This window comes from Solea senegalensis, linkage group LG4, assembly GCF_019176455.1.
Source record: "Solea senegalensis isolate Sse05_10M linkage group LG4, IFAPA_SoseM_1, whole genome shotgun sequence".
NCBI classification, from domain to species: Eukaryota; Metazoa; Chordata; class Actinopteri; order Pleuronectiformes; family Soleidae; genus Solea; species Solea senegalensis.
The window spans coordinates 23,521,502-23,634,473 of NC_058024.1; the positions used below are offsets into that span (position 1 = coordinate 23,521,502).

The window sequence follows — 112,972 nt, forward strand, 5'->3', positions numbered from 1 at the left end:
GCTAAGTTGTGGAAATTACACCTTTAAAACACCTTTATGTCATTTAAAACGTCTACTTCTCAGTTCCGCTGGTTCTGCAGCCGGCAGCAGCGGGTCTATTGTATGAACATCATGGGTGATCCATTCACAAGTGGATTGGTGCAGGTGTGGCGCAGGCGTGACACATTAGACGTGATTATTCAGACCACTTTTTTATGGTAATCCCACGTCCAACAGCTTGGCTTGCTGAGCTGCCTACAGTTTAAATGCGGGTTAAAAAGACATTATGCTACATTATGGCTTTTATAAATGAGAGCGTGGAGGTGAGATGTGATCGCTCAACGCACAACTTCTTAGGCACATATGAAGGTGACGTGGGATTGTCCAGCTTTTAAATGGTTTAATTCAAGCTGAATCTCAGTGTTTGGTTGATTGTAGCAAAGATGCGGCTACGATTTTTCCAATCGATGTGAATAAGAGCTGATTTTGTGCGGTGTGGGCACAGAAATCCCATAGACAATTCCTATTTTCATACCAGATTTGCATCAATGCTGCAAATCAATCAACAAAAACTGAAGAGAGTGCTGTTCTGCAGTTTGCACAAGCGTACTTTTTTTTTTTTTATTTATCCCCTTAGGGAAATTATTCTCTGCATTTTGACCCATCCTAGAATTAGGGGCAGTGGGCTGCCACACTGAGTGACACCCGGGGAGCAATGGGGGTTGGGTACCCTTTCGACCTGGTGTGGACTTGAACTGGCGACCTTCCGGTTACAAGCCAACTTCCCCTTTCCACTTGGCCACAGGCTGCCCCGTATGTAGTTGTGCTATCGGAAAGATTCCAACGGTTTCTGAAAGCTGAGACGTTGCACGTCAAAGCCAACATGGTCGATCATCACGGTAATTTCATTCGCACTGTTTCAGGGAGCAGAGAGGAAAGAGTTGGAAAACATAGTTTCCATTGAGACAAAGACTCAAACAAATTCATTTTAAATTGTTTAAACAGTATTTTAACATGCGGTAAATTGTAAATAAATAAGTTATTCTGGCTAAAGCACATTTTCCTGGCCCTTTCATGGTTTAAATAAGCTTAAAAAATATCTCCTGCTGCAATACCGAGTGGTCTCACAAAAACGTGTCGCTTTCAAACGCACGACACTGGTAGTGACGATTGCGAACCATCAAATTCGATCTGCCGTGAATCAGATCTGTGTGGAATCAAATGTGTTTTTTTTCCGACATTCAAATGACTCGTGCAAATCCGGCAGCAGCTCACCGTGGCTGGTTTTTCTCGGGAAGCTGCTATAAATTGCAGCTGCAACACAAAAACTAGGCAAATCAAAATGACTGTGGGATCAGTGTGACACATCTGCAGGTGTGTGTGTGTGTGTGTGTGTGTGTGTGTGTGTGTGTGTGTGTGTGTGTGATACCCTTCTCCCAGCTCCCTGTCTTCCTCTGGGAGCTGGCGATGGAGTTGGTCACCGCACCGGTATGTTGTTTATGGAGGTTACATAGGCACCAGGGTCCTCTATAAGGCCTAACATGTGACTGGAGAGTGATTAGTGACGCAAGTGAGTTGATTGCACTCATTAACCGCTGGGTAAACAGTGCTTACACATACAGCAGCAGTCACACAACACATGACTGTGAGCTCGTTTCACTCCTTGTCCTTCAACACTCTCAGTATAGAAACAGACTCATAATTACATTTCTGTTTGAAGCACTTGCAGATTTTATGCAAATAAGTTAATCTATTTCATTACAGCAGTGTACGACACACATACCCACACGGCACATTTATTTCCTCATTGTTGTAAAATACAAGTGTTATTTATTTGTATTTTGTCATAAATTAAAGCAAACATAGGCTTATATCATCTTCTTCACCCTTATCAGGTCACGATCATTATTCAGACAAACAGATGTTGGCACAGTTTCCCTCATTTCCTTGAAATTAATTACAAGAATTGCACCGCGCAACAAATTGGGTTGGATTCTTCTTACTGTACATGCTTCATAGTTTGGAAAGAGTTATGGGATGGGAGGGTTTAACATGTTTTAGTAAAAACAAAAAAAAAAACACAATAAAATAAGGTTTCATGGATGACGGATGTGCAGGTGTCAGAGCAGGGCGGGGAAGAGACTGGTTTTCACGATGATACATGAGGAGTCACGTTTAAAGCCTGGCCCACGTTAGAGGGTTTTCAAATCGGACTTGATTTTAAAAAAAAAACCGTAGGAGACCAAAGACACAAGGAACTTTGTAACCCATTTCCAGTGTTTTAATACAGAGAAAGCACAGACTACACAGGACCACACACTTGCTGTTTAATCAAATGAATTCAAGGGATTTCACAGGAACTCGCGTGATTTAACGTGACTCCAGAATATAAACAGACATGACGGCGTAAATCTAATTTTTAAAACCTCAATTTTTAAACCACAAGGTGGACCAAAGTGTAGTACACGTGATACAAAATCAACAATAAGAAGACTAAAAAACATAAGTTACACATAAAAGACACAGTCAGCATAAAACTAGGCTAAAACAGAGAACGGAAATAAATAAATGTGTTTTTAAATGACATTTAAAGACAAGAGTTGTGGGGCGGAGCTCATATCACCCTCATATCAACTGAAACAGGATCTGAAATAGAGAAAACTGTCTTGTCTAAGCGCCCGTGATGTTTTTGGGACAACTCAGAGGAGCTGACGAGCAGATCTTACTGCAGTGACGTGAGGGAAAACAAGGATCACAAAGATTGGGGAGGGCAAGACAAAATAGGCGACAGTTGTCATGCTCCGCCTTCTTCTCCGCCTACATCTCCTCCCTTTCCTGCATTCGCCACAGCATGCAATCAATTCACCTGCGGCGGGAGGGAGCACACCTGCTCCCAATCTAATCATCAAGACTCTTCTTATTTCCTGGTTCTCCGGGCCTCTCGTCGTTTGGTGAACTCCTGTGCTTCAGAACCTCCTCCCGGAGAAAACCCACTCACACACATGGAGAACATGCAAAGGCCCGTGTTCCTACTTGGGCTTGAACCCCGGTCTTCTTGCTGCAAAGGCAACAGTGCAACCCATTTGTCAATAAACTGTTAAACTGCCTGCTCTTGGATCCGGCACCACCTTGTCCTATCATCAGTATCCTTTATCTGTAAATGTTGAATATTTAGGATTTGAAGCAGAAAAGACTTTGGTGTGTCAGGATAATCGGTTCAAAATCAGCCTAAAGTCAGAAGACACCCACGGTTGTAAGAAGGGCCAGATCAAGACCGAAATCTGGTCAATTATCCTCTCTAGTGTGTGGCAGTCTTATATTACAAAATGAGGCTTGTCTTGTCCCTTTACTCATCAGTTACTAGGCGATACATCATTATATTATGTGACCAACCAAGACTTTTTAAATACAGGTGATACAACTTGAATCCTATTATTTCTTTCACTCAAACAGTAGTAAAAAAAAAAAAGCAAACTTTCCTCAGAGTCCTGGCTATGTGTGAAAGAAATGTGCATTTCATGTCATCTCATAACCTCAATCTTGCCTCATTTAACACAGAGTCACTCGCGGTGACGGCACCGACGTCCTCGTTACAAGGCATTGAGGACACTCGTCGGCGATGTTGTCTTTTGTTACCTGATTGAGGACATGATGTTTAGCTGCACACAATGCTGTCAAGGTCTCGTCAGTGGCTTTCATCCAGCAATCCGACCTAAACGCCACTGACGTTCAAAAAGACCACAGGAATTTATATTATAAATGTGCTTTCCTACGCAGATAGAGATTGCATACGTTTGTTTTTTTGAATTTAACTTAAAGCTTTCACACGGCATTGAATAATTCAAGATAAAAATCTCACCTTTGCCATGAGTAGGAGGGCTTTTGGAAAAACCCATAAACTCAATTGCAATATCTTGTTGTGAAGCTTGTAAAGCTGATATTTTCCTTCAGCAGATTCAAGTTATCTCTTTAAATTCTTGTTTCTCGCCTGACTGTGCACAGAGTCACAATGAAAACTATTTAGCGGCATCAACGACGCCTCCTTTATTTAGAACTCAGCCTAAAGCGATGGCTTTATTTGTTTCTGTATCTGTTATTTCTTTTTCTTTTTGTTACTTTGCTTTGGTAAATCTTAGTAAGTCTACATCAGTTCCAGATCATTTGTCATCTCATCGCATCATTTATGATCATTGTCTGGAATAGAGACTCGTGGTGGTGTGACGTTGTCGCAGCGCCGCATACATGCAACTGGAAGGTTGTTTTCGATACTTAGGTTTACATTTGACTAACGAACAAAGAAACAAGCACTATAGAGCAAAAACTACTTGTGTTTCAAAGTTTTAACTTTAATACCTTGAGGCCCTGAAATACTTCAGAAGTGTGCGTCACATATCGCGGACCCTGGTATACTCACGTGTAAGGGTCCTGTAGACTTCACCATTGGGTGGCAGTACAGGTCTGGACGCAGGGAATAGGACGCATTCCTACCAAAGAAGAAGGGGAACAATGTTACAGCTCCCTCGTACACATCTGGTTCGAGCAGATTTTTCTGCTTGTTGGGCGGGGCTTAATACAGATATGCAATTTCCAACTCTTTGCATGTGGTTCCAAAATCTGGGCCTGCATGTTGTGCGTTGATGACGTGCACATTGTGTATACCAGGGCCTTTACACGAAAACAGCTTCCTTAGTTTACCTTAACTCACAAAACTTACCTAACTACTACTATCATTTGGAAAGAGGTGAGGAGGGAGCCCAGAGTGCAGGTTTAATCCAGGCCCCCGTCCCTTCATCCACCCACGGTGAGCCAATCTTCTTCAAATGAGACACTCACAGTGTGCCACCTGATTGGTGACATCCACCTGAGAGACTGATTCACAGTCACAGAGACACCACGCTCAAAGGAGGAGAGAACTGCAAATAATAATGCCAAAAACATATGACCCAGGCTCATAACTGTCAGTTAGCACACCAGAGGATAAGTCCAATCATCATCATCAGGTAAGCATTCAGCAGAGTATTGATATATTCTATTCGAGTACCACTATTTTGATCACAAATTTACTTAAGTACTAGTAAAAGTATGTACGTTTTTTACTAAGTTAAAGTAAAAAAAAAAAAAAAAGTAGCTTGTTTAAAATATATTTAAAGTACAAAGTTAGGGTTCTTTCTTGTGTCGTGCATAATTAACAAGGGGACACAAATTTCACTTGAACAGCATCATCATTCACCTGTCCTCATCATTCACCTGTCCTCATCATTCACCTGTCTGTCCTCATTGTTCACCTGTCTGTCCTCATCATTCACCTGTCCTCATCATTCACCTGTCCTCATCATTCATCTGTCTGTCCTTATCATTCATTCACCTGTCCTCATCATTCACCTGTCCTCATCATTCACCTGTCTGTCCTTATCATTCATTCACCTGTCCTCATCATTCACCTGTCTGTCCTCATTGTTCACCTGTCTGTCCTCATCATTCACCTGTCCTCATCATTCACCTGTCTGTCCTTATCATTCATTCACCTGTCCTCATTGTTCACCTGTCTGTCCTCATCATTCAACTGTGCTCATCATTATTCACCTGTCCTCACCACCATTCACCGTCCTCATCATTATTCACCTGTCCTCATCACCATTCACCTGTCCTCATCACCATTCACCTGTCCTCATCATCATTCACCTGTTCTCATCACCATTCATCTGTCCTCATCATTATTCACCTGTCCTCATAACCATTCACCTGTCCTCATCATTCACCTGTCCTCATCAAGTACACAAAAAAAAACTTAGTGGTAAATGTAATTCATCACTTTCCACCTCTGGAAGGAATCCAGACATTATAAAACAGTTTGGAATTCACACAAGATAGTCTGGCAGAAGTAAATGTGTAAATGTGACTTCATATAATATATGATATATATATATATTTGTGTGTGTGTGTGTGCACACAGTGGAGCTAATGAGCTGCAGTTGAGCAGAAGTGTGAAACGCCAGGTGGAACACAAGGTGAGGGGGAACGAGCCGACTGCACAGAGGGCCGGACACGAGAGTCGGTGAGATCAAAATAATGTCAGAGAGCCAGAAAAAAGTAAGAATTATTGTGACCTGTTACAGCTACATTTTTTTTTTGTACTTACTCACACGCAGTCTAACAAAAGAAGTATTGTATTATTCTCATGTCTTACGTCTCTTCCACAAAGCTTAGCATAAAGATTGAATATGAGTACATTGCTGACTTTGCTCTGTGTGTGGGGCAGTGTAAAAATATCCAGCCTGTAAAACTACACAGGAGATATTCACTCCGCCTTTTATCGTGTCAATAAAACAAACGTGAGATAAGGTATGAAATAATATTACGTATTGATGGCAAGCAACTCTCACGGGCATTGTGTGTAGTGTTTTTCTTTCTGGTGTAATGATTCATTCTAGTTACAGACAGAACACTTAATAGCTGTTTGTCTGGTTCTACAAAGAACGACGATGAGCCAATTGCTCTCGTGTTTTTGAACAAAGGAGAAAGATAATGGCGATAAAACAGTCGATGAAAACATATTCAAAAGAATTTTGTAAGCTGTTTATGACTCTCATCGACCATGGACATATATATATATATATATACACAAATAACATCAACACGAGGACAAATATCTGATTCAAACCCCTCATGCTATTTTTAGCCGGCACTTATTTCACCTAACTACACTATGTGTACGGTGTAAACTGAAGAATGGCCCATGGGATCACTTAAAGTGGTGCGCGGTGTGAGCACAAGGGTGTTTTGTGCGCCTACAGCAGGCGAAAGCGATGACCTTCCCTTTCCCCGTACCTTGAAGAAAACATCCTTGGAGTAAAAGAGCAGTCATGCTCTGGAGCTCGGGATAAATCTCCATCCCCCAGAAGAGACTTTGGCACAGGCAGACTCGCTGCTTTATAGGATGAGGAGCGGCGTTGGAGGGGCCCACGGGCTGATGAGTCACTTTGAGGCAGATCTGAGGATGCCGTTATGGCTGCAGGGGCGGGAGCATTGTCAACCATGTGGCCTTAAACCCTTCAGCAGCTGCAGGAGGGCGACTCCCCCTCATTTGCATCGCTAATATAAAACGATGACAAATTAATCTCTTTTTTTATTACAGTTCACACAGCTTGAGGTATTGTCATCAAGTTTCACGTGCAGTGTCGTCCAGAGAGAACTTTTCCCCTACACGAAAAAGATAATATGCCGGAAAGTAATTTCTCCGACTCCCAGATTGTGAAGTAGAGATTCTGTTGGGCCTTATCGCTCTGTGTTTTAAATGATTCTTTTTTTTCTATCTTCAAACTGTAGAGACAGGTGAACTACAGTATATATGCAGTGCATAAGGTCCCAAAGCCAAAGTCAAAGATCACCGTACTCTATTATGCAGCTATGTGAAAGCCAGGAAGAAGGTTAATGATGAAAGGAGCGTTTACTGTCCGAGGTCAAATAGCAGATTACACACAGAATGTTTCACTGAAATTACTTTTCCGTCAGACACATGACAACTACAATCTAGGTTGTTAAGTCTTATGGCGTGTTTCCACCGCCTCGCCTCGCCTCGCCTCGCCTCGGCATGGCACGGCACGGAACAAGCCTCGTACTGGTACCAGCTACTTTTTTAGTACGTGCCCTGGCGAGGTTCTAAGTGAGCTTACTATGTGTGACGTCTATATAGACATCAATGTACAGATTATCTAGAATTAAATGACACAAATAACCTTGTAATTTCATTACAATGAAACGTGTTAAATTTGAATAACTTGCACATTAACAAATGGATGTTTTGTAATTTGCTTGTTTGTCTTAACAACAGAAAAGTGAGTGGCTTTTTTTTTGTTTTATTGTTATATAGTTGTTTTATTTTGTGCATATCATTATAATTTTGCTTTATATACTATGTAAATTGATTACTTAAAGAGAGTGAATAAGGTTGTTCTTCTTTCTGCTCCTGCTTTTCATTCAAGACTTGGACAGTTTTGTGTTTATATGAGAGTGTTTTTTAATTATTATTATTATTTGTGAATGAAACGAAATAACTAAACTAAACTAAACTATAAACACAACTTCCCGTCACTTCTGAGTCAATATTCAGTTCCAGGTGCAAAATGAAAACAGATCTTTGTGTTGAACACTCATTAGAAGTCAGACCTTCTGAACATTTTACTCTTAAATATTAAAATACATGAACTCAGTGAATGCCAAGAAGGTTACTCTGTTTGGAACGTGGCCATGGTCATCCCAATTTTTTAAAGTGGAGAAAAACCTCTCTAACTATGGGCCAGTCAGCGATGTTCCTGTAATATTACAGACTGCTGTGAAGTAAAGGAAGCAAAGCCAGTGACTGTATAATTAACATGGTATGAAATTTTAATTATGTCTTAATGGATTTATGCTATGTCATCAACTTAAACATTTGAGCAAACCTTTTCTAATGAATGACTTTCTACTGATTTATTTCCTTTTTTCAGGCTGGATTACAAAATGTCGCAGAGAAAACACTGAAAATTGTCCTAATTTTTATATTTAGTATTATATAAAAGTGATCAGAATCACGTACTTTTTCTTTGTAGCATAAATAACAACAAGATGATCATTTGACATATTTGGTCATGTTTAATATCTTATTTTAGTCACGACTTGTGCGTCATGCGTTATTACTTACTTACACAACTTTATACCACTTAGGAATAACTATATTACATGAGATAATCTTAGCTCCTGGCAATGCAAGCATATTACGGTGGATAAATTTCCCCAGTGGACTGGACATTATTATATGCAGGCATGTGCGAGATATAGCTTGCTTCAGCAAATGCCTCATGCTCAGTAGCAAATTAAATTAAAATGACCAACAGGGATTACAGGGCCACAAGGCTGGTGTAGTGGTTAGCACCCGGGTTTGCGAATTTGGTCTGAACAAGGACCTTTGTGTTTGTATGTTCTCACCGTGTGTTCTCCGGTTTCCTCCCACAGTCCAAAAACATGCAGATTTGGGGATTAGGCAAATTGGACAATTGGCCACATCCAGACTGAAACGACACAAAGCGTACTGAGAGAAGAAACAGAGAAGAAGGTGTCGTAAACAATAAATTATGATTTTTATAATTCTAGTTTTCATCTAAAGTCAATGACACAGATCATGGAAACATAACTTTGGCAATGCTTCAGTGAAGGGGTTAAAACGACCAGACACATTTTCTTCCTTTTCTAAATCAAAACACTTTAAAAACTATAATGTGAAGGACAGCATTTAAGATGAAAGGAGTAAAAGAGATCTTTGTGAGACCTTATTTTAAATCTATTCATTTATTTGTTTTAATAGGACAATGTGCGGTTAGAACATAAATAATAAAGTAAATTATCCATATGAAAACTTGCATTTGGAGTTAATGTATTAATTTCAGACACTGTAGATTCATTTCAGAGGCACATGTTTTGTTTGTAGCATAAATTTAATTCCACACACAGTAGATCTGTAGATTTGCATTCATACAGGATTATTTCCTCAAACTATTCGGCAATGTGGAGTCTCTCAGGAATCAGGGATTGGGGAAACAGTGCTTTCCCAAAATGTTTGATTTGGATTGCAGTACCAATTTTAAACTCGAGTTGAAATGATTACAGCATGTGAAGTAATCAGCAAAAGAAGGTATAAAAGTAAATAATTGCAGATGTTTATAAAAAAGCTATCTTGCAAGAAGCTACGGAGAACAGTGCCAAGTCCACCTCCACAGCTATAAACCCAAACATACAGACACTGACCTCTGCCATTAAAAACCCTTTAACACCGAGCGTATCGCAGGCGTTTGCATTACCATAATTATGCGACGGTTTGTGCTATTGGAAAAATTGCAATGGTTTCTGAAAACTGAGAAGATGCAGGTCAAAGCCAACGTGTGCTTATTCCGGTAATCTCACTCACGCTGTTGCAGGAAGCCGGTAAATCAGCGTCTTTGTCGCCAGAGTGGAGAGCGTTGGAAAAAAGCCAGTACTAACTTCCCAGTTATTGGCCTTTTTTTGCTCATTGACACAAAGACTCACTTTATTCTGTTCAAATTTAAGACGTAAAATCTGGTGTTCATGTACATCTACAGTGTTTTTTTCTCAATAAAAAACATTAAAATTGTTAATATACTATTTTAACATGCAGATATTGAAAGTTATTCTGGAAAAATGGGCAAAAGCACTTACTCACAGGACATTTTCTGGCCCTTTTATGGTTAAAATAAAGGGACCAGATGGACATTTTGAGGCTTCGATGTTAAAGGGTGAAATGGGGGGAAAAAAAACAATTCTGCTTACATAAAGCCAGAGAATTAGAGATTATTTTTGGTCAAAGCACCGGTTTATAATGATGCCGACTGTCAGTGTGGAGTCACTTCTACGATTTTGAGGCAAAATCCCTTTTTTAAAAATGTTATACATAACAATTTAAGCCCAGGGTAACAGTCAGAACTGTTTTTTAAGTATTTTGACCAGATACAAACATATATATATATATATATATATATACAGTATATAATGTTTATTAAATTGTTTAGCTTGAAACCATTTTTCTTGCTGTTGTGATTTAAGGATCAGCAGAGGAAAAGAGTAAATATAATTCATGCTCAGCTGCCGCCTCGGAGAACTTTCACCTTTTCCAGATGAATAAGTTTCAAATAAATAAAAGAAGAAGTCTAGAGTTTGTCAGAAGGTCAAGTCAGAATCATAAGTACTATGCAACTGTTCTGTTGGTTTGAATAGCAAGAAGAGGAAGAAGAAGTTTAAAAAAACTAAGGACATCTTTTGCATGGGGGAGTTTTGATTTGACCTCGGTCCTTGTAACAAGTGGGGATCTTGTTATGCATGCATGTGACTTATTTGGTATGTTATGTAGGATGCGGGTCGAGTGGTTGAACGTTGATCATCCACCGTTCATAATTTCCTTTTCTATTACAGCCCACTGCAGAGCTCTTGACTCATCCTCACAAAGACGGCAATGAATGAATTGTCATCATGTGTCTCATGGTTCTAGTCAATTCAACGATCATCAGTCTGCATTTCACAGGCGCCGTCATCAGTCCCTGCAACTCCACAGCCAATAGACTCATGTTTAAACACACATGTCTCCGTCCATTGATCCGCGTCCCTGCAGCCTGAGCCAACCCCACCTGACAGACTGAATTATCCAAATTCACTACCTTAAGTCCCTAAACACTGAAGGCAGCTTGTCTGCCCACAACCATTGTGTGTGAATTATCACCTGTCATAGAAGTGACCCACGCTTGCAGAACAGCAACGAAATGTAATTTGGAAACAGCACACTTTGATGAATTAATCAACACTCTCCCTCATGTCAGGGACTTTGCCGACTTCGGTTTCTCTGCCGCGGGCGAGTACTGAAGGACAGTCCCTGCTCATTATCTGTTTCCATCTTACTTTCTTTGCGTAAAGGATCGCTCTTCAAGCGTGATTCTCGATTGCATGGTAGTCGACGGTTCTTCAAAAATGGTTATAATATGAAAGATAAAATAATAAAACAGTGGAATGAATTTTTCAGAAACTGATTCACGAGTTGAAGCCTCTGTAATGACGTGTCATTTACGGCTTCTGTTACAAAATGAATTAAGACATGGCATTTTTAATCAAACCACACAAGAGTTTCATTAACACAGGTTTCAGTGCCTTTCACTTTCAGCAAATAGACAGATCACTTGTGCTGTTAGAAATTGTAATGTCTGAAACCAATGTTTACACTTACCTGACTCTATTAAACCCTTGTGTTATGAATTATAAGTCAAGAGACAATATTTGGAATCAAAAAAGGAATGGATTTTCTTTTTTGTTTGTTTTGTTGTTGTTGTCTGAAAAGTGGTATTAGAAAAATACTTAATCTTTTGAGAATAAAGTCATGAAAAAGTTGTAATATTATGAAAATACATTTGTAATATTATAAGAATAAAGTCGCAATATTACGAGAATAAAGGCGTAATTTTATAGGAAAAAGTTGTAATATTAGGAGAATAAAGTTGTAACATTTTCAGAATAAAGTCATAACATTATGAGAATAAAGTTGTAAAATTATAAGAATAAAGTTGTAAAATTATTAGAATAAAGTTGAGAATGAAATTATTACAGAACAGTTATTATCTATCTCACTTAATTTGAAAGGTACAGTACATTTTTACTGATGAAAAAAATTATAAAGCTGATGCAGTCAAAACTCCGTTGATACTTGACTATAATGGAGCCTTTTCTCTGGCAGACATGTTCGCATGCCATGGCCCAGACTTTCATAAGAACATTAACAACGTTAATGTTAATCTTCTCATGACAGGGAGCAGCATGCGCCATGACAGGATCCAGAAACTCAAGCAGCTAAATGGTTTTCAGTCAGGATTCTGTGAATACGGCATATAGTCATTCACACACCAAATCTTAATTAAAAACCTTCACAAAAGCTTTGCAAAACCCAAGCAATTTAATTTCCACTTTAATCCACATGGACATCAGCCCACAGGATCACACAGGAAGCAGTCACTTTGAGATTACACAAGACACCTTTTTCCCTCTAGTTACCGAATAGCTTTCTCAACCACTCAGTGACACAACTTAACACCTTTAAAACCTGTTGTGTGTGTATGTCAATATGTGTATTTCACTGTCGTTTTCCATACACAGCTGTGACAGTTCCACAAAGTATTGGAAAATGCTGCTCGGTATTTGGTTCACAGTCATCAGATACAATGACTGTAATCAATCGTGAATCATTAATAGACAACCCAAATAAAACTGATGAAGAATATAACAATGTTCAGAGTGACCTAAATATGTCTTCATATATAAACACAACTGGCCTTTATGGTGTTGCAGTTTATTAGGCCAGAGGCTGAGCCCCTTCACTAGATGTATAGTTCTCCAAATATAGACTCTGACACAGTTTGTGTCCCATGTTTGATGCTACAAGAAAACACAGTGCTTCTTATTTTTTTTTGCTTATCTATCTATCTATCTATCTATCTATCTATCTATCTATCTATCTATCTATCTATCTATGTTAGTTAGCATGCGAGCTACAAAACAAGAATCGATCGATCTAGCTGGTTAGCATGCTAGTTAGCGTGCGAGCTACCAAGGTAGAATCTATCTATCTATCTATCTATCTATCTATCTATCTATCTATCTATCTATCTATCTATCTATCTATCTATCAATCAATCTATCTATCTATCTATCTATCTCATGCGAGCTACAAAACAAGAATCGATCTATCTATCTGGTTAGCATGCTAGTTAGCGTGCGAGCTACCAAGGTAGAATCTATCTATCTATCTATCTATCTATCTAGTTAGCATGCTAGTTAGTATGCTAGTTAGCATGCAAGCTACAAAACAAGAATCAATCTATCTATCTGGTTAGCATGGTAGTTAGCGTGCGAGCTACCAAGCTAGAATCTATCTATCTATGCTAGTTAGTATGCTAGTTAGTATGCAAGCTGCAAAGCAAGAAATTATCTATCTATCTAGTTAGCATGCTAGTTAGCTTGTGAGCTACCAAGCTAGAATCTATCTATCTATCTATCTATCTATCTATCTATCTATCTATCTGTCTATCTGTCTGTCTGTATGTCTGTCTGTCTGTCTGTCCGTCTGTCTGTCTGTTTGTAGATAAACCCACAATATCCTGTATGCTTATGTTGCATGGGGGAAAGTTATTTCCAAGTAACAAATTCATAAAAGCACAAGAACACAAAGTGAGAGGGTGAGGCTGGTACATGAGCCTGATCATGAACTCACTCAGATTAGTTTGTCTTATGGCAAGTCTCTATAAATAGGTGTTGACTTTTCAAGGTCGCACGTTCATTATGAGATACTGTTAAGGTGATTGCATGTGTTCCTGCTTCTTAGACATTTTAATTAAGTGGGTCATTCACATGAGAGTGAAACCAGCATTTAACTAACATGTGTTTCTTTTATGGTTCATGGCATACAAGGTATAGACAGGGTTATGGAAAAGCTTATAAATATGTTCAAATTGTTTGCTGTTTGTTGCACATTCTTTGAGCTCTGACATTAACTTATATCTTAAATATGTTCAAATCTATTTACATTACATTATTTACATTTTAGTTTATTAACATTTCTTTTGATTAAATGTTTTTTCTGATATGTATTTATTGGTCTTGTCTTTGGGATTTATTTAATTTTTGATTCTTTTTTTTTTACTTTGAAAGAGGCTCATGGTTTATGTTTATATCAACACAAGAATTAATCAATACAAACGCGTTTACAGGAGACATCATACGTGGATTGATGATATTCTGTGAACTGTCTAATTTAGCCTGAATTGGCATTAAATAAAACACATAAAAAATATTATTACAAAGTATACAATTATGTTAATCACTTTGACTGGTGTAAATGCATGGAGACTTTATAAAATAATGACTGAGTCGTTTGTCTTCATAGTGGTTTATTAACTGATATAGCTATACCATATATATATATATACATATACTGTATATGGCCTTCATTAGTGCTCACTGCATGCTAGGATTTATTTTAATGATGCTGTCCATCCTAATCAGTGTCAAAGCTTTACTGTAGAGAAAAAAGTAAGTTATAAACCTTTCACTGTGCCGTGGTCAATTGATGCTATTTCTATGTCCTGTCATAATAAAGCATGATTGCAGGAGTCACTCCTTATGGCGACTATAAATCCAGGTTTGGTGCAGTGTGCAGAGCTTAAGTTATGGGATCTTCATAAGAATTAATCACATGCAGCGGGATTAGCTTGGTTCTTTTTTATTATTATTATTTTTTAAAAAAAACAAATAAACAAACAAACAGGCCTGGATTCTTAAGGACGGAGAGACCGGATTTACATTGATAAGTCTGGACTTTAGTCTCAAAGCAACTAAAAGGAGATGTACATGTAGCTCTGTCACAGTCACTTTCACCATCAATGTATGGCAGGGCTCATAAAGTATGATCTGACTACAATAAATCAGCTCCTTGATGGGCATGTATTCAAATCAAATCTCAGAGGTGAGTTTACTCTGCCCTCAAGTGACCTAATAGAAATTAGACATTATGTGAGAATCGGAAAAGATCAGAAAACAACCTCTGAATACCATTCACCAACAGATAACAACACTGCATGTGTTGTTAATGATAGTAAGAAAAATGATAACATTAACTGGGTGACGTCTAACCCTCCTACATTGCCCAGTTACAGCTAAACGTGTCTATCTTTTGTCAGATGATGGACTCCAGTAATGATCTTGCACCTTAACCATCTAAGAATTGTCTGAAACGTGATATTGTTTACAATCTGCTTTTCTTTGATCTATGATTTTTTTTTGTACGTGCGCTCTGTCTCTATAGTGAGGACAAGAATAGCTTTACTTTTTCTTGTAAGAGGTTAATTGCCTGTTACTTTGCAAATAATGGCAATTATTACATTATCTACACTTGTAAAAATGTTCACTGCAGCAACCTGACACACACAAACACTTTGGTCTGTCATGTAAATGCCTGTAATCACGGTGTTATGAGAGTTAAGTCTAGCCCTTTATGTTTATATGAATAGATGGTGTTTCTGTGGAGAGTCTGCAGTGCCATGTTTCTGCAGTGACTCAGAACAGACAAATCAAACTAAGGTTATAGAGAAGGTCTTTTCTGTTGTGGTCACTGCAGATACTACTGAAGAGGGTGATTGATTGGAATTTGTAACTTTGCTGGTAGATACCAGTTTTTTAAACTCCTGTGTGTCAAATCCAGGAGGGTGTATTGGCATACATTGAATCTACTACCCATTTATATATCTGTTTGTGTATAAATCACTTCAAAATTAACAATTGTTTGATTTATAAAGACTTTATATGTACTTTATCATATAAAGTCTTCATTTTATATACCACCCAGAGCATGCATTTAACATTTTGAGGCTGTAGGTTATTACACAAATGGGAAAAAAAAAAAAAAAAAGTTTCTTTGTGGTTTGCAAATGCCACCATAGTCTCTGAAAAAAACAACTCATTGGATGAACACAAATTAATTTTGGGCAGGATTTCCATCCATTAAATGTATGTAGCCCCAACTCAAACCAAGTACCTCCTTATAATATGATTTGATTGAGTTGGTCAATCTCATCTTTATCAGATAAAAAATAAAAATAATTGCATTAAATAGCCTGAACTGATTTACATTTGATCAACTCGAACACAAAAATTAGTCTAAAATGAAATTATATAATAATTAAATTATTTCATTCCGTCATTTGACCATACTTTTGACTCATGACACAAAATCTGGTTGATGTGATTTTCATCAAAACAAAATATAAATATAACATATATACATACATATATATGTTTACATATATATACTTATATATTGAACATTAACATGAAACAGTGATCTATAAACGACTAATGCTAAAGTCAGAAAAAGTGTCTTTAAAAGCCTCGATATCTGTGTTGTGACCAGTTTGGACCAACCATGAAAATTTTGACCATTAACTACAATATGTAATAACACATTCAGCACACATATAGCAACAGTACAAAACATTGAAATTCACTTTGAACTTGACTGAGAGCTTAGATTTTTCTCTGTGATGAAGCCAGTGTATGGCCTATCACACTTTAGAAAAGAAACAAAAGTACTCTGCTGACTTTAAAACAGCTTCAACCAACAGCTTCAACCACAACACAAGTACCACATTTGCAAAAGCTAAGGCAAGGTATATCCAGTTCAGACTAAACATGAAAAGTTTGGATTTACCATAAACTGCAAAGTGCAAAGTGACTGAGTCCAGTCACAGCCTAGTAACACACTTCAAGATGCACTACACAAGTAGTTAAGACATTCTTAGTACTGAATAAAACATTCATGACTGTGTGGATGCATACTGTTTGCCCCCGATGAAAACAGCTTGATTTTTTAGCTGCTGTATCTTTGCATTCAGCTTGTGTCCATCTAAGTTCATAATGATCTTCTGCAGAAACACAAAGGTTTTCGGGAAAGGCTAGATCAAGGGCATAAATGAGGCCAAACCCCATGATGACAGCGCCGACATTGCTGAGGACTTTAATGCCCTCAATCACAACTCCCACGTCCTCTGGCTCCTCATGTCCATCTCGTCTGATTGTGTAAATCCCCATGACTGTGGCGCCGATGTCCCTCTCCGCATCCTCAGCACCAGAGCGCTGAAGAACAACAACAACAACACGAACACACAGAAACAGAGGAAAAAGTCCTTTTGAACAACATATTCAAAATGAAAAGGTGGACATCAGTTCAAGGCAGACATTTGAGGACATCACCTTGGGCTTTGGGAAATGTTTTTCACCATTTTCAGACAAATTAAGTGATATGTTGCAGCACAGGACAAATCCGCTGTAAAATCCCACTATAACCGCTGTTTGTACAGTTGAAAGACAGAGCCTGCATTTAATGTTTATAAATGATTATAATTTCATCTGAAATTAATCTAATGAAATGGATCTCCTCCGATGCAAATGTATATTGCTTCTGTCCATCAATCAATCAGCAGCATTCTGAATTAACTGCAGCTGTCTGATCAACTTTTTGGGGAGACCTGTAAGGATACTGTCGTGTTTGTTTTGAGTTCATGAATGTCAAGGTAAAACTATGTTGTTGCCTGAATTAAATGTATACATAGGCCTATGAGTTTTTTATAGATTTGTTTCAGCACATAAACAACAATTGAATGTGTCACATAAAAGAAGGGCTTGGACCAGTTTGTTTTTTGCGTGCAACATCATTACTGGCGTATAATTCCATGTGAAAATGAGAGGCATATACACTTTTTCATCATGCACGACGAAATGCTGATGTGCCATAATTAAAGCAGGTAGTATATTTTTTTTTCGGTTAAAAAAATGCATTTACATCACTGCATAGAATAACGGCTCAAGAAGAGGCAAACACAGCAGCTTAAAAATGCACAATATCAACCACAAGACGGCATGAGAAAATCCATTCGCACAAAGCTTGGAGCTGAATTTCATATACATATCCAACCTCACTTTTATTGTTGTTACTACAACATTTATCATCCATCCTCACTTGTTTCTTTATAGATTCATAAGCACAATGGCACGCAGCATGTAAAGATGTTTCAAAGACATAAAAGAGAGGGTCACTGGACATGGAGAACAGCTGAACAGTTGCCCACTTATTCCAGCCTTAATATAAGCCATTCAATTCTGTACTATTTACTGTATGTGCGTGTCATGGTGCTACGACATCAGAAAAGCTTTTCTTGGTATCACTATAGTGAGCTATATAGTATTGTATTACTATAGTAATACAAATATGTATTATAAAAAAGGGGATTATGATAATAAACTTAAACTGTACTGACATTTGCTCAAAAACAATACAATTCAGTCACTGGCTTGTTTTGTTGTGGTCTCTTTTGTTCTATATCCATAAATAACTGATTGCACCATGTGTCAGACACATGCAAACTTTTTAATAAGCAGTACGCCGTACAGTTGTACTTCCAGATGCAGTCTCCCTCCGTAGCTAATTAAAAGGCAGCTTTTTGATCTCATAATAGTCCTGGTAAACAAACCAAGCGACAATGACACAATAATGGATTTTTGCATTTCAAGGGAATATAAAAAAAAAAACTTTAATTTCACATCTATTTTTGTTTCTTCTGTTGAGCAACAGAGTCACATGTGATGTTTATTCAAAGCATCCTATATCCTAAACTTGTTATTTGTGTTTTGGTGTGTGTGTGTTCATGCCAGTAGGTTTCATCACCAGTAAAATGTAAAGATATACTGTACAAACAGTCCCACATTGGGAAAATGTGCAGGCTGCACTCAAACTAGACTGTTTAGGAGATTTGTGGTGACATCAAATGAAGTAAAAAAATAAAGCTTTGGGGAAGATTTGGATCCTGAAATACAACAGTATTTTCCAAACAATATATATTCTGGAAACTGTCTATAATATACATTCTATTTTATTTTTTTATAGTCTTTCTCTATTGTTCTTTAGAAATATTCTATTATATTATTATTATCTTTATCTTTACCGTCTTTGCTGTTGTGACAATGTAAATGTCCCCACTGCGGGACTAATAAAGGACTATCTTCTCTTTAAACTTATAGTAAACTAAAGTTGTCAGTGTTCAGGTGGGCGTGGCTCACCCATTTCTCCTGTTCCTGCCTACAAACACACACCTGTCCTTCATTATGTCTCCCCACCAGTCGTCACCAGTTTGTAGTAGATGCTCCGGAGGTGAATGCCTTGGCCCACTTTTTATAAGCTTAAAACCTTTATTGAGGATCTTTTTTCGCTCACTTTCTGAAACCAGTTTCTCTTCTTTGCCTCTCGTTGTGCTGTTCACCTTCCCCGCTATGCCACGCTCAGCTTTGTCTTCACCTTTTAGATTCCACTGCACTCACACAATGACAGCGCAGAGATTTGAAATATTACCAAATAAAAACTTGTATTTATAATAAATCACTGACCTTTACTCTGCCTCCTGCATTTGCACTGTGGGTCCAGTTGCTCAGTTAAACTCACCTAAAAATGTTTTTCTCCTTCTTCTGCTTTAGTGTTGTATAGTGTTGTATCTGTTTGCTTTGCTGATGCTTAAACCAGCATGCTACAAACATAATAATGAACGTGACATAGATACACACGTTTTGATTTACTGCTCTCTAAAATGAAACCACAGTGCAGTTAAATTGAAGTCGAAAATTGTAATGAGAGAATTGAGAATTTCATGAATGTGAGGTAAATAATGATCACTGGAGAAAGCACTCTCTGCCAAGGTCAGTCAATTCCTCACTGAGTCAATACATTCCCCTGTCTTGCAAGGTTAAATTGTTTTATTTTGATTTTTTTTTTTTTTTTTAAATCTTAATCTGGATCTGTACCTTTATCAACAGCAAACTTTTATGATGTGGAAGAGACAGAGTAAGAAAGACAAAAAGAAATAAGCCTCTTAACAGTTATTTCCCAGAGACTGAGTAAAGATCCACACATGGATCACCAAATGAATTTCCCCCTAGCCTTTTACTTAAGATTCACGAGTTTATATTTTATATGGCACATTTTTTTAATGCGATAGATATCATTCCGGTGTATTGTAACAGGTTGTAAGACACCATTGGCAATTTTCAAATAAATGTGGCTCCATAAAAGTCCATAAGCATCACCTTTTATTCATCACTCACATCAGGAATAGAACTTTCTCCTCTGTCCCTCCACACTCACCCTGCTGCTGACTCACTCTCAGTCTCAAGCACCTACAGTATATAAGCAGCAGTGAATTTTATTGACAGCTGAAATAAACTTGCTTTAAAAAGTCAAGAAATTAGCATGACATAACATCAATAAATTGTTGTTGTACTGTTTCTATGTAGGAAATACCCAATAAACTGTTGCTGATAATAAAAAAATACCAGCTGATGGCACACATACATATATATATATATATATATAGTAGATAACTAAATGTTGAAAGAGTTTAGTTATCACTGCTGTATATACAAACTGTTTAATAAACCATTTTCTCTTTCACACTGTGGTGTCATGGAGATGACCTCTGACCTATCTGCAGCATTGTTTATTTTGTGTAATTCTACACGTTTGCCTTCCATGTTTGGAAAATCAAAAGGCTCCTAAGGCCTGAACAGTGGATTTTCTTATACCATTTATTTTTTTCTTATATGGTTTGTTCTTGATTTTATTATATAGAGTCAACTACTAACTAACTGTAATAATGATTATTATTATTACGCCACAATACCATTTGAATGCTTAGTGCTTTTATTGCTTCAAATCGGTTTGGTTACCACAGTAGCGTCGCGTAACCATGGAGACGTTTGTCCGCGTTTATTAGCTTCCGCCTTTCATCGCTCACACGGTAAATAAATGTGTTGCTTCTCTGCGTAAGTTGTCAAAACAAACGCGTCTGTTTTATTTTAAATGCTTTGTCGTCCACGTAGAGTCACGCAAGATGTTCAGCCGTAATTACCAGGTCAGTTTACCCAGTTAACGCAGGCTCCTGGTGACTTTAGTGTGTTTTCTTAAAGTGTGTACGTGAGCTTTAGCCTGGTTAACCGTTGCTAGTTAAAGACACCTGTGTGTGTGCGTGTGTGTGCGCGCGCGTGCGTGCGTGGTTTCTCCTTCAGGGTGGAGCTGTGGTGGAGATCTTTAGCGCACAGGGTAAAGACCCTGTAGCTAAATGGAAACTAAGTGGAGGACAGTCAGCCATACACAAGGTGAGTTACAGATAGTCTTGGGCCAAAAATATGATGATTAATCATCAATTAATTAATTAATCATCGGTTTTAACCGCCAAACGTGTCCTGTAAATTAAGCTAGCAGCACGTAAACCCTGCAGTCCGTCCTGTAAGCTAACCATGAACTGAGCTCAAGGAAAGCAGTTAATTAACTGTTAATTAAACATAATATAACATTGAACATAACACAACAGCAAGTCTGTGGATTTAAAAGGCCACTTCACCCATAACATATAGTTTTTTGTTTGTTTTACTCATTTCCATAGAGGGAATGCATGTCTCATGAAGTTGGGATTGAAATAAAATTGACAAAAAGTCGATGTCAAAGTCACTTTCTTCAAAGAAAATAAAAGCCCTACACTGCTGCTACACGCTTCTGAAAAAGATAGCAGTGTTTATGAGTAATAATTAATAAAAATCCTCATGAAATTTAATCCAACTCTGTATTAGAATGTGAATTAAACAAACACAGCAGCATTATAATGATTTTAACGTGAGGTAAAATATAAGATTATTTCGTTTATTATGGAATTTCGCTTTATAAATCAGACCAAGAGGATATGTGGTATCAGGTATATCGTCTGTAAAAAGCTCTGAACATGTTAATTACGATTCCCACTTGAATCATTACCATGTTGATGTCAGATCATCATGAAACATTCCCTGTAAATTAAGCTGTGTTTGAATTGCACTGTTGCAGAGGTTAGAAATAAACGTTTTATTGTCGTCGTCCTTGAATGTGACGTAGTTTAAAACATCTTGCTGATTTCTTTGTTGTGTGTCAAGTCAAATAACATGGACTTAGACCTAACATGGCCTTCTACGCTATTTCCACCCTCAGGAGTATAATAAAGAAGTTAAGGGGTTTGTTTACCGTCTCGAGGGAAGCAGCCAGACTGTCAAGATGCAAATGCCAGAGAATATGAAGATGTCTCGTGAGTCACTTCCAGTCTCGCACTCGTTTTTATAAAGTCTGTTTTGCTTATTTTGACCTTACAGTAAATGACTGCTTTGTTTGTTTTTCTTTACAGTTGGGCTTCTCCAAAGATTCTTAGTTTTACAAGTAAATATTCCCCAGGGCAAAGACTTTTCCCTTGAACTGGTGTAAGTACAGCAGTCTGCTACCTACCTACCTAAAGTGTAAAGTGTTATTTGTACTTGGTTCTTCTTCATATTTACCAGTGATGATTGTGTAAACCACTTCGCTGGTCTTTTGTTGATACGCCTGCATTGAGCCTCTTTGTGAGAAAGGAACGTTTTCCTGATAAATAAAACTGGCTGCCGAAGTTTTGAAAAGTTAATGTGGAAAAACTCATCTTTATAGCCACATACAAAGATGCTTAAGCTCAATGTCATCATGTTATAAATGTTTAAAGTTATTTATCTATGATTTTAAGAGTCTTGTTCCATTAGAGCATATCTTGACACACGTTTAGGAGCCCTAATTGAATGAGAACAGACATTTAAATGATTACTTCAGCTTTTGTCTTTTTTTTTGCAACCAAATTTTTAAGTGAAACAACTGATGGTGATAATTAATGTTCTCATCTGTTGTTGTTTGATTTTCACAGAATAACTGACTCAGAGCACCTGAAAAGAAGACTTCATTTATCAACAGTGCATAAAGAGTTGACTGCCACGCTTTTACATGCCAGGGTACCTTTTGTGGGGTTGAAAAGGGATATTGTGAGTATCTCACTTATCCTTCACATCATAATTTTTTTAAAGAACTTTCAGATGTACTTTTAGTTTTCTCTATTAGATATTTAAAAAGTGATCTTGTACATTTTGTGAACTGCAAAATCACTTTGTTTCTTTTGCCTCAGTGGTCCACTTTGTGCATCGACCTTGTGTCCTTCACTGCTGAACTGTTCAAGGGCTTTTTGTCACTGGATGGCATCGCTGTGTTTGCGACGTGTAAAGTCCGCAGAATCTTCACCATGAAGACTGTGCCCCCATGGATGGCAGATGATGGTAATTCACTTAAACACATAGAGAAATAAAATTCAGCTGATCTTTTTTTAAAGCGATGTACTACCTCATCAGCTGCTGTTCTGCCAGTCCTTTGGCAGCTTGACAGCTTTGACAGTTTTTCATGTGTCAGTTAATCAAAGTGATCCTTTTTGTATGATGTACTCTGTGATTATGACTAATCTGAGATTGTTTTCATTCCATAGTTGCGTGTCTTAGTGGACCTGTTCTCATGGACGAGATTCCACGCAGCTGCCAGTTCCCGTCGGGTGTAAACCATGTAACTCAGATGCTGAACATGATGAATTTGCGTAAGACGGTGCTCAGGAGCTCTGACTGTGGTAGGCAAAATCAAAAAATGTCACTCATGTCATGTTACGTCCAACATCATACTTGGGGAACAAAACAAAATGGTCAAAAGTGGACGACTGTCCACATATTTTTTCGTTCATTTGGTAAGGGTTCAGTTATTTTTTTGTGAGCTTTGATGATGTGCTGCCTGAAAGGAGAAAGTCTCTGTTTTAACAAAGCAAAGCCCTCATACATAAAGCAAAGTCTGTAATAAATGTGTGGGAAAAAATGTGGGAAAACGTGCCCCACATAGCCCGCAGAGCCCGGACCTCAATCAATGCATTTAGAATGAATAGAGATTCACCCAGACTGTACAAGACAATCTCTATGGACGACACGCATGGGAAATCTCCTTTTTTAAAAGAGTGTAGTGTAGTATGTGTAGTATGAGTATACCTTTGATGGGGTTTTTTTCAAGGTGCACATTTTTATTTTATACATCCACCCCTGATGGAGAGACATCATGGTGGCAGAGATGGGATGTTATCTCCATAGAGACTATGATGATAATCGATTTGTTTTTCTCCTTGTGGCTCTCATTTTTGTGTTCATTTGCACCTCACCTGTTCTCAGAGAGCTGCAATTATCCCCTCATATAAAAAGGCATGCACTACTAATCTAGTTCCGCCTGCCTCCATGGCCTTTTGTATCAGTGCTTATTTATTTGTTCTGACAGCTGTCTAAGTCATGTTGAGATAATGGGCAATGTCCATGGAGAGCAATAACCACAAGCAAAAATGGCTTTTCTTAATTAGAACGTGCATTATTAGCATAACATTCCTAATCATAATTAAAATGATTGCTATTTAAATAGACATCCAATTTAGCTGTGACAAAAGTTGCTTTGTGAATAGTTTCTTCAGAACCCAGACTGTCAGAAGCTGTTAGAAGTCAGCTATAGCAATTTTTGTCATCCAGAAAAATCACCCCAATACATCAGAGGCCTTCTGTGATTCTCAAGGTCGGCACATTTGTACAACTCAAGTTTCTTGCACTTATATTTTTGGAAATCTCATTTTATTATCATTAGTCTTTTATGGGCTTTGAAGGCTTACTCAGATTTACTCACTCCTAAACCTGGGTGACTTTCAGAGTTCAGTTTTCATTGTTGAATGTGCAACATTTCTTTGTCTTCACTCTTTGCCCCGAGATTCAGCTTTGTCTGTGTTGTCTTGTTATTTGCTGTGTGTTGCGGACCAGACGTCTGTGCTTTCTGCTGTGTTGGGGCTCACACACACACACACACACACAGACGGTGTGTTTTGCTGATAGCATGAGCGGAGTTGTCCTAATGAGTCCTTGCACAGATGCACCAGGGTCAGTTCATGGCTATGTCCCGGCTCCCGTTTCAGCCCATTATTTTCACTTGATGATGTGGAACACATGGTTAGATTAAAGGGAAAAAAAGACATATACTCCATATTCAACTATTTGTGTTTTATTGTTTTTTTTAAAAGCGTGTTTTGACAAAATCGGCTCTAATGCAATACCGTCTGCTGCAGCCTATAGATTTTTGTTGAATGACTTTATACTGAGGGCCACATGGTTTGTGTAGTGGTTAGCACTCTTGCCTTTGCAGCAAGAAGACCCGGGTTTAAGACCCATGGAGTTTGTTTTGTGTGGGTTTTCTCTGGGTTCTCTAGCTTCCCCCCACAGTCCCAAAATATGCAATACGGGGATTATGTAAATTGGACACCCTAAATTAATTGTAGGTTTTTGTATTTATGTGACCCTGTGAAGGACTGGTGAACTGTCCAGGTCCCCGTCTATAGCCCTATGTTAGCTGAGATCATGTGGTGGATAAAGTGGTAGAAAATGGATGGATGGACTTTACACTGAATTGACTCATGCAGGTGACTGTAGTGGTCACCTCAGCTATTTGGCAACTGGACTTGAGATCAGCAGAAGTTTACAGAAGTCTAGTTTGTGAATGGAAGGACAAATTTATTATTTATTTAAAAGCACAGGAGAGATGTTACTTCCAGGGCCGGAGCTATAGGTGCTTCAGCTAACTCCCTTTTTCTAACAGACAGATAGTGAGCACACAGACTCTTGGCTCTCTGTTGAGGGGTTGTTTCCACCCACAGGCGAGTCACATGACTCTGCTCGCGTTACCTCTGACTTAACGCTCAACAACCAACGTACCCCCTTGTGTATGCGCGTGCACACACACACACACACACTTGGTATTTTGTATTATTTCGGGTTATTTTCACTAGGTAGAGCTTGCCTTTGTTCAGGGCTGAGGTCAGGGATCTTGGCCTGAAAAAGCTTGGTGACTACTGGTTCTGAAATTCTTTCTTCAATACACTTCGTATAAAAATCCCTGTCTTTAAAGATTCTTTTCACATAAATGAAAAATGGCTGAAAAGGCTTTGGTTTGTGCGGCGGCGGCGGCGGCTTCTCATGTAAACTTAACATAACTTTTGCACGTTGCTCTGGTTACTTGATCATTAGTATGACTGACTATATAGATTATGGTGCGTTTGACTTTCATGGATTACTGATACTGTACCCAAAATCAAAGTCACAATCAAACAGCCTAATCATATACAAATGACACATTTTGACAATAGTCTGTGAATAACAGGAATTCCTTTTCAGTTCCTGATCCGTCGGGCACCGTCAGATCAACCAGTAATCAACAGACCAGGCTCCAGGGTGTTTTACACACAGCCTCAGGCTCCAAAGCTTCAGCAGCACCACCACAAACTGGAAGAAAAAGCAGTGTAGCCTCGGGCAGAATGAATAGAAGTGAAACCCAAATCTCAAATACGGTAATTGCATGAATCTCATAGTAATATATATCTCACTTAATGATTTGGGCCATCATTTCCTGCATTTCTGTGAACACAAGGTAGAATTATGTTGCCTTTAAACTTTGTCTTCTTTTTGCTGTTAGGAATCCCTGATCAGTGGAACGAACCAAAAGGATTTCACTGACGCTGAGAGCATTGGCAATGCGAGTGAGAATGCTTCACATGGACAACAAAAGGGTACATTTGATTAAGTGTTGTTTTATTTCATTTTTCTATGTCCAAGCATGATTTTGTAATAAATAATACATTTTAATACAATTTAAGAATATGCCACATATTAATTGGTGTCAGTGGTGGCAAGTGGGTTTGCCACGTTAGCCGTCTAGTAATCTGGTTAAAGTTGGTAGCCGTTATTCATGAACAACAGCTAATGTGGAGGCAGCTAATGAAAGACATATAGATTTATTGTTAGATTTACACTGACCCAGAAACAGGACGCAGAGACGGAGCATCTTTAGGAAAATACAGTTTACTCTGTTTTCTTTCTTCCAAAACAGAATACGTAATTTGTGAGCAATCAGAAAAAGCAAACAAATCCAAACAGAAGGTGAGAGGGAGGCATGTGATACAATGAGGCACAAGAGACAATTAAACAAAGAGAGTGAGTTTGTGGGAGTATTATATTTATTAGTAATGCAAATGTGTATATAGAGGTTCTACACTGAAAAATATGTGTGGCTTTGGCTCAGGAGGTAGAGCAGGTTCCCTTCAAACCACAGGGTCGTGTCCCTGGCTCCTCTAGTCTGCATGCTAAAGTATTTATGAGCAAGACCCTGAACCCCGTTTTGTGCTGTTTGAGTGTGGATGTAAACTGGTAAATGACAAACTGTGAAAAAAGACCAAGAAAGCTCTGTTGCCGTACAATAATAAGTGTTGGTGGTACAAATCCCAGACCGGCTAGGGGCCTTTCTCTCTTCAGTTTGCTCTGGCTTCCTCCTGCAGGTCAGTGATATTCAGATGGTTGTTTGTGTTAGTCATGTCTTTGTATGTTGTCCAACATACAGGAAAGTCAAAATGGGCTTAGCTCTTACTCCACCTGCAGTACTCGAGCGTTGGAGAATGAATATGTTTAAATGCTTACACCATGCATCTACTCTGTGGCAAAATATGAGCTCCAAACTGGTCCAAGCTCTGGAGTCTAGTTCTTACAGAGGGTTTTCTTTCACCCCATTAATAACAATTTTTACAGCTTGTAATTCATTTGAACCTGAATGAATGTAAAAAGAAAAAGGAATAAAATAAACAACATGCCTTGTTAGCATGAATGGCTTGATAAATAGGGTTTTTAAAATAGTTGAAGGAAATGCCTTGAGCAAGCTTTAACTGCACTTTTGTGTGACTATTTTTTTTTTTTACATTTGTAAAGCTTTGCTGATGTTATTTTTTCATTATTTTATATTTAGGAACACCTGGCAAACTACAGCCCCATCCACCAATAGGCAAACAGGGATCAAAGAAGATGCGGGTCCTCAATGCCTCAACATTGTCAGGTAAGCTTAGTGTGTGTTCAGTATTAGTGTCAGGTGTGTTGACTATATCGTGGTTTAGTTCTGTGTATTACAGTGGATAACTGTCATTCACAGCTCATTCAGATGCTGTGCCTGGTCGCTACGGAAACGGGGGTAAAAACAGGGAGAAGTGCCTTCTTTCATCCAGTGGGCAAGAGAGCAGACAGCAACCTCTGACCCTAACAAATATGGCAGGTGAGGCCCAGATCTGCTGTGAATGGAGAGGGTTCAGGACTGCAGGAGGCAGCAGCAGGACATGTGCACTATCACCCTGAGTGATGGTTAGGAAAGTGTGAAAAGACAGCAAGCAATGGGAGTATGAGACAAAAGAGAATAATGTGCGTGCTGAGTGATAGTGATGTCAACTTTGCATGTCCTGATTTCACCAACTAGCTTCTCCATAATTGGGAGGGGGAAAAAAAAAATGTATTTCTGCTTTTAATTTATGAATTAGATCACTTGAAAATATTGCATGAATTTTAATGAGCTTCCTTCTGTGCTGCACCATTGCCTTTGTTCGCCTTTTTTAATTTTACATGACCCATGTTGAGATCATTTGCAGACTTTTTTTTTTTGTCAAAGTGGCCCCCAACCCACAGAGAGTCTCCCCTCCACTGCCACACAACAGACACACACGCATACACATGCACAGTTGTGTTTTAAAAATGAGCTCATTTATGGATGCTTGTCCATAGCAATAAGCCGCCACCCTGCCTGCAGACGGCAAGTAGTTAGTTCGTTAATGGTAATGTGGCACATTAAATAAAAGTCAGAGGGACATCTCCCAGGCCCAGGGTTTGCTTCACAGTGGGCAATTAGAGAAAGTGATTATACTGTCAAGTGGTTCAAATGTGCTCACTCATTCAGACAGAGGTGGCTCTTTCCTGGACTTATGGAATTCTGTGCTCCGTACTTGCACTTTTGAATCACTGATAACTTTCACGTAAGGTTGAAAAAGCTTTTAACCTCCCCTGAATATACACAGTATTTCAGCAACACTCCCATAAGATTGTGTGGTTTTCTTTCCTTGAACAAAAATCTAAAAAACAAAGCTACATGAGACGGTGTTTGTTGTCTGTTTGGACAGAGCTGTGGTTTCATAAGCTGCTGTTCTTAGTCATGGTTGTGTTTATATTGTTGTATTCTCATTAAAGCATTTGCATAGCAGGGCTGTTAACGACACCCACGCAAATGTCAGAGTGAGAGAAATGAATGCTCAGTTTTGCCTACCAATATATTCAAAGCTTAAACATTGTTTTATGACACTGGTGTGCATGTGCATCCTTTTCAAAGAGAACATTTACTCCTTTACTTCCCACCTCTCTTTTTAGATGAGTGCAGCATCAGTCCTACAGAGGATTCTGCTCCCACCCCAGCGGAGTCTCTTCCCTGCCCAACCCCACCTGTTTTGTCCTCAGACCTGCACGTCTGGAAGAGCTGGGAGAGTAATGATGGGTCCGAGCCCCAGCTCACTCTGCACGAAGAGGTGTTTGTCTTCTCATCCCAGCCTCACTCACCCAAACGGGGGCAAGGCCACGGTGACCAGGAGAAGATGGAGATGAGAGACGGCCAGGCACAAATCGGGAGTGGACAGCGGTATGAGGCCCAGCCTGAAGATGACTTTATGGGCAGTGAAAGTGATGAGGTACTTTTATTCCCAAACATAAGTACACTGTACTTAAAATGCACGCACATTTGAAGTGCATGTTATGTTGATCTGACACTAAAGACTACTGGACTTAAATGGGCAATTAAGCTGCATTTCATGACATACACTGGTTGACATTTGAAGAGATTTGTTCGTTCTAGAACAGCGAGGTCTGTTTTAATCCCACTTGATGAGCAAATATTCAGCGCACCATTTAGCACACAGTTGGGTTTCTTTTACTTAAACATGATGAAATCTAAATGGAAGCTTGTCTTCTGGAGTGCCGCGTTTCATGTCGTACATTTCACAGTATACGTTAACTTCAAAGGTCAGTGAGATTATTCATAATGGAATCATTTATTAATGCCGCTCATAAAATATTATGTTTCTTTATGCTGAATAGGGAAATTAAACTGTTGAATTGCAAAGATGACTATCTTCAAAGAAATGCTAATTGCTAATTGATAAGTCCGATTTAAGAGCCCCATTTCCATGCACTGCTGATTAGCCTCAATGCAATTATTTTGGCAATCAAGTAGAAGTGTATTACTCTATGAGACTTAAGTATAAAAACTAGGTCCATTATCGTGCATCCCTAATAAAAGCATAGGTGTTGGCAATGGCAATCGCACAGATAAGATCATCATTGATGCCTGTACCAAACATGAACCATGATATAACCATATATCCAGATCACACTTAATTTCTTGTGTTCAAGAATGTGGATGGTTTCTCTAAATCTTTAAACAGGAAACAGTCAGGTTTAAAGATGCAGCATTTCAGTAGTTTATTCAGTAGTATATTGTTTTTCTGATGAGCCGCTTAAACTGCAGGAATTGTTATTTTTATCCTGCAACTCTCCACCCAGGGAACATTTATCTATATTTTGCATTCTTTGTAGGTTGTTGTTACATTCCCCTTTTTTTTTTGCTGTCATTTTGCATTGTAGGACTAATACAGTTTCTCTCTTTCTCTCTCTCTCTCTCTCTCTCTCTCTCTCACACACACACACACACACAGATTTGCATGACCATTCTTCTTAGGACACTGCATTGACTTCCATTCATTTGGTCAGATAAAGCTGGTCAGATAAAGCATTATCCCTAACCTTAACCATAACCAGTTAAGGTCTAACCTTAATTTTAACCTAACCACAATTCAAATCTAAGCCTTCCTCAGGAATGACATTTGGCCTCATTAGGACCCTGTTTTGGTCTCCAGGAGGAGTACTGGTCCTGACAAACACAATTATATACAGTACACACACACACACACACAAACAATTGCACACAAGTTGTCTAATGGGTCACCCCTCCTTTTCAAATGCTGATTTGCAAGACCTTCAAAAGTAAATACACCAACGTTCAGTCACAAGTATCCTGATATTAACATATACTAGTATACTATTGTGGATCAAGCCGTGTTTGTTTTGAGACCGTGATTGAAAATCTAGGTGTTTGTCAAACATGGTCCTGAGATATGTGTTGTGATATGTGACCTTATCTCTGCAGTTCTGTAAGCCTTACTAAGCCGACGAAGATTGGCCTGATTTTGATTTTTATTCATTCACGGTTGCTCAGTTCTCAACTTGGGGAAATGTAAGCTTTCAAGGTGTTGCATCAGGTTTATACAATTCTTTTGAGCTACGTTTGGCCTTAAAGATAGAGAAATATTAAACAAAAAACAAAAGCAAGGACATACACACACATATATATATATATATATATATATATATATAAAAATACATATATTGTTATGTTGTTATTGCACTGATCGCTGAGAAGTTGTGCAGAGAACTGCATCCATTGCAGCCACACTCATATAAGGTCTTTCAATAATACTTTTTGTGAAGTTCATTATTTATTCGCCTACTTTTATGAAAATGAAACACGGAACAGAAGTGAAAATAAACACTTTGACCAGATGGTATAACAAAAAAAGAACATCAAGGTTTTATGATAAAATTTTTATTCCAAATTAAAGCTCAGCACAGCACTTTAAAAAAGACCACAAAAGGAGGAGAGTATTATGGAAAATTACAAGTTTGATTGAAAGTCTTACAATAACAACACAACCGTCATTATATACTACACTGTATATGCAGTAGATGATGGGCGTCTAATTGTGACTACTCCACATTTGTCCTTCATGGGGAAACAGTCCTGAAACTTCGAAGATGGAGCTTTTTAATTACAATACGTTGTGTTTTTCAGTCTATCGCTTTTATATGAACAGTGTGTAACTTTTAGGAGGGTTTATTGGCAGAAATATGATATATAACACGTGTTTATAAGTGTATAATCACTTTTTTGTAGCCCTAGAATAAGCATTCTATGGGGGCATTGCATAGCTCAGTTGAAGGAGCTGGCGTCCTGTGGGCCAAGACCACTGCAGCGACAAGGTTTGATTTCTCTGATCTCTCCGCTGTACAGAGGCCACCATCTTACACAGCTATGGTTCAGAATCAGAATATTTTTTTTAATCCCCGTGGGGAAAATTGGGTGTGTTACATGTGCTCCTTCAGAACTAAAATAACTCTCAGAAAGAAAATAAGGAATGAGATTCTCCAACATCCCAAACAGACCAACCAGGCAGAACTTTCATTTCATGTTTTGTTGAGAGAGAGAAGGCGTAAATTTGAACATTTCCACCTGACAACTCTGTAGCACGCTTCTTCATGGACAATTACTGATTGGATTCACAAATTGTCCCAATAGATTCCAGCTGTGTCTCATTTCTGTCATCACTCCTCGGCTACATCACTTCTGCTCTGTCCACATTACTGTGCGACATGTTCTAATATACACTGGTTAACCAGTTTCTCAAAGCTGATTCTCGCCATATTGGTATTGGTATATTGGTTTGGGATTAAAGTTAAATGGCTTGAGTGTCAGGTTTGTAAACTGAATGTGAAACGGATTAACTGATTGAAGATTACTGTGATTAAAAGTGAGGTTAATTTAGAAATAAGCCACCAAATCTCAGTGAATCACGAGGACTATTTGCCCTCTCGTCATCAAATTTCATTAAGTGTACATAAATTAATGCACAACATAACGTTGAAGGTTAACATTACATCCATAAGAAACATTTTCGATGGTCATGAGTACTCATTCCTTTAACAGTGTATCAGTCACTTAGTCCTTTTGTGTCTTTCAGGAGAAGAACTGTGTAACACTGCAGCAACAAAGTAGCGAGGCCAACCCTACTCCTCCTCCTAGTCCTCCTGATCGTGCTCTGAACGGGAAAGTAGACGTCCAGCCTGAATCTCACAATATTGACACGGCATCTCCAGAAGACCTGTTCTCAGCCATCACCACTGGTCACATCGAGTCTCCACTCAGTGGGAGGTCTGAATCAGCTATGGTCCCCACACGCTGCCTCTCGCCCAGTGTAACAAGCAGCAGGCAGGAACACAAGTGTATACCATGTGGATCAGAGGGAGTGAACCAGATAGAGGATGCAAAAAGCAGAGTGACACTGTCCAGGAGTCTTCTGCATGAAGTCAAATTGGATGTGTCCCCACAGCACCAGGTACTGCTCACTATTTCATCCAACATCAGCCCTTATCCACTGTGCATTAGCTCAATACTATTTTGTGACACAGAGACAAAAGAAATCAGACAATTATTTTGATTTTCCACCTCATAGTTAACTTTAATTGAAACTGTAGTGCGTAACGTTTTGATTCAAACAATTGTCTGTAACATTCAAGACATTGTCAAATGTGTTCAATAGTTCTGATTACGCCTTTAAGCTCCTCACGACACAACATACCGCTGCATACAGGAAGTGATTTGTAGCGCAACAGTAAAATTGCACTAGTTCAGCGAGACGGCTGCAAAAAGGTTAAAATGGGACTGAAAAGAAAAAGAACCACCCAAGAAAAGTTCCAGAAGTGAAGTAGACTGCTCACAAAACCCAAACGTTCAGCAGTTTAAAGGTTGATGCCCCCACCTGTCCCTGCGCTGCCACTGTATACACACAAACACTCCCTTAGGCAGGTCTGATGGTTAATAATAACTTTGCCCTGAGGCATAATAACAGTGAAGTCGTGTTTCCATAATGGTACACTTTGGTTTGGTAAAGAACGGTACACTTTGGTAGTAAAGCCCTCGGTCAGGCTTGTGTTTTGACTGAGAACAGTAGCTTTACTTGCTAGGCGGGGGCTGTCCTGTGCCCGATGGTCAGGCGTCAGTGAGATACGTAGCCTGGCGTTGTACAGGTGCACTGACAACGAACAACGACATCGAATGCGACGAAAACAACAAAGCGGACAACAATGGAGGTCATCCAGTAGCTTGTTTTATTTTTGCTTATTTTGACTGCAGGCATTGAAGAAACGCCGGTTGCAAGGGAGTGAAAGGATCATTGGATCTGTTGGGGCCAATGAACCGCTTCACTTGGTGGAAACACGCCATAACAAACCAAAAAAAAAGTTAACCACTGCATCTTTATTGTAATTAAAGAGCAGTTCATTAGCCTCATTATAAAAGTTAACAAGTTTGACCTCACTACACATCTTGTTTATTTGCAATAGCAAGCAGTGTTTTCTCATTTTTATCCATAATGTATTTTTTTTATATGTGTATGAGCAGGGTGTTAATGTCACAAGGACTTGTTATTATCTGTGTTATTATCTGTAAGCTTCATATCATTTATGATAAAAAAAAAAGCAAAACTGTAAAATGAAAGGTGTTGCTTTCCAAAAATCTTGTAGAAATAACTTTCCTCAGAGGTTGTAGCCTTTTTTTTGGACTGTTTTGCTTTCATGGCTGACTCACAACCAAAGTTATTGAAGCTTTGATACATTTCCTGCACACTATTTGACCCACACCCAACAGCAGATACACAAACACCACAACAAAGGAGACTGAATGTTCCCTTCTATTTAAACACTGATCCACGCAACTTTGTCAAATAAGAGTATACTTCAGTTGAAACATGGTCATTGTCACAGTAACCCAATGTAGTAAATAGATGTAGACAAATTCTATTCATTTTTAATTGGAATTATGCACAGTGGGTTCTTAACTTGAAGCTTATTGAAAGCCCTGATCGTTTTCTGTCTAGTTGTCTTTCTGTGTTTGGAATATGTGTGATCACCGCTGATTTGTACAGCTAAAAAGGTTTGTACTGCCTCGCTGAAAAAAAGATGAGACTGTGGTCTGTTGCAAATTGATGTAGGCCCCTGCTCCAGTTAAAAAGATTCAGGATCAGAGGATATTTCAACTGCAGTGATCAGAAGGCCTGAAGGGAGATCTGTCACTTGGCTGTTGCTTTCTGCATTTACACAACTCACTGCTGAGAAATATCACAGCATCCATCATCAGTGCAGCTCCTGACTGCTGATTCATGCCAACTCTAGCAAGCAGCATGCAGTGAAAGCTTTGACTGAGGGGTTGTCAGTGAAAAATGACATGGAGTTTGTTTCATTCCCTTTTACCTACTGCCATTGATTGAACACCATAGCAACACCAGTGCTTGCACTTTGTCAGGCAAATCAAGTGAGCGTAGCCCTTCAACTGAGTTTCACTGTTTAAAGACAAATCCATAGACATTCAGAGAAATGGCTCACGTCCAGCGCTGCCTTGAGGTCTGTCTGGGATGACAGTCTGTTGTTTAAAGATTTAAGCTACTTTGTTGGCTACACAAAACATTCTGTCAATTTTGTGGATTTAGTCTGTGTATATGTGCCTGTGATCAAGTGCAAAGTATTGTCTTTTGGATGGCTTCCAGATAAGTAATCTTTGTTTTACGTGTGATTTTTTTAAATGTATTTATTTTTCTAAAGGAGGAAGACGAGGCGCTGAAGACAGTTGATTCCAGTCATTACGACTTACACCTGCTTGGCAGTCTGAGGATGCATGGGGATGATGATGAGGAGCTCCGAATGCTGGCAAGCCTGAAAAGGGAGCAGGAGGAAGATGAGTGTAGAGCCTCGGGCCTCAGTGCATCTCAGATTCACCAGTGTAATGTCAGCGTCAGCATGAGCAGTGACGACACCTCCACTTGGACCCACGTAGCCAAGGTTTGTGACATCATACTCTGCCACCTTTGTGCTGTTATCGTCAGTGCTTCATTAACAGTCAACATGCAGGCAGCTTATTTACGAGGATGTTATCATTAGTTGGATGAGCTCCTTTCTCTCTCCTGCCTGGAATAATTTCTTTCACCTTGATCCTGACCTGCTGATTTCCATTTTAAGCCTCAAACGTATGCCACCATGATGTGCTAATGCACCACCGTGTTGTGTGTTTTCTGCGTGATAAAAGATTATGTAGATAGAAACACATTAATTGGCCTCTTAACGGCTGGCACAATATCCACAGTTGCCCCATGAGACTGAAAATGATTTGGTCATTTGAAATGATCCCCATAAGTCTTTTAGAATTCAAAGATGGTATGCTTTGCTCTTAGCTTTTGAAGGTCATTTAGATCTTTGGTCCATTAGCATAAGCACATTGCACTTGTAAAGAGAGAACACTGCCCTGCCTGGCCCTACTGGGTCCACTGTAGGATCCCCAGTGAATGCAGACATTACAGATGCTTGAATTATTATAGTTCTGTTCCTGAACACATGCACATATCTGTTAATGTACTGGAATTCAAGAATACAATGGTGGTGTACCACAGGGATTAACATTTTGTGGCTCCTTTTTGAGGGCACAGTGTTGTGGTCTCCAGTAAAAACTTAGCATTTTCCACAGGGACAGCATGGCACTTGTATTTGACTTCATTAAACCCAGAGGTGATGTTTCTTTCTTTTATTTAAGAAGCTGTAATTTCTTTTTACAGTTTTATATATGGCAACAGCACCACCAACAGCATAGTAAGAAAATTATGAAAGGATTAAGCAATTATATACAAATATAGTGCCATTGAAACAAATCAAACGTAAGTAAATGGCAGAATATGTGTTTTGTTCAGATAAAAACATTGTGATTATAAAAAGAAGACATTAGTTGCTGTCTGTTCCTGGGTCTCCTTCACTGGAAGTGAGAATTTTTGAATCTGGATGTTGAAATTTTAATGCCCCATGTTGTCAACCATGCTGCTTCTGCTGCCGTGCTAGCCTAGTTGTAAGTTAACCCTCAGGCAGTTGCATGCGAAAATTGAAGGTCTGGGTCAAACACAGGAGAATCATCTTTTTTGTTGGTGCTGTGTGCTTGTATGAAAATAGATTCCAGACACTTTTGATTTCCTGAACCCTCCAGAGCTGCAGCTAACGATCATTTTACTAATTATACTAATATGTTGATTATTTTCTCGATTAATTGAGTAATCTTTTGGTCCATTAAATGTCAGAAAACGTTAAAAAATGTTGATCAGTGTTTGTCAAACCTAGAAAATGATGATGTTCCTGAATGTCTTGTTTTGTCCACAAACCAAAATGATTCAGTTTCAGTGATTTCTTTGTTATATGGAGCAAAGATACTAGAAAATATTCACATTTAAGAAAGCTGAAGCAATAAGAACTTTTTTTATATGTGTATATATATATATGTATATATGTGTATATATATATATATATGTGTGTGTATATATATATATGTATGTATATGTATATATGTATATATATATGTATATATGTATATATATATATATATATATATATATATATATATATATATATATATATATACATATATATATCCATAAAGAAAGAAAGAATCTTGTTTTAATCATAAAAAAAGCTTCAAACTGATTCATGGATTGTCAAAAAAGTTGACGATTCATTTAGTAATCGATTAATCGAGTAATCGTTTCAGCTCTAGAACCCTCATATCATGTTTTTTCATACAGACCACAATCTCTTTTGTGAACAATGATTTTATTTCATTTATGTTCATTATAGTGTTGACAACTGGATTGGACCCTGCGGCGGGCCGGTTCTGGCCCCCGGGCCGTATGTTTGACACCCCTGCTCTATGCTAAAATACCACCACTGTGACCTGACCTTGGATAAGTGGTAGAAAGCTGATGAATAGATATATGTACAGTATAAAGATGATGTCATAGTTGAGGCTTTTGCACATCAACAGCGATGTGGATAAACGGCACATAATTGGTAATTTGTAGGTTCACCCACAGTTTTCACATTAAGAGAGTCATGGGTGATGATGAGCCGGTGCTGACTTTGTTGAATACAAACATAATTATCTGGATACAGGTAACACTGAAGAAGAGAGGAGAGTTTCAACCCCAACTTTACCACGTTTGAGGACATGAGCATTTCTGTCAGACTGTTTAAAGATTTGAGGATGGTACTGTAGAGGAAAACCAAGGATTTGATATTTTTGTTCTCATGTTTTTGTATAGAGCATGAGAAATGCTGAATGTGAAACTGGGCTCATAACTTATCCTTGAAGACCAAACAAAAGCTATTTTTTTCCCCCAAGTAAAGTTAGCAATGATGAATTTCCACTGGCATTTACTATTAGACCAACATAGTCAATGTCCTTAGGTGCAATAATTTGCTGTGAAACAGCCTTATAGATAAATCCACACGTCCTTTACTTTTCTTGTCACTTCTAAATTACTTATGTCACAAAAGTTATATCTTAATTTGAACACTGACCCTAAGTCTATATTTTTATTAGAATAAAAGGGTATGCTACCTAAGTACATTTTACAAGCAAACTTTTCATATTTATGGGGGACATGCTTTGAATTCCAGGGTGGATTAATAATGCTAGATGCCTAGATGAGGAGTAATACATTTGGGAGGTAGAGTACTTTAAGGTGGAAGATTTAATAATGTAATACTGCTCAGCCTGTAATTCTACCATAGCAGATGTGATGTACAATCGTTAAACGACAGGAATTACATACACTGAAGACCAAAAAAAAGAATAACAGGTACTAGAACAGAGGTAAATCAGGGGATGAGGGCAGTAATATGTTTTAAAGACAGATCCAGCAGCGTTTGGTTTCACATCACCAAATAGGTGAGTGCAGTCCAGTGTAACATTATAGCCCGATGCTTTGAACCAAAGGTTTTCCATAAAGAGAGCAGGTAAAGGGCCAGGCTCTGAAACAGTGTCCCATCACAAACAACAGATATGTTCTGATTGCTAAACCAATGAGCAGACCTGATGCATAACCAACTCTCAGCCATCACACATTAGTGAAACTATAGAGCGGTTACTGTGTCAGGCAAGCCATCACACACACACACTCTCTCTCTGTAGCTACAGACACCCAACGTTGCTACCTTACCTTCACACTCCTGACTGTTTTGCTCCAGGATCGTGAGGTGGAGTCTGTTCAAAATAATTGATGCAATAAGTGGTGTACTGCAAGCGAAGCTCGTGACTCAAATTCTTATCGAAAAAGTCTTAAGAAAAAAAAAAACCCAAAACCTTTGAAAGTCTGGTTCATGCAGGTTTAAATAGCCATGTGAGGTGCTGGGGAGCAGTATTACAGATGGTACAGAATTGGTTCACATCCAATCTTCCAAGAAGAATTTTCTCCATCACCCTACTGGTAAGTCATCATCATCAGTGCAGATTACCTGCAGAATTCCACAGGGTACAATTTTAAGTCTGACTTATTTTTAGAAGACGATTACATGAGGTAGGCACTGCGGCGCATGGATAGCTAAAATGTACTTAAGCAATGCTTCAACAGCAGTGCTTCAACGACGCTGCTTCTTCATCAACGTCATGCAGTGTAGTAGTGTTTAAACGGGACCTGTGCTTAAATGGTCTCCTGAGGCTGCAATGTGGTTTTTAGCTTCGACAAGATGGAGGTGGTAATGCACTTGTTTTCTAATAGTCGATTGTGATTATGTATTGAAAGTGAAACCATTCTTATCTTCTACCTGCAATTATTCCACAGCTAAATGTCTCGTATCCTTGTGGCTCAAAAATAATGTAACTAAAGTTTTACATGAACCTAAACACAAGACATTCTCAGCTTAAGTGGTGGGTTGTGCTCAGGTTTTCTTGTCTCGTATTAGCTTGGTTGTTCATCACTGTTTGTTTCAGTATGCTGGAAATGGGTTTTTCCACAAAGAAACCGCATATTCTTCTCACCCCGTATTTATAAGTGATAATTGGTAGAAAGGCATAATTGACATATGTAGCTGCTCGGCAGGAGATTTATTCCCACAGTGAAATACAAAGGAGCAATTGAACCTCACATGAATTAAAAATAAACCTTTTGTGCAACAGTGATACAATTCCTTGTGACACTAATGTCATCAAACATAAATAGCAGTGTGACAGAGGGCTGTGTTGAATGAAGCAGGTCATTTTCAACCTGAAAAACACTACTAAATAAATAATGCAATTGAATAATGCATTTTTGTTTGTATCCACTCAGCATTTGGTGACATTTTAACGTGTCCTTTTATTTGTTCCAGCCGTCTAATCAAGGCCACCACTATCAGAATGAAATGAACCCCCTCCTTCACTCAAACCCCAGGTGAGCAAGCATGTGTCACAGGTCTGAGGCCACCATTATTACACTTGTTGTTTTAGAAATGCTATTATGACCATACAGTATAATTATGTCTCAATCACTTTATTGGAACACGTCCAAAACATGTGGGGGGGTAAATGCATGCAATAGCACGAGCCTGGCTCTCTTAAGAGTTGAGTAGAACAGTAATTAATGTTACTGATGAAAACCTGTTTTTGTCCCTCTATTGCACATCAAGAAATTGAAGAAAGATCAATTACACCAGGTTTATTCATGCTTGAAACATTACAAACTAATATATAAGAGCAGCTTTCAGTCTCGTCATTCTAATCTAAATGTCCGTGATCACAGAATATGACAGACATAAAAACAACAAAGCTGGTACCCTTAGACCAGGGGTGTCAAACTAATTTTTGTTCAGGGGCCACATACAGCACAGTTTGATCTCAAGTGGGCCGGATCCGTAGAAATAATAAAATAATAGCATAATAACCTATGAACAACAAGAACTCCTTGCTTTTTTCTCCTTTGTTTTACATTTAATGAAGGCTATTTTTACAAAACATGAAGTTTCTTGAGAAATATAAGTGCAATTTCAACAATATCGTGCCTAAATGTGCTATTTACACATCACACTGGCTCTATAAAGGCACAAACATTTAGTCACAGGTATCTGGAAGAGATTTAGATTGTAATCGTAGTGTGAAATTTTAACAAATTCATCCTGTGGGCCGGATTGGACCCTCTGGCGGGCCGCTTCTGGCCCCCGGGCCGTATGTTTGACACCACTGCCTTAGACTTTTGCGTTTTACCAGAGGCGGAGGACTCGAGTCAAGTCGCGTGAATCGAGTCCGACTTAAGTCACAAATTTGAGTTGAGACTCGAGATTTGCTTGACTAATGTTGGTGAAAGACTTGACTCGATTTAGACTCGAGTAAAATGACTTGAAATGACTTTACATTTTCTCAAATATTGAGGAGTTAATGTTGCAATTAGTTTTTGAAACATGGAAAACATTGGGTGTCCTTGCGTACAAACCTAGCAACCGAGCGACACCACTATGCGAAATTCCAATTAAATCTCACAAAGGACGGTAAGACAGGAAATCACCTAGTTGCTATTTTAATCCAACACTAGTTAACGTCTCAGTGGGTCAAAAGCTGGTCAGGATTAGTGCGTGAAACTAGACGTTTTTTCAGCATTTCCACAGTTTAATATAGGCCTAATGTCAGTTTTCTTTACATTTTTGTCTCTGTAGTTTTATTTGTTTTCATTTTATCGGTGTTACTTTTACATTTTTTTCAGTTGTAACATGAAGCAGTTCTTACACTTCACGAATAATACAGTGTTTCTGTTACAGATAAAACTCTAGCATATTAAATGTTGGCATTATCGTCTTTATCTGCTATATTCATACGACTTGACTTGTGACGTGCTCGATTCTTGTAAGAATGAATCTGGAATTGCTTTGTTACTTGAAGGTTAAGACTTGTGACTTGTGTGATTTACTCTCATCTCTGCATAATCCCATCCTTTATAAATGCCCAGTTTTGTTCAGTCGAAGAATAACGTGCACTAACCATGTGTTGAGAGTAGAAACTCTTTTCACCTTTTACATATTCATATGCACTGTATTTAAAATGTGCAGAAAATATGAAATATTTCACGTACTTGTAACCTGCATTTGTATTTGGTTCCTTAACATCCTGTGAGATTCATAATCGGATGGTAACCACAGTCTACTGTATAAAAAGGCTAAATGTCAACTGTCAGATAGATCTGCAGACGCGCTTATCTCTCACAGATGAGTATGAATAAATTGTGTTCCAGGCTCAGTACTCTGCTTCTCCCTTAACTGCTGTTGTCAGTTTCAAAAGTGCTAATTATATTTTATTTATTATTTTATACTTTTTTATGACACCTTTTTCGTTTCAGTGCTAGGTAGTACTGTTGTAATTCATTTTAATTTTTAATTGTTCGGCTCTGTGAAAGACACAAAAATCAAGGTTTAGACTTTGGACTTAGCTCTGATTTCCAACTGCATTTCAGGGATAAATCCATCATTGATGAGGCAGAGGGCAATTTCTGCCCAGTAGGAGCCTCTGCAATTCTGTGTTGCTTTACCAAACAGCCACAAGTCAAGTTCCACCTTGTTTAACCTCCCTACTGGTTATAACAAGAGAAAAGTTTCTGTCCTCTAAAAGAAAACACATGGATAAATGAGTTACATTACTGGAGGAGGAATTTGCAATTGCTCAGTGGTGGAGTGTTTTCAAAACACACTGCAGGCTTATTAAATGCTAAGAAGAACACAGACGGTTTACTGCAGCGGAAAACCTACATGAAACCAATCAATGGCGCAGTGGCTTTGGCCTGGTCCTGAACCCAAGTAATCAAGATGGCTCAAAAAATTGAGAAATTGTTTCAAATTCAGACTGGAATCTGAATCTGTGTTATCCAACTTAAGCTCCTCTTTGCACTGTAACCTACATCCTCGGAAAGTTGAATCAAAATCAGTCTCTTATCCTTTCATTTGTGGGGAAAAACGCAGCTGATAACACAACCTCCTCTTTGTTAAGGTAATGAAATGGTGCAGTCTTCACCAGTGTTGGCCAAAGAGGCGAATGTCTGAGTTAAGTTTTGTGTCAAATTTCATTTTCTAATAATTGAGAGTAGTGCTGCACAATTAATTGCAAAATAATGGAAATTCCTATTTCCAGTGGTGCAATATCTAAAAAAGACTTGATGAAATGTGTGACAAAGATGTGTGAAATATGCAATATTATGTGTGCAATTCACCGGCCTAAAAAAATCTTCCTCATCAGAGGATAAAAATGCTTTGTTTGTTCATACTCCAAAAATGTCAAAAGTTTATGATCTTGACACATTTTTGTTTCCATGAAAATATGCAAAAATTACATTGGACCATATCTTGGTGCTCTATCGGAAAAGCTCTGTTGAAATACCACCAGTGCCATCATTAATACAACAGTATCCCATATTAACATCAGGAGCATAGTTGTTTATCGGATCTAGTGTTTGACGCTGGATCAGCCCAGTTCTCCTCTAACGTTTGAGAACGCCCTGCTCAGTCCGTCTGCCCACTAATGCAGAACCCTCCGCACCTCTCTGCTTAGCTCCATCTCTTTGCGGTTACACACGACCACGCGGCAGGTTACAGAAGAAGACAAAGGCGTTGCATCATGGTGCCGCTCCTCAAATGATATGATTTATTGATGAAAAGCAACGTGGCGCGGCGCGAGCATGTGCAGACTCACACCTTTTTGATTATTATAAGTTAACGTATAAGTGTAGAATGTGTCTCGGGACTTTTTAAAATATTCACTTAGCTTACGTCTCAGCGATTTAGCATCTGCTGAAATGAATATTGCTCTTATTGACACCTCAAACACAGTCTCCGGCTTTTCTCTCTCTGCAGCTGTACCTCTGAAATTAGACTTCGAAGCAAACCCCCATTTACATATTGAAGAGCAGCTGCACAGGATTTGTCCTTGTTTTTCCATTTTTCTTTTCTTTTCTTTTCTTTTCTTTTCTTTTCTTTTCGGCATTGCATTCTGAGAAAACCCTTACAGTGAATTGTATCATGGTGTTTTGGCAGCATCCTGGCACCACTGCTCAGCCTCCTCACTGTCGAGCAGCTACAATAGCTCCTAATGCTGTAATTAATGTTGCCAGGGCTTTTTTTTTTCCTCAACCATTTCACACGTTCCATTTAGTTCTGGTGCTTTGCCTTTGGCTGGCATACCAAATGAATTGGGCATGAATAAGGTTATCAAGGAGACCTTGAGTTACATTTCAAGTTGTTACAATGACGACTGATGTGAGCGACAGGACCGCCTGGCTGCTGTTCACTGGGGGACGTATAGTAACCTTAGATTGCGTGTGTTTCATGGCTGAGCAGAAACACTTAGTGCACTTAGTCACATTAAAACAAACTCATTTCATCCGTCTATTATGGCCTCTTCCACATCTGCATTATAATTCCTTCAGAATCTAACAATTTAATCATTCACATCAAGTGCCTCTTTACACAGGGATTTTGCAAAAGACCCTTATCCTTGAAAATTGCATCTGTTAACTTTTGTACGATGTTCTTGCCTATTACAGTCAAAGAGGTGTGAGAGAGTATAGTGAATGCTTTTGTCAGAAATGAAAAAAAAAAGAAAGAAAGTCAGAGCCTCAAGAGAGATAAGTCTCCAAATTACTGTGCAGGCTTTACAAGTACAAAATGAGGAATTTATTTTTGAAGTAAAGCCAAAAATTTGATGAAAAGAAAATTAAGGTTGATAGCTTTTTTTTAAAATACAATATTGTTTATTTAATATACTCTTGTTGGTATTTTTGTGTCACTGGAGCAGCGAGCTCGATCACTAAAAGTAGATTACATGATTAAAGAATGATAACACATTATATCTGCAAAGTTTATAGTGATCAATGTAAATATTTTCGCTTGCTGTATGAACAGTACTATTTCTATTCTACCCTTAATGCTCACAGATCTGTGCCACAGGTGCACCCATGGTAAATTGCCGTGGGAATAATACACGACTCCTTATATGGACGTCCTGTGGGTGTGTTTTTATAGGTCACATATTCAGGTTTTTTTTTATCTCGTGTGTTGTTGAGTCAAAGTGATGATTCATTTTATATCGCATTTTTAGCAGTGATATAAAGTAGCCATAATTGTGCAGGAGTCACAAAATAAAGCGTTTTTCTTTTCCTTTTGTTCATAAAACGAGACAAGTGAACTTTGAACTGTGACGTGTTTCCAAATTTCACAAATTCAATCTGATTTGAAACATTTTGAGTACTGTTTGCTAACGTGTGTTTATACAGTTGGTGAGATTGCCTAGGTTGTGCTGGAAAAAAAGGATATAAGACACTCTATGTGACTCTGTGAATGTACTATGCAGCTTTGTGAACATACTTTGTTTTAAGAAAGAGTGACAGTATCAGATACAAATGTCTGAATCGCCTGCTCTCGGCTGAACACTGTGCATTTTAGGTCCTCATTAAATATGCGACAGTGTGCGCTGAGATGTCGAGTCCGGAGGCAAAAGGCGTAAATGGATAATCGTGTGTCTTATGTATAGTCTGACGTGACTACATGTTCTGTTTAACCAAAGATTCTCACAGAGATCTCCAGCAATAATTCATCTTGTGGCATTTTCTTCCCCAGCTTCAATCTCTAAAATAGCAGTGCCTTCATTTCCTTGGAAAAATGACCGATGTGCACCCTGTGTGCACCTCAGACGGGAAGATAAACTCATTTAGAGAGAGATGTCCGGCGCCCTCTGACACAGACAAGCTGAAGACACCTGGCCAGAATGTGGACATTTGAATGTCACAGCTTGAATTGGCTCCTAATAAATGATCCTTTAGGTAAAAGTGAGAGGCTAAGTGTGCAGGAGGACAAGTGGCTCAAGGACAATGGAAGCTTAGATGGGCTTCGAAGAGCATGCAGCGATAGGACTCCATTGTTAGAATGTCATATAGGAGCAATTTGATGTGCAGGGTACAATGGTCGGATGGCAAGTGTAATGGTATGTGTTGTCATAACGGTGTGCCTTGATGGTCTCTTCCTTAGGGAGTGGATGGATGTGCTTAGCCCTCCTATTATGCCTCCCAACCAGCCAAGAAGGTCAGGGAGCACACCGAACAACTGGGGGAATCTCGTTGAAGGTACAGTCACCTTAATTTGAGTTCCTTCGCCGACTTCACACATCCCCCGCTTTGTGTCCTTTGAAGTCGAGGAGGAACGGCAAACAATCCTTTGCTTTAACATTGTCCACTGTAATTGCACAAACGCATACAAGTAACGGCAACAGGTCGTCGGTGTCAGGGAAATGTTACGTTTCCTCCCCAAGACTGTACAAAGCAAGAGGGTAAAGTGTGTGAAATGGTATCTAATTAAGAGTAAAAACCCAGGAGAGTGGAGAGCTCTGTCCTCCACATAACTCCATAGGTCAAAAGAGACGGGCTCATTACAGGTCCGTACCCCCTAGACACATCGACAAGGTTAATTGATGAAACCTTTCCAGTTTACAGCATCATTTTAAAACCTCTTACACAATGTGTCTTCTAATTAGTTTTCATTATCATTGCCCAAGTTCTGATGAGATAAAAATGTTCCTCTCGGAGCGTTCCATAACCTTTTTAGCATTTAACTGCCTGTCAGCTTAACAGCTAGATTCGCATGCCTTAAAGAAGTGGGGGATTATAGAGAATCTCTTTACAGCTTCATAATGTGGTAGCGGGCATGTCTTAGGTGTTGATTGATGAGGGGAAAAAATGGCAGTGACAGAAAACTTTTAAATCCACCTGTCTCTGAAGGTCACCCGAGTGGCTGCACTTCACATTTTATTCTAGTTAAGTTGATGAGAGTCAACGGCATGTGCGACGGGTACATAAAAAAAGTACAGTACACTGATTACGTTTATAGATCTCTATCTGTGTAAACTTCACTCCTTTGAAATACTGTCGCACTGTGTTCGATGCCAAGTGGTTTTCTTGGTGTTATTTCAGGAGGTGAAGAGTCTGTGAATGGAGACGAGCTGGAGGACGAGTATCTGAATCTGCTCTATGATCCTTGCCTGAACTGTTATTTTGATCCAAAGACGGGGAAGTACTATGAACTAGCTTAACCAAGAGCTCAAGAGACTCGGGGATTAATAATTCACTTGTCATTGACTGTGGATGAATGGATATCCGCTGCACTGAGAAACCTTTTTCAAGGCGCCGCTTTTGTTTTTGGGCAAACTAACAAGAGCTTTTCTGTCGCTGTAAGTGAAGTCGTGTCGCGCTGGTGAGCGAACGAGCGAGACTCAATAAATCGGAGACAAACTTTTTTTTTTTTTTCCCCAGAAGTGGAGTTCTCGCACCCGCACATCTGATGATGAAAAGAGTCTTTTCAAAAGTCTTGGCCTATTGAACGAATACAGTACGCAGGAACATCCTTGAGCTTCTTTTTAGCTAGATGATGTCTTATATAACTTTTGCCCTAGCTAACTAAATATCGCAGTTTAATACCAGTTTTCTCTTCATCATGTTCAAAATGGAAACGATATTAATTTGTGTATACATTATTTAAATTAAATTTAAATTGATGTGGCTCAGTGTGGTTTTATTGTTTACTCCAGTTTAATCTACAGCTATCACTTTCCGTGTATTTATTAACACGGAAACTTTAAAAAATACAATTTTAAATGTTTATGCATTTCCAGTGTTGTAGTAATTTCTTTTTCATGATTTGTACTAACAACAGAAGGAGAGTTTGTGGGACTGGCAGGTCTTGATCTCACGTCATGAGCAGCTGATACACGACAGTCTCATCATTTCAAGGAAGGAGTTGTTGCTTCAGATCAAAGCAAACAAATGAAACAACAAAGGGAAAAATAACAGCATCCATGTGTCACAGTGCGATTCCCTGTAGGTTTAATGACACAAACCAGCTGACCATTGGTCCAATATGTGTACTGGCTGATTTCGTCAATATTCTAAAGAAGTGACCGCATGTGAAAGGTTTAATTTTTTGCCAAATGTTTAATATTTGAGCAAAACAGGCTGATGATGCTGGAAGATTTTGATGTTTTTTTAATGTAGGTGTTCCCTTAATCCCTTCATTTTCTTTGCAATGTATATATATATATATATATATATAAAACAAGCAATGGTCATTTTTCTGAAATGGTTAATACACCAGTATGTTGAAGCTCTTTGCTAAAATTTCTTGATTAATATGTCAAATTATAGTTATTTTCTTGCATGCCTGGACAGAAAAATAAAATGTTTGTTAGTGGTTGAATGTTATGCTTGATTAATTTCTGACTTTGCCCAGTGAGCCGGCTCAAATGTGGCTCTCAAAAAAGTAAAAATGTTGTTTTGTTATTCGCTTAATAAATAGCTATAACATTTTTAGATTTAAACAAGTTTTTGAAAGATTTCCAAAACATTTGTTTTCTCTTTTGTATGACAGGTTGTCTGATTAATCTGTAAGCACTGTGTGTGTGTGTGTGTGTGTTTACATAGACACATAAAGGATAACGCTGTAGAAAATGAAGTGTGGGAAAACACTTTGCAGTCACAGCAGGTGAGAGCAAACGGGAAGAAAACACTTTTGGCTCTGTGCCTTTTTGATAGAAATGTTTGCTTTATTAGTTCGTTTTAAATGTCCTCCACCATTTTGAGGCTTAATTAATCTACTGTGTTCTTTTTGTGCGCATCCAGATATAAACATAGTCAGACCGCAGATGGCACCGAGGTGGAGGAAGATGTCAGCGCAACAGGTAAACACCGCACGTCTTTATGTCTGCGAGACAAAATGGCATATTTGGCCTTGAATATTCCTGCTGCTGTAATTATCAGGCGTTTGCAAAAATAACGAATGGCGAAAGTCTGAAATGCAGATAACTCATAGTCAATAGACGGGCGAACGTGTAGCAATCAGAACCTGTTGACATAATGTGTGCTACCTCCACAAAGACGTTTTTCAGTGAAACGCAGCAGGAAAGCACGACACGCTTGCTTTTAGAAATTTGAAGCCACACAACATGCACATCACAAGGATCCGTCAACCCTCTCATTGCATTGTCTCGCCCTTCAAATTACCAGGCCCTTTACTTTCAGGGCCATAGTACACACAACTATGTGGGATGAAATATCAGCACATATTTCATCCCAAGTCCACTCTAGGTCCAGGCACTCAAAGTTATACAGTTATTAAGTTTTGATGCGCTGCTTGTGAACCTACTGTCATGATTGTAATGTTTAAAATAAAGGTGACGACAAGGATGACGAGATGCATCACATTGTGCAGGAGCCAGTATTGAGTTAATTTAGTACAATGATTAATGCAGGATTACTTGTTACAGTGTAAAATAGTTGACGGTTGGCCTGAAGCCTTTGAGTAAATATTCTTTTAAGGAAAGGAATGTGATGTCATTAGATAAAGGGCACCATGGACCCTTTGAAAGATAGAGGGAAAGGTAGATGTGTACTAGGAAACATCTACCAATTTGGCTCGAGTAGGGACGTGTCCGTTAGGAGCTGTGCTTGGTTTGGTGTAAAAAGGTGATTTAGGTGATTTAGGAATTGAAGTCCAGCCCATAGGAACCTGCCTACAGCTAAAGACATTGGGTGGCTTTGGAATTAAGTTTACGTTTGCCACTACAACAATTTAGACTGATTCATCCCCCTCGTGAAGCTTGATTTGCGGTTGAAATCAGATATTCACCTGCGACAAGCTCCTTTTATATTGGATGATTCCAGCTGTCAGTGTTTCTAATTGGGAACATAACTTTAACATAAGAAATTTGACTTCATGTGCATTTGAAGAAAGCCTGAATGATGAACGCGATGGATTGAGAACATGAACTCTTCAGGAAAATCAAGTAAATAAAGTGGACCTGTTTTTGCAACAGGTGACCTGCTCCTCCTCAGCCTCTGTTTTACACCCTTGAGGGAAATCTGACTAATCACAGGGCAGTTTAGCGAGAGTGCATACCTGCATTCATGTCCCTTCAGTGGGAAAGATTGCTGCTCCAGCCGGAGCGAAAACAGACATCTAACACAATGAACTGCACATCAGTATCAGAATAACGTGGAGAGATTGCCATCTATTGCATATGAAACAAATGTGGCTGTCTCTGCTCATGTGATGAGAGGAGCACCGGACAGAGTTGGGATCCCAAAATGTATTATTTTAAAGCTGCAGTGCATAAGATGTGACATGTGAATTTGTTGCCGATGTTCTTATTATTCTGCGCCCCGGTCCCCAGCTCGCCTCGCCTCGGGAACGGCACAGTTTAGGTTTGTTTTCCACTACAATATAGTACCTACCCAATGAAGGCGGAGTGTTCGTTTTACACGTGACACACAAACGAGCGACTAGTGACTTGTAAAGCAAGTTGTTTTCAGAATCATTAACTGAATCATTAGAATCAGTTCATTCAAAATATTTGTTCAGTACTTCCTCCAGACACAGACACTGGACCTGAATAGAGCGGCAGGGTTTGTGCTGTCGCTAAATACACCAGACTCCTCTGTTAAATATTGAGATTTTAGACATTTCCCTGGTAATTGTTGGAGATTAACCCGCATTTTAAGGATTATTAAGTCTTTTTAACGGATCTACAGTTCGGCATTGTTCGTCCTGATTCTTGTGTTGCACGTCGCGCTCATGACTCTTCCTGTGACGGCCCTCAGTGGCCAGCAGTCTGGCGGCATCATGCATAGTATCGCCTCAGCTCGCTTGGAACCAGGACGAAATAACCGGAAACACTCCAACCGATGAATTAGTTATCAAAATAGTTGAAGATTCATTTATTGCTTGATTACTAATCAAATCACCGTTGCAGCCCTGTTAACCTGTTGGTTACATAAGAGTTGTTGATCCTGTTGATCCTGCCTGCTGCCGCTTTAACTTTCTTAAATGTGTTTCACAGGACACACAGGTTGAAAACCCGGGGACAGAGTCACGGCTCTTCGCGGTGATAAAAACCCGTGTCTCTGCAGTCGTAGCTCATCCGCCGTTTCGTCGCGTTTCGCATCACCTCCTCCTCAGTGTGATGGATGTCGCGATGATTACTTTTTGACCACACGGATCCTAATTATCACATCAAAGACGTATGATTTCACACTCACGCTCGTGGCATTACGGCACAAGTGTGGTGTTTAACTTAGACCTAACGTTAGAGATAATAGGTTCGACGTGGGGCGTCACAATTTACAGTGAGTGATAGTGAGTGTCAGAAAATGCTCCTGCTTGGCCGGAGATTCATGCCTCTGTTGTTGGGGCTTTTTTTTTGGTTGCACACAGCTCTGATCCATAACACGCTGCTGTTCGGCTGTCAAATCTTCTGCTCGTATTTTCTTTTTATCGAAGCCACACATCATGAACTGAGCTGTTGGGTTTATGGGCTCTTTAACTACCGCACTGTTGGCTCATATTGGATTCATTTGTCTTTTTAGGCCAGGTTAAGGCTTCACCCCAGTGGGATTATTGCATCGGTAATCTTCGTCTCAGTGGCAGTGATGGCCGCCGCCGTATTGATTATCCCAAAAGTGCTGCTTCTCAAATCGAGACGGCAAACTTAATTAATGAGCCTTTTATTTGAGCTCCTCAGTGCAGCGGGAAGTTCATCTCCCGGGTCTGTAGCGAGATACTCGCCGCTGAGGCAGGTGGAGGGGTCACAGGTTAGCGTCATCTGTACCATGGCTGCGTCACATCACATGTAACGTTTGCCAGCATCTTCTGGAGTAAATCTCACATTAACAAGAGGGAGAAAAGTGGATGAATTTTCTTGTTTAGGGCCTGAAAGAATCTTTTGATTTGTGGTTTTCATCCACACAGCATCGCCAAATGGTCTTGATTTGTTTTTGAAAAGCGAAAGCAAATTCTCACATTTTGAGGAGGTGGAACAAGCAAGTGTTTGATTGTCTTTATTTACCGTCTGATTTGAATTCTTATCAGTGTTGTCGCTTTATGCGCATCGTGGTAAATGTTGAGCCGAGTGTGTTTTGTCACTACTTTAAAGGAACACTCACTAATTACACATCAAGGTCTTACACAGCCCATGAAAAGAGTTGTTTAATTTCTTCTGCTCTTCCTTTTAAGGAGCTTTTTTTTTAACTCTGTGAATACCAGAAAGCATCTTTAAAATCAGTCCATTTGGTATTGTACTTGTGTTTAATGGCACTTTCAATGTTGCGTTCACATAAAAACCACAAAATTAAAGAGTGTAGATAAAAACAGTATTAATGTTGCAGCAACAAGTTATAAATTAGTTTAAATCTGTTTAATTTGAGACCTATTTCCGTTTTCATGCTCACTTCTTCACTAATTTCTCCACCTTAAATAAATGTGCTCCACTGACTCTTGGATATTTAACAGCTACATTTATGGCAGTGAAATGAAATAAAACGCTCACAGGACGAACTCAAACTGGAATGATTTGATGAAGGATTTACAATAAGGGCACATTAATAATTAGCATTAATAAATGCTGCAATGAGCATTTGCTAACTAATTAACATTTTTAGCCAAACATTTAATCATGCTATTCAGGTTAAATGCAGTGTGAATTCATACATTATTTAAGGATTTATAATTATTGCTATTGTTAAGAGGGAAAATACGTACAGACATAAAAGATTCTGTGCTTTATTCTGTGGTGTACAATTATGGAATAGTTTGATATATAGTTTTTCAGTATAAATTGGTTAATTTCTGCATTTTTGTTTGGTCCATTTGTCCTTTTCTATGTGATGATGTGTACAGGCTATTTCAAGTTGTTTATTCAAATGGTTCTAATTATCATTAGTATTAGCACTTATTATTAAGGAAGCTGGATAAACGTGTCATATAAATAAGGGAGAAGTGGTGTGATAGTTTTTTTTGTTATTTCTTGTTGACTACATGCTTGGGGGGGTTCAGTTACTTTTTTTTTTAAAGCCTCAATATGTGACTTTAGAGCTGCAACTAACAATTATTTTCATAACCAATTAATCTGTCGATTATTTTCCCGATTAATCATTTGGTCCATAAAATATCAGAAAACCTTAAAAAATGTTGATCGGTGATTGTGAAACCTTGTTTTTTCCACAAACCAAAATGATTAACTTTTAACGATTTCTTTGTTATCCAGAGCAAATAATTGAAGAAAATATACACATTTAAGAAACTTAAACATTCGTAAATCTTGTTTTAATCATGAAAAAAGCTTCAAACGGATTAATCGATTATCAAAATAGTAATCGATTCATCGATTAATTGTTTCGGACAATGTTAATTTCCACTCAGTGTTGCTCTCAAGCTACTGATGACGGTGTGAACTTACTGTGTGTGTGTGTGTGTGTGTGTGTGTTACAGCACATTCTAGTTTTATGGTTATTGAATATACTTGGAATGGATTGACTCAAGTGTTTTTATTGGCCTTGAACATCTACTCCTATCTAAAGAAAGAGTGTGTTAGAAAAGTCAATGGTTTTTGTTTGGCAGGATACAATTCAAAAGCCTTTCACAGCTATTCATTGTAGTATTATTTACAAAAAAGGAATGAAAGATTGAAATACTACTTTATGTGTGTGTGTGTGTGTGTGTGTGTGTGTTATTCAGTCCTTTGATCCACTGAACACATGGTCAATTGATTAGCACATGGTACGTTAAGACCCTCTGCTGGTTCTCTTTAGTATTACACCATGTCATTATTTTTTTAAAGCCACACAAACTGTCATAAGTTGAATCTACTTGTATGTTGTGGCATTTGTGGAGAATCCTCTGCTGTGTCAAAAACTGTAAAGACTGAAAACATGTGAAGCATGTGATACATTTTTACTGAAATAATTAGATAAAACACACATTTTCAACCTTTTATTGTGTTTGACATATTAAGTGCATAAGACCTTCCTTTTAAACATGCGTTTAGTCCTGTGTCTAAGGGTTCCTGTAGGTTTTATTCAAAGCTGTGTTGTCAGATAAAGCAGGCTGGGTGCATTAGAGCAAATGTTTGATTAAATGATTACACGGTTGCAGTCATTTGATCATTTAATGCAGTGGTTTTCAAACTGTTTCTACCAAGTACCACCTGAGGAAATATTGAGCTCTCGCAAGTAACACCATCATTACCACAGGAGGCAGATTTATTCTCTTATCATCCTCCTCTTCCTCACATTATACTTCACACACTTGCATAGAGATATTAGATTAAGATGGAGTGAGAGATAAGGTGACTCCAATTATTATTATTATTATTATTATCATTAGGGCCAGTGCATGAATGGCAGGGGCAAGAATTTGTATGCGAGAAACCTATTGTTATTCTTCAGATTCAGGGGATTAACGTGCATAAAAACTGTAAAATGTGATATTGGTACAGTTCCCAGACCCGTGTGTTGCTCAAGGGCTCTATAGCGCCCCCTAAAGTAAAAACTGAGGCAAAATTGAGTTACACTGAATTTCCGTAAACTTGGTGGGAACATGTTATAGACCAAGACGAACAAAAAAGTCGACTGTAACCGTGGCCTCAACTCAACAGGAAGTTGTCCATTTTGAATTTTGCTGTCCATTTTGGCGATTTGCACCCTACATAAATGAGCGAATTCATCCAAGTATGTTAGAAACTAGAAACCTCAAAGCTGTCGAAAGGTTTTGCGGATTCAAAAGGGCGTGGCCACAACAACCCTTGGCGTTTTGGCGAATTTCAACCATTCGCCACAAAACAGGAAGTGCCCTATAACTTTACATAACATAAATTGACCGATCACCTCCAAACTTTATACGTGACACAAGAGACTGACCCCGAACACGTTTAGGGACACAAATTTGAGCAAACAGGAAGTCGGCTGTTTTAAATTTAGCTGTCATTTCGCCACAAAACAGGAAGTACCCTATAACTTCACCGTACTTGACCGATTGCCTCAAAACATCATACGTGACACAACAGACTGACCCTGAACATCATCTATTTATTACCATTACGTGGCTTTGTAGTCATTTTGAAATTTTTGGAAAATTGGATTATCGAATACAAGTGAAGACAGTTGAGTGAGGGAGACGGCGAGGTCAGGGAACTGCTGTACTCCCCGACTTGTGTGGGGGACACTTGCTTGGGCACGCGAGGGCCCTATCATGACTATGTGCAGCCCTAGTTCATTATTATTATTATCTTTAGTTATTTGTTTCATTTTGTACGCACCCTGGTCAAAATTCCTCAGCTCCACTTCACTCCACACTCCCATCACATAGGCTGGTTTTTACACTAGAACAGTATTTCTGGTTTTCCTCCCAAGTACTACCAGAGGAGCTTGTGTACCACTGGTAGTACACATACCACAGTTTTAGAATAAAGGATTTAATATAAACTGAAATGCAAAAAGTGATTCATCTTTCTTTTTAACATGATTTGTTTAGTTTATTGTATTAAAGTGTATAGGGTTAGGATTAGTCCACTAATCTCTGTTTTGGTAAAATAACTTTAACTTGATAGGAATTTCAAAATGAATATGGACCGACGAAGCAAATCCACATTATGATTATGCGAATCATACAGCACCTGGAAAACTTTCTGAACTTGTCAAGTCAGTTCAAAAAGTCAAATAGTGCTCTCTCACCACACCCTTATTTAAAAAAGCACCTCACTATAAATGTTTCTTTCCACCACATCCTTCTTTACATCCTTCTTTGTGTAGGACAATAATGAAAATCAGACCTTGAAGACGCTGTTGTGTCCCTGCCCAGCTAATTACTTTGTTTGTCTGACCATGGGAGCAGAAAATGAAGGATGGATTTGTGGCAACAAATTTTCCGGGGATGCAGGAGGAAACTATTAGATTCTGGAGGTGACATACAGTACTGTAGATCCACATAGTGGATTTGGGCTTTTTTCCCCTCCAACAATACACTATCCTTAAACAACAACAGAGCTGCCATGGTGGAGGTTTGGCTGAGTCTGTTATGTCTTTGTTGTTTGCTCTCTGAAAACACTTGCGTTTGTGCCGTTTGATTGATGTTTTCAAGGTAGTGTTTGATTAAGATATTTAGTTTATTGGCTTTTTTGATCTGTATGTTCCTGGATACAAATGGAAGCCTCAAAGGCATTGGGCTGATGAGTTTTTCTTATGACCTAATTACACTATTATTTAGGTACAGTGTATCTAATATTACAGTTAAAAATAAATCTTTTTCTAAGACTTTATTGGTATAGATACCCATATAAAGTATTTACCTTAGTCTAAATGCCTTGAAATAATGTAGTGACTGTTGTGTTTTCTTCAGCAGAAATGGACTGCTCTCATAACTTAATGCTATACGGCTCAGTTACGGTACAGTGCTCAGCAGGGCGGGTGTTTGCTAAGACAGGAATAAATGTTGTCTTTAGGATATACTGTTCGTCTTTTCTCAATTTTAACACGTGTACTGACTAATTGCTGCTGACGGTGTTTCCCTGTTCTATAAGAAGATTTGTATGTAAGCTATAACTCAAAGGGCCAAATGAAAATGTGAGTGTCGAACTCAAACTTTTGTTTCGTGTGTTTGATTTAAGCGGGGGGTTTTTTCTGTAAAATTTGAAATGGTTTCATTTCTGCTAGTTTGATTCATTTAAATCATCATAGAGTGAGATATTCACAGTATTATTGGACAGCTACAAATACCTTTTGGATCTTTCACAAATCTACGAGGACGCCAAGTACCTCCACAGTGTCAGATAAGTTCTGAAGAGTCAGCAGTTATATGGGAAAAACAAAGCCCAAACAAGGTCCGAGCCATTGACATAATGTACCTGTGTGGAATAATAAGCATGGCCAAACGAGGAGATATAAGCCACTGACAGTGCATTCAGAGGATTTCACCTAAAATGCAGCATCCTGTGGCTGTACACTAAGACGCAGATGTGGAAAGTAATGAATTTACAGTTACAGTCATTTTATTTATGTATGTTTTTTGGAAGTCAGTGAACGTTGAGGACTTTAACTTGAGTACATTTTTAGACGAGTACTTTAACTTGTATTTCAGTCAAGTTGTACCAAAATAGAATTACTTGAGTGGAATAGTTCAGTACTCATTCCACCTCTGATAACATCAGATGATATATGAAGATAAAGTTAATGTACATATACACATATATAGAACTAAAACCAGAGTAAGTTGTTTTATATTGTTCACCACAGACAGTATCTGTTACAACTAGAATGCATCCTCTTTTTCTTTTTTTGACATTGTATAAGAGTAATATTTTATCACAGTGTTACATGTGTGTCCAAGGAACACTGTCGTACATCCAGAGGAAACAGGACTAGCTTTTGTGTCAACAAAGTTCATATTTATTTGGGAGTGTCCTCCGCTTATGCCAGACCTCAGCTTTGCCATCAGTATTCCTTTATGACAGTTGGGAGCAGAAAGAGGGTGTGAGGTTTGTCGCTGACATGAAATATCAAGGTGAGATTTTGTCATTTTATTGTTGTATTGTTTAAAACGTGTATTTTGTGTTGTTATACTATATAACTCCCAAATCACCCATCTGCACTTGGTGTTATACAGTTCATTGGTACTTAGTGGCTTTAATTGCTACCCTCATAATACTATGGCAAATCTCCACCTTTACTGGACCTTGGAATTTCACACAAATTCGAGGTCAGCCATTATCATTATTATCATTATTAATGTTATTAGTATTATTATTAGACCTTATATCTGAAGCTGCCTCTTTTCATTCACATTTTCATTTGTCTTACGTTCATTTCAGTTGATTATGGCTTGAATCGAGAAACCCCCGGACACAGACTTTACATGGGTAAGTCGCATGCCATGCTGCCGCTCCAGCACTCATAGTTATACTTAGAGTAAAAGTTAGAAGCATATATTCACAGATTCAACATTTCGCGATCAATGACATTTAAACGAAACATTGCTGAAACACGTGCGAGACATATTTTGAATCCTAGCAACGTGGACAACAAGCTACAACTTCGGCTACAGAGCTGGAGAAGCTATACTGATGTCAGCCCAGGGACCGTCTAAAAAGTGCATCACCCGAAAATGATATTTACCATAAAATAGTCAGTGTAGTGTCGTCGAACTTTCTGGAAGATGAAATTGACTCAAAATATGTGTTCGTTTGAATCTGTGAATATGTTTCTAACTTTACTTAACTTAAACATATGTATACAACAAATAGATGAGTATAATGTTTTACTGATATTTGCTTCACATTTTTCCACATTTTTTGAGTTTGTGGCAAAAACGGCAGATAATAATGATTAATTCATAAATATGACTCATTTACAGGGTTTGATGAAGCTCTTCGTGTCTGGGTTGAGACAGGGTGACTTTGACTGTTTTTGAGTAGCACGGTGGATGAAATAGGGAATGGAACAATAGTATTTTGTTATACGAGTGCGACACAGCATGGAATATCCGGATGTTGTGTATGACGTAATCGTCCCTGAGGTGGGAACCTGTTTTTGGACTTTCAATTTTGGATTTTCAACGCTTCATTTGATTGCGGTGACTCATTTTCTCATATATGACGTATTTCCACTGGCTCTACTCGCCTCACCTCGGCACGACACTGAACGGTTAGGATGCAGCTCCAGTACAAAACAAGTACCTACTTAGCGTGGGCGGAGTCATCACTGCACGGTTAAGTGAAACTGCGGTGATTTTCGCTTTATACGCGACACACACACACGAGTAACTAGTGATTTTACACCAGACTCCTGTAGTTGTTGGAGATTAACCCACGTTTTTAGGATTGTCAAGTAGTTTTAACTGATCTACAGTTCGGCGCTGTTCGGCTTGATTTCTGTCCACACGTCTCCGGAGCACAGCCTCCTACTCCACACGCTACAGCTGCAGCATGCTTACCGGCCCCACAAATGCTCCTTTACCTGGAGAATACCTATAAACAAACACTTCCTGAACTATTGCTCCACCTAGTGGTCAAACACAAAAACTCCATATACACGTACCCATAGTTACCTATAAATAAAGCACATAAACAAAAATGATATTATGGAATCCAGCACTAAATGAATAGGAGTTTAAGCAGCTAAAAGTGCTTTAATGATCAATTCTGTGTAGGACAATGATACGTATGCAGATACTGAACTGGATTTTTAAAATACACAGGGCTGCCCAGAAGGAAAAATGAGTCTGACTTGTCATCCGTAACAGGTAATGTATGTTGAGAGCCAAAGTCAGCTGGAATTTGCTTAAGTTCATTAACCCCCATGGACTTTACAACAAACTCAATAAACTTTAGTGGCAATAATACGCTTCCATATTAAACACTTGCACATTCACTGCACGTTTGGCCGCCGCCATCCTCCAGGATTAAAAATGTTTTTCAATCTTTATTGTCTGTGCTTTCAGCTCCACCTCCTGTGCAAAAGTGCAACCTCTCCGAAGCGTGTCCTGACGACAGTTTTGCTTTCAGGATCAGGAGTGGAGCTGCAAATATTGTGGGCCCAACGGTCTGTTTTGATGGTAAAATGTATGTGTCGTAAACGCCTCCAAGTTAAACATGATTCCTCTGACAGGAAACTTAACCTATGGTGTCTCAACAGCGCCATGAGCCATGTGCTGAATAACGTGGGACCAGGACTCAACATTGTGTTGGTCAATGGTGAGTAAAATGCTGTAAAGAACTCAGTGTGGGAGACCTGTTTAGGACCTTTTCTGGCATAAACACTGACTCTGGAGGGGGATAAATGAATGGAAGTCAATGCAGTGGCCGAAGAAGAATAACTGTGCAGATATGTATCTGTGTGCATGGGGGAGAGAGGAAATGTGTGTTTTAAAAAAATAAATAAAAGTGAAATTACAATTCCATGACTCTACACAAGATCTTGGAATATTAGCAAACGCTCCAGAACAGATATCTGATAGTCCTTGAAATGTCTAATGTGTCCTCTCCATGTCAGGCATGAGTGGAGTTGTCGAAGACACTATGAATTTTAATAGAAACCACAAAGCGGAAGAACTCGTGCAATACCTGAAGGATATTCAACCGGGAAAAATTGTTTTGGCGGCTTCGTTTGATGATTTGGCAGCAAAGTAAGTGTAAAACTCAGTGATTCCACTGTAGTGGTTCCATGCCCCGTGCAATAACCACTTGTGTTCCGTTTGGTGGCAGATTGACAGATGAATCCCGGGAGTTGTTTGCCAAACTCGGAAGCAATTTACTCAAGTCGTTGAATAGTCGAGACAATTGGGTGTTTGTTGGAGGCACAGGCTCTGAGCACATATCAGCCTTTGAGAAGGTTAGTGATCCTTTCTTTTGCTGCAATTTGACTTGTGCCGAAAAAAGACCGATCGATTTTGAAATACGCTCAGAGTAACGTCACATGACGACTGACAGAAAAGTAACATTTCTTCTCTGTCCAACCGTCAGCTGTGTCCGAGTGATGAAAAAACCAACGTGTACGAAGGATGGCCAGATATAGTCGAGCTTAGTAGCTGTTACCCAAGAATGGAGACTGATGCGGATCAACCCTAAAGGACTGCTGAAGGACCTCCTTCCTCACCCTCGGAGGTTTAACACACTGGGCTTTATGTTGACTCAGTAGCTGTATTGACCTGCTGGTGACATTGCGTTTCTGTGGACTGTACTTTGGTTTTATTCTACCCCCTGCATCGTACGTTATAAAAGCACATTTAAACATTAACAGAGGTGATAATTACTGGTGTACTTTCACGTGTTTACATTCAGGGAGTAATGAAGTGTGTTTGCTCTGACCCGGTGGAGGACGGTTTGTTTTATTACACGTTGATGAAAGAGCGATCTTTTCGCGCCGTCGCGTCTTTATGTACACCTTCATTGTATTTATGTAAAAACTATTACTGAGTTTGTTTCAATTGTGTTTTGATTTTTTTTATTAATACACTGAGAAGACCGGGTTTTATCAAAGTTTGCAAACTGAAATAATTCCATATCTATTCAAGTATTTGATCGTTGCATTGAATTTGCTGCATTTAATAAATCTGTGAGAATGTATAAAATCTCTTTATTCCCCTCTGAAATGTTGTCCCATCACGTAGATGTACACAGATAAATGAAAATGATGTTGTTTGGTGTTTAAATTCAATACTTTCTCTCTATTGCTGCACTGTTCTCCACAGTTCGACCACTCGGTTGATGGCTTTCCAGGGAGTTAATCGCAGCACACATCAGCTCTCTGAGGCCGAGATGTGAAACCTGGAGTCACACTGAGGACATGTGAGTCAGCGTTAAAGAGGCCACAGTTTGTTTTTCCGATGACGGACATTAGTCTCACCCCGAGACAAGCAGGCAGAAGAAGTAAATAAAATATTTGTCTTACCTGATGCATCGCGTGCTAGAAAAGGTTAACCCTTAGTGCTCACAGCATGGTTCTGTGCCGCAGGTGCACCCATGGTAATTTGCTGTGGGAATAATACGCAACTCCTTATATGGACATCCTGGGAGTTTGTGTGTTTATAGGTCACATATGCAGGCTTTAAAAAAATGCTGGGGGGTTTTTCGTTGTTGAGTCAAAGTTATGATTAATTTTATATCGCATTTTTAGTCGTGATATAACGTAGCAATAATTGTGCATTGTGTTTTTATTTTCATGAAAACGAGCCATGTGAACTTTGAATGGTGGGAATGACGTATTTCAAAAATGTCACTCATTCAATCTGATTTTAAACATTTTGAGTACTTTTTGCTCAAGTGTGTTGATATAGTTGGTGAAAATGAAACATCAGATTTCCTAGGTCGAGCTGGAAAAAAGGATATAAGACAGTCGATATTGCACATTCTTATAGCCTCTGTATGTTTAAACATGATCATGGAACAAAGCAGCTGAAATTCTCTGTGTTCTAAGGATTAAAATGGTGATCATTATGAGGAATATTACTTTCCTGTGCGGTGTCTTCACAAAAAGAATCAGTGTTTGAGCTAAACCAAGTGTTAACAAATGTCTTTGTTGTTGTCGAGGAGTGTTTTCTGGCTTCAACGCTGATTATGATATCATGTCCTTTTAATTCATCCAAAGCGTTAGATTCAGTCAAACTCTGTTCATCAACCAAACAGCCACAAGCAGCAGCAGCAGCAGCAGCAGCAGTCATTGGGCTTCTTTTTTGTCTCTACAGCTGTTATTTGACCTGAGTTTAAACGTGGCTTGGTGGTTGAGGTGAAGTGAAAAGGCCCCTCGCTTCACTGGTGGAACAGAAAGTGACTCTTCATTTGTCCGACGCCGTAACAATGCAGCTTTGTGTTGCTCTCAACGCCCACAGCTGAGAGATTATTATCAACCTATTTTCCCCGCACACTTATTCCACGCGCGACACTGAGGAAGTCATTCCCGTCTGTGGCGGTGATTAGACTTCACAATTGCTCCCTCGTGCGTCAGGCAGTCCCTTCCTAATTTGACCGCGTCAGCACACTGCGCCTTAATTTATGATCATTTCTTTTTGTTGTACTACAGTGTTTAATCCCATTCTTAGTCTGCTTTTTAGTTAACGTAGCACAACAAGTAGAAGACGCTCTTCAAGACCCATTTCTTCCAAGAGCATCTTCTGTGGATTTCTTTCCAAGACTTCTTCGATGTAGCTCATTCCTCTTTTGTAAGTCGCTTTTTCATAAAAGCATCTGCTAACTGCTTAAATGTAAATCTTAAGTAAGGACATTTGTGTTTGCTCGATTATTCCTTTGTTGCTTCTTGGAAATAAATCATATACCTTATTCTGCTATTGACACCTTGTTTGCACCTTGTTTGTCTCAGAAAGACTCTCTTCATGTGCTGGAATGACCTACCGAGCGCTACCACAACAGACGGCATCCCCGTCTATCTCCAAGAAGCTCTTGAAGACCCATCTCTTCCAAGAGCATCTTCTATCCTAGCACTTACCTTATCCTCCTTCTGCTCTTGGAGCCACTTCTGCACTCTCACCCTCTGTCAGTCCACTCTTTCCAAGACTTCTTCTGTGTATGTAGCCTATTCCTCTTGGATCGGATGAGTGAAGTGTGAAGAAGCGAGACTCACTGGCAATTTAACAATGTATGAGTTTAGCAGACCGGGGGGGGGCAGAAGCATGTGGAAGAACCGTGCACAGCGGCAACAGCCTGGCACCTCCTCCTCCTCCTCATGCTGGTCACCAGCTTGGTCACAAACACTACTGTGGGACGACATCACATTCTTCGGCCACTGTGGTTGTGTTGGTCACTCTGGCACAAACAGCACAGTCGTTGGAGTTGAGGTCAGTACTGCAGGTCATTCCATCCTCTCCCCTCCTCAAATTCTGGTAGGTAGTCTCTGATAAATCACAGCTCTGTGGAGGGCGAGCGTTGACATCTTGGAGGACATAATGTCTCCAGACTGTGGAGATAGGGGATCACCACTGGTTGCAGAATCTCGTCTCGATATCTCTTTGCCTCCAATGATGACAAGCCTCGTTTTCCCAGAGAGGGAACACAGCCCTCTTACTAATTCAACTGCATACGATTTATTGCCAAGAAGCATTGTTACAGCAAAGAAATAATCACCCAAACACAAATTTCCTTACTTTTTTGTGCATTAGAATTAACTCTCATTCACAATATTTTATTCTACATACCCAAAATAAATAGAACGGTAAAATTTAGGACCAATTCTGTGGTCTGTATATTTTTTGAATTCATAAAGTATTTCTTGTTTCCGTGTTTTTGTGAGTTTTCCAAAAGTAAAGCCTGGAGTCCAGCGAGGTGTGGAGAAGGAGATAGTGAGCAGAAGGAGGGCACTTGAAAAATCGTTGCACACTAGAAAAAGCACGTGAGCTGTTGTCACGGTGACCTAAACAACACGAAATTGCCATGATGTGAAATATCTACTCTATGGAGGTAGGAAGCTGTTCTGCAGTCAGTCAGCCAGCAGAGGGCAGTGCAGACCAGTTTAGATGTAGCATCAGTAACGCCGTAACATTACATAAATCCATACATGCTGGTTTAAGAATGACTAAATGTGATTCAGCATATCTGTTGTAAAATGATAGGCCTGCTTTAATCTGAAAAACAGCACGCACGTCATTACTAACATACATGGTCATCTTTATATTGTAGGGCAAGCATCTTTTAAAGTCTGAATATGTGACCTATAAACACACCCCCACCCCCCAGGATGTCCATATAAGGAGTTGTGTATTATTCCTGAAATGACCAAACACACAATGCATAGACAAGGAAGTTTTATTTAATTTCCTGCAATCATATCTCTGTGGGTACAAATCATTGTATTTTCTTACACCGCGTCCAGTAACCCATGATGCATTGCATCCATACGTTTGTAGCTCAAAACAGCTTTTACAAAAAAGGATATACAATATATACTTATATTTATATTTATATATATATTTATATATATATAATATACATGTGTTTTCTTAATGCATTTAGATGTGGTCAAATAGAAAGGAAAGAAAAACAACGACGACGACGACACTCATCTGTGGAAACAAATCACCGCGTAAGATTCAACACAAGGTCATTTACCCAACCGATAAATTCGAGGCAGGTTTTTTTTTATCAAAGCTGACGGTGAACATGAAGCCCTTCACGCACAGTTTTGCATATTTTCCACGAAAAATCCCGAGTGATGATTTTGCCCTCTTTTCCCGCACTATGGACCTGCTCGTATCGACGGCCGATTGGGGGGGCGGGAATTTCACAAAAAAACAAAACATGCACCGATTCTCTACCGCTACGTCATAATACAGTTATCGTGTGACATGCCTTCATCGGCGATGCTGCAGGTTCGATATTAGGATTAGAGTACATTTCGCTGGTTGCATGCAAATTCAAACGAGGACAGGGAGACATCTCCCCCCCGTCTCTTGTATTGTATGGCTTTTAGTACTTGGAGTGCTTTTACTCGAGGGGCATTGGACGCTGGATTAACTGGGATTAAATGTCTTATTTCCATTTACTTCTTTTACTACGTGTGATTGGGCGTCAAGACAGGAATGTGTAGTTTTAAAAAAAATAATAATAATAAAAATCCATAAACTAAAAAGAAGAAACATCTGAGTTATCAATGCACAGAGTACAGGAGACATGTCACTGACATGAAGAGACTCGACCGTCACAGTCCACTGTGCTGTGTTGCACTTTGTCAACAACGTTACATTTCTGGTGTAAGTCACTTCACATTATAATAGCTCAATATTACAGTATTACATCTTTTTTTCTTCAATACAACGATAATAATAATCAGAATAAGAATAATAATAAGAATTATAATCATATGTGTTTATACTAATTGATCATCATCATTCATGTAAACATATTTAACCAGATCATGCAAACAGTATAGACCAAAACTTCTTCCACTTAGAGGTGCACAGCACAGAGTAGGCGGAGCTCCCAGACTGAGATCCCTCCTGACTCAGTGTGAGACGTACAGATCTGTGCCAGGCTGTATTTTAGACACTCGTCAGAAACTGAAAACAAGGGGGTTGAGGATGAGGGTCTGACGTGAGCGCGATCGCCCGTCTTCCCAATCGTGGCAATAACTCTCCTTGTCCAGGCAGCAAAGTAAGATTCTTACGCGTTACAAACTAACAGGGATCTCAGTTTGAGCCTCTGCTAACAGAACAGCCATTGGAGGGGGGAACAAAAACAAAAACAAAAACAAAAAAGTCTCCTTTTCATATTCATACACTTGTGTGTTTTCCTCGAAAGGAAAGGAGAGCATGCAGGCGCTACCCGGTCAGAAGCACTCTTCACAAACCCAGTCTGAGCCAGAATATAGAGTCCATCGCCCCGACAACAACAACAACAACAACAACAACAACACTGCACCACTTTCAAGTGTCTCCTGACACCAACACAAGAGAGGGACAGTAAATACTGCAACACTTCATCATGAGGGATCAGGTTAACATGGCAGTCATTTGTTAAATAGTGACGCAGCGAGTGCTGCGATGAGTCATATTTGGAGGGGTAATCTGGAAATCATTTCCCTCCTCTTTGTGTCTAATCCGGCCAGATTATTGGTTTGACAGAGAGCTGCCAGTGATGCAGCGAGGGTAGTGACAGAGGTAGACGTGACGGATAATGGGAGGAGAGACTCATCTTTGATGAAGACCCCGGTTGTGAGCAAGTTGCTGAGCGACGACGACGTGGTATCTGGGGACACTCTGTGCGTTTGGACTCTGATCGATGGACGCTGCCTGATAACTACTCTGCATTCCTGGCCAGACTGGGCGGGGTGGGCTCTGGGCGCTCGGAGATACAGTGTCACCATGACGATGGGAGGTCTTGTGCTCAGACGCGACTGGCTGGCCTGCAGCAGTAGGTGCAGCTCCTCAGGCTGTCCCGATCTGTGCTACCCTCATTGCTTCCGCGGCGGCCGTCCTCATAGTGGGACACTGGATGTGAGAGCAGAGCAGAGCAGGAGTTATTTCATGTTCATGCTGGATACTAAATTATAAATACCAGACGTAGGAAAGTGGGCCACACTCTCGCCTTTGCAGATAGAAAGACCCGGGTTTTTGCCACCTGTGTGTGTGTGTGTGTGTGGGTTTTCTCCGGCTTCCTCCCACAGTCCAAACACATGCATGGGGATTTTAGGTCAATTAGACACTCTAGATTGACCGTAGGTGTGAGTGTGAATGGAACTGGTGATCTGTCCGGGTTGTTTCCCGTCTATCGCCCTCGTGTGGAGGATAAAGTGGTAGAAAATGGATCGATGTGAAAACTAGAAAACATCCCTCAAGCCACTCACAGTCTCTGAGGGTTGACACTTGTTTTCAAACATAACAAAACAAATAATATATTTGAATAATCCACACAAATAGGTCCATATTTTGATTTAAAAATAGATGTCTTTATTTAGAAAGTGTTTGGAATGTTTGCCCTTATATTTATTATTATTATATATCATTATATCATTATAACCCTTATATATCATATATCATTAAGGATTTTCTTAGACATCACCAATGTCCACCTATTAAGCCAGCCCATCTTCTTCTATTCGACCACCCCTTTTCTTTCTCTTCATCCCTCCTTTCATCCCACATTCGTCCCTGACCTGGAAATGACACGCCCAGACGAAATAGTAGCGGAGTGTATCTCTGCAATTACACAAGCTCTATGTGAATGATCTTGGTATCAAAATAAAGACTTCGACACTTGTGAGCTTCCACCAGAAGTGCAATCGTCACTGTAGAAGTGTCATCTGCCACCGTGTCAGAGTACGTGCAGATGGAACGCAGCGTCAATGAAGGAGTGATTTTCAAATATTGCATTTTAAAGTAAAATGAGTAAAAAGTGAATTACAGAGGTTTCACTAAAGAGATGCCTCGGCGATGCCTCATGTGAGATTTCTCAAGTAGCAAAATATTGCACTCATTTAATTGTATTCACGTGTCGCGATTGGTCTAAAAAAAACTTGTTCTGAATCAAAAAATAAACAAATAAATAAATAAAATTCACTCATGAAAAACAAAGACAAAACTGATTAAAGTGAGCGTGAGCACTTGTTCGTTCACGGTGAACACATAACTTACAGCTCTCTTCCTCCCCGTTGCCCAAATCCTCCTCCTCGTCCTCCTCCTCTTCCTCTGGGAGCAGATGTCCATGGCAGGGACTGGTGGGAGTGATCTGACTGGGTCCCTCAAGACTCGTGCCCAGCTGCAGCCTCCGCATGTGGCGCACCACCGCTGTGGCATTAAACGCTTGCTGTGCAGACAGAGAGAGGGAGAGAGAGAGGGAGAGAGGGAGAGAGGAAGGGAGGAAAAAAAACATAGCACATGAGGACCTTCTGTGTCTGACAGCTGCTGTGAGAGGGAAAAAAACAGCAAAGGCAAACACAGTGTGGTCAAACTCCTGCCAGTCTCTTCCAGCAGGCTGTGGGCGTGATTCACTCGAGCCACCGACCTTCCATTTACTCTTGGCGAAGTTCTTCTTGATCTGAGCGCTGACAGATTCGTGGATATTCTTGTCCAGAGCCGTGTCTCCGCAGATCCTGCACACAGTCGACACACGTGTTATAGATTTGACTTACATTTCTTTCTTTTTTTTACCTGTAATTACAAACATGCTGATTACATACTGGTGATGTGACAGAAGCCAGGACACAAGAAAACACAAAAGCAGGCAGAGCAACATTGTGAAACTAAGAAAATGAAAAGAAACATAAAAAAGTAATATGATTTTAAATTCTAGTCAGTTGTGGCTTTGAATAACATATAATGTTTATGTTTATACTGTTTTTAATGCCATTGAATTTACCTCTGTGCAGTCCTTTTGTGCGTCTATTTTGAAAATAAGTGCACTACAATGTTAGTTCTAATTGATTCTCTTTCTAATCTCTGTCGTTTAACTGCTGCAACAGTGAATTTCCCCACGTGTGGGGTCAATACAGTCTAATCTAAACTCATCTGAGGGAATTGTTCCAAACTATTTTCCATCAAAATAAGCCTGGCATTAATTTCATTAGCTAAAATTAAAAATAATAATAACAACGCTAATAATAAGAATAATAATAATAATAATAATACTTCAACATATGATTTGACGTTACGTATCTTTGAGTTTCTAATCTCGTTTGGATGAAAGCAGAAATATTATGTCACCTTTGGCAAAAAGAGAAATTCTTATCTACAAGTTTCACAACTGTCTCACACTTTTCTAATCCAAAAATATCAATAACTTGTAAAGGACATAATCAACAGATGAACTGATGATGTCAATAAATGTTAACTGCATGTTTTCATTGTTTTAGACTTAAAAATCCCATTAAGAGCCTAATATAAGGTTAAATATCAGCATAACATCACCTACCTCCACTTAGGGTAAGTTTCTTTTTGCACTGCTATACTTATAATTGTCATATTTCATAATCTATGAATCTGTCTTTATTGGGTGTCTATTTCATTATTTTAACTATTTATTTCTCTAATTCTTTGACTTTTAACTCTGCATTTGTATGGACGGAGAAACGTGTTTTTCTTGCCGTACATGTGGCAATTAAGTCTCTGAATTGATTCAGTTGGTAAAACAGTTTTCTTTCGATCGGTTGACGTCTTACTCACCATGGATGCTGGAGTGCCTGTTCACATGTGTATCTCTTCTGAGGGTCTTTCTCCATCAGGTGACAGATGAAGTCTTTGGCTGTTGAGAACACAACGCGACGTCGTCACAGTCCACCACTGTCTTTAATCTCCACACCATATTTCAGAAAACTGACGCTACCTGAGTCGGAGATGTCGTCCCAGTACGGGGAGTCAAACTCGTACTCTGCTTTCAGAATCTGCTCGAATAACTTTGCATCGTTTTCATCGTAAAACGGAGGATACCCGCATAATCTGTGACGGTGTCATAGTGAAACGTTATTCAACGAAAAAAAAATGTAAGAAACACAAGAATCACAAGAAGGAATAACTTACAGAATATAGGAAATTACTCCTATGGACCAGCAATCCACTGCTTTGCTGTACGGCTTCTGGGCAAGCACCTCCGGAGCTGTGACACACACACACACACACACACACACGTGAGCAGCAGACAGTGAGAGTGAATTCAAGTAATCTTGACCTTTCAGTAATCGGGTAATTCGGGCCACGTTAAACAGGTAGAGAGAGCACTTCTGAAACACTTGCAGTTGACTCAGTCACGGATGAACGAGCCTCTCACAGCACGGTGAATAAAGACAGGATGTGAACACATGAAAAAGGGGGGTGAGGTGAGGACAGCCAGAGAAATAAAAGCTACCGACCCACATATCCGGGGGTGCCGCAGGCCGTGGACATGACGCTGCCGGACCCCTCGATCTTTGACAGTCCAAAATCGCTGATCATGATCTTGGAGTCTTCGTCCATACTGTAATACAGCAGGTTCTCTGGCTGCAAACACAAGGAAACGCACACCAATGTGAAAATTGAATGCGTCAAATGCGTCGTTTCCGTCTCCCTCCGCGATACCTTCAAGTCTCTGTGGACGATGCCCATGTCGTGGAGGTATTTCACCGCGTCCAGGATCTGGTGGATGAGCTGACTGGCGTCTCTCTCCGTGTAAAAACCTTTCTCCACAATCCTGTCAAACAGCTCGCCTCCAGACACGCTGAAAAAAAAAAGGACTTCACGTTCATGTTTCCAAATAAACCCACAGAACGTTATTTAAGATCAGATAAGATAAGATAAGATAGTCCTTTATTTGTTTACGTTGTTACAGCAGCAAAGACGGTAAAGATAAAGATAAATAATGAACGTGCGTTACCAAAAAAAGTACAATATATAAAGATATTAACACTAAGACTACATATACTGTATATGTGTATATATCTATATCTATATATATATATACAGTATATACATATAAAGAGTTAAAATAGAATGTACATTATGGACAGATTGCAGAATATACACAGTATGCGCTTGATATTTACAGTATGAACAAAAGGTTGAACATATATATAAGTATAAGAATATTTTTTTACCTAATAATTATTATTATTACAATATGTATTACCTAAAATAAGAAATGCTATTTACTAATTCATTTGCAACTCTTTAACCCTTTAACACCTAAGCCTCAAAATGTGCTTATTTTAGTGTCATTGACTTGAATTCAGTGCATTTATCTAATCACACCATTTATTTTTGGACTTATTTACTTAGTAAGGCTGAAGATTACTTAAAATAATTTGACTTAAACTTCATTGAAAGTTCATTTTCTAGCTGCACTGGCAAATACTTTTCATTTTCATGCCATGTTTTTTTTGTTTTTGTTTTAGTTCTTTTGCCCGTTTTTCCAGAAAAACCTCCAACATCCGGCACTTATTTTACAATCTACTGCGTGATAACATGGTGTATAAACAATTTAAAATGAAGTAAAAACAAAACCTTTTGTTGAGCAAAATAACACCGTGTAAAACATATTGGCACATATTCACCTTTAACTGTGTGCTCACTAACATATAGAATAATCTACATAACCTTATTCTTCCTCTGTTACGACATGAATTAAGATTTTTCCTAAATAAGGTGTTAATACATGCTTAATATTTACTAATAAAGGGCTAGTATGCTACTTATATGCATGTTAGTAAGCACCTAGTTAATGCTGAATATGTGTTCCCTAATTTAAAGTGTTACCAACATATTTATTAAAATAAACATCGTTTTTGTCTCAGTGTCCAAAAACAGGCCAACTCTCCTCTCTGCTTAAAAAGTTTTGTTTACCGTAATTACCGTAATAACCACACGGTGTCTTCTCAGCTTTCACAAACCGCTGCGTAATCACAATAATGCACAAGTTGAACTCCGTGTTAAAGGGTTTTCCCTCATTTACAAGCAAAGAGTATTCAATTCCCGGCTTCTGTCGTGCAGTTTCCCTGTTGTGACCTTTAAATAAAGACGAAAGGGGGAACTCACAGCTGCATGACCAGGTATAGGTGAGATGTACTTTCAAAGATGTCCTCCAGCGAAACGATATTGGGATGCTTGATTCTGAGGAAGACATTTGAACACAACAGTCAAACCACTTGCAGTCAAACGGTCACCAGATGGCATTGTTGCATAATTCAGGTTGTGGAACGGTCTGTTCTCAAACCTACGGCTTCACCTCATTCCCCAAATGTACTAGAATGGGCTCAATCTGACCCGAGATGACTCCTCTCGCACAAAAAAAAGCATAGATTTGGATGATTTGCTGTTCGTCTGCAGTCAAACAGCTCTTGGCTCTCTCCAGTCGAGTCGAGAGCATCTGAATCTGCCATCACTTCAGCTCAGTGGCAGCTGAGCGAGGCCAAAGTGACTCGAATGAGAGAGAGACGGCTTCTTTCTTTTCTTCCCTCAACATCCTTGACGTCTGTCGTCCTCGCGTCTCTCTCATTTATTTCACGATGACTTCAAGTGTTTGGACAAACCCCATTCCTACCGTTCCCCCCCCCATATTTCTCCCTCTCCTCCCTCCCTCTCCCTCTACACCTCTCCACACTCCATGTCTCTTTCTTCAGTACACTGCTGCGGGGAATTCCACACCATCCCCGCCTCTGTGTGCTGTTGCCCTGGCAACAGGGACACTAAAAATAGGTCTATCTTCTTTATGCCTGACATTTCCGGTGCACAATCCAACTGTTTCTACTGACACCGTGCATTTAGTCACCGGTTCAGTTGACCCCCTCGCATGCAGTATATGCAACGCACGCGTTCTGCGTCTGTGTGTGCGACGATCCTCGCGCCGGACCTCGGTGGCGTCACCTGTGTAGTACGGCGATCTCATTTTCAATGTTGTTCTCTTTGCCTTCCAGTGCTTTCTTGGGGATGCACTTGATGGCCACCAGCCTCTGGGTCCTCTTCTCCTCGGCTAGGACCACCTCGGAGAACGCGCCGCTGAAACAGAGGCAGAGGAAATGGAGGAACGATGAGAGACGCGTGGGAGTGTGCGAGGTGAAACGTGAAGGAGCCAAAGAAGAGGTTGTTGAGACGAACACTTACATATCGTGAAACAACAACTTTCTCATCCATTCAATCACAGATTAGGTTTTCTTTTTCTGAGGGAGACTAGACTGCATTATGGATTATGGTCTGGTGATGATGAGAGCGAGAATAGCGTGTATTTACACAGTCTCCCCACAGGAGCGTGGGAGTGAGCTCAGGAGGAGGCCTGAGCGTACAAACAATGTGAGCAGCCACATGCAGGGATCTTTTACACGTATATGAAACAGCCACTGTCACGCTGCAGCCTACATAGAATCGTGCAAACTTTACGCTTTTCTGCTGTTGCCAGCGGCAACCATGTCATCAGAAGCCAAATACTGTTGTTGATACTTCACCGAGTTGCATTTAGCGTTGTATTAATAGAAATAGGGCGAGTATTTTTGAAAAATTCGGTGAAGTATTCCTTTAACTTATATAAACAAATGTCCTTTACATTCAAGTCTATGAGCTCGACACAACTCTCTCTGTGTTTCTCAGTATAGCTGTTTGTTTTGTCGACACACGGGAAGCAGAAGCATCATGATAAAGTAAAGTGAGACATCAGTTGTAGTGAATGACTTACTTTTACTCACGTTACTGTAATGGAGTAGGTTTCTTGTGTACTTGTGAACTAAAATTTGTAATTTTACTTTTACGCGAGTATATTTTTTTGGAAGTGCTGTACTTCACTACATTTTAAATCACTGAGCAAAAAAAAAAAGAGTTGGCCTTTAAATAAATTTCAATGAATTTATTTAAATAAATAAATAAATAAATAAGTAACGCACCGGAAACGTTGGCAGCGAATGATGAGGACAGGTGAACCGGCGCTAACTAAGGAGAAGGTTGAAGCATTTGTGACCTCTGACCCCTTTCGACTGATACATTACATGTTTTCATATTTTATTTAAAGGTCTCCCTTTAATTACTAACCTTGTTAAAAAGGTAACTAAGTAACTTTTACTCCGAGTACATTTTTTCCTTTAACTTGGTGTATTCTTAGGCCAGTACTTCACTTGTACTTGTACTTGCTGTGGCTTCAGAAAGCTGTGCAGGCTCACCTGAGGGTGTAGTGACACAAGTAGTGCTTTCATGGCAGAAGTCACACACCGGAGCATAGTAAAGTACAGAGCTGAAGACTTAATGTGCATCCTGACCATCTTTCAGTCGACCTCATTGAGTCTGTGAGTGTTTTCTATCATTATTCCATTATTGCAGTAAATGCTCTGTGTTAATCCTTCAGGTGGATTTGCATCATCACAGCAAAACAAACCAGTGGAGCAGAAACTTTTCAACAGCGAATCTGACGCAAAAGAGATCTCCTGTTTCATTTTTTTGGTAAGCCCTTAAAATAAACACTCTCCGAGCAAAATCAAATAAAGCTCCGGTTTCCTTCGACCCATAAAAGCATTTTAATGTATTTAAGTACATTAAACACACGGCTGACAGGAGCACACGCACACTTCTGTCACGAGTCAGTAAAAATCTATTTAGTCTAAAATGGGAGGCAGCTAAAGGTGATAACTGCTGTGTGTGTGTGTGTGTGTGTGTGTAAGCATCACTGAAATGTGCCACGCTACAGTGTTTCCTCACTAAAAAGAAAATAGCATGTTTGTTTTCGTCGGTTGAAACCTTTTCTTGAAATGTGTTTGTTAGCTTTTGGAGTAAGAATAACACAAACTGTCTGTGAGATATGATGCACTGTTGTTGTTGTCAAACCTCTTCTCAGTAAATGGCAATGTTAGAGGTTACGGTGTTTACAAATGTTGACAATTTACACGAAATCTGACCTGGTCCGTTGTCCGGAATGCTGCTTAAAGCAGACTTTTGTCAATACTTGTACAAATACTTTTTACACAAAAGACATAAATATTAAGTAGTAGTGATTTTATGACTACGAGAATTAGCTAGAATCATAGTCGCAGCAGTGTCTGCATCATTTCACCCCGTATGTTAGTCACAGAGTGACAGAGAGCAAATGAAAGCGCGAGAAGACACACACACACACACACACACGCGCAGGCTCACAGTTTTCTACTGTTGCTGCGAGACACATTGTAATTAACCATCAAGTTGCTCATTTCTCCTAGGAGACGTAGTAGGGGTGGGCTCTGAGGGTTTGACAGAGAGAACCGGAGGCAGCATCTGTTAGATTTGCAGAAGTGCTGATGTTTACATCACACACACCTGAGTAAAATTGGTTTATGCCACTGTCCGGCCTTCTGGACGTCGTCCTTCTACTCACGTGACAGGAACGTACACTTTCTTCTTGTCCTCTTCTACCGAGCAGCAACAGACTGCTGGTGTCCTGACGCACGGCATTTTATCTGTTTTATACTAGTACATAATTCTGGCACAAACACGCGATAACATGCTGCTAACAAAATTAAAATAAATAAGCTTTACATGAGTCACTGGCCTCAGTGCAGGAAGATAGCTCAGGCTTCTGTCATCGCTGCTGTTTTTGTGTCCACGAGCACGACTGTCATAGATAGATAGACAGATAGATAGATAGACAGACAGATAGACAGACAGACAGATGGATAGACAGATAGATAGATAGACAGACAGACAGACAGATGGATAGACAGACAGACAGATGGATATAGATAGATAGATAGATAGATAGACAGACAGATAGATAGATAGATAGATAGACAGACAGACAGACAGACGGATCGACCGACCGACTGACAGATAGATAGATTCTAGCTTGTAAACCTTGCAAGTTAACTAGCACACTAACTAGCAAGATAGATAGATAGATAGATAGATAGATAGATAGATTCTAGCTTGTAACCTTGCAAGCTAACTAGCACACTAACTAGCAAGATAGATAGATAGATAGCTTGTAACCTTGCAAGCTAACTAGCACACTAACTAGCAAGATAGATAGACCGAACGACCGACAAATAGATAGATTCTAGCTTGTAACCTTGCAAGCTAACTAGCACACTAACTCGCAAGATAGATAGCTTGTAACCTTGCAAGCTAACTAGCAAGGTAGATAGATAGATAGATAGATAGATAGATAGATAGATAGATAGATAGATAGATAGGCAGACAGACTGACAGACAGACAGACAGAGATAGAGAGAGTGTAAATATACAGACAGAGAAAGAGAGAGTGAGAAGTTGTTATGTTATGTGACGCTGTAATCCCAGCTGTCTGTTTGGGCAAATATTGATTCACACGTTTTCATGTCTGTATCACCTCTCAGCACTTTCACTATCATCACTGTGTTCTTATTTCAGTCTTTCGTGTCTTCGAGGCTTCTCCTGACACTTTATTACGATGAACTATTATATAATGGGCTGCATAAACTACACAAACAGACACTCTAGGCTGGAGGTACTGGACTGGGCTGTAAATCCACTGCTTTAATTTATGCAACGTCTGTCCTCCTTAGTAACACTAGCTTTAACCAGTGATTTATGCAGCACCATAAAACATAAAAAATACGTCTCATGAACTAATACCGATACTAAATGAAATGCAGTCAGCTGTGTAAACAGGAATGTACTGTACTATCACTTCTTTTTAAGGATGTTGTTTTAAGGGGCAGATATGTTATAACATTTACTGCCAGTCATTTTTAAATGCCGGTACATCTTTCTTTTCTTATTGATGTGCTCTGTGGGTTTTCCGCCCGTGCACGGGGTTCAGACGGATTATAATAACCTTCCTCGCTGACATTTTAGTAACATAATGCTTTTTTTTTAATTTGAGGTATGTTGTTTTAAATCTTCCCAGTCTGACATCACATAACTAGGCTGAGATTAATCTTATGAACAGCTGGTGCAACTGGCTCCTGTACAATACCTGCAGCACAACACAATCAAAGAGTGTGTTGTAAATTTACAACCACCGCATCTCGCTCACAATGATGGATGTTGCCCGCGGTGACAAATATCATCCATAGTATTCTTTTTGTAAGATTTAGAGGAATGTACCATTAATCAAGCCGAGCCGGGCCTCTCCGACCTGTTGCGGGTCATCCATCTCTCTATCGATTGAAAAAGCTTTCTCCTTTTGGCCCGAGCCATTATGTATGTGTGCTTGCTTGTTAGTGTGTGAAAGAGCGAGAGAAACAAAAGAGTGGGTATGTGTGGTCATGCTGTATAATCCCATCCAGGCCGTTTCAGAGCCATTCTTACATTAGGAAGGTTCACATCTCTATATTCATATAAAAAAAAAAAGCATAGAGACTGCAACGGTTGTGCAAATGTGCTGTAATTTATGTTCTGCATCCACTCTACTGACATTAGGTCAACTCTCTTAACTGCTCGGCCTTTCTCTATAAACAAGCCAACCTACACAAGTGCTCACAAACAGTGTTAGTACGACACGGTCACAGTGTTTACGCCGTCCACCTGGACCCAGGTCGTTCTTAAAACTGGCCCGCGCTCCATGTTACATTACGTTTTATGTCTTTCTTGCTTTTTTACGGTTCATTTTTGGCACCCTAAGGTCTAATATGGGTTTGAATATAGCCACGTTTGTGGATACAGAACTCTGAAAGCAGATTTGTTTTTTTAGTGAGGGGGTTTCCAACCACTGTGTCACTGCAGGACCCTGTAACAGATCATGCAATTTGAAAGGGTTCTCACAGAACTGTGTTTGCTGTGGGATAACAAGCTGCTACAACTAGTCATTACTACGTACGACTAACTAACACTTTAAGTACACAAAAACAAGTCATTTCAGACCACATTTAATCCGACTATGTGCACAAAAGACAATGTGACGGTTGTGTATCATGTCACTGATAGCACTAAATACAACACTGTAATAGTAGAAATTGTTAAATTTTCATTTAATCCACAAATTACATTGTCTTACCTAAAAACGTATTTCTGGCCATGTTTTCTATGTGAACTTGTCCCAAAGTGGACTTCAAACAGAGGCTTAACTCTGAGACTTGGGTCGATCTGAATATAATATTTTCAACATTTATCAATTAACTTCACACACTGAATTCCTGGATAAAGCTCCACTGTAATCTTCTCTCCGAGCGTAAGGAGCTTTGCGTCAACACGTTAATTCCGTCAGGTCCAGCTACTCTGACGGAGGGAAATAATAAGAATATTACTGCAGCTAGTTCCTTCTGAAATGAAAAATAGCCTCCTATCCTGGCAATTGACCCTTACAATCCTCGTTACATAACTCTTAATATCATCCATTTAAATTGCAGCTATCAGTTCTGTGAAGTCTTGGTGGAATCAGAACAGATATTATCAGAATTTAACAGTCTGGCCGTCCGGCTGTGAGACAAAGACTGACAGCTTCTCATTTGACATCCTTAGCCCCAACACTCAACGTAAACAGTCAGCTTGATCATCAACCCGCTGGGATTTTACTGGACCAGAACCACGCAGTCGTTCATATCTGATTGTGTGCGGCTTCTCTGGGACAGCAGGTGAGATTCCAAGAGAGACAGAAAACAACCACACTCCATATGGCACACTTGTGTCATCACAGGTGGACATGTGCTGGGTCACTTGTACTTAGTTTGGGTGAATGGAAAAAGGTGCCCCTTGACCATCTGGGCTCAATCCTGTCCCTCCTGAGTTGGCAGTCACACCTCCGTGTGTGTGTGTGTGTGTGTGTGTGTGTGTGTGTGTGTGTGTGTGTGTGTGTGTGTGTGTGTCCAGCCCTCACCATTACTGTCCAGAAGCCAGCCTTCCCACCGGTGCAAGTGGATTATTCATTTTGTAATTTTTGAATTACAGACGGCCTCGCGATGTCAAAATACAATTAACGTGAAGGCCAGCACATTTCACATAGGTGAGTCGCACTCGGGTTTTTTTTTTAACAATGTATGACTATCAAATTGGAAAGAGTGTGTGTGGAGTGGAGCTGACTCAGCATTCAACAGTGGCAAAGAGCAAGAGGAGTGACAAGTAAGTGAAGGGCACTTACAAAAACGTTAAACAGTATTGTACTGACTCAAATTCCAAATTCCTGGCAGCGCGGATGCAAATGAGTAATGTCCGTCCTTTGACATGGCAGCTACACTATATTTGGACTCACAAACTAAGCAGTCTTGGTGTATGGGAACTCTACCTTGTCTAATGCCTGGTAGTAATCCACAAGGGAAACTAGATCTCTGATAATAAGGGACCAATTTCACAAGCCACACCCTCTGAAACTCTGTTTTTATGCAGTCGTGCAGATTGCCTTTCTGCTGCCTGAGGAGTCTCCATATTCTCTCCATGTCTGTGAAGGTTTCCTCCATGTACTTAGATTTCCATCCTACATCGGTCCAAAGACAGGCAGCTTGAGTTAACCTGAGATTCCTTTTTTTTTTTTTGCTTTCAGATATGTGAATAAGAGTGTTAAATATTGTTAATAGGCCCTGTGATAGATGGGCGACCTATTCCCCACTGTGCCCTGCCTGCGGTCCAATGTCAGCTGGGATTCCTTCCAGTTCCTCCATAACCATTGAAGGATTAAGCGATTTATATGTTGGACTGACGATAAATGATAGAGTGATGAAGGCCGCGAAGGCAAGAGTGCAAGAGCAACAGCAAGGGTTTGCGACTCGGCCTTTGTGCATGGAGTTTGCATGTTCGTGGGTTTTCGCCGGGTTCTCCGGTTTCATCCCACAGTGCAAAAACATGCAGATTTGGGGATTAGACAGATCGGATACTCTAAATTGACAATCGTGGATGTGAGAGTGGATGGTTGTACCCCGCCTTGTATATATATATATATATATATATATATATATATATATATATATACTTTTTTATAATTTAAACTTGTATGCAACTTACGTTCCCAGCACTTCTTTGAAGTCATAGTGTTCTTTGATGTCGGACGTCTTCTTTTTCCATCCATTTCCATCCTCTCCAAGAGGCATCCTACAATGCTAATCGAGTTTGCCACACTACAGCTAAGGGGCAGAAGAGAACAGGATAAAAAAAAAAATTAAAAAAAACGTTATGTGTATATATATATATATATATATATATATATATATATATATATACAAATATATGTATTTGCACAATTAAGTCTTAACCACCCCATGATATACAAACACGTGAATCAGGGGGACTGTGGTAAATTGGAACAGATACTGTGAGTGGAAACATTTATTTTATTTAAAATAAGCGTCCTAATATTGGTCAAAACATTGCTTCAGCATACAGTGGGGAATTGAAATATGGAGAAACTGAGTTAAAATACTCTACAGTGCAAGCAATATTGTGCCTCTGCATCATATCAGTAGATTCAATACAGTTCAGCTGCCTGCTCTATTGAATTAACCTTTTTTTATTATTTTTTTTACTGATTAAGTGCTGTGGTCAGGAAAACCACTGAGTCTGATGAAGAGGAGTTATGTTCCTCCTTATAATCGTGATCAAAGCCAGTATGGATAATTGTCTCAGTAAAGAGAATTAAAGACTCCTGCAGAGAATATTTAACAAACCAGTGAACTATTACTGTTTTAGAGAGAAGAAGTAGATACACACGTGAGGTAAAACATCTTACTCACATATCATTTGAGACATTTCAAGGCACAATAAGCTATTACTCTAAGTGTTTCTTTGCTGACATGGAAAAACCAGTCCTGCACAGATAAATAACAACAACTTTAAAATAGGGTAGACAGTGCAGCACAAAATAGGGGAGCAGAGGCGCAAACAAACGCATGGTCAGTAGTGCCAGATTCCACCTGGGGGACTTGTGCTATATTTAACGTCCGGACCTTGAAACATTTAGGTGGCTCTGAAGACAGAGAAATCAATCTGGAAACACTTCTCTGAGGTCTGGTCAAGTGGAAACGTTCCACCACAACCTGCTGTGACTGCATTAAGGCTTGCAGGGCGTGAATGACAGGAGGCAGCAGGATGAATGGAAATGATTAACATACAAAAAAATGCGTGTGCTCTGGTGAAATGTGTCCGATTTTCGTTGGGGTGCTCATCGTGCATGTGGGGGGGAAGAAAAGACGTTTATGTGTGTGTGTGTGTGTGTGTGAGTGAGAGGAGCTGCTGCAGCGCCTGGGTATGTGTATGTGTGTGTGTGTGTGTGTGTGTGTGTGCATGGCAGTCAAACGGAATAAAGACAGCAGCATCCTTTAAAACAGGAGGCTGCAGGCGTATGGAAGGCGCACCAAAGGCGCACCAAGTTCCATTGCTTAAAAGAGGAAACATACACGCGTTACAGTGGTTATCAGTGTAGGTATAGGCGGAAAATAACCTACCTAAATGATGCTCAGTAGTTGTGATGTGTTTCTCCTTCCCTCTGGGAGCGATGTGGTTGCTGTGCTGCTTGTGCGCAGCGCTGGTTCGCTTCTCCTGACGTCAAGAAAAGGCGTCTGTGGACGTAGTGCAGCAGAAAATCACTCTCTGTTCTCCTAACAACGTGATCTGCGATTCACCACATGGTAGCGCGAGCTGCTTTTTTTTCTTGTACATCTGCTGCTGTCTGTGTGTGTGTGTGTGTGTGTGTGTTTCTCCCCTCGGTTGTTCTGCACGTTGTGAAGTGCAAAGTGTACAGGGGGATATTCAGACCTGTTATTGAGGTTTAACAAGGACTACATAAGCAGTAGGCTATGTAGGATACACTGTCAAATGAAAGCAGCTTTTATCTGTGCCAATACTGAAATGTGTCCTGGAATAAAAGTGGACTTTGTGGCCTTGAGAGACACCCTATTTCACAGCATCTCACATTGGATAAACAAAAATAATTGGAACTCATAATAACACAAACAAAATCAACATGTACCCCCAAAAAACCTGGATTCAGTGACTTCACAGACTGTTTCACAATCAACACAAATGCACAATAAAGTGGGCTATTTGCCACTGTTGTCAATATAACACATCAAAAGTCTGATTAAGATTTCATAATCTTTCCTGGAGGTGTTTAGGTTGTTATTCTAACTGTATTACTACTACTCCAACAACACTTTAATTTATACTTTATTTGGAAGGGACAGTGCTGCTTTCCACCCACATTGATTACAACATGGAAAATGTTGTCAGAACTCAAATGTTTATGCTCAACAGTTTACACTGTGGCCTGGGCGTACGTATCATGTTCCATTATGTCTATATCACAAACTGTTGTCAATAAGATCGCAAGGTAATGCATACTCTATTTTTACTGGGACTGTGTTTTCATAAATAATACATTTGATCTTTAGTGTATGCTTTCATAGGTTAGATAGATCAAAAACAAGCTCATGTAATTAAATGTGTTTTGCTAAAAGTTTAAAGTTCAGTAGTATCCCAACTGTATAGTGAACTCCAGCGCTTCATGTGTGAACCTGGATGTTATTACAGCCAATAATCAGTGATAATAATCAATGCGTAGCACAAGACTGTAAGATTAGAACCCTTATTAAATAACCCAGGCTGTGTGTAAACACTGTTGTAACACAAATGTAATGTGTTTTTAATATCAAGAGTCATGCTTTGGTTTTATGCATATTATTCCCTATTATAAATTTACAATATATCTCTAAAGAGAAAGGCCTTAATGTACAAGTATCCCAACCAAACTATTCATTGAATAAATCGTTTTGACTCTTCACACACACACACAAAATACAAAAAGAAAATATAAAGAAAAAATAATAATAACAACAGCTATGTCTAGACAATAATTCATTAGAATTGTATATTGTGATATATGTTTATTTAATATTATTATAACAGCATGTATGCAATATTCAAACACACTTTGAATTCAATGATCTGACATTAATTACAGTAAATATCAATATCAACTGATTTAAAATGTTTTTTTTATCCTGATAACATTTTTTGCATGTTTAATGTAATATATTATTATATACTGTACATGCATGCAGCACAACTATGTAATTGGATCCATTATTTGTTCGTGCTTGAACGAATAAATATCACAATCAGACAGAAATATTCTGTAAATTCACAATGTGTCATTAGTTTACATTCTAAAAATCTTATGTAAACTATTTCACGTGGGCTTTGTTTTTACTCTAGGTGCATTACATCTCCGAAACTCTAGGTGGCAGCCCTACCTAATGTTGCGTTTTACTTCATTTCCGGGCAGGAGTTTTCAAACAACTGTGGCTAGCTAGCCATCTACTCGTTGAATATTTTTGCTCAGGGAACTTCGGTGGATTTACTGCAGTTTTGGGTACGAATTATTTTAAAGCTGTGTCCTTTCTAAATTAATCTCAGCTCGCATGTGCTTTTGAAATAACTTTCTAAAAAGTGTGCCCTTCTGTTTTAACAAGAAAACGATTAGCCAGTCAGGAAAACATGCTAACTGCCGCACGTCTTAATCGCTTTGTTTCCATACAGTGAAGCGGCGCTAATGCTAATGCTAACGCTTCACTTCACAGTTGTATTGTAGTTAAGATTGAGCAACGAGACGATCGATTTCGCATTTAACGTTAAGTTAATCAGGTGCAGATTGAGTTTGCGATCCACGGTATATTAATATAATTGTATTGTTCCGCAGCTAGCGGGCTAGCTTGTTGATTAGCGATGTCGAGCTCCAAGAGGAGAAGAGCCACTTCACCCTCCAGCAGTGTGAGCGGAGGGGCAGACCTCGACGATACCTCCTCTACTCCTGGAAGTGGCAGAAAAAGAAGAAAAGTCTCCAATGTTCCTCCTGTCGACATGGTAATAGCATTTCCATGCGTTTGCAATGTATTACTTAATGAGCGAACATTTAAAGTGTTGGTGATGGACAACTTTTTTGTGTCTCATATCACAAACTCGAGTATATACACCATCCTATACAGTCATTTTAGAACATTTATGAACTATGAACCTGTCATTTATACTGAGTCACTTCAAATAAATAATTCTCTACCGTAACAAATATTGTTCTCCCAAAAAGAAGAGATAAACGGCCCAAACATGACTCAGCTAAATCTTTATTTACATTTCTACAGCCTGTGCATAGTGAAGCATGCAATATATAGGATGTTTTAGTTTGTATCAGATTTTAGATTTTTATCTGACCGATTCCTATCTGTAGTTGGTAATCTCTGTTTTTTTCTTGCTCTTCCAGATCGCTGTGTGCCACGAGCTGTTTAATGCTGTCAGGGATCACAAGGACGATCATGGAAGACAACTCAGTGATGTTTTTCTAAGGGTACCAAAGAGAAGGTATTACCACATGAAAAGCACTTTGCAGTTAACATGAATCGAACATATTCTCCTGTTACACATTAGGATTGCAAATACCAATTATTGTATTGAGTAATGATCAGCTGTTTTGTCCAGAATTGTTGACATAAATATGTTCTTTTGTCTGCTAACCAAACATAATCAGTGTATGAAATCTTAGAACTTGTTTTTATTTTATGAAAAAAACTTACTCAAACATAAGTGGTTATCAAAATAGTTGTTGATTAATTCAGCAATCATCATTGAGTCAAGACCCGTTACACACTGTAGATTACTGTATGTTATTGAGATGTGACCACCTGACTGGTGTGTGGTTAATCACACTAAATATGGTATGTAAATGAGAATGAGAATATGCAATGTGTGCTCTTTTGTGCTTTTTCAGGAACCAGCCTGATTATTATGATGCCGTGGCTCAGCCAATCGATATGACAAAAATTCAGCATAAACTCAAGTCAGAAGATTACAGTGATGTGGAACAGCTTACTGCAGATTTCCATCTCATGTTCAACAATGCCCGGTCGTTCTATAAGGTATATAGAAAAAAAAAACTCTATTTTAAATTTTAAAGCATTTACTCATGTATTTTATACATATAATTTATGAGATTACATGTGACTTTTTAATTCTTACCAAGTTTTGTCTTCAGTAGACGTAACATAATCGCTGTCAAATAAAAAATGTTACTGAACAATGGAATAGTTTTTTAGTTAAACATTAAAATGTCATTTAAATATTCATCTAATATTTCATGTTTTGGCTCTGATTAGTATCAGGTCACCCCCACTGTCTTTGTTTATTCTATATGAGTTTTCATGTTCCAAAATCTAGAGTGACAGTGAGGTGTATCAAGCTGCATGCAAGCTGTGGGAGGTTTATCTACAAACAAGGAGTGAGTTTGTGCAGCCTGGTGACGGAGATGAGGATGATGAAGATGCTGAGGATATGATGGATACTCCAGGAATGTCAACTGAGGAAGAGGTTAGTCTTGTGGTTAATACGATGCTTTGTTGTTAGTTGTCTTGTCTTTATATAAAGTCCTCACTTACTTGCTTGATAAAAGATAATAAGACTGCTCTTTTTTTCACTAATTAAATGCACTTTTTCATTTTATTTGTAGATCTTTTTTTGAATTTTGGAAATTTGTGTTTATTAATGCATAGTGAGTACTGCCACGTTACACAAAGCCCATTTCTGCTCTATTTCCATTTAGACCTCAACTGGTAGTTTGAAGGAGGTGTTGGAGCAACTCTTGGAGGCTATAGTGTCACACACTGATCCCTCAGGGCATCTGGTCAGCGAACTGTTCCAGAAACTCCCTTCCAAAGTGGTAAGTTATTTTAGAATGTATGGACTTAAGTAGGGCTGAACGATATGGACAAAATTTCATATCTCGATATTCATGCCAGATATCTCGATATCGATATGATACGATATGACTACGGGTTCGGTGAAAAGCAAGCATTTTTCAGAAAAATAAAAACATCATAATACAAAAGACTGTGGAAACTTTCCACATGGAAAGTGTTTTATTGATGAGAACTCACTGTGAGACTGTGTACACGGGTACCATGTCTTTTGCAATGTGGCATGTTATAGCGTCTGTAACGCCTTTATGTCTGGTGGACGTCGACTCATATGGTGTAACACTACTGAACGCATCAGTAAACACACTTAACTTGGGCTTCTTTTGGGATACCTGAGAAGTCCCCGGTGTTTCTCTCATTGTAATACACTCTTCGTGCAGCACGCGATGGTGTTGTTTCAGGTGGTGAAACATGTTTGTTGTGCTACCTTGGTTCGTTGCAATTTTCGCCAAGCACGACCTGCACAACACCTCGCTCGGGTTGACATCCTTTTTAAAATCCAAAATACCTCCAAATAATGGAGGATGATTTATGTTTTGGCACAAAATCGCCACCGGCCGCATTATCTTCTGTCACTTTTCTTTCCCGCTGTGTATGTCGTGTGTGTGTGTGTGTATGTGTGTGTGTATGTGCGTGTCTCAGTCTCCGTCTCCCTCCCGCCCTCCTATGTTTGTCATTGGTTGGCTTCAGCTGTCGTTCCACAGCAAGCATGAAATAAGGTTTGTGGTTGGCTGGCCGTAGTGGTGCATTCAAGGGCAATCGTAAAAATGAAGTTTATTGTGACTGCCAGAGCTGTACATGCAGGGCGAGCGCGGGGGAAAATCTATTTTGTTTATATCGTTGCTTTTTCGATATGAATATCTTGAAGGTTCATATCTAGATATCGATACGATAACGATATATCGTTCAGCCCTAGACTTAAGATCAGGTCCCTAAATTTATTATGTTTTTTGTTTTTGTAGCCCTCCAACAACAGTGCATTCACTTTATGACTCATTTATTATCATAGGGTAAAACCCTTGTTTATCTAGGCATTTGTATGTCATCAATTTGTATTTTTCTTTATTTTCTAGCATTACCCAGACTACTATGCCATTATAAAGGAGCCAATCGATTTGAGGACAATTGCTCAAAGGATACAGGTAGTCATCAGACTTGCATATTGAATTCACCAATGTCAGAACATCATGACATTTTATTCCAACAAATGCTAACTTATTTTTATGTTCATAGATTGGATACTATAAAAGTATCAACGCTATGGCCAAGGATGTTGACCTCATGGCCAAAAATGCCAAAACTTACAATGAACCAGGATCTCAGGTTTTTAAGGTAAACTCTTTTCTTTATTTACTATTTTCAGACATTTGCAATCTGAAAAACTTACAAAATATTTTTTCTTCTGTGTAGGACGCCAACACCATAAAGAAAGTCTTCATCCAGAGAAAGACTGAACTTGAACATGCTGAACCCACTAAATCCAGTCTGCGCATCAGGTATTAATAAAAAGAGTTTTATTTTTTTATCAAATCAGAACTAATTGTTTCCTGATACAAATATTATTGTTTTAAGACTGACAATGCTGTATGCCTTATGTGTTTACTGCCACTGTTCAGAAATCGCAGGTCTGGCCATGGTGACCGGCTTTCTGGTGTCAGTGTAGCTCTTCACTATGGGTCAGAGAGTGAGGATGACCCTGTTCTCTCTGGTAAGTAGGATTGCTGTGGGTAAAGTAAAAAAAACAACAACCTTGTGTTGTATTTACATTTGCGTAACCGCTTAATCTGCAAATGTTTGCAGGCTCTGTGTGCTATGATGAGGGAGAGTCGGAGGCTGAGAGTCAGAGTTCCAGTATGGAGATGAGCAACCCAATCTTCCAGCTGTATGAAGCTGTCAGGGGCGCGAGGAACAGCCAGGGTCAGGTCTTCTCTGAACCTTTCCAGCAGCTCCCCTCTCGCAGGGAATATCCTGATTATTACCAGCAGATTAAACAGCCCGTCGCCCTGCAGCAGATCAGGTAACCCACAGCCATGGCAGCAGTTTGTGATATATGCGATATGAACCAAATTTTTTGCTTAAACGGAACTGAATCCACTGATTTGGAGAATCTTTTTTATATATTGTTTCCTTTTTAGGGCAAAGATGAAGAATGGGGAGTATGAAAGTGTGGAACAGATAGATGCAGACCTCAATTTGATGTTCGAAAATGCAAAGCGCTACAACATGCCCAACTCGAGCATTTACAAGCGGGCCTTCAGGCTTCAGCAGATCATGCAGGTAATGACTTGGTAAAATGGTAAAGCAAACAGTAGTATTCTTTGTAGGCATAGATGAATAAACAAATGTGTCGGCTAATATTTTCTCTCTCTTCTGTTGTTGGTACAGTCCAAAAAAAGAGACCTTCTAAGGAGAGATGATGTGGACGAGGACAGCATTCTGTCATCTGATACAGGGAGCGTCAAGAAGAAAAGGTAAAGCAGTTTTTATTTTTTCAAATTGATCTTTTGCAGTTTTGAACACTCAAGGAGTTCAGTTCTTGGATTTACTGACTGCATTGCCCTCCACTTATCCTCATTATTTCTTTTTTTAAGCCACAAGAAAAATGTCAAAAAGAATCGAATGAAAGCCCTATACGCTGCAGTGATAGAGGCCAAGGAGGTCGGCACCAGTCGGCGTCTCTGTGATCTTTTTATGGTCAAACCTTCCAAAAAGGATTACCCTGACTACTATAAGGTCATCCTGGAGCCAATGGACCTGAAGACAATTGAGCACAACATTCGCAATGAGCGCTATGCCACCGAGGACGCTCTAATGGACGGCATGAAATTGATGTTCCGCAACGCCAGGCATTACAATGAGGAGGGATCTCAGGTAGACGGCATGAATCTATGGCTGTATGCATCACGGTCTTGCAATGAGCTCAGTTCTAAATCGCCTCATTTTTTTAACGCATAGGTTTACAATGATGCTAATGTTCTGGAGAAGATACTGTTGGACAAACGCAAGGAGTTGGGACCTTCCCCAGGAGAAGAGGACATGGGCTCTCCAAAACTGAAACTAAGTAAGTTTGATCATAGTAAGTCGTTTGTTGCAGCTCATTTACTAAAATCTAGCTACACGTTACATTTTTGTTGATGATTTCCCAAATGTACTACATTTTCATGAACATGACCATGACCTGGCTCAGACATTCATTTTTTAAATTGTGCCTATTTGGCCTACTGCCATTTCACCATGAAGTAACTTTTTTCACTTTCCTTAGTAACATACCTCCTGCCACAAATTGACATTGTGTAGCTTATGTTTTGTTTTTAACTATGGCAACCGTGAAAAGGCGAGCTAATAGTTTATTAGGTCTTTGCATAGGCCTGTGGTTTGGTTTTTGTTGCTGTAGGGAAATATTTTTTGATTTGAGTTTTGTTTTTCACAATTCAGTGAAAAAAACAAAAAAAAAACATTTCTGAGTGTAAGATTCTTTGATTCGTAGGAAAGACTGGTGTTTCTCCAAAGAAGTCCAAATACCTCACACCCCTCCAGCAGAAGTTGAACGAGCTCTATGACGCAGTGCGAAACTTCACTGATCGCAGAGGACGTCGCCTGAGCACGATATTCCTTCGCCTGCCATCTCGTTCCGAGCTGCCTGACTACTATGCCACCATTAAGAGGCCCATCGACATGGAGCGCTTGCGGAGTCATATGGTGGCTGGTCGTTACCAAGATGTTGAGGCACTAGTGGAGGACTTTGCTCTCATGTTCAACAATGCCTGCATTTACAATGAGCCGGAGTCCCTGATCTATCGGGACGCTCTGGTATTGCACCGTGTGCTGCTGGAGACACGTAAGCAGCAGGAAGGAGCCGAGGACTTGGGGCCTCCAGCTGTGGGACCTCTGGTGCGGGAGCTGATCAGGAACCTGTTTGTGTCGGTGTTAGGCCACCAGGACGAAGAAGGCCGATGCTACAGTGACTCACTGGCCGAGGTTCCTGTTGTGGATCCTGCCGCTCCTGAGAAGCCACCACTTAACTTTGATATTATACGGATAAATGTGGAGCGAGGACGATACAGAAGACTGGATGTTTTCCAAGAACACATGTTTGAAGTGTTGGAGAAGGCACGGAGGTTAAACAGGTAGATATACACATTTATTTTACAGTGCATAGTGTATATTTTAAGTGATATAAAGCTAAATTTGTTTTCTGACGAGCTCTAAAAAAAATTCAATCTTTAATTTTTCATTTCCTTTTTTTCATTTGCAGGACTGACTCAGAGATATTTGAGGATGCAGTGGAGCTGCAACAGTTTTTCATTAAGATCAGGGATGAGCTATGCAAGAATGGAGAAATTCTACTTTCTACTGCCCTGAACTTCACATTAAAACACCTGCACAATGATGTGGAGCAAGAGAAGAGGGAAAAAATTCCAAAAGAGCTTGAGGATGACAAGGAAAAAAAGGAAGAAGAGGAGGAAAATAAAGGTAGGTGAACAGTTGGCATAACACACAGATTTTTTAAGAGCACGGCTTAAATCTTGGTGCAGTTTTAATTTCACATAATTTCCATCCAAAGATGAGGAGAAAGCAGCAGACCTCCCGGGAGAAATATGGCAGCCAGATTCGGAAGAAGACCGTGTTTACAGCCAGCACTGCAAGTTTGAAAACACCATCTACCATGTGGGGGACTTTGTCTATGTGGAGCCGTCAGAGCCGAATCTGAAGCCACACATTGTCTGTATTGAACGCCTGTGGGAGGATGATGCAGGTATTCATCACTGCACCATTCATTCATTGAAGGAATGATTCACTCATGATTAATTCATTCATTCAAATTTTATTCACTTGTACTTTGTCTTCGCAGGTGAGAAGTGGCTCTATGGTTGCTGGTTCTACAGACCCAGTGAAACCTTCCACCATGCCACACGCAAGTTTTTGGAGAAAGAGGTCTTCAAGGGCGACTACTACAACAGAGCATCCATCAGCAAAGTCCTAGGCAAATGTGTGGTCATGTTTGTGAAAGTAAGACGCTTTACAGAAACTCAACCACGTTACAAGGCACTTACTTACTAGTCCTCACCTAATCAGTACCGTTTCTGGTGCCCATAGGATTACTTCAAGATGCAGCCTGAAGGGTTCAGAGCTGAGGATGTGTACATCTGTGAGTCCCGCTACACTGCCAGGAACAAGTTCTTCAAGAAGATCAAGCTGTGGGCCATGCCTGTGAGCTCCGTGAAATTAGTCCCTCGAGAGGTGCCTTTGCCTGTTGTCCGCGTAGCCTCCATGTTTGCCAAGCCCGATCTGGACAAGCTCACAGTTTCATGTGCAGACGGTGGCAGTTTTGTGGACAAGGTAAGGCGATGTCGTATTTTCAAGAATTTATACGAGGCAAATGTCCCACTTTGTACTTTGTGCCTTGCACAGAAAAATGCTCATGATACTGTGCTGTCATTGGCGCTCTCTGATAATAAATCACTGTGTTAACCAATTATAGCTTGATTTGAAAAAGATTGATTTGCGGTGATGCTCCCGCCAGTTGTTGATACAGGCTTTGTTATACAACCATTTTATATCTCTTCACCCAAACCAAGGATAAATGTATGTTTATCGCAGTATAAACCGTCTGTGTGCGTGTGTATCTTTATTTATGTAGGAGAAAGAGAATGTCCCCATGGAGATGACTGGAGCTGAGCCTGGCTGTCAGTACTATGAGCAGCTACTCTGCAACAACATGTGGTTTAAAGTGGGTGACTGTGTTTACATCCAGTCTCACGGTCTGTCAAAGCCCCGGGTTGCCAGGTGGGTGAAAGCAAATATTTCCCTAAGCCCTCTTATCTAAAGCGGGTTTAATTTGACATTGGTGCAATATAATTATTAAACAGTCATTAACTCTTGATTTTATGGTCTCCCTTGAACTTGCTGCAGGATAGAGAAGCTGTGGGTTCAGAATGGAACTACTTTTTTCTTTGGACCAATCTTCATTCATCCCGAGGAAACTGAACACGAGCCAACGAAGATGTTTTACAAGCGAGAAGTTTTCCTGAGCCACCTTGAGGAGACCTTGCCTATAACCTGTGTCATAGGTTCTGCTTTGACTACAAACTTGTAGAAATACATAGCATATTTTATCAGGAGCGTTTTATTAACATACCTGTTCAATCTTCATTCTTTGCTCTCTAGGCAAATGCATGGTTTCTTCCTTTAAGGATTACCTGTCATGCAGACCCACTGAGATTTCAGAAGACGATATCCTGCTGTGTGAAAGCCGCTACATTGAGACCGAGAAGCAGGTGAAAAAGTTCAAGGGTCTTAAACGCTTTTCATACACTGCCAAAGTAGTGGAGGATGAGAACTACTACTTCAGGTTAGTCTGGGATCCAGACCACTTCTATCATTTTCGAGTTTTTGGATATTCTGAGTCTAAGCGTCTGTTTTCTCTGGTAATGGAATCGTTTAGGAAAGTGATTGTGCCGCAGAAGGAAGCGTCACCCTTTTTGAACAAGAAGATTGAAGAGCTTGAGGTTAAACTGGCAGACTTAGAAGATGCAGATGATCTGGAAGATATGGACGATGAGGAGGATGCTCCACAGACCCCTTCTATGCCTCAGATGCAAACTCCACTTGCTAGTGATATGGACAGTATGCCGTACACTCCTTCTCAGGTAACCCACCACCTCCAGAGACCATGAAACCTTCATCTTGTGTGTATATATATATATATATATTTTTAAATATTCATAACTTCCATGTTTGTTTCATTTTATGTAGTCCACTCCTAAAGTGAAGGGCTTATCAAAGAAGGAAGGAGCTAAGCGAAAGATCAACATGAGTGGCTACATCCTGTTCAGCAGTGAAATGCGAGCAGTCATCAAAGCTCGGCACCCAGACTACTCCTTTGGAGAGCTCAGTCGACTTGTGGGCACCGAGTGGAGGAACCTTGAAGCTTCCAGGAAAGCTGACTATGAAGGTGAGAATAAATGTCATGTAAGCGTTAAAGTTCTTTTGATGTGAGCCTAGGTCAAAACGTGACGTTTTTCTTGTATTCTGCAGAACGTGCAGCCAAAATAGTGGAGCAACAAGATCGTGAGAGGCCACCACAGAAGCAAGCGTCCCCTAGAGCAGGTACCCCTGTAGGGGCAATGATGGGAGTGGTGCCTTCGCCTAGCACAATGGGAATGATAAACCAGACCATGACACCTGTGTCAGGTAACCCCTCTCAGAGACAGCACGAGTGTTTGGCAACAAGGCAGCAGAGTAATGAGGCAGGACTTTTCAAATCTCAACATTTATTTAAAGTCTACGTTCAGAAAGCAAACACTTCTTCTCTTGCTGCTGTTTTGTGTTTTTGTTTGGATGTTTCTTAGTTCTCTTATTACTAGCATCATATTTGAAAGTGCATGACATTGACCGCATGATTATTTTTAACCATGAATAACTTTTTTTCAAACTCAACTTTCATTCTTGTTTTGCCTGCTAACATTTTTGAGACACATTTGTATTGTCTGCCCCTTTCACACAGTGAACCTTTTACATCACAAGGTTTTATGATTCATACATCCAGTAAGACATCTGTAGTGCTACTGTTTAATGCACCGTACCACTTTATAGCTAAGAGCTAAATTGCATCTGTGGTTCCATGAGAGGTCAGAACATCTCAAAGCCAACACATAGTATGGCAAAGTATACAACAATTTAAGCACATCATAGATGTATGCTTTTCAAAATAATAAAGTAATTAGGACCAGTAAGTGTACAGAGGTGAGTAGACTTTTTAGGTTGATTTTGTGCTAAAAGTGCTGAAAGTCATCGAGCAGGTTCTTCCATTTAGAGGAACTAGTATAGCACAATCTATGACTGAACATTGTCATTTTTGCTAGTTTTATACATTCTTATTGCCACTTCTGTCGCTTGTGTTACAGTTGCGAGAAGTCAGACATTGAATATATTCCCAAAGCAGTCGTGTCTTACACTCCACGTGTGAAAGGGGCCACAGTGTGCAGTAGTTGTGCATGTTATTTTAGAGTCACCTGCATGTCACTTATGCATGGATATGTTGTCCTCTCCTCACCTTCTTTCCCAAGGCATGATGGGAGCTTATGGCCCACCCTACATGTCCATGCAGGGCCCCCACGAGGGCTTGTTGAGTGTGGCAACAATGTCACCTCACCCTGCAGGGGGGCCCTACCTGCATCCTCACCATCTCCAGCAAGGTATGCCCGGGTACCCTGGCATTCCGTATCAGGGTAAGGGCCATTGTCCTCGCCACACCTGCTCGGTCACATCCAGTCGTGTCTCTCCTGCTGGAGGGGTTTACCTGGTCCACAGGTTGCACAGGATTAATATTCAGGATTCATGTTCCACGTCCAAACATACAGTTGAATGCATGTTAAAACTGATAGCAAACAACTAACATTCAATTGATTTTCCAGCTAACATTAAAAAAAAACATGGCCTTAAAATTATTGTAACACATTGTCCAAGATCCTAACATCAAACAAACAAGCTTGAGTGTCCCAAATATTTTTTAAATGCAAAGGAACTAAATATTGTCAATTAACAGGTATGATGGGCACTGGGATGAATGGCATGGCAGGAAGTCCTGCACCAGGAAACTTTATGCAACAGGTGAGTCCCATTCTGGAGAAATATTTGGTCATTTGGGGTTTGTTTTAGTAGATGTACACATAACTGTTTAGTGTCATTTTGTAACTGATGGGTTTTCACTAATGAAGTTTTACAAGATATAATTTTTTTTTAAATTATATAGTTAGTAAGAATACATATTAATTATTTTATTGTCTTTGTTTCTAGCCTGGCATGTTCAGCCCAGGACAGCATGCGCCGCCTCCTCCTCCATATCCAGGACAGGGCCAACCGTCGCACCTGCAGCCCACCACTCCAATGTTTGTGGCTCCACCACCAAAGACCCAAAGAGTGCTTCACTCGGAGGCCTACCTCAAGTACATTGAGGGCTTGAATTCAGAGTCTTCCACTGTCAGCAAGTGGGATCAAACGCTTAAAGGTGGTGTACATTAAATGTCCTTTTTTACATACTGCTTCCTGGGGATGTTGTTGCATCTGCCTTTGCACTGTATGTGTTCAAATTTTGTTTTGTAGTCGATTACGATGATTACAATATTTGATAGACATAAAAAAACAGAAAACCTGGTGGTGCCCTGAGGCTTTTGCACAGTACTGTGTGTACATATATATATATATATATATATATATATATATATATATATATATAATTTGTTTTTTTTGCACACACACAAATTAGTGATGGTGAATTTGACCTGCATTTAACCCATCCCTATTCCGCACAGTAGTGAACACAAACAAGCCAGATGCATAAGCAGTGGGTGCCTTGCTCAGGGGGAGCCCCAGTCCTTCACCTGACAAACCTGGTTACAAGATCAATTTCCATCTATCTATTCCTTGAAATGGAAGTTTTTCAATAAATATACCACACATACATTTGGTTTCAGGGAATGAATATGAACAGATAAAGTTGCTGTCAGTGGTCTGAGAATTACAAAATAAGAATCCTATGATATTTTCATTATGTTTGCAAAGTACATAAAATATAGTATTAATAAATAGTGGCTTTTTAGCATCAGTCGGCATACATTGCATACATTGATATCAAACCCTGTGTTTCCGCACCAGCTCAAAGGCGAGATGCTCATCTGACTAAAGAGCAGGAGAGCCGACTGCCATCTCACTGGCTGAAGAGCAAAGGAGCCCACACCACGATGGCGGACGCACTGTGGCGCCTGCGTGACCTAATGCTGAGAGACTCTCTGAACATCTGTCAGGCATACAAACTGTAACCCGTAGGACACTCAAACCACTATAACCAGCTCTCACTGCTCTTATCCTCAATCGTTGGTGTTTAGAAAGGATTATAGACTGTAGAAGCAATATTTTATAGTGAATCATGATGTGTTTTATATTTATTCGCTAACATAATGAACTTGATTGTGATTTGTGTGCGCAGTTTGATTTTCTTTTTCACACTATTTAGATGAATTATTTGTGCTGCAAAACCAGTGTTTGTCTCATTGTTATCTACAAAATAAAATTGAGAATATCCTGTCAATACAGTCGTTTTAAATGATTTTAATTCGCAACAACATAATTGGGCTACCTTCGATCACTTCTGCTTTATTTTTTAACTACTTCCTGTCGGCTGATGTCATTTCCTGAAGACGGAATCAAGACGGGGTCCATTCTCTTTAGTGTTTGCCCTGTCGCCCCAATGTCCATCTCCTCACAGCCCGCATTTTGATACTAAAATATCAAAGACTGACCCTGGAAGTGGTCATTATTGAAGGCGAACGTTCGTAAATCATCGTGCCCTATGGAGTAACTAAAAACCGAACAAAAGGAGCGACGAGGTGAGGTTTACTTTGTGCTGTGACTTGTCGGGGGTTAGCTAGCTAGCAGTTTCACCGGCTGTTTCCAGACTCGTAATACTTGATTTAATTAAAAAAATAACTTATGTCAGATAATCCTGTTCATGTCTTTATGGTGCATTTTCACGGAAACGCTTTTGTTACAGTGAAATATGGTAATGTTCGTTTTAGAAAAAAAATATCTTGTTATTTTTTCATCCATTCCAGCCACTGAAGCTAGCAAGCCATTTAACTAACGTTCTCCTGAAGGGATTTCATTTGATGTCATTTTTTTGTAATCTTAGGTGGTGATACCAGGAGTCTAAAACATTTAACTATTATCAAAGTTAATTATAATTACAGCTTTACAACTATAACTGGTATTCCTGAAATATTTTAGCAGTCAACGCTTCGTGTTTGTATAGCCAGCAAGCTAATGTTTAAGTTAGCAATAGTTGAACAATTAAGTTGTTTTAGTGCAACCAACATTTAGCAGCAAAGGGGCGTATTGAAACATGCACTTTAATTGTGGACTTAGCATTGGCTTTAAACCTCCTCAACAGCCAGACTGGAGTGGGAAACTCCCAACAAACTTCCCATCCTCTGCTAGCTGAGTTGTATCAAAACACGTATGTTTCTGGGTCAGCAGCATCCTCGCTGACAACTAAACCAAGCGGGGCGTGAGGAATCCGTTATGGCAAACAGTGGGCGTGTGTTCTTCACTGTTTGGCTGTTCAGCATCATTGCTCATGCTACATTTGGTCGTGTGCCCGTGTTGTTGGCTTCGGCGGATGCATAAAATAACATTTAGTACAGAAAAAAAACAGCTTCTACGGGTTAAAGAGTCAAGTATTTAGTGTGAACTACCCTTTATCAATGGTATGACCCTGGCTCTCTTAAAACTGCAGCGGGAGCCCTAATTTATGTTAATCAATAGTTAAACACATTCAATTAAGTACTATCATCATCATTCCTATCCAAACGATCAATGATCACAGAATTTGACAGACATAAAACCCGGAAAGCTGGTGGTGTCCTGAGAGACTTTTGCACAATACTGTGTGTATATAGAAATATACTTAATATGCTTTAGAAACTGTGGATTTACACAACCATCTCTAGAGTTTATAGAGAATGGACTGAATAAGAGAGAATATGACGTGAGCTGCAGCCGTGAGGGTGAAAATGCCTTGTTGATGTGAGAGGTCAGAGGAGAATGGGCAGAATGGTTTGAAATTATAGAAAGGCAACAGAGACCTTAATGATCAAGTGTTACAACAAAGGTGTGCAGAACACCATCTCTGAAACCACAACACATTAAAACCTGAAGCAAATGGACTGCAGCAGCAGAAGAACACACTGGACACTTTGTTAGGTACATGAAATACCTACCTACTGTGGTCAATGAATTTGGTGAACTGGAGAATATTTATAGCCCAGTCTGAGGTAAAGGAGAAGTTCACTGGGCTTATCCTGTTGTATGTGGAAACACTTACAGTGAAACTGATGGCTTTATTAAGATCCCTTTCAGAGCTAAGCTGAAAGTAACTGGAGTTTTATTATATTGATATCTGATGCATATGTCACTGTTTTGTTATTTGTTTAAATCTCATCCTGTAAGGCAGTATATTTGTCATTTCCTATGCTTTGTATTAAACTCATGATATTATCTTGAGTTGAAAAATCATGATTTACTGGCTCAAAAAAGTCAGTTTCAACTTTCAAGGTTGAAAGGTGAAGGATCAAAAACACAGCAGCTTAGTGCTGATATCTCACTGCAAGTAAGGTGCTACTTTCAAACTTGAGCTTTTCTGGTAAGATTTAGCATGTCCTCCGCCATATTTGTGTATGTGTGGTGTACCGATTTGTATTTTATTCTCTTTTTCCACAGAGCTTACATTCAGACCTCCTCAATCAACAGCACCTTCCCCATTTGGCATTCGTCATTCCTATCTTGACCTCAGCCCACTAAACTATACCTACAAGAATGTCCCAGCTCCAGTTCCAGTGTCCATCTATCCCCATGCCTGCTGCTCCTGCCCCACTGCAGCTGGGGCAGCCGCAGCCTGGCTACAGCATCCCATGTGCATCAGGCACCTTACCCTCGGAGAGTGCCAGCCAGCCCATCAGGAGCTCTGCTCTCCCCGCGGGCTCTGCCACTCCCTACAATACCACAACAGGTTGAATTGTTTTTTCTAAAGAAGATCTTGCATATATTTCTATGAACATTTTCAGAAAGATATTACATATTATATATTATATCAGAATCAGAATCAGAAGAGCTTTATTGCCAAGTACGATTTGCACATACAAGGAATTTGTTCTGGTGTCATTGGCGCATAACAAGCATACAAAATTTTAAAAGGTTAAGTGAACAAGTATTTATATATACATATATACAATATATATATATATATATATTTTAAAATCATGTTTTTTATGTTCTTACAGTATCTAACATGGCAAACCCTAAAGAGAAGACCCCCATGTGTTTGGTGAATGAGTTAGCCCGTTTCAATAAGATCCAACCTGAGTATAAGCTGCTTTGTGAGCAAGGACCTGCTCACTCAAAGGTACACTGAGACTATAACTCTTACAAATTGATCTGTGACATGAGTTAATCCTAATCGTTCTCCGAACCTGGGTTACAGGAGATTTTTGGGGGGAATCGCCAAATAAATGTGCAGAATGTCTTTCCTTTTAATTTAAGATATGTATATGTATTTTTGAAATAACATGCGTTCTCTTGGAAATGTCTGGTTCATCTTTTCAAATACAATTAAAGTGGCTTTAGAAATTGCAGTAAAATAGTTAGAAACACTGTATGACGCACAAATTTGATGTTTTCACAACTGATGAATTGGTCCACGATGGTTTGTTGTCTTCATAATTTCAGTCTTTTTTTGCCTTTGTCAGATTTTCTCAGTGAGGCTCACACTGGGAGATCAACACTGGGAGGCAGAAGGGACCAGCATCAAGAAAGCCCAGCATTCTGCTGCTTCCTCTGCCCTCGCTGAGACAACTCTTCCCAAACCCACCATGAGAACGCCACGCAACACAGGCAAGAACGCAGGTGGGTAATTCCCACTGTTTTTGTCACTCACAGTCTCTGTCTCATGCTTTTTATACTGCTAGGGTGTGCTCACATGTTATTTATCTTTTGCTTTTTGTGTGTGTGTTTTGTGTTGTACAGTAGATGGCATGACACACACCATGGAGTTGAATGCACTATGTATGAAGCTTGGTAAGAAGCCTCTGTATAAACCCATTGACCCGTACCCGGGAATGAGACCGCCAAACTTCAACTACAACGTCCGGGCTCCAGGACCTTATCAGCGCTCTATGCAACAGTGAGTTTCCTTTATTTAGAAATTAGATGAGGACGTTCAGTTGTCTTTGTCGTTATTGGGAGTAATTTCCCTTTGTCGCTATTTGAGATGGTAAAAATGGACGGTCTTGTGTGTTCAGGTACTACTATCCATTTCCTCCAATGGGACCAATGCTATACCAAATGGAGCTTACCATCGGAGGACAGCAGTTTATTGGAAAGGGACGTACGCGGCAGTTGGCTAAACAGGAGGCTGCTGCCAAGGCCGTAAAAGTGCTGCAGAAGGAACCCATATTGCAACAGATGCCAGTGGTGGGTGAAGACACACGTACACATAATTAGTGCCAGGAAGTCACTGTGTCGTTTTATACTGATTTGCTGCTGCTTTTTTTGTTTAATATGAATTCTGGTCTTGGCAGATGAACGGAGAGCCCGAGGAGGAGAACCTCAACAAATCAGAAATTAGTCAAGTGTTTGAAATTGCACTGAAACGCAACTTACCTGTCAACTTTGAGGTGATTTTCTTTTTTACACTTATTTTTCAGTGATGTCAGTGAAGGCTCTTTTGTGCACGATTTTACACTGAAAAAACACAGGAAACACAAGAAACAGTGAGTAACCAAGTGTGCATTTGGTTTTGCGTCCTTGCCGTGTGTTTGGAAGGATTTATCTCGCACACAGTTCTTAATGATTAACAAACCTGCTCAGATTAAAGTTAAGACCAGGCCGTCAGTGTTGCATCTTTATTCATTTTCGTTGTTTGAAGAACAGTAACCAGAGATTAAACATTCTTAACTGACCAAATACTGCAGATGCACAGACCTGAGCATAGTCTCGGTCTAGGTAATAAGCATAACCCTATCCACTTCAGGTATTGAACAATGTTTTATTCATTGTATATATACATATAATGTAATGTAATGTTTTATTCTCTACTCAACTTTGAGAGTAATCTGAAAACCCTCTTTCATAGGTTTTAAAGGAAGAAGGCCCTCCACACATGAAGAGTTTCCTAGTGCGTGTTTTTGTTGGGGAGTTCACTGGCGAGGGTGAGGGAAAAAGTAAAAAGATTGCCAAGAAGCTGGCAGCAGCAGCAGTACTGAGAGAGTTGAAGAGGCTGCCCCCCATACCCAGTGTGGAAAAGATGCTGCCACGCATTAAAAAGAAAACCAAATCCATTATCAAGGTAAGGCATCTTTTATCTCGTGGTTCGGAGTGAGGTTCATCAGTACACGCACATGGGTTTGTGATGACCTTGTCACCTCAACAGCTACAGACCAGCCCAGAGTACGGTCAGGGCATGAATCCCATCAGCCGCCTGGCTCAGATCCAGCAGGCCAAGAAGGAGAAGGAGCCGGAGTACAGCATGGTCACAGAGAGGGGTCTACCACGGCGCAGGGAGTTTGTCATGCAGGTGAGTCATCTTGTTTGCATGACTTAAGCAGTTTTCTCTGTTTATTTCACTCCTGTCCTGTGATTTGATTTGCCTAAGCGGCGTGTGTTGTGTCGCAGGTGACCGTGTGTGGCCAGTCTGCAGAGGGACTGGGACCCAGCAAGAAGGTGGCCAAGAGGAACGCAGCAGAGAAGATGCTGGACCTCTTAGGATATAAAGTGCCTCAGCCCCAGCCCCCTAAACCGGCACTCAAAACTGATGAAAAGGTACAAGCTAAACTTCTGATGGGCCAGTCTTGAATGGTAAACAGTACAATGGTAAACTGTCAGACACGGGAATATACTGATGTTAATTCATTTTTGTCATATTTAGACCCCAGTGAAAAGACCTGGTGATGGGCGCAAAGTGACCTTCTTTGAGCCTGGCTCTGTAGAGGAGGTGGCATTGGGTGAGGATTTTCTTTTTTTTATTTGTTTAAATAAAAATAAGATATGATTGTATTAAGTAGAAGAATCACAACTGTTATCTGCTTCTATATGGTATACAACCATAACTGATGCCCTGAACTGCCCGTATTGACTGTTTGATTATTGTCAGTCACATTAATATATTAATATTATATTAATAAAGACATATATATTCCCTCTAGCCTTTACTTATGTATTGCTTCTTTTTATATTATAAATTTACAAGTGTGCTTTTTTTCCGGTTAAGGTTCTAAAGAGGAGGACTACCGACTGCCTTACCTAAGCCATCAGCAGCTACCTGCAGGCATCCTTCCCATGATGCCCGAGGTGGCTCAAGCAGTCGGCGCCTGCCAAGTATCCCAGGCCAAGGATTTCAGTCGAGCCATCCCCAACCCAGGCAAAGCCACAATCACTGCCATGATTGCCAACGAGCTGCTTTATGCAGGGACGTCCCCGACCGCTGAGACTATCTTAAAAAACAAAAACAACATCAACCAACTGCCCCATGGACCCCTCACCAGGCCTTCAGAACAGCTCGGTTATCTTGCATCGGTGCAAGGTCTGCAGGTAAGCAGCAGTGTTTGTAATTTAGCGAGTGGGGCATTGTTATGCATGTATTCAATTTCGACCGAAATGCCTTATTTTGCTTTCAGGTGGAGTACAAAGATTTCCCCAAAAACAATAAGAATGAGTTTGTGTCGCTGATTAATTGCTCCTCCCAGCCACCGCTCATCAGTCATGGAATTGGGAAAGATGTAGAATCCTGTCACGATATGGTGAGTTGGAATATTTACAAGTTTCATGTTTATGCTTTTAATACAATCTGTACCTTCAGTTGTTTATAAAAAAAAAAAAGTCATAAACATGTTCAACCCTAAAGCACCTCTTATTGGAAGTGGGGTGGTGTTATTATGATAATTATGCTATCAAGGCCCTTTCTGTTTTGTCCACGGGCAGATTATTAATTCATTTATTTTCTTAAGATACTTTCTAGTGCAGCCTTCGAAGATAGTTCTGTTTTCCATCACAGTGTTAACCTCTTTATAAGCAGCTACCAGACAATTAAGCGTTTCTATTCTATCAGCAATTAGTCTAGGGCAGCGGTCCCCAACCTTTTTTGCGCCACAGACCGGTTTAATGCCAGACAATATTTTCACTAACTTAAATTGTTCTTCACTTCTGCAGGCTGCACTAAATATACTGAAGATGCTCTCAGAGTTGGACCAGCAGCCAAATGAAAGAGCAGGAAATGGACCAGTATCTGGGTAAGCTGTGTCACACCGTCTCATGTGTAAAACCGACGTTTTGTCTGCTGAGGACATAATATATGCTCAAATGCTTGAACATGCATCGGCAGAGGCAGTGGACAGTAAAAGCCATCAAAGATGATTTCACACTTTACCAGTGGGGCAGAATTGTTCTCGGCAGGTCAATGTGTTTGTGTGTGTGAGAGAGAGAAGCTTCAGTACAACAAGTCCACACAACTTTCAGAGTCATAGGATCTCTGTACGTCCTGCTCTACTTGGCTTGCTGTCATGTAGAGCTGAAACAATTAATCGATTACTAAATTAATCGACAACTATTTTGATAATCGTTTCATCGGTTTGAAGCTTTTTTCATGATTTAGACAAGATTTCCGATTGTTTAAGCTTCTTAAATGTGACTATTTTCTTCATGTCTTTGACATTTGAGAACATCATCATTTCCAGGTTTGACCAATACCGATCAACATTTTTTAAGGTTTTCTGATATTTTATGGACCCAACGATTCACCGATTAATTGATCATGAAAACAATCATTAGTTGCAGCTCTACTGTCATGTGAGTTTTACACTGGTAAAAGGAGGTCACACACACACACTTTATATATGTATATATGTGTATATGTGTGTATATATATATGTGTCTCACTAAGAGGAGCCCCCTGACTGATATGAAAACACACGGTCACAAAAACAATTGTGCTCAGTGACGTGGGCAATGACGTGAGAAATCAGGCTTGATTTAGTTTGGTTTCACGTCTAAAGGAGGACAGTGCTGTTTGTGTTCTCTTTTATTTTTATACTTGTCTGTTTTCTCCGTTCTTGTAATTCCTGGTTCACCCTCCGTCAGGCCATTGCCGTCTCTGCTCGGCTGGTGCAGATTGACTTCATCGCAGACTCTGATGACATTTTCAGATTGTGGTCTGCGATGAATCAGCAGATGCTCTTCATACTTGGCAACTGCAGATCGCGATCCGCTGAGGTTGTGATTAGCTGCGAGTTTGAAAACACTTGAAAGCCTTGGAGATGTCCCCACATCTTGTAGACACAACCTATAGCTTATATAGATTGAAAAATCTGCTTTGACGTTTGCAACTAATAAAAATAAATACACATTTTTCAACATATGTAGAATTATCACTCATTCACTTGTATAAATGACATTCCTGATGACATGACACATGCACAGCTTCTTTGACGCTTTTTGTTAATAGATGTGTTTGCAGTTATCCCTTTTTTCAGACAACTACGCGGCACACAGGAACATTCACGGCTGATAAAAAATAATCAGGTTCTCTGACTTGTTCTCTACAGGTGTGGCAAGCAGGAAATGGAAGGTGACATGCACCTCAAACAGGCTAACTCAAGCACATTGGCACAGACCCTGGACGGCACTGTTTGATCAGGTTTGGTTGCCTGTAAAAGCACTAGAGAAAATTCAGACACTGTGTTCTTTGTCCGTTTTAGAAGGCTACAGGAAGCCGCGGGCTTCGTCGCCATTCATAATCATTGTTCTGAAAATGTTCACAGTCGAGCAAGAACGACGAGGGAAAACTAGTTTCCTTCGCTGTTGTTTAATCGGACACATTCTTTTGTTGCTTTGTAGAAGAAGTAGCTGCATCCTAGTCAATGAGTTGGGAGTTGAACTGGTTGGGGTGAAAAATCAAAGGATTGCCTGTGAACTCTTGTTTTGACTAGAATTTGATTCCTCTTTGTGAGTCCTGCTAACTCTTTGTTTTTGAAGTGTGTTATGTTTTATCCCCCGGCTGAAGTGGTTCTCAAACAAGAGGTTTGGACCTTTTCTTTGTCTGGGGTGCAGCTTCGCACGAACCTCTGTTGATTTTCCTAGAGTGCTTTACATCAGCAACCACAAGTGACAAGTGTGTTAATGACATTACCATGTAGACTGGGAAGACTTTGTGACTAAATGTGACTAGCGTGTGATGTAATGTGATGTTGTCTCTGATGTGTGTGGCAAAGATTTGCTGCATCGGTTTCCCCACTTTCTCCTGTTTCATCCCTCATGTCATCCTCCCTTCTCTTTCTCTCTCTCTCTCCACTCCCCATGGTAATTAAACTTCAGTGCTTCTGTGCACAAAACAAAATCCTGTCTTTTCCTTTTCTTTATCTGTCATTAGTGGAAAATGGAGATTAGCTCGACCTTAGTGACCACTGAATATTGTGGATGTTAGTGGTATCATATTGTTTTTAACAAACTCACAGGATGAGCTATTGAATCTGAGCGATGTCATGAATGATATCAAAACCTGGTCTGACTTTATGAACATGTGTAGGATCATAAATAACAAATATTTTACTCATTTAAATGATTTGATTATTTAAAATGAAACATGGGGAAAAGTCTCAGATATATACGACAGAAACTCGTTTTGTTTGGATCCTGTGTGGCTTTTGATTAGTTTTTGGAATTATTAAAACATATTTTTATCCGACTTGATGAAAATACTTGTGTCCATCAAAATGTGTGGGGTTTATTTCATAAATATGTATTAATAATATTTGGTTTTCATCCAAATTAAAAGTTGTTATCTGAAAGTTTTTGAGGAGACATTTTAAATCATCGTCACTTCTGTTCCCATGATAACATCTTTTCTCAGTGATTATGATCCAATGCATCATCTCTGTATTTTGAGATAAGCCCCAATTGTGTAACACAGCGTGTGTAAAGTAGACACAGAAGGTACACAGTGCAGTCTGGATGTGTGTGTGAGTGTGTGTGTTTTTATCTTAACATTTTTAATCACTTACGTCAACATAACGCAGCACAATATTTTGTTTATGTGGTTTAGTTACAGATATTTGAGGCTCTTCTCATTCCCGTTTTGATCCGTTCAGGTTTTAATCCGTTTTATTGTTGCACAGTTGAGAAGGGACTTGACACTTTATTTTACTGTGTACTGTTGACACTTGGCAGAGTCGTCATTTAGTACAGGAATAAAATCTGAAGTCACACAATTCTCACTCTGTCACATAAATCTGCCTCTTTTTTTTTTTTAAACAAAAGCATTTTAAAATGATATTTAAACTTAATATTGATCTTTTAATCCCAACGTTGTCATAGGTGGGACTATTCAACCTTAATGCAGCCATTAGCCACTTGTCTCTTATTATCAATGAAGGGGTACATGCACTTGTCGGACCCCATGAAACGATACATGACCACGTTGGATTCCCATGGCAACAGCCTGAAAGAGAACAAGGAGAAAGTGAGTCACACCTTTGGAAAAGTAGATTTATTTATGGGGGTTTTTTCTTCATACAAAGGTGAGAGGCTTTTATACTCACGCTCTGGCGAGGAAAGGGAGGTAGGTGAGACGAGGGATGCACACCAGTGGTTGGTCTATGAGGATGGCGTTCATGGCCTGCTCAACGCAGTACTGGGGCTCTAGGGGAGCGAAGATCAGCTCCACTTCCTCCCTATAAAGGACATTTATATCGCCTTATCGGTATTTACTTAAATATTCAATGAGACGTGATTGAAGTAAGTGAAAAATGACTGATGATTTAGTGACGTACCGTATCCTGCAGCCTTCAAACATGCCCGTGTCCACAATGTAGGGACAGACGAGGGTAGTCTTCACACCTTGAACCTCTTCAGTCAGCAGCTCATGGGCTAGAGACTCGTGAAATCCCACTGCAGCAAACTTACTGGCGCAGTAATCCTGTCCCAATCCAACAAAACACACCAGACCTTTTATTTTTTTTCTCATGCAGGATCCATATTTGATAATAAACTTTTAATCATTATCTTGTCTTGACCCCCCTGTCACCCCCCCCGCATACTGGTTCACCTCGACACCAGCTGTGCTGAAGAGACCGAGGACACTGGCGATGGTCACGATGTGGCCGTGATTCTGGGCCTTCATCTGGGGAAGGAAGGCCTTCACTGTCTGAGGTACACAAACACACACACACACACACACACACACACACACACACACACACACACGCACAACATCCTGTAAAGTGTTCACATGACCTGCCGTGACTTAGATATTGCTCAATGTGTGAGGGGAGATTATGTTGCACGAGCAGCTACGCATTAAGAGGATTTCCATCAGAGTCCTATAGCACCTAGTGTGAAGGGGATAAAGTTATTAACGCAGTACATTTTGCGTTTGTCACGCTTGTTACAAATAATCAACACTGTTCCACTGATGACTAAGCATCCCAGCCACAGCAAATGCTGAGTCACTGTATGTGGAATGTTTCTATCATTATTCCCAGAACTGATTCAAATTACAGTCGAACACGCGCGTTATTAGTGGTCACAGTTTTGACAATCTATATATATATATACTGTATATATGATAATAATAATAATAATTATAATGATGATAAACAAGGTTCATCTCCATACAAAGAGTATCAGATGCTGCAAACAGAACACACTGAACAGAACACTCTCCAGTTGCACCTTTTTATCTCATAACCGGCACAAAAACTGAAATAATTCCATTATTTTGCTATGCATTGCATACAGATCATTGAATCACATGATCCATTTATCGATTAGGCCAGTTTCATAATAATCTCCATTTGATAGTTACTCCAAACTTTGCATTTTTTACTCAGAAACTTTTCACCTCACTTTATTTTTTCATAATCTTTTTATGTTTATGTCTTATTATTGAAAATACTGTATATAATCTCACTGCAGTGGAGACATAAAATGTAGATTGTAGAGACGGATGATTAGTGTTGTTCAGGAACTGCTTACTGACGTTATGCAGTATTTTTGCATTGCTTTTTATCATTAAACTGAAAAAAAAGTATTTGGGCCAAGAATTCAGCATCAATTATCAGCCACTGGCTGCACTGATTTCTAAAGATCGGCATCGGTCCACATCAGTCCACATCGGTCGACCTCTACCTCCACACGTAATATACAGATTTGAGACTTCTCACCCAGAAGTGGGCGTGACTGTTGACCTTCATGGTCCTCTCCATCAGTTCATCTGGACAGTCCAACATGCGCTCCCCCGCCACCACGCCGGCGTTGTTCACCAGTATGGTGACGTCTCGGCCCAGGTCCTTCCTCACGAGCTCAGCGTTGCGATACACGTCCTCCCGCTTGGTCACGTCCACCGTGTACACGTGCGCCTTACCCCCCATCTCGTGCACCAGCTTGGCTGTCTGCTCGTTGCAGGTGCTGCTGATGTCCCACAGCACCACGTCCGCGCCGTGTTTGGTGAATTCCTGAGCAAACAGACGACCCAGGCCCCCTCCTGATCCGGTGATCAGCACCAGCTCACCCTCGATTTGCTTGGTACGCGGGCGCATGATGACCCGCAAGGAGTTGCGCAGGATGAAGTAAATTACATCCAGCAGCATCATCTGGAGGTCCATTAGAAAAATCATGTTCGATAAAGTGCTGCTGATGGTCTGCAGACAGCCAAGCTGGTGTTTTCCGTCCTTCGTTGACGCTCGGCCTCCATCCTCGGTTTATTTAAACTCTCACACTCCTACAGGATTAGAGGAAATACTTTGAGCTCCTAAATACAACCACGTTTGTTGTAATCTGTGAATGAATGTGTTTTCACCATTAATGGGGGGGATAACGTGCCGGGGTGGGGTTACAGCGAGTCAGAGAGTCTTGAAGCCCAAAGGACTTTGTTCAAGCTACCTTCAGTGTTCTCTACACATGAAACGAGTGAATAAAAGATTGATTTCGTACAGATCGTACAGGCCGACCTGTCCAGGGTGTTCCCTGCCTTTCGCCTTATGTCAGCTGAGATTGGCACCAGTGATCTTCACGTGGAGGATAAAGTGGTAGAAGATGAGTGAGTAAGTGTGTGAGATGGTACAGACAGTACAAATGAAACTGCTGGTGATGGTAGGTGAGGCTTTGGAGGATGAAGAATCTTGGTTTTGGGGACAAAATGTCCCGAAGCAGAAGAGAACAACATATTTAAAAAGATGGCAGGTTAACACAGATGATTTATTGCTGTTGTTAGAGGATAACTTTTTCAATTGACACTCCCCCCCCGAGAAAATGTGTGGCCAGAAAGTTATCTTGTCTTGATGCCAATTCAAAGTGATGTGCACTGCAGCTTTTGCATTGTACCACTGATCCACAGCCCTCCCAATTGACGGCACAATGAGATTGTCTGTTACATGTATATATAAAATACCTAAATCAGGCGTCATATACTCATATCTACTATAATAAGTGTAGAATCATAAGGTTTTTGTGGAGGTCTCACTGTGGTGCTTAATCAAACAAATCAGTCTCCTGTAAGATACAAATCAACTTCCCTGCTGCCGTGAGACTCGTATGATTATGAGGAGATTATGCATATGAACTGTAAACCTCTACATTAAGTCCAAAGACGGCTGCTTGCTGTGTGTCACGTTTTGTCGTGTGTGTTTGAGGTGAACACAGTCTGCATTGTTTACGTCCCGTGGAGATAAATTAGCCCTATATTCACAGCATTCCCCTCCTTTCCCACACTTGTTGTCAGTTTCTAACTTTCTGTAGGAATACTGTATATTTACAAACGGAATAACAGTAACGTAAAGCTTATCTATGTGTGTGAAAAGCCAAATGACACTGACTGTGTATATATGTTGGGTTGTAAACACATTACTGTGATGTCACGGTTAAAATAGACGGTTTTATTCCTGGCCTCTGGTGTCTGTTAAACTTTGGACACATATATACGCTGCTCTGTTTTTACTTGACCCACATTACCTGTTACGTGTGCTCTGAGAGTGTGTGTGTGTGTGTGTCTCCTCTGCAGTGGAGTACAGAGTATGTAGGTTAGTTGTGATGGGTCACATTTACAAGATTAGTGTGTTTGTTCCCATTTGGACTACACCCTGTGTGACAGATCGAGTGGGAAACGGTGAAAACAACCACTAGATGGCAACATTGGCTTTTTTTTTTAGCTCTTTTTATCCCTCCCTCCCTCCCTCCTTTCCTGCAGCGATTGGCCTCCTCAATAGCAGGTGGTGGGGAATCCTGGATGCAGGGGTGTGTGGAGGCCTGTATCTGCCCAACAGCCCATAGCTTCCTCTTCATCTGACCAACTCCCTCCTGCTGTGTGTTGCTTAAACCAGGGTCTCTCAATCCGGGTCGTGGGGACTCACTGCCCTGCATGTTTCAGATGCTTCCCCTGCTCTAACACACCTGATTCAAACGGTCAGCTATTCAGCAAGCACTGCAGATGCCTGATAATGACCTATTTATGTGAATCAGGTGTGTTGGAGCAGGGGAAGCAGGGCAGTGAGAAACCCATGTACAGAACAGCCTTCCTATTAAGACGACTTTTTAAGACTGGTCTGTAAATCTATTTTTAGTAAGACTGGTGCCTTTTTTTTTTACTTAAAATGACCAAATGTAATCTGTCACCACATTAAAGTGCAACTACATGTACATCTTCTAACGAAGGTGACTGGAGAGTCTCATTCTCAGTGAGAGTACGACTACATTTCTACACTTTGTTCCACAAAACCTTTAAAAATACACGCTCCTGTCTATTTTAATACCTCAAATTTATAATAAAATGAAAGTGGACAATTCACGGATCTGTGAATCTATTATAGTAAAGCCTTTTAGTCGCATTGACCACATGTAATCTGTCACTTCATATAACATTGCTCAAATGTCCGGATTTCTGCACTTTATTCCACAAAACCTTTAAAAATACACACTCCTGTCAACTTTTATATAATAAAATGAAAGTGGACAAATACACACTGATGTGTGAATCTATTTTAGTCAAGCCTTTTAGTCATACTGACCACGTGTAATTTGTCACTTCATATAAAAAATGGTCAAACATCCTCATTTCCGCACTTTATTCCACAAAAGCTTTAGAAATACACACTCCTGTCTACTTTAATACCTCAAATTTATAATAAAATGAAAGTGGACAAACAAACACTGATGTGTAAATCTATTTTAGTCAAACCTTTTAGTCATACTGACCACGTGTAATCTGTCACTTCATATAAAACATCCTCATTTACGCACTTTATTCCACAAAAGCTTTAGAAACACACGTCCGTGTGAAATGAAAGTCAAACAATTCCTCGTCAAAATGTAAAGTGATCTGATTTATTTCATCTTCAGTCATCAAAGGGAAACGTTGCTTTTCTTAAGAAATAGAAATATCTTAGGACAATGAGACACTTTTCTTTTTTTTTTTCTGTTTTTTTTTGTTTACATGACAAGGCTCTGGCTCTGTGTGAATCACAACCAGTCACGACGCCAAAGTTACAACATGCACAGAACAATAGAACATTGATACAGAAACGACAGCATAGAAAGTCAACAGGTAAAAATTATTGTTATTTGTTTTGTTTTTTTCGTTTGCTTGTTTTTACAAAACAGACAGCTTAGGACCTACAAACAACATTTTATAAGAGCTGGCTGAATTTCATTCAGTTATCTTTTATTTATTTTTTTTCAGTTCCCTGGAAACAGTGTACTTTACAAAGACTGATGGCTTAGGCAAGGTTGGGGTCAATTCCACAGAGAGCTCAAAATGTAGAAAAAATAGAGTCTATGTTTTTTTAATTTGAACTAATTTGTCTCATGCTCTAATACTGTTTCCTTTCATAGTGTTTTGTGTGTTTTTTGTACATAATCAAGGCATCTTGAATCGACCCCAACCCTGTAATACAGTGTAAGATTGTGTGGAATTAGGCTACGTGCTAAAGCAGTGGTTCTCACTGGGTTTTTGGAAACTACCACATGTCCCTGTAAGGGTTCTAACAAAAACAAACAAAAAATAAAAAATAAAAATAAAACGACTCTTAACAGTTAAAGCAGCTAACGCAACAACCAAATTTTGTTTTAGACTTCAGCTAAATGACTTTATTATACAGGCGGGAGTCTGGAAATGATCAAATGTTGGAAAGTATGTGCTCTTCGTCTTAATTTGTATCAACAAATGAGTTCGGAATAAAAAGCCACTTCATCACGTGCGATGGTTTCATTGTCAAAATTTTACTACAGGGATCTGAGTGAAATTAAAAGCTCTTTTTATGCTATTAACTTCTGTGGATTTGAGTGGTTCCCTTGGAAATAGAATGGTGTAAAGTGCCCTACTAAAAATGAAAATAAAGATAACTTGTAAAAAATAATTGCTTTTATTTTGTAATATTGGTGGCATCATGTCACAGTTTTACAGTCCAGGTATCGAATTCAAACATCACGCCTGATGTTTCTTCACGCTACCTTGTCGAGAAGCGTAGCGAGTATCAATACTCGTGACAGAATTTCAATACTTTAGCGTATACACATGGATGCACATTAGCCCACAGTGAATCTGAGTTTGTGAGCGATTGATTGTCTTCATTTTTGAGAGCTACTTCGCTGAAAAATGGTCCCTCGCTACCATGATGTAGAAATCCTAAATTATGAGACAGAAGGTCACGTGATGTGTCTGGATTATGTTTTTTTTTTGTGACACATCTTCATATTTATTTTTGCAATATCTCTTTACAGAAGATAATCTTTACGTTTAAAAATCCATTTTACGGCTTTAGATAAGCAGCAAAATGCAGTTAACGTGAATAAAAGGAAATATATTGGCACCATGAAAAAAGTTTTTTTTTACCAAGAGAAACCAACCACCTTCACCTACTTATTTAGAACCTGTTTAGTTTAGTTGCCGCGTAATAAATAATAATAATAAATGAAATGATCTTCCCTTTCCCTCGCGTTTCATCCGTAAATAAGAAACACAATAAATGTGCGCAAACATACTCCTAGTTTCTTTTACTGTGCGTTTTAAAGCTTGCGTTATATTAAAACATTCCTCTCACTGCTGCATGTGAAAGAGAAGATGAAGAAAAGAAAGGCAGGATTACCCTGACATCCACAGATTTGTATCAGAAACACTTTATTCTTTCCCATTAAGTGGCAACCATACTACTCTAATGCCCTGGCTTTACAGCAGCGACTCACACACACACACGATCACGTTTTTCTCTCATTGTTATTCCCTCCACGGCTCAGCTCCTCGTGCTATGGGAAAGCAATATGAATTGGTTCAAGTCTGATTAAAACAGTCGATGAAATCAGGGTCTGTGATTGTGTCTTAACCACAGCAAAACAGAAATATGTCAACCGCCCTCTGTTGACACCCACGTTTATAGTGCAACGACTCCTTGAACAGCATCCTTCACTGTTTTGTCAGGAAATGGCTCAGGTGTGTTTGTGAATGTGTCTTGCTGGCAGTGAGGTTTTCCTCCGTTTGCTAACATTACAGGAAACTGTGATTACAGAATGCTTCTCTGAAGAATATAATATGCTCTTCTAAACACTATCGTCTCTTCTAATACCAATGTGAAAAGTTTGCCACTTGGCGAGGGACATTTACATGTGACATATGTCTCACTCTTCACGAATATAACGATACAGACAGGAAAAAACAAAAACAAACAAACAAACAAACAAACAAGAATCCATTGTGCAATTCTGTCAACCAGCTCGAGTTAATTTATATTGTCTGGAATCAAAATGATTTATGGAACACGGCAACAAAGACATCAGACAATAACAATGTATTAGGTCCTCACGTCATAATGTTGCATTGCACAGTGTGTACAGAGACTCTGCAAACATGTTTACAAGTACTTGTGAGGACATGTTTTTGTCCTTGAGAGGACGTTTTGGCTGGTCCTCACAACTTTAAAGGGTTTTTTGAGGGTTAAGACTTGATTTTAGACATTTGGCTGTGATGGTTAAAGTGTAACTAAACCCCCCTCTTGTGCAGACAACTCCGCCGGATGCTTGATTTAGAAAAAAATGCCAAAGAAGTGGGCTGAGACCTGAGTGAGGCAGCATTGAGGGGGCGTGGCCTAGTCGTGAGTGAAATCTGACACACAGAGTTGCAGCTGTGTCACGCGGTGCTCCGTGTGCTTCGCGTGGCGGCGGGAGAAGTGGAACAGAGCAGAACAGCTCCTGTGTTTAACCCTCTTATGACCGTCGAGATAATGAGGCCGCCTGGATTTATTTTGATTTTATGGCTGTAGTATTGTCAAAAAATGTTCAATGAGTGAGCGCTTCTGCCCCTTTTTCCTTTCACTTTAGATATCTGGCAGTTATTTAACCGTTTAGGAATAAACTGACGTCACAAACGTGTGACGCGCTGGTGAATCTCGTCTGTGATTGGACGGTCTTTCCGTAGATGTCCCGAGGGCTACTGTAATGACAAGTATATGGGCGCAAAGCTCTATTTCTCTGCTTTCTGCTAGATATCACAAACGTCTATGAGGTAATGAGAAGTACGCATGCCAAATCCTGTCGGCGAGAGTAAAAAAGAGGGGGAGGAGTCCGGTACAACGAGTGAGTGACGAAAGAGTGAACCAGTGATGTGAGCATGGACTAAAATAGGCAGTGGCCAGTGTTAGACCAGACAGAGGCAGAAGATAAGCTGATTTTTATCATAACATTCATTCACTGTCTACCACTTTTATCCTCCACGTGTGGGGTTTATCACAACATGTACAATTTTAAATACTTTACACTAAACTGTGAAGATTTGCACCTGGATCAACAAATAACATCACGAGATTGGTGGTTTAGGGGTTTAGTTACTCTTTAAAGTTAAGGAATGCATTATGTCTATGAATGTCCTCACTAAGAATGCTATACAAGAATGTGTGTGTTTGTGTGTGTATGTGTGTGCATGCATGCAAGCATGCAAT

The 112,972-nt window shown here is 39.7% G+C and overlaps 6 protein-coding genes across 18 annotated transcripts; 4 read left to right on the forward strand and 2 right to left on the reverse strand.

Moving 5' to 3' along the window:
• The first annotated feature begins 20,848 nt into the window (after window positions 1-20,848).
• cfap20dc (CFAP20 domain containing) lies at window positions 20,849-47,750 on the forward strand. Of its 3 annotated transcripts, XM_044024724.1 has the most exons (18): window positions 20,849-20,897; window positions 20,980-21,011; window positions 21,166-21,255; window positions 22,118-22,211; window positions 22,308-22,380; window positions 22,848-22,962; window positions 23,103-23,250; window positions 23,454-23,588; window positions 26,203-26,375; window positions 26,501-26,594; window positions 27,821-27,907; window positions 28,001-28,120; window positions 29,257-29,570; window positions 32,733-33,107; window positions 35,368-35,604; window positions 39,943-40,004; window positions 45,610-45,704; window positions 46,548-47,750. In XM_044024724.1, the coding sequence occupies exons 2-18, from the start codon at window positions 20,991-20,993 to the stop codon at window positions 46,664-46,666; spliced, it is 2,352 nt and encodes a 783-aa protein (XP_043880659.1). In that variant the 5' UTR covers window positions 20,849-20,897; window positions 20,980-20,990; the 3' UTR covers window positions 46,667-47,750. The 3 variants fall into 3 exon arrangements, 2 of the variants coding, with proteins under 2 accessions (XP_043880659.1, XP_043880660.1); XR_006360331.1 differs by lacking the exons at window positions 45,610-45,704; window positions 46,548-47,750 and adding an exon at window positions 37,432-39,062 and having other exon boundaries at window positions 20,879-21,011; window positions 39,943-40,005; XM_044024725.1 differs by lacking the exons at window positions 45,610-45,704; window positions 46,548-47,750 and having other exon boundaries at window positions 20,879-21,011; window positions 37,432-40,004.
• An 8,728-nt stretch (window positions 47,751-56,478) lies between these two features.
• si:dkeyp-67f1.2 (uncharacterized protein LOC556106 homolog) lies at window positions 56,479-60,514 on the forward strand. 3 transcript variants are annotated; one of them, XM_044023155.1, is made up of 9 exons: window positions 56,479-56,955; window positions 57,058-57,150; window positions 57,263-57,310; window positions 58,648-58,692; window positions 58,891-59,011; window positions 59,085-59,143; window positions 59,442-59,574; window positions 59,654-59,780; window positions 59,912-60,514. In XM_044023155.1, the coding sequence occupies exons 1-9, from the start codon at window positions 56,943-56,945 to the stop codon at window positions 60,014-60,016; spliced, it is 744 nt and encodes a 247-aa protein (XP_043879090.1). In that variant the 5' UTR covers window positions 56,479-56,942; the 3' UTR covers window positions 60,017-60,514. The 3 variants fall into 3 exon arrangements, with proteins under 3 accessions (XP_043879090.1, XP_043879091.1, XP_043879093.1); XM_044023156.1 differs by lacking the exon at window positions 58,648-58,692; XM_044023158.1 differs by lacking the exon at window positions 57,058-57,150.
• A 5,227-nt stretch (window positions 60,515-65,741) lies between these two features.
• On the reverse strand, window positions 65,742-80,341 carry camk1a (calcium/calmodulin-dependent protein kinase Ia). Of its 2 annotated transcripts, XM_044024804.1 has the most exons (12): window positions 80,157-80,341; window positions 78,721-78,839; window positions 71,722-71,853; window positions 70,894-70,968; window positions 69,442-69,580; window positions 69,237-69,363; window positions 68,908-68,983; window positions 68,714-68,826; window positions 68,554-68,632; window positions 67,397-67,484; window positions 67,027-67,198; window positions 65,742-65,883 (listed from the first exon to the last, which is right to left on the reverse strand). In XM_044024804.1, exons 2-12 carry the CDS (start codon window positions 78,804-78,806, stop codon window positions 65,780-65,782), a joined length of 1,191 nt encoding a protein of 396 aa, XP_043880739.1. In that variant the 5' UTR covers window positions 78,807-78,839; window positions 80,157-80,341; the 3' UTR covers window positions 65,742-65,779. The 2 variants fall into 2 exon arrangements, with proteins under 2 accessions (XP_043880739.1, XP_043880740.1); XM_044024805.1 differs by lacking the exons at window positions 71,722-71,853; window positions 78,721-78,839; window positions 80,157-80,341 and adding an exon at window positions 71,084-71,401.
• A 1,647-nt stretch (window positions 80,342-81,988) lies between these two features.
• On the forward strand, window positions 81,989-94,542 carry LOC122768145 (protein polybromo-1-like). 5 transcript variants are annotated; one of them, XM_044023913.1, is made up of 30 exons: window positions 81,989-82,081; window positions 82,409-82,572; window positions 82,967-83,064; window positions 83,471-83,618; window positions 83,917-84,066; window positions 84,299-84,415; window positions 85,526-85,594; window positions 85,686-85,784; window positions 85,863-85,948; window positions 86,069-86,160; window positions 86,253-86,469; window positions 86,588-86,729; window positions 86,838-86,923; window positions 87,044-87,323; window positions 87,408-87,513; window positions 87,940-88,579; window positions 88,708-88,925; window positions 89,017-89,208; window positions 89,305-89,462; window positions 89,550-89,792; window positions 90,094-90,239; window positions 90,366-90,523; window positions 90,621-90,804; window positions 90,898-91,102; window positions 91,209-91,407; window positions 91,491-91,646; window positions 92,522-92,683; window positions 93,001-93,065; window positions 93,252-93,462; window positions 94,110-94,542. In XM_044023913.1, the coding sequence occupies exons 2-30, from the start codon at window positions 82,435-82,437 to the stop codon at window positions 94,271-94,273; spliced, it is 4,929 nt and encodes a 1,642-aa protein (XP_043879848.1). In that variant the 5' UTR covers window positions 81,989-82,081; window positions 82,409-82,434; the 3' UTR covers window positions 94,274-94,542. The 5 variants fall into 5 exon arrangements, with proteins under 5 accessions (XP_043879848.1, XP_043879849.1, XP_043879850.1 ...); XM_044023914.1 differs by having other exon boundaries at window positions 92,522-92,650; XM_044023915.1 differs by having other exon boundaries at window positions 91,491-91,562.
• A 100-nt stretch (window positions 94,543-94,642) lies between these two features.
• On the forward strand, window positions 94,643-103,392 carry stau1 (staufen double-stranded RNA binding protein 1). Of its 4 annotated transcripts, none has more exons than XM_044024213.1 (15): window positions 94,643-94,840; window positions 96,729-97,017; window positions 97,289-97,410; window positions 97,754-97,910; window positions 98,031-98,187; window positions 98,306-98,477; window positions 98,585-98,680; window positions 99,139-99,351; window positions 99,436-99,579; window positions 99,678-99,824; window positions 99,931-100,006; window positions 100,273-100,592; window positions 100,679-100,801; window positions 101,211-101,290; window positions 102,602-103,392. In XM_044024213.1, exons 2-15 carry the CDS (start codon window positions 96,825-96,827, stop codon window positions 102,687-102,689), a joined length of 2,088 nt encoding a protein of 695 aa, XP_043880148.1. In that variant the 5' UTR covers window positions 94,643-94,840; window positions 96,729-96,824; the 3' UTR covers window positions 102,690-103,392. The 4 variants fall into 4 exon arrangements, with proteins under 4 accessions (XP_043880148.1, XP_043880149.1, XP_043880150.1 ...); XM_044024214.1 differs by having other exon boundaries at window positions 98,034-98,187; XM_044024215.1 differs by having other exon boundaries at window positions 97,754-97,898.
• Window positions 103,393-104,122: 730 nt separating this feature from the next.
• rdh20 (retinol dehydrogenase 20) lies at window positions 104,123-106,745 on the reverse strand. Its single transcript, XM_044024217.1, has 5 exons — window positions 106,217-106,745; window positions 105,100-105,198; window positions 104,825-104,970; window positions 104,594-104,725; window positions 104,123-104,493 (listed from the first exon to the last, which is right to left on the reverse strand). The coding sequence occupies exons 1-5, from the start codon at window positions 106,667-106,669 to the stop codon at window positions 104,376-104,378; spliced, it is 948 nt and encodes a 315-aa protein (XP_043880152.1). The 5' UTR covers window positions 106,670-106,745; the 3' UTR covers window positions 104,123-104,375.
• Window positions 106,746-112,972: the final 6,227 nt, after the last annotated feature.

What these genes read in the sequence shown, in the direction of transcription:
- camk1a (XM_044024804.1), bottom strand. Translation starts at nt 78,806, where the DNA reads ATGCCTCTTGGAGAGGATGGAAATGGATGGAAAAAGAAGACGTCCGAC. An exon ending in TCGTCCACAGAGACTTGAAG is followed by an intron (nt 69,364 to 69,441) that starts GTATCGCGGAGG and finishes TTGTGTTTGCAG; the next exon opens with CCAGAGAACCTGCTGTATTA. An exon ending in GGACGACATCTCCGACTCAG is followed by an intron (nt 68,633 to 68,713) that starts GTAGCGTCAGTT and finishes TGTTCTCAACAG; the next exon opens with CCAAAGACTTCATCTGTCAC.
- si:dkeyp-67f1.2 (XM_044023155.1), top strand. An exon ending in GAATTTCACACAAATTCGAG is followed by an intron (nt 57,151 to 57,262) that starts GTCAGCCATTAT and finishes CGTTCATTTCAG; the next exon opens with TTGATTATGGCTTGAATCGA. An exon ending in CAACATTGTGTTGGTCAATG is followed by an intron (nt 59,144 to 59,441) that starts GTGAGTAAAATG and finishes TCTCCATGTCAG; the next exon opens with GCATGAGTGGAGTTGTCGAA.
- cfap20dc (XM_044024724.1), top strand. Translation starts at nt 20,991, where the DNA reads ATGTTCAGCCGTAATTACCAG. An exon ending in CCCATGGATGGCAGATGATG is followed by an intron (nt 23,251 to 23,453) that starts GTAATTCACTTA and finishes TTCATTCCATAG; the next exon opens with TTGCGTGTCTTAGTGGACCT. An exon ending in CTGGGGGAATCTCGTTGAAG is followed by an intron (nt 45,705 to 46,547) that starts GTACAGTCACCT and finishes GTGTTATTTCAG; the next exon opens with GAGGTGAAGAGTCTGTGAAT.
- stau1 (XM_044024213.1), top strand. Translation starts at nt 96,825, where the DNA reads ATGTCCCAGCTCCAGTTCCAGTGTCCATCTATCCCCATGCCTGCTGCT. An exon ending in TATCAGCGCTCTATGCAACA is followed by an intron (nt 98,188 to 98,305) that starts GTGAGTTTCCTT and finishes TTGTGTGTTCAG; the next exon opens with GTACTACTATCCATTTCCTC. An exon ending in CACTCAAAACTGATGAAAAG is followed by an intron (nt 99,825 to 99,930) that starts GTACAAGCTAAA and finishes TGTCATATTTAG; the next exon opens with ACCCCAGTGAAAAGACCTGG.
- rdh20 (XM_044024217.1), bottom strand. Translation starts at nt 106,669, where the DNA reads ATGATTTTTCTAATGGACCTCCAGATGATGCTGCTGGATGTAATTTAC. An exon ending in ACAGTCACGCCCACTTCTGG is followed by an intron (nt 105,199 to 106,216) that starts GTGAGAAGTCTC and finishes TGTGTACCTCAG; the next exon opens with ACAGTGAAGGCCTTCCTTCC. An exon ending in TCAGCACAGCTGGTGTCGAG is followed by an intron (nt 104,971 to 105,099) that starts GTGAACCAGTAT and finishes GGATTGGGACAG; the next exon opens with GATTACTGCGCCAGTAAGTT.
- LOC122768145 (XM_044023913.1), top strand. Translation starts at nt 82,435, where the DNA reads ATGTCGAGCTCCAAGAGGAGAAGAGCCACTTCACCCTCCAGCAGTGTG. An exon ending in CAGGAAAGCTGACTATGAAG is followed by an intron (nt 91,408 to 91,490) that starts GTGAGAATAAAT and finishes TGTATTCTGCAG; the next exon opens with AACGTGCAGCCAAAATAGTG. An exon ending in GTGGGATCAAACGCTTAAAG is followed by an intron (nt 93,463 to 94,109) that starts GTGGTGTACATT and finishes TTTCCGCACCAG; the next exon opens with CTCAAAGGCGAGATGCTCAT.